At 41.3% G+C, this 111,241-nt stretch overlaps 1 protein-coding gene across 1 annotated transcript; it reads left to right on the forward strand.

The window, feature by feature from the left end:
- Nucleotides 1-2,548: 2,548 nt before the first annotated feature.
- DPYSL2 (dihydropyrimidinase like 2) lies at nucleotides 2,549-61,248 on the forward strand. Its single transcript, XM_083368405.1, has 14 exons — nucleotides 2,549-2,991; nucleotides 14,129-14,217; nucleotides 15,913-16,097; nucleotides 32,348-32,512; nucleotides 35,937-35,998; nucleotides 37,855-37,935; nucleotides 39,188-39,256; nucleotides 44,627-44,747; nucleotides 48,290-48,446; nucleotides 48,979-49,120; nucleotides 50,028-50,198; nucleotides 54,311-54,490; nucleotides 55,477-55,642; nucleotides 56,974-61,248. Exons 1-14 carry the CDS (start codon nucleotides 2,953-2,955, stop codon nucleotides 57,063-57,065), a joined length of 1,719 nt encoding a protein of 572 aa, XP_083224531.1. The 5' UTR covers nucleotides 2,549-2,952; the 3' UTR covers nucleotides 57,066-61,248.
- The last annotated feature ends 49,993 nt before the right edge of the window (nucleotides 61,249-111,241 follow it).

Below are 111,241 nucleotides of genomic sequence, written 5' to 3' on the forward strand. Positions count from 1 at the left end.
CAGGTTTTCATGGGTAATGTAGATCAGCTCGAGTTTCCAAACTTTAACATTTCCTGACAGGCAAGAGGAGCAAATGGATTTAGGGTTCTCTATTAATCTTGGCCACTTGCCTTGGGATGGGTGCTGGGAAAGAGATCTTGGAACAAAACACAAAAATGCAGACTAGAGAAAAAGGTTTCCCTGCACCATTCCTTGCAGATTTTTTTTAAACTTACCTGCCTTTCAGTGCTGACTATTAAAGCACCTAAGTGCTTAGTAAAGGTAAAGGTTCCCCCGCACATGCGTGCTAGTCGTTTCCGACTCTAGGGGCCGGTGCTCATCTCCATTTCAAAGCCGAAGAGCCAGTGCTTGTCCGAGGACGTCTCCGTGGTCATGTGGCTGGCATGATTAGCCGCCAAAGGCGCACGGAACGCTGTTACCTTCCCACCGGAGTGGTCCCTATTTTTCTACTTGCATTTTTATGTGCTTTCGAACTGCTAGGTTGGCAGAAGCTGGGACGAGTAACAGGCGCTCACTCTGTTACGCGGCACTCGGGATTCGACCCGCCAAACTGCCGACCTTCTGATCGACAAGCTCAGCATCCTGGCAAGCTAGTAACTTTTTTGAGGGGACTTATTTGCATGATTTGTTATAGGTAGTCCTTGACTTATAACCATTTGTTTAGTGAATTTTGGAGTTATAATGGCACAGGGAAAAAGTGATTTACAACCAGTCCTTGCACTTAGGGCTGTTGTAGCATCCCCAGGGTCAAGTGATCAAAATTCGAGCATTTGGCAACCTACATTTATTTACAATGGTTGCAGTATCATGTGATTGCCATTTGCAACCTTCCCAATCCATTTCCAACAAGCTAGGTCGAGGAAACCAGGATTCACTTAATGACTGTGTGTTTCATGGGCGTGACTCACTTAACCACCATATTGTTCAGCAATGGAAATTCCAGTCACAATTGTGGTAGTAAGTGAAGTATTATTTGTAAAGTCCTCCGCAGCACAGCCTGGATTAATCTTTGCCACCTCTAATTAGTTTCCTTTCTCTAAAAGACTGTCAATTATTTTGTGCTTCTTCTACCGCAGACTGAAATCAGTACTGCCTGCCATGGTTACCTTAAACCAAACCTGTTCATTCACAGGTGCAGACCCTTCAGCTCTTCCAAAAGCGACCAAGCTGCCTGCACGTGTGAACCAACCAGCCTGCTTTCAAACTCACCAGGCTTGGCGTTCAAGGTGAACACACATTTCCCGGAAGTGGGGCTGGTTTATTCTGCTTCAGATTGCCTTTATATTCTGCAGATCGATCGAGAGGCGTCCTCACTGGGTACCCTCCTCCTTCCGCCTTGTTTTATACCAGAACCCGTAATTTCGTTTCTATTTCAAGCCGAGAGTCAAAACTATACATTGGGAAAAGGGATCCTATTGTATTATTATTGTTGTTGCTGTTGTTATTATTTTTTTTTTAAAAAAAACATAAAGCACGGAAGGAAGAGGAGCGGGCTTCACAAAAAGGGACTAGAAATGCCAGGGGCAGACAGACACACAAAAGAAGGGGAGGGGGCGTCAGACACTCCGGGTCTGTCCAGCCTTTTATTCTCCTGCTGCAAAAGCTCCCAACGATACCTTTGTCCGAAACGCCTCTCGCCTCTTTCGAAAGCAATTGGGGAGGGGAGGGCGCCCAGCAAAGGCGAGGGAGACCCAGCCCACCCACCCACCCCCTCCCTCCTTCCCCCCCCGTCCTGTCTGGCTGGCAAGAACAGGGCGTGGGCAGCCGTCGCCGCGCTCTTCGAACTCCTCCGCAAAGCTGCCCTTCCGCGGCTGCTGCCCTCGCCTCCCGTGCAAGGCTGGCGGCGCAGACTGCAAACCCGGAGACGCTGCCCGTGCCGAGGGGAAAAAAAGGGGGGGCGACCGCGGCGGTGGAGAGGCAGGCATGGCACCCATCAGACCCCCCCCTACACACACCCACTCCCGCGGCTGGCTTTAATGCAGATCGTCTCGGAAGTCCCCGGCCGTGCAAGCGGAGCCCTGCTACCCGTTTCCCCCAACCGCCCCCCCCCTTGAGCCTTGCAGCGCCTGCCCGCCCTCCTCCATCCCCAGCCCGGTCGGGCTCCGTCCTCCGGCGCGCTACCGCCCCCCTCCCTTTCTCTCTCTCTCTCTCTCTCTCTCTCTCTCTCTCCTGCCCACGCCCCCCTCTGCAGCCTCGCGTCGCCACTGGCTGCTTCATTGCGCCACTTTACATGTTACCTCTCGGCGCGCTTCCCATTGGGCGGGCCGCGGGCTTCATTTGCATACCGCCGAGGGCCGCAGCCAATCGGCGGCGGAGCGGCCTGAGCCCGCTTCTTGGACAGAGTCCAGGGCGTGGCGGAGCGCGCAGGCGCGGTAGGACTTTTCCTTGTGCGGAGGTTCGGCTGGGCTGGCTTGGCTGGCTGGCGAGCGAGCGAGAGGCGATTCTCTTGCGCTGCTTCCCTCCTCCTCCTCCTCCTCCTCCTCCTCCTCCTCCCTCCTCTCCGCCAGCTTTGAGGCTGGGCAGGGCTCGGAGCAAGCAGAGGGAAGAAAAGGCGAGCGCGACTTTCTTCTCCCTCCTTGCGGGGTTCATTGAGTTGGCTTTTGCCAAGCTCGCTCGCCCGGGCTTTGCACGGCCTTTCTTCGCTTTTGTGTTGCAGAAAGCCTCCTCCTCCTCCTCCTCCTCCTCCTCCTCCTGCAGCTCTTAACGCGTGCAAAGAAAGCAGGGAGAACGGTTGGGGTCTGCCCCGATCCCCCGGGTTGTTTTTTGTGCCTCCCCCATCCCCAACCCGCGATCGTGGCTTTCTAAATTCGCGTGGAAGAAGAAACCTCTTCGCCCCTTGACCATTGCTTTCCCCCCACCCCGAGGACCGACCGATTTTTCTTTTTCTTTTCGCTCGCGGCGGGAATAAGCCTTGCGTGGGAGAGTTGAGTTGCTTCCCCGGGAGAGCTCGAGATGTCTTATCAAGGGAAGAAAAACATTCCACGCATCACGGTGAGTGGCCAAGCCGGAGCCCGGGAGCGGATCTAGGGCGGTGCGGGCGGGAGGGAGGGTGGGTGGGTGGGTCAAGCCCTTTGTGTGTACATCTGCAGGCAGGGAAGGTGGAAAGCGGAAAGGCTGAGGATGGGTGGGGGGTGGGAAGCCAGCCAGCCGGCTTGCTGGCTCTTCTGCCCCTCGAGAAGAAAGAAGCGCGCCAAACCTGATTTTTTTTATTTGGTTTGATGCACCGCCGATGGAAATAAAAAGTTTTTTTTTTAAAAAAAAAATGCTGGTAGTGGGATTAGATCGGGATGAAACGATGGTTTGCCTTGAAGTTGCAGTAGTGGGGGGCACCAACGAAACCTTCCTTCCTTCCTTCCTTTTTTCCTTGCTTTCCTCGCTTCCTCCCCCCCCCCCCTTCCTTTTTTTCCCCTTCTCCTTTCGGATCTGGCAGCCGCATCTCCGCGAACGGCTGTTGCATTTCACAGTCCAGCCTTGGAATAAGAGGCTTGTCCTGTGACCGCACCGTCAGGCGACGCGGTTTTATAAGCCTGGCCGGAGCTGCTCTTAAAAAAAAAAGCAAAAGGAAAAGAAAAGAAAAAAGCAAAACCCTCAAATTCTGGATTTGATTCTTCTGCTCTCCCGCGGAAGAAAAGACAAAAAAAAAGCCTTGCCCCTTTTGTTGTTGCAAACCCATCTTCTCTAAGAAGGTGATATTCTCTCTCTCTCTCTCTCTCTCTCTCTCTCTCTCTCTCTCTCTCTGTGTGTGTGTGTGTGTGTGTGTGTGTGAAGTGGGGGGGAATGAATCTCCTACGGCCGGGCTGGGGATTTGGGGGCTGTGGCAGGAAAACCGCCTGCCAGTGCATGCAGACAAGCGGGCTGCAACATCTAGTGGGTGCAATCTGCTTTAAGGCAGCTCCGTGGGAAATAGAAGAAGGAAATAGAAGAGGGGGCAGTGGTGGCAGGTTCCTCTCGTGTCCCCACCCACCTCCTCCCAGCTTTCTTTTTTTGTCCCCCTCCCTTTTTATTCATACAAAGGAGGCAATGCAAGCAAGCCTTGGATGAGAAGCCTGGACACCCCCCCCCCACCCTCCCAGTAATGGCGCTTGGGCAAATGAAGTGCTCTCTTGGGGGGAACTGGGTTCATCCTTGGCTCCCCCCTTCCCTAGTAAAGAAACACTTCTGGGGAAGGTGTCCCCTCCCCACCTGGCCACCTTTCCCTCCCATCCATCTCTCCCTCCTTTTTTTTTTTATAGAGCAAATAGGATGCTTTCCTCTCTGAATCCGAAAGAGGGGAGAGGAAATGGAACAGTTACATAAAAGTCGGATGATGGGAAGGGATGGGCTTGTCCAGAGAGCGTGTGCGGTTGGATGTGAGCTTGCATCAGTGATGATGGCTGGGTGTCAACATAAGGATTGATTTCTTTATCATTAGCCCTGATCTGATGTTCTCCTAAATAGGAAGAGGCTTCCCCTTTTATTTGACAGCCAAGTATCCTGGGGCCCTTCTTTTCAAAGCAGGTTTATGTCAAGCTTCAAAGCTGAATCTTGATATGAAAGAATCCTCTCCTCTCCTCTCCTCTCCTCTCCTCTCCTCTCCTCTCCTCTCCTCTCCTCTCCTCTCCTCTCCTCTCCTCTCCTCTCCATACAAGGGCTTTGTGTGTTTTAGGCAGTGCTTTTTTTGTAAAAGAAAAAGGTGCCGGAACTCACACATGTCATACAGCCCACCTTGCCTACCCTACAAGGTTCCATCCCCAAAAGGTGCCGGAACTCCATTCTGAGCGTTCTATGATAAAAAAAGCCCTGGTTTTAGGGTTTAGAGGTCAGTTTGTCTCTGAATTTATATGGTCACAGAGTATTCAGATCCGAGATTTCTGATCTACCAAAGATAATGCACAGAAGAAAGAGAACGAAAGCCGAATTGGATTGATGGTGCCATCAGGCTCCTGAGGATAACGTGCGCGGGCCTTCGGAGACGTGCTTTATTTCCATTTTATTAAGGTGGTGAAAATTTGACAATGCAGGATTGATAACAATACTCAAATGGAGAAGGGGAAATCCTTTGATCTCTTTCCTTTTAGCAGAGAAGCCTATTTTAGCTCTGCAGGGTTAATGGTGTTACAACAATGGAAATGGGTTGAGCACGTAATTTTGCACAGAGGCTGTTTTCCCTGGAAGCAAATGCTTTTTTATCCAACAATTAACCGAAACAAAGCCTGGATCGTGATGGAAATTAATTTTGTTTAGTTTATAGCACCAGAGTTTATTTGCGGCAGTCAACGTGCAACACAGAATGAGGCTTACTGGGTTGTTGTTAGTGTGTCTTTATATATGTTTAATGAACTTTATATTTTCTGGACTTTTTTTTTTTTTGTTTGAGTTACACTTGGCCTTTCTCAGTTCCTCCCTTCCCAACCCAAAGTCATAGTCCTTCTGGTTCAGGACACTTTATTTAACTTTGGATCAGAAGTTGTGAGCTGTGGATTGAAGACAATATTTAATTGGTTTCCTTGAACCAAACACCCATAAGAGATGAGTCCCTTGGTACAGATTAGCAGATAATGTGTACATGTGTCAGAATGCAGAAATATGTTACTGAAATGTGTTTAGAGTTGTAGGAGAACCTTAACGTCAAGGAGAGGAGACATGAGACAAATCTATGGGGCTTCAGTTGAAGATGTGTGGATTTTTAAAGGGCAAAAGCTCTTCTCTTGTATGGTTCTTTCTATAGTGCTCCATTGTCCAGAATTCACTATTAAGCTGTGATTGGTTTAGGGACGGTGCATTGAATAAGCTGCAGTTTGTTAGGTTTACCTATTATACAAAGCCATAAACTATGCTTTACAAACCAAACTATCTGGGAACCCCATAGCACACTAATTTATAGCTAAACTACCAGAACTTTGTATTAAAAGAGAATCTACTTTAGGCTAAATTGCTTTAGGATCAAAGCCATGGAATTCAACTGAAGAACAGTTGAATAGACAATCATAATCTGTATAGTAAGACTATCAGAACTCAGATGTGAAGGATCACAATGTCACTGTGGGGCACATGCACAGCTTGCCTTAATTGGGAGAAAAAGTTACTGTTGTGTTATTGAGAGCAACTTGTAGGTTATACTAGTGGGCTCAGAAGAAAGCCGAGGGACTAAATCTTCTGAATCTTGATCACTGACTTCTTGGAGTCATCTACAGAACCTCAGAGATCTGCTTTCTCTGGTACTTGGGGCCACGGTTTCAGATTGTGCATTTCTGGGTCAAGTTAAGGAAGTTGCCATCAAATACCCATACGATCCACAAACAGTCCTACTGTAATACAATCCACAAATGCTGTTACCAAGTCATCACTAGGAGACCTCAGTCTTAATTTTGGAATGTAACTTGGTGGCCCTCCTTCTGCAGGTCCTCAAGAAGAATGGAAACTTCCCAATACAAATATTCTATGCATTGTCTTTTTTTGCTCCAAGGCAAGGTAGCCAAAAGTTTAAAAAGACCTTCAAATGTTAAAAAAATCCCAACAATTAAAATGACCATGAAGATTAATTGAACTGAAAAGGCCTGGCTAAAGAAGATCATCTTTATCCTTTCTAGAAGTTGAAAAATCTGCATTCCATCACTCGGGAGAAGCATGAGACAATAGGTTGGTAAACAGATCTTAGAAAAGGAGGACTTCTTTAAGAGTATCTCCCCTTCCTGGAAAAGGAAACAAGAGGTACCTTCAGATATTCGGGCCCTAGTCTAGTGTTTTTAATCAATCTGAGTGCTGTACTTTCTCTTCTTTTTCTGGAAAGATGCTTTGCAGTAGGAAGCCAGCATACTTGGAGTACCTGCATTGGACACACAGGGGGGGGCCTTCACCCAGGTCCGCCTGGTGTGCCAGTTGCGGCCCTATCTAGACCGGGATGCCTTACGCTCGGTCACTCACGTGCTTGTGACCTCTCGTCTGGACTACTGCAACGCTCTCTACATGGGGCTACCCTTGAAGACCACTCGGAGGCTCCAACTGGTACAGAATGCAGCCGCGAGAGTTGTGTTGGGAGTTTCCCGACACTCCCATGTCACACCTCTGCTCCGCAAGCTGCATTGGCTTCCAGTTGTCTTCCGGGTGAGATTCAAGGTGTTGGTAATGACCTACAAAGCCCTACATGGCATGGGTCCGGAATACCTTGGGGAGCACCTGCGGCCGGCGTCAACTTCCCTCCGCCCACTGCGCTCCCACAGAGAGGGCCTCCTCAGAGTGCCACCGGTCAAAGAATGCCAACTGGTGGCCCCCAGGGGGAGGGCGTTCTCTGTGGGCGCGCCGGATTTATGTCCCAACTTAACATTTCTGATCCATTTATCAACCTGCTCTAAATTGTGGACTAGAAGCTGCTAATCAGCCTAGGGATTGGATTTACTCATCAAATCACAGCATGCTATTCCCATGGAGATAATCTATATTTTGTCCCTACAAGAGAAAGGTCATCTAAAGAAATGGTCTTAGCAAGGCTTTTAGATTGACATGGGTTCCACACAAGACCGTAAGAACGTTCTTGCATTTCTTCAGGATGGTTGTAGTCTAGTGTAGCACTTCCCCATAATTACTCATGGCATGGGATGGAGGAGCTATAACAGGGGTGTCAAACTCAATTTCATTGAGGGCTGCATCAGCATTGCGGTTGCCCTCAGGGGGCCAGGTGGGTGTGGCCTACTGGGTGGGCGTGGCTAGAGTGTGTATGGCCTACTGGGTGGGCATGGCCAGCTCTACATCATTCGCATCAAGGGTGCCTATGGGGGCCTGGGCAGGAGTGGGACAGATCTGAGGGTCTCTGGCAGGAGGAGGGTCTCTGGGCCAGGGCCAAGGCAGTGGGGGCCGTTCCCTCACTCTTTCCAGGATGGCTTCGCGGGCCGCATGAATCCACTTCACGGGTCAAATCTGGGCCCCGGGCCTTGTGTTTGACATGTCTGAGCTATAAGATCAACTAAGCTTTTACTTTCTCCTGTCCTCTCTCTGCATACTTGTTTCCCTCTTTCCTGGATGCAGTCGAAAGATTAGGAAGCGCTTCCAAGTCTTTAAGACATGATACCTAAAAATGACTTTAAAAAAAAAACATCTAGGCTTTACTTCATAATACGATTTCCAGAATCATATTATGGATGCAATAGAAAGGCATATTATGGATGCAATAGAAAGACTTTAGGATAAGATTATTTATAGTAGTCAACTTACAGGGATGTAAGGATAGGATATAATTTGTCAAATATAAGAACAGAATATCCTTCTTCTACAAGGTGTTGGCACTGATTTTCCCAGCAATCCTCTTTTGCTGATGGCTTTGCTTTTTGCTTGCTGACTTGCTTTCCCATCAGATGTCAAAGTCCTTAAACTTCATTAGATGTTGCCCATACTTTTATGAACAGATGTATGTTACACATTTGTTGTTGTTAGCTGCGAAGTCGTGTCCGACCCATCGCGACCCCATGGACAACGTTCCTCCAGGCCTTCCTGTCCTCTACCATCTTCTGGAGTCCATTTAAGCTCACGCCTCCTGCTTCAGTGACTCCATCCAGCCACCTCATTCTCTGTCGTCCCCTTCTTCTCTTGCCCTCAATCTTTCCCAGCATTAGGCTCTTCTCCAGTGAGTCCTTCCTTCTCATTAGGGGGCCAAAGTATTTGAGTTTTAGCTTCATTAAGGTACACATAATACATTAGTTATCAAGGATTTTTTTAACCAGTAATGACAGCTAAAATATTTGCATAGTTTTCCATTTTTCCTAAAAAAAATTGTGGAGGAGGGAAGATAATATTTTTCATCATTACATTGCAGTTCCTGAAGATATTATATCTCTAATTGTGCTCATTGTTACTTAATAAACATATGAACAGGAGAAAAGCAGGAATGTATTTCCTAGAGGTTTTCAGATAGAAGCTAGATAGTCATTTGTCAGCTGCTGTAGTGAATCTTGGGAGCTGGAAGGTTGAATTAGAAGACCTGTAAGGTCCCTTCCACCATCTTTTTAAAACTGTGGTTAATGATGTAATTTAACTCGTGTATGAATACATTATTTTATATTAGTAGCTTCTTCTGTGTCTCGGGCAAACAGGAAACCAAAGAGCATTTTCTGAAGCTTCTTCTTTCAGACATTGTGTATGTGGGGTTTTGTGTGTCAGAGAATATATAATTGTCCCAACTAAATAGATCTTTTCTTGGGATTAAAATGAGAGACTGTAATGTGCAATAAAGAGCTCAAGCAACCTCTGATTCCTTAATCACTGTTGGTGAGGCTGTGAGAGGTTAAAGGAACTTTTTGTACGTAAACTAGGCATGAGTGAATCTGTTCTGCTTAATTTAATTTAAGACCAGTTTTTATTTATTTTTTATTTATTTATTTTAATTCCATTTATATCCCGCCCTTCTCCGAAGACTCAGGGCGGCTTACAAGCTTAGCAGTAGCCTTCGTTCTATGTATATGCCTGCTTATTAGGGCTTTCACACACACACCCCAAGCGGCATTATTACAAAGTCAGCTTAATTGCCCCCAACAATCTGGGTCCTCATTTTACCTACCTCGGAAGGATGGAAGGCTGAGTCAACCTTGAGCCTGGTGGGATGCGAACCTGCAATAATTGCAGGCAGCTGGTGTTACTTAAGGAGGCATCAGCCCACTGCGCCACCAAGGCTTTTGTCAGCCTTTGTCAGTTTGTAACATATTTTTATAAGAAAATTGCATTATATTAACACACATTATTTTGCATGTGCTGCTTCCTCATGTATACTTTTTTTCTGCATGTTCTTTGGTGACATCAACTGCATCACAACATTTGGGAAAATGCACATAGAGACATCTGACTGTACTCTAGTTCAAGAAGGTATTAATTCCCCCTCCCCCCAACGCTAGTCCCAGCTTGTGTAAAACTGGTCAGTGGTAGGAGGCAAACTGCAGATGGGTATGAACCTCTCCCATGTTTTTCCCAAGATGTGAGAAAGCAGAGATTAATTTATCCTTCTCTAAGACGCAATAGGTGAGATTAGCATGCAACAGTTACTTTTGTACAGCAGACTTTTTTTGTGGTAAACAAACACAATTGCCAGAGCTGCTAGTAGGTGAGTAAGAATTTGATGTCCACCCAACTGTTCTGAATCAGTTCCAGAGATGGATAACCACTTCCTATGTTGCTGAGTAGATTTGTCTCAGTGTAGGAAAGATGCCTTGAGATGTTAAGCAGCTTGCAACCTGGATACAATTGGAAATTAATCACTAAGGGAAGGTCTTGAGGACAATTTCCGTGGTCTTGTTTTAGGAAGGACTTCGATCTTAAGCTTTTGGTGTGGGACAGATCTATGCCCTGAAGATTTGCATCAGAGATTCTGCTTGCTTAGCTCATCATTTGGACTGACCAGGTTAACAGATCTTAAGAGAGATGTCCTTTGAAGTAGTAGCCTTAATCCCAGTTCCTTTTTAAAATACAGGTAGGGTTGAGGGAATTTATGTTAATTTTCCTTCTTGCTCTTGGCTTTTTTATATTTCAGTGTTTGTAGATTGCATTTTACCTATTTGTAACATGCCTGCCTTTTAGTACTGTCCATAGGGTTTTCATGGCAAAGATACTGGAGTGGGTTGCCACAGAAGAAGGGGACGACAGAGAATGAGGTGGCTGGATGGAGTCAGTGAAGCAGGAGGCGTGAGCTTAAATGGACTCCAGAAGATGGTAGAGGACAGGAAGGCCTGGAGGAACATTGTCCATAAGGTCGCGATGGGTCGGACACGACTTCGCAGCTAACAAACAACATGCCTGCAGACAGTGTTGTCCTATACGGCAGCCAAAAAAATAAAAAAAACACAGCCAAAGCTTTCATTGAATCCAGGATGGGATCCAGGATGGAAAGCAAGACATGCAGCTGTTTGCTCATCTTTGCAAGATTTAGTTCTTTCTTGCCCAATACAGGTGTGACAATGCAGTGATTGCATAAGTTTGCATTTGAACACATTGAGTTGTCTTTGGCTAGAATTAACCCATAACATTTAGCATTTATTTTCCCATATCCAAATTATGAGGCAGATGCTGTACTTAAAAGCTGCAGATTCCAGAGTTTCAACTGTAATATCCTCACAAAAATCATATGCTTTACATATGATCTGACAGGCAAAGACAATGGGGAAGCCAGATTCATGTAGCAACCATCTTACTAACTTAACAACTGTAGTGATTCACTTAGCAACTGTGGCAAGACAGGTTGTAACCTGGGGCAAAATTCACTTAACAAATGTCTCACTTAGCAACAGAAATTGTGGTCGTAAGTTGAGGACTACCTGTATAACAGATACTGTAGTAAATTTAATAGATGCAGGTGTCTGTTCTCACTTCCCCTCGAATTAGTCAAGACTGTTATATCAAGAAGAGTGTGGAGAAAGGGAATTTTACCAATAAAGGAGAATATTTGTAGTTCAGGATTAAAATGAGGGGTGCTTGGACTTGGTTGCTTTCTTGCAGACGTTTCATTATCCAAACTAGGTAATATCATCAGTGCTAGTAAGAAATGGGAGCAAACCCTGTGCCTTACTAGGACTGATGACGTTACCTAGTTTTGGAAATGAAATGTCTGCAAGAAAACAGCCAAGGTCAGAGAGCACCAAGGGCCCATCAGAGGGAATTTTATCCAATGGTGACATGATGCAAAAGATGCAGATTCTATCATTTGTGATGATTTATATCATTTGCATAATGGTATCATTACAGAAAAGTTGCAAATTACATTACAAATAATGTAATTTATAATACAGTTGGACATTTGCAATTTAATGGACACACGGGAGCAAGAGATAGTCTATTAAATTAAGCTTTTGCTTCTATTCTGTTGTAGTTTATAAAAGATAAATAAACCTGTTAAAATCTTCTGGGTTTTGCTTTATCTTTTTTTTTAAGTAGAATGTTTATCTTTAACATTCCAAGTGAGAAACAGAAGAGCAGCTGGGCTTTCTCTGCTCCTGGAACCAAACTAACTAGGGTGATAAGTTTATATACGGGCAGATTTATATCTGAGGATTTTCAAAAACCATTCTCTTTCAGATCGAAGTAAAATAAATAAGTTTTGTTTTGTTTTCCAAAAGGGGAATAAGGTTTGGAATTACAAGGGTTCTTAAAAGTTGGATGGAGAGCTGTGCTACTAGCTGGAGTGATAAAAAGGGCAGGGCGAGTGTCCTTTTTTCTTTGTATTCCTATCGTTCATTGGACAACCCACAATCCGTTCTCCAGTTGTTTAGATCTCCCAGGATGCCTGATTTGAAAAAGCAGAAAAGGTGTATAACAGACAAGCCCAACCCCACCATAGCAGCGGTCATACTATTTATTTATTTTAGAGAATTTATATAGCCACCTACTCACTTGGAGCCACTCTATGTGGCCTACAGACAATATAATAATTAATAATATCATCATCATCCCCCATCCCTTTCAGCATCAACAAACACTCAAAGTAGCCATTTAATGGGCTCCATCCCATTCTGGCTACCACAGGCAAAACCACATCTTCAAGGTCTTACGAAAGAGTGTCAGAGTGAGGGCCAGTCTAATTTTTGGAGGGATAATGTTCCAGAAGATGGGAGCCACTATGAGAAGGCCTTTCTTCCGGGTCCTGCCAGACATACCTCCTTAAGGGACCAGACCCGCAATGCTAGCTGTATCTTAATAACAAATGTATTCAAAAAAGGACACCAATAATATTCTATCTAAAGCAGGGGTCCCCAATCCCCGGTCTATGGCATGCCAGCAACCGGTCCGCACAAACAAGCAAAGCCCCATCTGTGAGATGCAGGCAGCACACAAAACCACGCACTCTCCGGTCCATGGAAAAAACCTCTCTCCACAGAACCGGTCCCTGGTGCCCAAACGGTTGGGGACCTCTGATCTAAAGCATCCTGAGAAGGACTTCCAAAACAGGTGTCTTTTTTTTTTAGGGAAGAAAACTTGTGGGAGATGGGAGGATAGGCTTCAGCCCAAGATTAATCCAAATGCTAAACTCTGAACTATTTGAAAAAATGCTGAAAGGCAGCCAATTTATGGTCCCTTTAGAGCACTGAGGCTGATAAAGAAGTGTTTAGCCCATTTTCTTGATAAATTGCCATGCAGTAGAAAGGCTTGACAGCATAATAGCCAGATGTCACGAACAGACATTGATCAAGCTTCTTCCTTGGTTTTTAGTGTGCAGAAAACTCAAACAAGGCAGACAAATGAGAAGCAAGCCGCATCTTAATGTAACGGTTGTTAAGAAGGAGCTTGCTAACTGAATTGCTATGGTCCCTGCAGAACAATGTCATCTGGGAGAAATGCAGTTGTTTAGATTAGTTCCTTCTCCCCTGTCCAGCTTATCTAATGACTGTGAACAGATTTGTTTTCTCTGGAACATGCAGTAGCTTCATCAGACGGGTGAACCAATATGTTTGATTCAAACCTTGCTAAAATCCAGCTGGGAAAAATCTGTTTGGCATGCCAACTTCCATGGCAACAGGCTTTTGGTCAGTTTCCTTGACAGCCCTTAACTCGAAAGAACCGAAGTGAAGATTTTAACCTCAGTGGGTTAACCGTGGGTGGTTTCAGGAAGAAACCTGGCAGTTAAATTAGCATTTTTATAGGAAAATGTTCATCCCCCCCCTTTTTAAAATGGCACAGTTGCCTTACCCTTTGGGGATTCTCGACATATTTTTAACTGGTGGATGTAGTTTTAATAAAATAGGTCAACCAATGAATGTAGCTTCTTTTTTCTTGAAAGCACACTTCAGGGGCAGATGACTGAAAGGCATTTGTTTGTGATTCTGAACTGTTTTGCTTTGAAAGTAGCTGAGTGTTTTACAGTATACGGAATGCCCTCTGAATCATCCAGAGATACTTTCTCTCTTCGTCTGGGTCTGTCATGGAGAAAGAGGGGGGGTCAAGCTATTCTTCAAAGCACCTGAGGCCAGGACAAGAAGTAACCGATGGAAACTTGTGCTGTCCATCACTAGAGATTTTTAAGAAGACATTGGACAGCCATTTGTCTGGAATATGGTATATAAGATCTGCTTGAGAAGGGCGTTGGACTAAAAGACCTCCCAGGTTGCATCCAACGCTACTGTTCTGTTCTGTCCAACCCTTTGTTCTTGTTGATGCATTGTTTGCTGCCTTTGTGTTTCAGAGTGATCGCCTTTTGATCAAAGGAGGCAAAATAGTCAACGATGACCAGTCCTTCTACGCAGACATTTATATGGAAGATGGGTTGATAAAGTAAGTACCCTATGATTTTGTTTCTGTTATGGAACTAAATAAAAAAAAAGTCTTCTCGTAGAAACATGCTGGGCTTCACAGAAACATTGAAATCAAACTTAACTGATGCTTAGGGATACAGGAAGTGAAAAGAGCGATTTTGGGTTGAGTCCCTGAGAGCAGGGTCATTAAATTTTACTGTAGTCTGCCACAGAGAAAACTTTCATTGCGCTGTAGTCCAGGTATATAAGTACAGATTTAAGGATGACCACAGAGATTGAACACTTGGCAAGAACTGGAAGACTTTGGTGCTTTTGACAGCATGTAGATTCTGGCATTTCAGCCTATTGGATGGAAATCTCTTGCGAAGAACTGAATTGTAAAGAGCAATTGCAGCCTTTCTCACTTGGCTTCTGGGCTGTTACTGAAATGGTGCTGTACTTGCTGTGATTTGGGAGTATAAAAATTGCCCTCCAGGGTCTGCAGCGAGAGGCAATTCAAGGCATTTGCTGCAACTCTCATGAGAAGATAACAGGCTATCTGGCAGTCCCAAAGGTGTTTTTCAAAAGGCATTTTGGATTTTCTTGTTTTTCTTTTCTTTTTTTTAAACGTTTCACTTCTCATCCCAGAAGCCTGACAACCATGATTTGGGTAGACATTTAGGCTATCTGGTAATTGTTATGAGTGGAAGGAAAAAGGCTGCAGGCTGGGCTAGAATAAATCAACGTTAACCTTTTGAGTTTGCATCTTTGCTCTAAATCTCTCCTTTTAAGACTTTGAAGTCTTTCCCTTAATCTGCCTGCAACATCTCAAATTCGCTGTCCTGGATCCCAGTTTATAAAATGCAATATGAGCGAAGGGTTTCTCATTCAGTACATCTGGATGGAGGTCAGTTTGTTAGGTGAAATTTGCATACCAGGGATAAATCTTTGGAGATGGGGAACCAGGAATAATTAAAAGGTCTACATGATCGGTACACTTAAAATTAACTTACGAAAAAGACAAAAGAGAATAAATGATCTTCGCTTGGGACTGAAAAATCAGCCAAGATGGTGCCAGGCACATCTGTTTTGGAAGGATATTCCAGAACACGTGGGAAGCAGCATTTCCTGCATGGTGAGCTTACTAGTAAGATAGTCCTTGATTTACAACCACAATTGGCACCAGAATTTCCATTGTTAAGCAAGGTGGTTGTTCAGTGAGATACAACCAATATTATGACCTTTCTTTTGCTATGGTTGTTAAGTGAATCATTGCACTTAGGTGAATCACAAGGCTGTTAAGTGAATCTGGCTTTCTCTGCTGACTTTGCTACCTGGGAAGGTTGCAAATGGCGATTTTGTGACGGTGATATTGCATCTATCATAAATAACATGCTGGTCGACAAGCGCCCAAATTTTGATCGCATGATTGGGGATGCTGCAACGTTGAAAGTATGAGGACCAATTGCAAGTCACTTTTTTTCCAGTGCTGTTGTAACTTCAGCAAACCATTAAACAAATGGTTGTAATTTTAGGACTATCTGTACTTTCTGTTGGGACTAGGAGCAGATTGGAAGGCGGTGAAGATCATAATCAAACTGTCATATGTTCGTAGCATCTGATTTGTCCCTATGGTCTTTCTGCCCTAACATTTGATGTACACTAAAAAAAATATTTTGAACCCGTGCTTCTCTCTATGCTTATGATACTGATACGAGAGTGCCTCTTACCTCAGACAAATAGGGGAGAACCTCATTGTGCCAGGAGGGGTAAAAACCATCGAGGCTCATGGACGAATGGTGATCCCTGGAGGAATTGATGTCCATTCCCGTTTCCAAATGCCGGACCAAGGAATGACCTCCGCTGATGACTTCTTTCAAGGAACAAAAGCAGCCCTGGCTGGAGGCACCACTATGATCAGTAAGATTTAGTTTATCTAATTGAAATGTAATAGCCAGTTTTGTCTAGTAATTAAGGTACCAGGCTAAAAACTGGGAGACTGTGAGTTCTAGTTCTGCTTTAGACATAAAAGTTGGCTGGGTGACTTTGGGCCAATCACCAGGAGACTGAGCATTCTAGTCCCGCCTTAGGCATGAAAGCCAGCTGGGTGACTTTGGGCCAATCACCAGGAGACTGAGCATTCTAGTCCCGCCTTAGGCATGAAAGCCAGCTGGGTGACTTTGGGCCAATCATCAGGAGACTGTGAGTTCTAGTCCCGCCTTAGATATGAAAACCCGCTGGGTGACTTTGGGCCAATCATCAGGAGACTGTGAGTTCTAGTCCCGCCTTAGGCACAAAAACCCGCTGGGTGACTTTGGCCAGTCTTTCTCTTAATCCTTACAGTTGTTATTGTGGGAAAGAAGAGGAAGGTATGTTGGATATCTTTGCTGCCTTGTGTTAGCTTGTAGAATAATAAAGGTGGGAAACAAACAAATAAATAAAACATGGAAACCACAAAATGATGCTTGTTGTGCAAGAATAAAAGGGCAGAAAGGGACATGATCCATGGAACAGATGTTTCAGTTTTAAAATGCTGTTGTGTAGAGAGAATGAGTGTTTTAATTGTTCAGGATGCTTCTAATTTTCCCTCAGGGCAATGTTTTGTAAACGTTTTGCTCTTAGGACCCCTTTCCGCTTATTAAAACATACGGATGCCCCCTCCCCCTTTAAAGAGCTTTTGTTTGCATGGGTTACATTTATCTATATTTACTATATGAAAAATGATGCATTTGTTAACACGTTTCATTATTGAACTGTGTACAAATAACAATACTAAACCCATCAGGTAATAACATAAATATCTTCATGAAAAAAAATCCCCACCTTTTTTAACAAGTTAAAATAAAAACGAGAAGAGTGACGTTGTTTTAAATTTTTGAAATTTGACAAGATCTTCTCTGTGTTGTAAGTTTTTCACATAAACAGTGATATTTGAAAGAAGATTATGCCCACGTTCTTCTGAGATTTCACAGACCAGGCTCCTAGGCAAAGCTAATATAGCATCATCAGGGTTTTGAAAGAGAGAATTCTCATTTGATTCTTAATTTTTTTGGTCTCTTGCACTCTGCTAGCAAGATAAATTAAGCAAATTGGGCCATTTCTATATTTGTGTTTCTATAGTTACTTCTCAACTCCCAGTATTTCTTTTCCAGCTAATGTAATTTTATCTGCTGCTTCAATATTGAGATTCTACTCAAGTTGTTCCCTCGGTGAAAGCATTAAAGCACAGAGGCTTGTAAAGCAGCTTGGCAATTAGCCCTAGAGGGATTAGATGCTTATGTGTTCGTATTATGTCTAGATTTGTAAAAATTATATTTATATCTATTACAGCTGGCTGAGTTGATAGGATGTATTATGTCTAGATGTCTGGCTACTGGTGTGTGGGCTGGGAAGTCTTTTTTTGTTGAAGGAATGGAATAAACAAAGATTAGAGTCAAGCCCCATAAGACTTTGCATTTTATTTCTTGAGCTTATTTAGGATTTTATAGGCAATGCTGAGTTCTAAAGATTTTAGCAAATTGGTTGCTAGCAAGTCCATTGCTGGATTGGGAAGAGTCCTGGTATAGATTGGAGAAGATGTCAAAATGTGAACCTTGGCCTGGGAAAAAATGGGTGTCATTGTGGTTTGCATTGATTCAAAAACCCAACATGGGGTTTGTGTTTCAAAGCCCAGGATTATGAAAAAGATTCTGCTGCTCATCTTGGAGAGATTGGGGTATTTTTTTGAAGAAAAAAATCAGAGCTGTAAACATTTACACTTGTCTCAGGGGATATATTGATGAGTCCTTTACAGTCCACGTTCCCTACTCCTCCACTTTCCTGCTGGATATTTTTTAAAATCCCAAGGTCCGAGGAAACGGAATGGAGGAAAATGTGGGTTGTATCTCGTGTTAAAGTAGATCAGGGGTTTTTCAAACTTGGCAACTTTAAGACTTGTGAACTTCAGCTCCCAGAATTCCCCAGCCAGCATGGCTGGCTGAGGAATTCTGGAACTTGATGTCCACAAATCTTAAAGTTGCCAAGTTTGGAGACCCTTGAAGTCGACGGATAAGTATTGATGTACTGAAGCTGAATTCAAGCTTTTGCTTTTACCTTTGCTTATTGCAACTAATTACGTCAATTGGACAGTTACTACGATTAGCATCAAATCATAGCAACCGGGGGTCTATCAAATGCATATGCAAAATTGTCCAGAAGTAACCAAGAGAGGGATGTTGAGGCTAGTTTGAGCTTCTTGGTCCATGGTGGCGAACCTATGGCACGCGTGCCACAGGTGGCACGCAGAGCCCTCTCTGTGGGCACGCACACCGTTGCCCCAGTCCTAGGCCTTCAGCTGGGTTTTATAAAACCTTTTCGCTTTAGGCCTCCACTGCCGTGTGCAAAAGAAAAGAGGTTCGTTCAATCAATCAATTTCAACTTCTCACGGGAAAAAAAAGATCTTGCGAAGTTGGAATTGATTGATTGAACTTTTTAGTCCTACCCTGTCTGCCGTTACCACCACAGCCACGCCCACCCAATGGGCCATGCCCACCCAGCACTCAACAATACATAAGTGGGTTTTGGGTTGCAGTTTGGGCACTTGGTCTCTAAAAGGTTCGCCATCACTGTTCTAGGTGGACACATTGCATTGTGGGGTGCTTGTCCTCTCTGAGCTTGGTTGTTTTCTTGCAGATGTTTTATTACCAACTAAGTAACATCATCAGTGCTGTCGTCAATGAGCTATAAATATTCACTTCTGTTGGTAGCACATTCACTAAATTGCCTGTGTGTCTGTGGTCAGAGGCTGCAAACAGGTTCCATGGCTTCAGGGGCAACATGTGAGCAATTTCACCCATTGCAGTATCAATCATTTGTGGGCTAGGCCGTCTTTGAATGATTTTGTGAAGCATACCACACAGTATACTATGGTTTACATAGCTGGATTTTTCCAGCTTGCTAATTCTTACAGAGGAAGGCTCATTGCAAATTCATGTCATGCTATGAAATATTGGTTTGGTATGTGAGATGGAAAATTCGGGGGTGGTGGTGGTGGGGGAGACTTAAGCAGGTACTATATAGCATAGTAAACCGAAATGTAACTCATATTGTAGTTTCTATGAGTTGTTGTTGATGAAAAGAGACTTTACTATTTTTATTTTGGGTTGGATGAACTTACTTGTCTTGTGCAAACCCAATTATACTTCATTCCAGAAACCATGGTTGAACAGTATGGCCTACCATGGTTTGAAGATAGCAGGGTAGAGCAAAGTTGAATGCTTATACAGTTGTATACTTTATAAATATACATTCTTTGGATGCATCACTATATGGCAAGAAGAGTATATGTATAAAGGTTTGATTTCCTTAGAGGGCGTTTTCTAAATAAAGGTAAGGTAAAGGTTCCCCCGCACATGCGTGCTAGTCATTTCCGACTCTAGGGGCCGGTGCTCATCTCCGTTTCAAAGCTGAAGAGCCAGCGCTTGTCCGAGGACGTCTCCGTGGTCATGTGGCCGGCATGAATAGACGCCAAAGGCGCACGGAACGCTGTTACCTTTCCACCGGAGTGGTCACTATTTTTCTACTTGCATTTTTACGTGCTTTCGAACTGCTAGGTTGGCAGAAGCTGGGACGAGTAACAGGCGCTCACTCTGTTTTCTAAATAAATTTGGGTAAAGTTTGTATATCTATCATTGCAGTCCTTGAAGCTAAGTTGGTGCTAAGCCTCCACAGTGCTTCATCTTGGCTGTCCTACCCTTCTCCTCCTTCTTGCTGATCTTTCTGAGGAATTGTTGGTTCTCAGCCTTAACAGCTGGATTGGATTTTTGCACAAATATTATGTTTATCATCTCTCTTTCTCACTCCCTCTTCCCTCACAAGTTCCAGGGCTGGAGAGTAGGTTAGCCCATGTGTCTTTCTCATGGTTCAAAAATCTCACGTGGCATTCTGAGTCATACATAACTTCAACAAAAGGCCAGGGGAAAAAGAGGGGAATAAGGTACACATCAGGAGAGAAGGATGCACCATATTTTCAAAAGAAATTACACATTCATAAAATCAAATTTAGGTTTGCAGTGGGCTTTCAGAAGCAAATTTGTCTATGTCCTAAATTTTAGAAGGCCATACTGTATTCAATTTTTAATTCCAAACACTTAAATTTTTAACAGGGACAAAAGGGTTGGTCAGCCAAGAATTGCCGTTTTGAATTGACATTATTGTCTATCTCTTGCCTCCCATAATAGAAACATCTGGATGGTTTGGTCTAGCTATTTCTGTTCTCTTTCACACCTTCTCCTTCTCAAATCAAGCAAAGCAACCACTTTTAAGTACTTTCTGCAACAGTATATTAATTTACACATATCTTTATAATATTCCAGATCATGCAAAATAAGAATTGAAACAACTCTGCTTCAGTATGTAGCAGAGATGGCAGGGGATATGTATGGCATAGCATGGCATGCTTCAAATTACTTCTCTTCCAGAACTTCAAGAAAGCAGTGTACAACAGTAGGAGTGATCTGAAGGCCGTGCTGCAAAACAATTGGATCATCTTATGGAGACTTTTTATAGAGTATCTCAGAGGTTCACCCACCAGCGCTTGATGCACTGGTTGGGATCACAGGTACATCAAGAGTAGGACATATACTAGCTTTAGACTCTTATAAGCCATGAACCTTAGAATCACACAAGATTTAATGGGATGTGTAAGGATTTAATTATGGTTTGTCTTACATTTCTGAACCAGAGGATGGTCTGCATCTTCAAAGAGGCTATTGAAAGAGGATGAAAAGCAGACTCTTAATGCAGGTTCAAACCACGTTTAACTCCTACTTTAATAAGAGGACAGTGTTCTCTCCTGCTGCTTCTAGTTCTTTACAGAATCATAAGGAATTGCTTTGGTTGGTTCACAGAGCGATGAAGCCATGTTTTGTTGAAGTGGGGCCACAGCAACTGAGTTCCGGCACTATGCTATCCATAAATCAAACCATACTGAGTCTTAATGAGATGTGAGTCCAACTTCTTAAGCTGTTTATTTGACTGTGCCTTTGGACTGCCCTACTCTGAACGAGAGGGCGGTATGCCTGAGCAGTCCAAGTAGTGACTATTATACCTTAGAATAACCCAAGCTAAATATAGTTACAATCTCTCAAAACATAACAAAGAAACAGATGTGCTTCTCTAGTCCTCCAGGACCTGAGTTAGATATTTTGTGTGCTGATTATGTGCTGCTGAACACTTATGGAACATTTAGAGGAAGAGAAGGGTCAAAGTAACTTAGGAGTACACACGTACGTACATCGTAAACAAAATAAACATGCATTCCCACCATATACTGTACATCCCAAGATACAACTGTGGAAACATAGAATTCACTCTGGTGCAATACGAGAGCTTCTGGAGTGTAATGATGCAATGTAATTCCAATGTAATTCCAAACAAAATGAAACACTTTTTTGTTGCCTAGATACATTACACGATCTTTTTGGGTCGCTGGGCACCCATAAATTACCTTTTTCTTCCAGTGCTGCAAAATAGCTATTGAGCGGTTTAAGATGACTTCTTTTTTTTAGAAATTCCCCATCCATGGACACCACAGTTGTCAAAGATTGTCTTTGGCTTCTTTCTCTCGTTCAAGGATTTATTACGACTTGGGAGACGCAGTTAAATTGATCGCCAGCTTTCCCCCCCCCCCCCCACAACATCTCTTCGAAGACTTCCTTGGGGTTTTCAAACGATAATCTGTTTTAAAGAGCTACATTGATATTTTTTTTAAAAAAATGGAGAATAACTGTTGACAAAAAAAGTGCCGCTTAATCCCTCGATGGGTTTTTTTGAAAGCAAGAGCTTTCTTCTTTTATCCAAGTAACCCTCCCAAGTTACAAAATTTAATTAGAAACATATAAAAATGAAGAATGAGAATGACTGTGCCGTTTCCCCTTCCATTTTAGCTATTTTTAATCATCCGAATGCTAGAAAAAGTCACTGGCGGTTGGATATATGTGTGCATTTTTGGAAACGTCTCCTAGTTTTCGATTTCTTTGGATCCAGATTTAATTATGGGTTGTCGGGTTTTTTTTTTTGGTGTTTTGAAATCAAATGACCAAAGGCTAGACATTTTCTGCCTCCTTGCCCTCTGCTTTCTCTAACTTTCCTCCCAATTTCTTTTAAAAAGGGACCAGTTGATGAAATCGAATCCAGCAAACAGCATGTCACATACCGGTAATTTGTCTGTGTGGATTTCTTTAGAACAGAGTGGGTAAACAAACTACTGCGATATCTGCAATTGTTTTAGCAACCGTTAAATGCATATGAACTGTTATGTTGTTTTTCTGATCTAAAGCTAGGGCCCGTCCTTCTGCTTACTGTTTTAATTCTCAAAGGATGAATAAAAATATTTGTGGGGAGAGGGGAACTTTGGTTTGCGTTGACATCTCAGTTTGAGTCACGTGTATTTTTTTCAGATTTTCCCCAGCAAGATGATAAATCTTTGCTATTCAGAAATTCAGCGCCACGTGCTGTAGCTAACTAGTAGCAGAAGTTTCCCAGATGTGGCACAGGGAAATAAGTAGCTTTTGCTCTAGAGTTTATTTCTCTTACCAAAGATTTGCCAACTTTATCTATGTAATCCTCGTCCCTGGTCTGCAAATTCTTGCAATCTCTACATTTCTGATCCCTAAAAGCTGCATTATTCTTGCATGAACTCAAAAAATCATGTGAGAGTTTGGCCATTTTTAATGTCTTAACTTAGGATTAATTTAAATCAAGTGCTCGTGGCTTTCAAGGGGTATAGCATATTATTTAGCAATAATATGTGATCAAGCAAAAGATCTTGACCAACTTGAACAATGGGCCCTATCCAACAAAATGAGTTTCAATGTGGAGAAAAGCAAAGTCTTACACTTAGGCAGGAAAAACCAAAGGTACAGATTGGGCAAGACCTGGCTTAAAAACAGTAACTGTGAGAGGAACCTTGGTGTCCTAGTGGACGATCATTTGACCATGAGCCAGCAATGTGCAGCAGCAACCAAAAAAGCTAATACAATCCTCGGTTGTATAAACAGAGGCATAGAAGCAAGATCATGTGAAGTATTAGTACTGCTTTATAAAGCCTTAGTAAGACCACACCTGGAATACTGCAGCCAATTTTGGTCGTCATATCACAAAAAAGATGATGAGAGTTTGGGAAAAAATCAGAGAAGAGCAACTAAGATGATCAAAGGTCTGGAGACCAAAAGATAGAATGGCTGTGGAACTTGGGTTTGGCTAGTCTAAAGAAAAAAAGAAATAGGGGAGACATGATAGCAGTATACCAGTATCTGAGGGGCTGCCACAAGGAAGAGGGGGTCATGTTGTTCACCAGAGCACCAGAGGGAAAGACGAGAAACAATGGTTGGAAACTGATCAAAGAGAGAAGCAAACCTGGAATTAAGAAGAAACTTCCTGACAGTGAGAACAATCAACCAGTGGAACAGAAGTCGTGGGCGCTCCATCACTGGAGATTTTTAATAAGAGACTGGACATTTACCTGTTTGAGATGGTGTAGGTTCTCCTACTTGAACAGGGGGCTGGACTAGAAGACCTCCAAGGTCCCTTCCAGATTCTATTCTATTCTATTCTATTCTATTCTATTCTATTCTATTCTATTCTATTCTATTCTATTCTATTCTATTCTATTCTATTCTATTCTATTCTATTCCATTCCATTCCATTCCATTCCATTCCATTCCATTCCATTCCATTCCATTCCTATTTCTATTTCTATTTCTATTTCTATTTCTATTTCTTGTCCCCTGTCCCCTGTTCCCTGTCCCCTGTCCCCTGTCCTGCCCTATCCTATCCTATTCTATCCTATCCAAATAACAACAAACCAGAGTTAAAATGTACAGATCTAACATGATTTGGGAATCCAGATATTGCACTCACGGCAAGGAGTGTCCAACTTTGCAGTCTGAAATTGCAAGCGCTAAGCGGATTTGCACAAAACTCATCCTAAATCTGAAAGAATTGATTAAATAATATTACAGAACAACAGAGTTGGAAGGGACCTTGGAGGTCTTTTAGTCCAACCCCTCACTCAAGCAGAAAGCATTGGGGGGGGGGACGACACCCAATTCGGTCAGCAGCCCTGACCCACGAACACCCCTCGGACTCCTCCCTATTTCCTTTTATGCCCACTAAAGATGAGACTTAATGTCTTTGTTGCACTTTAGAAAAAGCAGCAGTGGATTTTAAGGGGCAAATAAGAAGACTGTTAAAATTGATAAGCCCATCTCACCAAAAGGTAACTTCAAAATCCACATTCTTCTCATTTGAAAAATGCACCATTCTTTATAGCAGTCAAATCCACATACAGGTGTGTATTTCTCTGCCAAAAATCTTTCCACCCCCCCTTTCAGCATCCCAGAATTAAAGATAATCAAGAAAGGAAACATAATTTTCCTAAACCTCTACCCCTGTTACCTTCTTGGAAGGAGTTGTATTTTTTATTTTTTAAAGTAGACTTTGTGCATTAATGATTTTATAACTGAGACTTCTTACTAGCAATGTAAGGCTGTTTCAGAAGTGTCTGGATTAAGCTGAGTGCTACTGCGGTCATTTTCTTGGCTAGTCATCTTTTTATGCTCCAGGTTTGGGGGAAAAAGCTGCTTCTCTCTTCCCCAGAAAATTGCTGCTACTTTATTTATTCTATTTGTTCTTGGCAATTCTTCTCTCCTGCTAAAGGTCAGAAGAAGCAATAAAAGGAGAAGCAGCTGGATTCTAAGTGTTTCTAGAAAAAAAAATCACAAGTATTGGTAAAAATACTAATGCACATATTTATTATTAGCAGAAGTAGCTTTTTACATGGCCAGTCATTTAAGTATTTTGAATGGATAGCTGCTACTTAACTTAGAGGCTTCTGTTTTTCAGAGGTTACAATATGCATTGTTTTTTTGTTCCACGCTGCACCAGACAAATTTGATAAAGGATGGGATGGTTGAAAATTGAGTCTTAGGAATGTTGCCTGTTGGGTGCCCAGCACAGCAGGGTGTTGTTGTTCCTAGTTTTGCATGTAGTGGCATCAACTCTAGACTCATATGTTGGGAGGAAACCAGCCAGCTTGCAATTCTAACTGAAATTGGCTTTTAAAGAAAATAGTTGGGAAGACAAACAACCCAGTGTCATGTGATGCTGGGGTCAAGTAAATAATGTTTGGCTGAACTGTGTTACATTAATGTTCAAACTCCTAGGTTTTCTGGTAGTGTAGAAGATTTCTAACATATAATTTATTTTTTTCATCAACTTTCTGTATACGTCAGTTGATGCCGTTCATTTGTATCTCTGCATTGCAAACAAGCCAGGTTTTTTTCTGCATTTTGTTTTCCTAAAAGTAGAAAACGTGGACAATTACTTATGTCCGCTAACATTACTCAGTTCCCTGGTTATGAAGGCAAGACTGATAATGGACAAAACGAAGAAAAATCCAGGATACGTTTAATGATCAGCAAAGAATGTATGTGTGTGGTGGAGTGTCTACAGAAATGTGTGTCCAGATGACTGTGTGATTAAACCCCCATCCCTTTCTGGGTTTGATTGTATCTGGCACTGTTCGTCAGTAATGTTAGGAAGAATCTCCTGGGTTACAATTGGTATCTCTAGGAGTGGCAGGGAAAAATTCTGAGGCTGGTTGGAATATGGGCATTTATATTTGAGGACAATACTACAACATTGTGTTGCATTTTTCATTATCCATTTAGAATTCTTTATTTGCAAAGTGTGATTGGACTCACAAAGAATTTATCTCCAGTGCATAAGCTCTCAGTGTACATACAAGCAACAAGTGATCGATCATCATAATTATAAAGTACATTCATCATAAATCATAAGATACAACACTCAGTCATAGGATACTAAATAAGCAATCAAGGTAAACCATACTATGATACTAAATAAAACAACATAAATCGAAGCAGCAATGTCATAAGAAGATAAGGAATAGGTAATAGGATGAGAAGGATAATAGTAACACAGCCCTACTAAATGCACATAATCTTAAAATACATTCAGCATAAATCATAAGATACAACGCTCAGTCATAGGGTACTAGGATACTAAATAAGCAAGCAACATAAATAACACTAGGACAGGGCTTTTCAACCAGTGGTACGGGTACCACCTGTGGTACATTGGCACCTAGCAGGTGGTACGCAACCATCCTAGAAAAGTGGTAGCGGGGGAGGGGAATGAGCTGAACTGGTGGCAGCACCGCACAAGCCTGAGCGAGAGATGGCTGGAGCTGCAGGGCTGTCAGGCCTCAGCGGAAGCGCCAGGATCAGTTCCAGGCTCCAGCTGGAGCTCAGCGCTGATCCTGGCGCTTCTGCTGAGCCCAGAAGAAGCGCCGATCAGTTGGAAAGTTGCAGCATCTCCAGGGTCTTGTGATTTACATTCAGATGCTTGGCAACTGATTCATATTTATGATGGTCACAGTGTCCCAGGGTCATGTGAAGGGACCAAAACCTGCTGCAACCACCCAGCAGAAGGGGGGGGGAAATAAAAACCACACACCCACCCCACCCCACTCACCAATTCTCAACAGAAATGCTCACAACAATGAAAACCTCGGACAGGAGGAAGAGCGCTGCTAGGCGGGCAGGCAGGTGTCTTGCTCGGCTGTGGCTTGGGGGGGAACTTTTTTCAGTGCCGTTGTAACTTCAAACAGTCACTAAGTGAACTGTTGTAAGTTGAGGACTACCTGTACTTCATCACTTTTTTCCTTTTTTTTTTGTCATCAAGTTTTTGACACCTTGCTAGGTGACTGGTGGTCCTCGGATGTTGCCATATCCTAAAAGTGGTACAACGGGTGAAAAGGTTGAAAAGCCCTGTACAAGGATACTAAATAAAACAGTATAAATCCTAAGATACAAGCAACAAAGTCATAAGAAGATAAGGAATAGGTAATAGGATGTGAAGGATAATAATAATAATACAACCCCACTAAATGCACATAAAATATCTTCTTTGCACAGGAGATGCAAAGGGGGTGCTCATACTGCCTGGCGTAGATGCCATGTTATGCTTCTCTCTGCATAGACCTTCCCCTCTCTGTAGTATACCTGCAGGGACTTGTGGCTTTGTATTGTTGGTAAGATGTCGAGACTCTAGAAATGGTACAGAGAAGAGCAACAAAGATGATTGGGGGACTGGAGGCTAAAACACATAGGGAACGGTTGCTGGAATTGGGTATGTGTAGTTTAACGAAGAGAAGGGTGAGGGGTGACATGATAGCAGTGTTCCAATATCTCAGGGGCTGCCACAAAGAAGAGGGAGTCAAGCTATTCTCCAAAGCACCTGAAAGCAGGACAAGAAGCAATGGATGGAAACTAGTCAAGGAGAGAAGCAACCTAGAATTAAGGAGAAACTTCCTGACAGAACAATTAACCAGTGGAACAACCTGCCTCTAGAAGCTGTGAATGCTCCAACACTGGACATTTTTAAAAAGAGACTGGACAGCCATTTGTCTGAAATGATATAGGGTTATAGGTCCCTTCCAACAACTTCTTCTTCTTCTTCTTCTTCTTCTTCTTCTTCTTCTTCTTCTTCTTCTTCTTCTTCTTCTTCTTCTTCTTCTTCTTCTTCTTCTTCTTCTTCTTCCTCCTCCTCTCCTCTTCTTCTTCTTCTTCTTCTTCTTGGATTCTTTCACTTTACCTCTGTGTGTGTGTGTGTGTGTGTGTGTGTGTGTGTGTTTTCCAGGAAAGAAAATGAATACACAGAATCCTGTGTAGTTCATGGATATATTGATTGAGCCGATCATCTCTAACCTTTTAAAAATAATAATAATAATTATTATTATTATTATTATTATTATTATTATTATTATTATTATTATTATTATTATTATTATTATTATTGCAAGATACAATGTTTCAGTGTGGCTTATTGGCAACTGCACATAAAAACACACAGATGAACTAACAGGGCAGCCTTGTTGTCTCGTTTGCTATAGTGCCTGTTTTGGTTTGGGCTTTTTGAAAAAAAAAAATCTAGAACTGATGAATCTTTTTCAAGCGGGAACAAAAAGAAACAAACGTTCATTACAAGAATTTATGTACTTATTTATTTATGGGTCCCGTCCGTATGTGCCTAACTCACACAACTATGAGATTGAATGCTGTTCCTCGATGTAAAACCAAAATCCAAGTTCAGTTAGGGATAGTAAGCAGTAATAGATGATTGGGAAGAATTTTGTATACATGTGTCCTAGTGTGATCTGTTCACTGTGCCTTTTTAGGTTGGGTTGCTTTGAATCTGTTTTTCCAACAATGATTGGAAGACCTTCCTATATTTATTCATCCTAGCTACAGGATTATTGTTCTTGCTTTTGAATGCAAGTAGTCCTTGATTTACAACCTTTCATTTAGTGACAGGCTCAACAGCACTGAAAAAAGTGACAGTTTTTCACACTTAACCACAACTGCAGCATCCCCATGGTCACATGATCAAAATTTGGGCCCTTGACAAGTAGCACGTACTTAAGATAGTTGCGCTGTCCTGGGGGGGGGGGGGTGTCCCCATTTGCAACCTTCCCAGCTTGCTTCTGATAAGCAAAGTCAATGAGGGAAGCCAAATTTGCTTAACAACTGCTTGTTTCACTTAGCAACTGGAGCGATTAGCTGAACAACTGTGGCAAAAAGGTCACAAAAGGGGGCAAAACTCACTTAACAACTAACCTGCTTAGCAGTGGAAATTTGGGGCTCAATGTTAGTCATAACTTGAGCCCCAGGTAAGGTTTCTTATGAGAAAAATCCTGGAAGTTACACGGGTCTCTTGCTGGAACTTAAATTAAGTCTATGCAAGCGATGGTCCACGGTGGGATTTTCAAGGCTGTATAAGGTGACCACGTCCTAGCCCTTGTGGATTGTTATGGTGGGGAAAAAAGAGCGCACCCAGATGATGAGAATCACATCCTGACATCTGGCAGGGAAGCGATAGTTGAATATTTATCCATTGTCTCCGTTTCCGGAGCTCCACTGGGATTTGGTTAATTGGTTGTTTATTTTACACTCGCAAGTTCCATTGAGGAGCAGGGCATTATCTGCCCATGTATTATGCAGGAGATGTTCATGCAGAGCTTTGGACAAGCAAAAGATAATCCGTTCTGCTGTTTCCTCTCTGAGCTACAGAAAGCATTTTCCCATATACGATGATGTGATCCATTAAGTTGAGTCCGACTCTTGGCGATTCTATGGGCCTGGTCTCATATAGAGTTTTACGCGTTTGATATATAGGCAAAACCAATGCTCAAAAAATTGAATTGGTGCTCCAAGTAGACGTAGTCCTCAACTTACAACAGTTCATAGTGACCATTCAAAGTGACAACGGCCCTGGAAAAAGTGACTTGTGACTGTTTTCCACACAACCATTGCAGCATCCCCTATGGTCACATGATCAAAATTCACTTGGCAACTGGTTCATATTTATGATGCTTGCAGGGCCCCAGGGTCGTGTGATCCCCTTTTGTGTGACCTTCTGAAAAGAAGAGTCAACAGGGGAAGTCAGATTCACTGTGTTACTAACTTAACAACCGCAAGAACTGTGGCAAGAAAGGTCAAAATGGTCCAGACGTCACTTAACAAACGTCTCGCTTAGCAATATAAATTTTGGGCTCAGTTGTGGTCGTAAGTTGAGGACTGCCTGTACTATGCTATACCCCTACAGACACACCCCACTTGATTTTAGCCAAAAGTTGAAAAGGGAATTTTTCCAGATAAATTTGAAACTGTTGACAAATGGACAAATCTGATTTTGGCTGACCCTCACATTCTTGTGAGCAACATAACTGCCAACACAGCAATTTTCAGAAAGAGCCCTTTCTTTGGTCCTACCTGGAGAACTTGGAGATTGAATCCAAGACCTTTAGCAACACAATGCACAAATTATTTCCCTCTAATAGGCAAGACTCCACAGGGTCTTGAGGGAGCAGTAGGGAACAGATTGGGGTACGTAGAAGGCAGGCTGGGAGGATTATGTGAGAAATATACACGGTGTTACGAGGAATGTACAACAGTTCAGACTTTGCTGTATCCATCTAGACTAGAGCAAAACCAGAGAAGCTCCATCCCATTGGTGTAATTCAGTCCAGCAGATTCTTACACACATACAGAAAAAAACCTGCTGCATTAGGCCATCTTACCCAGGATGCTGTGACTGATGTACAGTGTCTATTCCGGTGCATTCTGAAAACTCAGAAATATAGTCAACGGGTTAATAAATCATCTTCATTGTTGCATCCTAGAAGTTGAAATTCAAGTTCTAGGATGCAGTGCAACTCCTTGTGAATTAGTAAACAGCCATCAAGTTTGCTAGCCATGGATCACCCAATCATCCATGAACTTGTCCATTGGAAGACTAATAGAATGAATGATACATGATACAGTCAAAATCATTTTGGAAATAAATTCCATATTGCATTGCATAGTGTAAAAAATTCATCCTTGAATCCTCTGGTGAGATCTCTTCCCTTCTCCAAGGACCATCTCCCACCATTGATGGTGAGAGAACCAACTCTTGCAGGACATTAGCTTGCAGTGTCTGCAGTAGCAATAGGAGATTGTAATTTTTAGGAAGGAAGAATTTCTCACCTTCAAGCTGAAGAACTATAGATAGATTAGTCCGCCCTTGGAGTTGAATTGACTTCCCATCCCTAATCCTGATTTTAAATATGACAATTGATACTCCTGTCAGAGCCACAAAAGACTTTCATGTGTACTTTTCTCATGGAATTTGATTTGTGTGATACCTGAACCTGTTTTGCAGATCAGATCTAACACGTGATGCTTCTCTTGGCTTAATGCAGACTTAACTTCTTAAAGGTGTCCAGTATTGTATTTGAGAAGACCTTCTTCTTCAAGAGTATCTTACCCTTTTTAATCCTTTTGTTCTGTTGTTTTATTTATTTTTATGATTTTTTTAAAAAGTGACATCTGCTTTGAACATTATTAGTAAGATTTAGATAGCTTCTTTTTTTAAAAAAAATTAAAAGCCATATGTTGAGCTTGAAAAAGAGAAAGTTGGTGGTATGTTACAAAAACTTGGATTTTACACTGTCTTGGTTTTTGTTGGCTTGGTAAGTAGGACAATGTTCACATTGCTTAGTGATAGTAATTCCAGCTTTCCTGGTTGCATTCATTAAACAAAGACTGTGTATGTTGTTAAATGAGGACCTCAAGTGACTGTGATGTTTGGCTTCCTGCCTGCTTCCCCATTGACTTTGTGTTTTTGGGAAACCAGCAGACAATATAGAAAATCACAATCGGGTTGCAGGGATGTTACAAGAGTCAAAACTAAAAGCCAATCGGAAGCTTCAGCTGGTGCAGAGTGCAGCTGCAACAACACTATTGGGAGCCTCCCGATACTCCCATATCACACCTCTCCTCCGTGAGCTGCACTGGCTTCCGGTTGCCTTCCGAGTGAAATTCAAGGTGCTAATGATGACATACAAAGCCCTACATGGCATGGGTCCGGAATACCTACGGGAGCACCTACTGCCAACGTCAACACCGCTCCGTCCTGTGCGCTCCCACAGAGAGGGCCTCCTCAGAGTGCCACCGGTCAAAGAATGCCGGCTGGTGGCCCCCAGGGGGAGGGCATTCTCAGTATCCGGATGGCCCCCGACCTTCGCACCTTCCGGCGCGACTTAAAAACTTACCTGTTCCAACAGGCCGGCCTAGCCTGACAGCTCTTGGGGTTCATTTGTTTTTACTATTGTTTAACTGTATACATACATTGCTCTGTACACCGCCCCGAGTCCCTCGGGAGAAGGGCGGTATATAAAACAAACAAACAAATAAAATAAATAAATAAATAAATAAGGTGGGGGGGTGTTCGTCATAAGTACCACTTGTTCAGTGCCATTATAACTTTGGATGGTCGCTGAAATGTTCATAACCTAAAGACTACCTGTGTGTGAAGGAGGATGTTGTCTTCTTTGTTGGCAGTCTGGGGCCCTGTCCTCCAAATGTGTTCAACTTCAGGTCCCAGAATCCTTGAGCCATGATGTCTATTTGCCTGTTGGTTAAGAATTTTTAGAGATTTTTCCCAATGCATCTGGCAGCAGGGTTAGAAGTTCTGCCCTACTCCTCTTCTTCATTTAGAATCCTGTCATTTTAAACCTTGAAAGTGTGTTAACCTTTCGACATGTGCCGCTTTTCTTTCTTCAGTTGATCATGTTGTTCCTGAGCCCGGCACCAGTTTGATTTCGGCATTTGATCAATGGCGAGAGTGGGCAGACACCAAGTCCTGCTGTGATTACTCTTTGCATATGGACATCACAGAGTGGCACAAAGGGGTCCAGGAGGAGATGGAAGCCTTGGTTAAGGATCACGGTAAGTCCTGACAAGTTTTGAGTACCTGCGCAAGAGTCATATTCTAGGCTAGTGCCAAGTGAGCTGGGTTCTAGTTGTTGTCTAAAAATGTACTTTCCAGTTCCCCCTTGCTCAGATCGGGATGAATCAATCTGGGGACATTATAAAGTAGTGAGGAACTTTTGGCCTGAATGGTCGTGATCTAGTTTTCTTTTGTTCCAACATATAGCCAGCAGCTGTGACTGGCATTTTCAGAGGGCAGAGCCAGTTTGGCTTTGTGGTGTACCTCTTGGCAGCTCATAGGCTGAGAGGCTGTGTTATTGAGAGGCACACCACAAAGTGGCTTGCTTTGCCTCTGAAGATGCCAACCACAGCTGCTGGTGAAATGTCAGAACAAAAGAAAACCAGACCACAGCCGTTCAGCCCAAAAACGCGTCACTGCCTCTCTGATGCCAAGTGTGAAAGCCTAAAAAATAAAGCAATATGTGAAATTATACCAAGCTTAGAGTTAACCATAATAGTTAATGCTGCACTGAGCCGTGATGGCACAGTGGTTAGAATGCAGTACTGCAGGCTAACTCGCTGCTCACTTGTCAGTAGTTCAATTCTGACCGGCTCAAAGTTGGTTGAGCGTTCTGTCCTTCTGAGGTTGGTAAAATGAGGACTCAGGTTGTTGAGGGCAATATGCTGACTCTGTAAACCAGTGTTTTTCAACCTTTTTTGGGCAAAGGCACACTTGTTTCATGAAAAAAATCACGAGGCACTCCACCGTTTTCCACACCGTTGGACCTCCCCACGGTCACTACACGAATGGTCGTAAGTCGAGGATGGCCTGTGTTCTCAAGGGGTTGGACTAGATGACCTCCAAGGTCCCTTCCAACTTCTTCTTCTTCTTCTTCTTCTTCTTCTTCTTCTTCTTCTTCTTCTTCTTCTTCTTCTTCTTCTTCTTCTTCTTCTTCTTCTTCTTCGCCTCTTTATTTTATTTTATTTATTTTATTTTGGGGCTTTTGTTTGTTTGTTTTTGCTGTGAAGGAAAAGGAAAGCTTGCGTTTCTTTTTAATTTATCTTTCTGTATTTTCTTTTTTCCCTTCTTTTCTTTCTTCCTTCCTTACCTCTCTTCCCTCCCTCTCTTTTCTTTCTTTATCTTCCTTCCTTCCTTTCTCTCTCCCAGTTTCTTTCCCTCCCTCTCTCAATTTCTTGCTTTCTACTTGTTGTGGAAATTGGAAGCTACTTGCATTTCTTTTTAATTTTTCTTTCTGCTTTTTTTCCTTCCTTCCTTCCTCCCTTCCTCTCTCTCTCTCTTTCTTTTCTATTCTCCTTTTTTTTCTTTCTCCCTCCCTTTTCCCCTTCCCCCTTTCTCCTTTTTCCCCTTCCTTTTTTCTTTCTTTCTCACCTTTACCATCAAAAGCACTTCACTCCAGAGGGGGGGGGAAACCCCAAAGGTTTTTAATTGCTTTGGTCCAAAGGACATTTTATTATGCAACGTATCAAAAGGACAGGTTAAAAAAAAATCAGCCATGTAATTTTTCAGACGCAAGCGAAGCCTCCAAGAGCGAAGCGGTCAGATCCCTCTATTTAGGGCTGGGGCGAGGGGTCGCGGCGAGCAACCAGGCAGCCGACCAGGCGGGAGTCTCGCATCCTCAGCCGCGCGGGGAGTAAGGAGTAAGCGCTGGGGAAGAAGAGCTTTTTCGAACATTGCAGGAAACCAACCACGCGACAGCTCAGGCGAGCCGGGCTGGCCGCCCGTCCGTCCTCTTCCGATAAGCGAGCCGGTCACCTCTCCCCAGCTTCTCTCTCTTCAGCAAGAGACCCTCTGAAGCCAGAGAAGGGGGCGGAGCTACACTGCCGTGGAGCCCTGGTGCCTAGAGAGGTCGAGCCCACTTCTTTTCCTGGGCTTTTGCTTCCAGCAAAGTAGGGCCGTCAGCTTAGCCAAGGCTCCCCGCCAGAGAGTCTTGCAGCGCCGCTCCGCCCGTGGCTGTTCCTCCTCCTCCTCCTCCTCCTCCTCCTCCTCCTCCTCCTCTCACCGCTGTCTCCTAGGTCAGTGTTTTTTCAATTCTTCCCACGGCACACCAGGCAACATCTTGCGGCACACTAGTGTGCCGCGGAACAGTGGTTGAAAAACACTGCTGTAAACCACTTAGAGAGGGTTTTAAAGCACTGTGAAGTGGAATATAACTGGAAGTGCTATTGCTATTTGCAGCAAACCATTACAGGGTGGAATTTTTAAAAACTCCCAATTATTTTTTTTACCCTCCTCATCTTCCCCCCCCACGTATCCTCCTGACACATTCTATGTCTTCTGAAAACATTACTTTTTCAGTTGAGAAGGTAACCATTGAGCTTTGTTCAAGGATATGTGTATTTTCCTCTTGGATTTAAGCTTGAGGTCCTCTTAAAACTGTTGGTCTTTTCCTTTTGAACATGGATGAAGGTTTTAGTTGCACATGCACACTTGGCTAATTTATCCTGCTGCCAGAAGTGTGATGTGGCAGCAACTTTTGGACACTGTAGAATGTACTGTAGCTGTAGGAGTTTGAGTGTCATCTGACAAGAATGGCTTACACTTACACTGCTTACACTGCAGAAGAGGTCTTGCTTCATGATTGTCACTTGTTGGGGGTGATTATAAGACTTTTCATGTGCTTTGATTAGGAATCATCAATTGATGAGACGTTTATGAGGTTATTGTTGTTTGCATATGGTATTGTTACATTAGCCGGGAGACCACAATACTATTGCTGAGTAGTAATTTGGCTGCCACTTGATCAGCCCATGTTATAGGAAATAACTTGCGGGCCTCCCAAGGTGTGCCACAGGAGGACAAGCTGGCTTCGCACCGCAAAGAAAAGTGAGTGGCTGTTCCTGCAGTGTCATCCTAGGCGTCCTGTCTTCCTGGAGCTGCCTCATAAACAGGTGTTGCAACCAGGAATATTCAGAGCTGCTTCTTACACAGAGCACCAACTTGTCTCCCCACCAAAGTGGTACCATCTACTCGCACAAAACATCCTTTCAGATTGTTAGGTGGACAGAAGCTGAGGCGAGTGACAGGAGCTCACCCCGCCAGGCAGTGCTAGTACTGGAACCTCTGGAGCAGAGACCTCCAGTGTCATTAAGCCACTGAGCCACCATGTACCCCTCTAGTTTATGAGGTGAAGCCTACCTGTGAAAAACAACTTCATGGTTATTTCCTGTCCACCTCTCTAGCATTCTGAACTGGTGCATATTAGAGCTATTATGGGATAGGATTTTCCCAGCCCATAGCAACTGACTGGTGTTCTCCACACTCGTTGGAGGTCAGTTCCTACAATTCTATAATCAGTGGAAGTTGCATTTCAACATGACTGTTGGACACCAGGTCTAGGCTAAAGATACACTTCATCATTGCTATTCTAGATTCCTCCGTAAATGGACTGCTGATTCACTTTCAGTTTTATCTTTCTAATAGGAGTCAATTCCTTCTTGGTGTATATGGCTTTCAAGGACCATTTTCAGCTAACAGATTCCCAGGTAAGACTGCTGAGCAGGTTATGAACATCGCACTTCTACTTTAATCCTAGGCTGGTCCTGGTTGCATTCCACAGTATAACTGGCTCTGTGAGAGCTGGATGAACAGGAATATCCTATTCCCAAATTAAGAAGTAGACAAAATGGGTTGGCTGCTTCCTGAACAAACTTGTGTCAAGGAATTTGGCAGCTCCCTGCAGCTGGGTTGGAAGCAATGCTTCTTGAGTAGCAAGTACAAAGTTGGAATTTGTGCTAGTTGCTGGAGCTTTTTTTTTTTTTTTAAAAAAAAAATCTTCTCAAGCACATTCCTTTCCCCCCCCCCCCCCCATTATTGTCATTTGGATAATAAGTTGAACTCTGGCAAGGAAAACAAAACACAACTCTCCTTGTTCCTATCAATCAGAATTTAATGCATGTAAACACATTTGAACAAGGTTCTGGGAAATGATTTCTCCATTAATGTTCAAAAATGACCAAATTTCTTTTTTCTTTTTTTTTTTCTGTTTCTCTCCTTATGAAGACAACTTCAATTTCTTTTTTCTCTCTCTCTTACTCTCCTCCTAGACCAGGGGATAGGCAACCTTGGCTCTTTTATGACTCATGGACTTCAACTCCCATGACTCAGGAATTCTGGGAGTTGGAGTCCCTGAGTCATAAAAGAGCCGAGGTTGCCTACCCTAGTCCTACACCTAGACTCATTTGGAATCAGGTGGAAATTTAATCATAAATAAACAGATGAACAACCTTCTAAATGATTTTTCTCTCAGTTCACTGGACCACTCTTTTGTCCTAGATCAGTCTTCCCAACCTAGCCTCTTTCAATAACGGATGGAAGTATATTTCCCCAAATTGTATTGGAATTGTAGGCGTGGCGGCCAGCTGTTTGAGCGGATCAAAATTTCCATGCAAATGGACTTGAACTGCTAAAGAGCAGCAGGAGAATAACATCGTTTATGTATTAAATGTTTGACTCATCATTAACCAGAATTTTCCAGATTCTTTTGCTTGTAGGCATGTGTATGAAACAAGATGACCTTTGAGCCGTTTTTAGCAAGGTTGACTTATGCTTTTAATTTAATTCGCTGTTGGCCTAGAGCCTTTACTGCAGAGCTGATTGTATCAGGACTATAGCTTCAAATCCTCCCTTGCCTTTGGTACATAATGTCCAACTTTGGGAGAACCTTTTCCTTCCAGAGTAACCTACTGCATTCTTACCTGGCAATATTTTAAAGTGGAATAATATTTTGCCAGGCTGTGGAAGAACGGTGGTATAATTGAAAATATCTATACAGGGCCCTGTCTTTTTAGAGTTTTGATATTGCTCAAAACTCATTTGGCCAGGATAAGATAGATCAGGAGTCTTCTTCAAACTTGGCCCTTTTATGACTTGTGGACTTCAACTCCCAGAATTCCTTAGCCAGGCACGCTGGCTGAGGAATTCTGGGAGTTCCACAAGTCATAAAAGGGCCAAGTTTGAAGAGCCCCGAAATGGCTGAATGGGTTTGTAAAGATCCAGTTATAGAGTCTTTGATATTTGGTGTTGAAGGAGATTGCCCAAATGTAGATCAGGGGGAAAGTGATTTATACAGACAACAACAAATTTAAGTAGCATTTTATGGCTGATAGCAGTGGGGGGAAAAATAACATAGAGTTAGACAGCATCTCATTTGTTTTAGTCATATGGAATTTTTGCCCTAAGTCTGAAAATCCCTGGACATTGTCCAAATAAACATAGAACTGAGGTCAGTGACCTTTAAAAGACTTTGAAGTTTCAGAGTAGGAATCTGAGTTCTTAAAGTAACATGGAATGGATTGGGAAGTAGCTCAGGAAAATGCCTGTTTTCTCTTTTTTTCAACAGATTTATGAGGCCCTGAGTGTAATCCGTGACATTGGTGCAATAGCTCAGGTCCACGCTGAGAATGGTGACATCATTGCAGAGGTAACTCCTGTTTGCAGGGCTGTTAGTAGTATTTCCAAATGGGCTGATTACACATGGGATTCAGAATTTGGCCGTACAGTTTGCAAAGGATGTTTTTAAAAAATGATGTCGTAGAATGAGAAAATAGCCCAGAATGTATTTCATCAGAGAAACGTGCTTGCAAAATGGATATGATGTGAGAATTACATTAAAAAGATCCAAATGGTAGGAGAAATGTATATGCTGTTAATACTCTCGTGCCTGTTTGATGGTTTGTAACAGTAACAGTCAAATGGGCGAAACAGTAAGGCAACATTTTTTTTGAATTAATGTGCCACAAATGAGCTCACTTAGAAAATGCTTCTGAAATCCAGGATCTGTGACTCACGTGCGACTGAAATTTGACAAAGCTATGGCTGTTTCAGTGCTGCCACACTGCCACGTTGCTGTGGTCAGCTGCCATCACGTGATTGTCATTTCCTGAGCTCCCTGCCAGCTTCCACCAAGGAAAATCAGTGGGGAAGCCAGAAGGCACTCCCTCCCTGCCGCTTTTTTGTCTCCGTGTGGTCATTAAGGAAATATCTGAGACAGTGACCCAGTGGGTTGTGGGTTGTCTCGTGTGCAATTAAAAGTAAACTGACTTTAAATTAACATTGCAATAAATTGTAAACTCAGTGAAAAATGGCGGAGAATACAATTAGATTAACGAATACAAATACAAATACAAATATATGAAGCTTGCAGTTTTTAAGTCCCTGTAAGCTGGTCCTGAGATAGACAGCTAGACAGTCCTGAGATAGACAGCTATAGTACAGGCTAAAACAAGATTGTGATTGAGTGTACTGTAAGAGCCAGCATCATCTTAGTATGTTATGTAGACCTGACCATCACATTAAGCCATGTTATGGTTTCCTTATTTGAGTGGAATATTTGTTAATTCAGCAGTTGTTTTCTGTCACCTAGGGCAGGAGTCTCCAACTTTGGCAACTTTTAACATTTGTGGACTTCCAACTCCAAGAATTCAAAATGCCTCATGTTGAATGGAGAATTCTGGGAGTTGAAGTCCACAAGTCTTAAAGTTGCCAAGATTGGAGACTTCTGATCTTGCAAGGGGCTTAAGTTTTAACGTGTTATATGAACCCCACCTAGAAATTGGCCAAGTTGATAAAAGACCTTCTACTAGAGTGGAGCTAGAGGACCTAGTTCAGAATTCTTAGATCTGAAATTGGCTAGTAAAATAAGTTTGATCTCTGCCCTTTTTCCTACTCCTTAGGAGCAGCAAAGGATCTTAGAACTGGGAATCACTGGTCCTGAAGGACATGTTCTGAGCAGGCCTGAAGAAGTGAGTGCCTTAAAATGTTTAGCATGTTCCTTGATTTTGGCTACATTTCAGAGGCCAGCGACATTGATGGAGCAGTGCATCCTAAATTCAACTATCTGTATTCTGTATTTAAAAGGTAAAGGTAAAGGTTCCCCCATACATGCGTGCTAGTCATTTCCAACTCTAGGGGCCGGTGCTCATCTCCGTTTCAAAGCCGAAGAGCCAGTGCTTGTCTGAGGATGTCTCCGTGATCATGTGGCTGGCATGACTAGACGCCAAAGGCGCATGGAACACTGTTACCTTCCCACTGTAGTGGTCCCTATTTTTCTACTTGCATTTTTACGTGCTTTCGAACTGCTAGGTTGGCAGAAGCTGGGACGAGTAACAGGCGCTCACTCTGCTACACGGCACTTGGGATTCGACCCGACCTTCTGATCGACAGGTTCAGCGTCCTAACCCACTGAGCCACCGCGTCCCTATTCTGTATTTAGTGGTCTTTAAATAGAAAAGTCACTTGCATTTTATATGCACAAGGTTTGTGGGTAAAACCTTTGCATCTTTTAAGGTTTTTTTTTAATAGCGTGGAGCAAGTAATTTTTTTTCCTGCTGAATGTGTTAAAAGAAAAATAACTTTAGAAATTCTTTCACAATAGAACACATTCAGAAGTAAAGGAGTAAAGTGGTTTTTTTTAAATTTATTTAGTGGTAGGTACACTTTTTCCACTGTACAAGCCTGCCTCCAGCCACTCTGCCATCCATATTTTCTCATTAAAAACCCCATGGAAACTTGGTCCCCTGGCCCTTGAAAAGTCCTTGGATGAAATTCCTTTCTCTTGGAAAAATACAGAAAAGTAAACCACCCAATTTCTTTGGTGACAGGTGGAAAATTTCAGGAGGTTGTTTTATGTCCAAGAAGGAGGAGGAGAACAAAGCTGTGAAAGATGATTGAATACCTCCTTTGAGTGTAGATGTTTCTAGTTTTGATTTGTCAGTATCTCCAAAAAAAAAAAAGGAAAAGAATTTAATGTGAAATCTGGAAAAGTTGCTGGGCCTTGTAAACAGTAAGAACTAAAAACATGTAAACCACTATGTTCCAGAGGAAAAACATTCCAAGGAACTCTGTTTTTCCTTGTCATCATGTGAGCCAGCTGTTTAGGCAATGGACCAGCAGTTTACTGGAAGTAATTCTCCTGAAACAGAGAATGCTCTGTATGGGCTGTATACGGTCAATTCCAGTACGTTCCATCTCTGGAATAGAAAGTCTTGTTCCTATTTAGTACTGACCTAGATAGGCGTATAGTCAAGGCTATGGTCTTCCCAGTTGCAATGTATGGCTGCGAAAGTTGGACCATAAAAAAGGCTGAGCACCAAAGAATTGAGGCCTTTAAAAACCCCATCCCCCTCCACCCTCCATTTTTTTTCAATAAAAAAAAAAAAAAAGAATTGAGGCCTTTGAACTATGGTGCTGGAGAAGACTCCTGTGAGTCCCTTGGACTGCAAGGCGATCAAACCGGTCAGTCCTAGAGGAGATCAATCCTGACTGCTCTTTAGAGGGCCAGATTCTGAAGCTAAAACTCAAGTACTTTGGCCACCTAATGAGAAGGAAGGACTCACTGGAGAAGAGCCTAATGCTGGGAAAGATTGAGGGCAATAGAAGAAGGGGACGACAGAGAATGAGGTGGCTGGATGGAGTCACTGAAGCAGTAGGCATGAGCCTAAATGGACTCCAGAAGATGGTAGAGGACAGGAAGGCCTGGAGGAACGTTGTCCATGGGGTCGCGATGGGTTGGACACAACTTTGCATCTAACAACAACAACAAAGATAGGCTAAGAAGCTGTTGACCTGGTAAGCTCCATGTGGGTGTTGGTTTTGAAAGAGCTTCTAAAGGATGGAGCACCAGCAGCGGTGGAAAGTGACAAGTGAGCGAGATTCTTCTGCCAGGAGGTGGAGGAAGCATCCCAGAAGGTTTGAGTTGAGTGGGAGAAAAGCAATCCAGGTAGTCTTCAACTTATTAACAACAGTTTGTTTGGTGAACCATTGAAAGTTAGAACGGCACTGGATAAAAAGTAGCTTAGGATCGTTTTTCACACTTAACGACTATTGCAGCATCCTCACGGTTATGTGATCAAAATTTGCAACTGACTCGTATTCATGATGGCAGCGTCCTGGGATCATGTGATCATCTTTTGCGACCTTCTGACGATGGGGAAGCCAGTTTTACTTAAACAATTGGGTTACTAACTGAAACAGCTGCAGCAGTTCACCTAACTACGGCAAGAAGTGTCACAAAATGGGGCAAAACTCACTGAGCAACTGTCCTGCTTAAGAACAAAAATCTAGGGGTCAGTTGTGGTGCTAAGTTGAGCACTGGGGGAAAAAAACCAACAGGTGAAAAATTTGACTTGGAGGGCAGGGGAGAGGAAGGAGACGGAAAGCAGATAGGACTCCTCATCTCTCTCATTTCCCCAATAAATTGTTGCAGAGTTCATATGCTTTTTTGCATTGCTCCCAAATCGACATCCTTAGCTATGCATCACTGAAATTAAGGCTGTGGCGAACAGGTTCTCGGATTAATTCAATTCAGAATTAGACCTGGAAGGGACCCTGGAGGTCTTCTAGTCCAGAGGTCCCCAACCTTTTGGGCACCAGGGACCGGTTACGTGGAGAGAGGTTTTTCCATGGACCGGTGGGGGCATGGTTTTGTGTGCTGCCTGCATCTCACAGATGGGGCTTTGCTTGTTTGTGCGGACCGGTTGCTGGCATGCCGGTTGGGGGACCCCTGTTCTAGTCCAACCTGCTGCTCCTAGAATTAAGGAAAAACCTCCTAACAGTGACAACAATTAATCAGTGGACTAGGACTCACTAGATGGCTTTGGGCCCATCACATCTCGTCAGTCAAAGCAATATCACTGAGTTGTTTGGGGGGATAAAATTGCAAGAGGGAATCCTGCAGCAGCCCTTTTAAATTCCAAGAAATTATTATTTGGGAATACAAATGTCTTTTTTTTTTTTTTGGCAATGCTAGAATTGTGACTAAGCTTACTGGGCTGGGACTGCCACAAAAACCTGAAAGGTGACATTTTATAGCCGTGTTTTCCCACTCCCAAGATTGCGGCAGCATTTAATGCAGCTTTTACCTGTGGGGCTTGGGTTCTTCCCAGAAGTGGTAATTGGCGTCAGGCCACAGGAGGTTTGCGATTTAAAAATAATGAAGTACAAGTAAAGAAGAAGTTCCGAGTGAGGTGGACAAGCAGAGCAGAAGAAAAATTTAAGAGTGGAAAATTCAGAACAGATGAGCTATGATAATAATAAAAAGGCAGCTGGCTATGGAACATGCTGCCATAGGATGGGCCAGAAATTGGTTTGGAAAAAGGGATTTAGAGAAATGCAGAAATGTAGGTAAGTCCTTGACGTATGACCACAATTGAGCCCAAAATTTCTGTTGCTAAGCGAGACATTTGTTCAGTGAATTTTGCCCCATTTTACACCTTTGTTGCCACAGGTGCTCAATGAATCTCTGCAGTTAAGTTAATAACACGATTATGTGATGATTATTATATTTTAATACCTGTATACCCAGACAACACACTGTTCAATGTAGAAATGGAATTTTAAAAATAATAATAGTAAAAAAAAATAACAAAAAAGTTAATAACAGGATTGGGAAGTGACTTATGAACCATTTTTCTCCTTTAACTACCACTGCAGCATCCCCATGATCAAAATAAGGACGCTTGGCAACTGACTAGTACTTATGACGGTTGCAGTGTCCCGGAATCACCTGAATCCCCCTTTGTAACCCTTTAACAAGCAAAGTCAATGGGGAAGCCGTCTTCACTTAACTGCCGTATTACAAACTTAACACCTGCAGTGATTCACCTAACAACACTGGCAGGAAAGGTCGAAAAATGGGGCAAGACTCACTGCACAAATGTCTCGCTTAGCAACTTAGTAAATTTTGGGCTCTATTCCGGTTGTAATTCGAGCACTGGCTGTAGTACTGATGAAGGATGTGTGAAAGCATTGTGCTCCAGCTGATCCAGCTGTTTCGGCAGTGATCCAGCAGTTTACTGGAAGCAAATCCTCCTGAATCAAGAGTGGTCTGTGTGGGCTGAACATGATTAGCTCCAGAATGTTTCATATCTGGAATAGAAGATCTTGCTCCTATTTCAGGGGTCCCCAATCCCTGGTCCGTGGACCAGTACCGGGCCGTGGCATGCCAGCACAAACAAGCAAAGCCCCATCCGTGGGATACAGGCAGCACACAAAACCACGCCCCCTCCTGTTCTGTGGAAGAACCTCTTTCCATGGAACCGGTCCCTGGTGCCCAAAAGATTGGGGACCTCTGTCCTATTTAGTACTGACCTAGTGCTAAATGCTCTCAGAGAGATCCAGTTGGTTCTTATAAAATATGGGATGCTGTTTGTCATGGCAACCACACCCATCTACATTTCCTGACAACAGGTTGACTGTCTTCTTCCAGATTAGTGTCTCCCACCCCCCGCTTCAAAAAAAAAAGACATTCTAGCTTTGTGATCTTTTGGTAGCCTCTCATCAAAGTAGGAGTATTCCTATCCTACTTTGCTTAGCAGCAATAATTAGAGTGGTGACTTGGAACCTTTTGTGGAAGTTTGACCGGCTAAAAAGAATGGCTCAATTGTACGGCTTTTAATATGTATTTATTTTAGAACTGCAGAAGGCTGCTCGAAACTACAATGGAGAATTTGTATGCAGTTGAGGCACAGACACAGATTTATTCAAGCAACGGACTCAGCCCTTTGGCCAAGATCAAATATAGCATCCGTTCTTACCAGTTCAATATGCAATATCTTGTTCAATCCCACAAGTGACTGAGAATTGGTATAACTGTCCATTCATTTGATACCACTTTTACAAACAAAGTCTGTAAAAGTTGGGTAACATTCAGAGATGTTACTGAGATGGATTTCGGCTTTAACTGCCAATTGTTAATCCACCTCCAATCACAATATATTATTCTATTCTATTCTATTCTATTCTATTCTATTCTATTCTATTCTATTCTATTCTATTCTATTCTATTCTATTCTATTCTATTCTATACTATTCTATACTATACTATACTATACTATACTATACTATACTATACTATACTATACTATACTATACTATACTATACTATACTATACTATACTATACTATACTATACTATTCTATTCTTTCTTCTTCTTCTTCTCCTCCTCCTCCTCCTCCTCTTCTTCTTCCTCCTCCTCCTCCTCCTCCTCCTCCTCCTCCTCCTCCTCCTCCTCCTCCACCTCATGATGATGATGATGCTTTCATTTGCTGGTCTGTGACCCTAATAAGATTGATTGATCTCTGCTTCTTTGTCCTTCTCTCTTCCTGCCTAATAGGTGGAGGCTGAAGCTGTGAACCGGGCCATAACCATTGCCAACCAAACCAACTGCCCCTTATACATCACCAAAGTGATGAGCAAAAGTGCTGCAGAAGTGATTGCCTTGGCCAGAAAGAAGGGTGAGCTCTATTAATAGAATAGAATCAAGATCATGTGAAGTGTTAATATCACTTTACAATGCCTTGGTAAGGTCACACTTTGAATACTGCATCCAGTTTTGGTCACCATGATGTAAATAAAGACTTTATTTACTTTACTTCACCATGATGTAAATAAAGACTTTAAAAAGAGTACAGAGAAGAGCAACAAAGATGATCAGGGGACTGGAGGCTAAAACATATAAGGAACAGATGCTGGAACTGGGTATGTCTAGTTTAATGAAGAGAAGGACAAGTGGTGACATGATAGCAGTGCTCCAATATCTCAGGGGTTGCCACAAAGAAGAGGGAGTCAAGCTATTCTTCAGAGCACTTGGAGGCAGGACAAGAAGCAATCAATGGAAACTTATCCAGAAGAGAACTAACCTAGAACTAAGGAGAAATATGACAGTTAAAACAATAAACCAATGGAACGGCTTGCCTTCAGAAGTTGTGTGTGCTCCAACACTGGAAGTTTTGGGTGCTTCTTCTCACTGGAAGAAGAGACTGGACAGCCACTTGTCGGGAATGGTGCAGGGGTTTGAACTAGAAGACCTCCAAGGTCCCTTCCAACTCTTATTATTTTGTTCTGTTATTCTGTTAAGCCTGATGAGGAAAAACATGACTAATTTTTCCATTCTTGTTTCATAGCAACTGTCATAAATCTCCTAAACGGTGGGATGTCTAGCTGGACTTCTTAACTTCCAGAGCGGCTGAATTTTTGCAGGGAGCTGGTTGCACATGCCAAGTAGCTTGTTAGGCTGTTGGCTGTTTAAATCCATTTCCTTTCTGTAATTCCACCGGCTGGCTCAGTAGCTTTGCTAATGCTAGTTTGCAATAGGAAAGTGACCTCATCTTTTTAGTCCCCGCTAACTTCTTGGTCTCCACCCAGCCCTGCTAAGCAGGATTCCCTCCAACAGCTCCTTCCGTCTTTTATTTACACAAAACATAAACCTGCTTTTCCATATGTCAGTGCAGCAAGGCAGACAAATAGGATTTTGATTTCCCTGAACTGACTCCTCCCTGCAAATTCAGAACTGGATTAAAGAGGGTGCTTCAAGATTGGTAGAGGATTGAAACCCGAAGGGCTATTTGGGAGTCCCAAATATGAAGTGGATAGCAGATGCTCTGTTTATATGTTCAGCTGCACTGCTGAACTGGGCAGAGTTCCTTAATCTGAGCCAAAAGCACAAGATCAGGGATTTCCAATTTTGACAACTTTTAAGACTTGTGTCTATGGAGATTCTCAGTCATCCAGTTCAAAGTGGATGAGGAGTCAACTATGAAAGAGAAGTCAAGGAGGCCATTTACATGTCAGAATTGAACAGCCCTCTCTCAACAGAGGGGATACACCATCATCTATCTCCAGTCTACAACACAATCCTTTCAGCAGTTCCAAGAAGGCTCCACACCCATTTGCGGTACTCAGGTGACCCTGACAACACAGACAAATCTGCAGGTGGCCTCAACAACTCTAAAAGAATGCAAATGACCAGCCGTCTACAAGGAGTATAAATACTTCCATTCCCCACCATCCAGTCAGAGCTGAAGAAGCTTCTTGGATGAGAAGCAAGACGTCTTCAAAGAAAAGCAAGAAAGTCTAGTTGCCTCGTGAAAAAGCATGTTTGGTTTTAAGACTTGTGGCCTTCAACCCCCAGAATTCTGGCTGGGGAATTCTTGGGAGTTGAAGTCCACAAGTCTTAAAAAGTTCCCAACTTTGGCAAGCCCTGCGATAGATTAAGGTCTGGCGGTTGCTCTTTGCTCTTCTCTGATCTGCTTTTGGAGTGCTGAAAAAATGTCCTGTATCCCTGGTATTTGGGAGTAAATCCTTTGTGGCTGTCATAACTCCTGTGGCATTCCTCATTCTGATACAGGCAGCCCCCTTTTCCTTCTGAAGACGGTCTTCAGCACTTGTGAGATGGAGCCTCTGAAATAGGACAATCAAGGACCCGCTTTTAGGACTGCAGTTTTGATTGTTGCCTGTTTGTTGCTCCCAATACAGACGTGAACCAGAGCAGGAGTGCCCTGGGAGGGGTCCCATTACGGTCCTTAACCTACCTTCACCCCCTGCATGCCCCCCCCCAAAAGAGTATAGCAGCATTTCACAGGGTTACAGTATGAAAATTGTGGCTTGATATCGTCCCCAATTTGTGGTGGACTAGGAGCTGTTTTTTTCTGAACAGCCTCATCCCTGCAAACCCATTGGTAACGCGGCCTTTGTCACGTTCATGCTTTACGCTTTGAAAACAAGTCTTTAAAAATAAGACTTAAGGTGTGAAACAGCCTCAGAACATATGTTTATTTTTGCTGCTTATCACCAGGCTCTTTTATTAGTCCCAGGCAAAAATATTTCCCCACAGTTCCACCCTTATTAGAATTTCCAGTTAAATAGCATTGAGAACACCTATGCTCTTCTTCGTCTTGCATTGTTTAAGCTTTATTCATTTTTATAATAAAGCTTTGTTAGATGTGGTTGTTCTGTGCTTTCCCCCCCTTCTCCCCCTTCCTTTCCCTGCCTTTATGCAGGAAAGTATTTGAACGGGACACGGTGCAGTCTAAATAAACCCAGATTAATCAGATAAGCGTTTTTGCCTCTGGAGGTTTTACAGCGCTTAATAAACATTTTTATCTCTGCTCCTCAGCTTAATGTGTGGTTCTGCAAAGTGCAGTCACTGAATTATGGCACGCTGAGGCCTTACTTTTCTTTTATTTATCATCAGCTACTCTGTTGCATGGATTAAAAAAGAAGCTGGCAAGGGGTGAAGTTACATGGCTGGCAAGAGGGTTAAGAATCAGACAATAACAATAGGGTTAAATGTGATGCCTTGCAAAAAAAGATTTCCCATTGCATCCAAACTGGGCCACTCAGACTGTTGGGAATAACTGCTTGGAATGGGAGTTGGGCGGCATACAAGTTTAAACAATAACAACGTAGTAGTAGTAGTAGTAATAGTAGTAGTAGTAGTAGTAATAGGTGCCTTGGCCACTTGAACACCATTGGCATTGACAAATTCACCATTGGTCAGTTGCAAAAGGCAGCTTTACTCGGAACACAGGATGCCTCTTAACACCTTCAAACATCCACATCTGCCTATCCCAGGTCTTTGGGGTTCCCTTGATAGGTGGATAAAAATGCCAAATCCATTGCATGTTGATTAACTAAGTATTGTTTTCGCAGCAAATCTCACATCCATTTAAATCAGAGGTCCCCAACCTTTTGGGCACCAGGGACCGGTTCCGTGGAGAAAGGTTTTTCCGTGGACTGGAGAGTCCATGGTTTTGTGTGCTGCCTGCATCCCATGGATGGGGCTTTGCTTGTTTGTGCGGACTGGTTGCTGGTGTGCCGCGGCCCGGTACCAGTCTACGGACCGGGGGTTGGGGACCCCTGATTTAAATGATGGCCCCACCCTATAACCTGACTTTGCTCTGGTCTCCAGTTCTTCTTTCATAGTGAGCCAAGATTGAAGGTGAGTTGTTTATGAGCCTCGCAGTAATTCTCCTGTTCATGCGGTCTTGATTAACAGGCACTGTGGTTTACGGCGAGCCCATTGCAGCAAGCCTGGGTACTGACGGATCTCATTACTGGAGTAAAAACTGGGCCAAAGCAGCTGCTTTTGTCACTTCTCCACCACTGAGTCCTGACCCGACCACTCCGGACTTCCTCAATTCTCTGCTGTCCTGGTGAGTTGGAGGTAGTGAACGATCCTTACATGAGTTGATTCTGATCTCAAAGCACGGGAAATGTGTGCCAAAGCAGGAGGAAAAAAAAAATCTCTGTTCCATGCAGATGGCTTGGATTTGCACCGAGTTGACGGTGGATGTTGTGTTAAAAGGCTGTCTTCACGCCTTCTCTTCTTCTTGGATTTATTCACCTCCTCTGCATTACTTTGGGATATTTGAGACCTAGCCTGAGAATGCGGCCCTAGGTTCTCAAGGAAAGTCTTACTATGCAAATATATCCTCTTGGCACCGCTGTGATTAAACCTGGGAAACTTTTCAAAACTTTTCAGAATTCCAGTCCTTCCTTCCAGGCTAAGATTTAAGACCATGGCTGGTAATAAAGAGGTGATTTATAAATCTGAATAATTTCTAGTCCTACCTAACGTTTGTTTCATGCAGTGAGCATTGATGTAAGTGCAGGTTTTTTTTCTTTTTTGCTTTTGCTATCATTCTGACGTTGATGAATACAGCAACTCTTGTCTTCTGCTTCCAGTGGAGATCTCCAGGTTACTGGCAGTGGCCACTGTACTTTCAATACTGCCCAGAAAGCTGTTGGAAAGGACAATTTCACTTTGATCCCACAAGGAGCCAATGGAACTGAGGAACGGATGTCCATCATCTGGGATAAAGCCGTGGTAGGTTGCTATTGTTTGGGTTGGGATTAAGTCTACCAGTGCCAAACATGTCGACCATCTGTAACCAAGTTCCCTGCAGCCACGGATTGGCAGAAGCTTTCCAATGCTAACTTGGTTGATGAACATTGATACAGATGATGTGAATCCATTGGCATCTAGGGAATAAATTTGGACATTCAGATCAGTATCGGTATCAAAACATTTAGGGATTCTCCCTTGCTTTGATAGGACAGTATCATTTGAGATCACATTGTGATTAGCATTCATCTACTTCTGTAACTGTAATGATAATATGGGAGTGGCAGACAGGAGGAAGAACTGTAGCCTAGACAATCAGAATTGACTTGGGAGGCCGGTGTGTGGTGTTGTTGGTTCACATGGTGTGGTAGGATGGAGGGTTTGTTGTCACTGTGTGTTGGGGGGTGAGAGCACGGGGGGAGGCTCAGCTAATCTCAATGTACACATAGTTGTACTTTGACAATAAAGGTTTATTATTATTATTATTATTATTATTATTATTATTATTATTATTATTATTATTATTATGATGCAAAAGGGATCTCAGCCCATGGAAAGAAAAGGGGCAGGAGAAGCGTTTCATAAAGAACTCATCCTAGTCTTCTGGAAAGCAGAATTAAGTCCAGTCTTTCTCAGCTTGGTAGCCTTTGTTTGCTTAGAATAAATTTGTACCTGGGCAATAGAGTTCAAAAGCAAATAAAGCCAAAGAATCAGGCGTAGTCCAACAAAATAATTCCTTTTGCAGGCAGCTTGAAATTCCCCTTCCCCCTCTCAGAACAGGATCGGCATGGATGAGCACAAGCTGTTTCTTTGATGACCCCATTAGGTTTTTTCCCCCCTACTACTGGATTGGTTTTTTCCAGTGTGACCCATCTTTCCTTTGATTTAGGTTACTGGCAAAATGGATGAGAACCAATTTGTTGCTGTCACTAGCACCGCAGCAGCCAAGATCTTCAATCTGTATCCACGGAAGGGGCGCATTGCAGTGGGATCTGATGCCGACCTGGTGATCTGGGATCCAGACAGCATCAAGACAATCTCAGCCAAGACGCATAACATAGTAAGTTTGCAGATTAAAAACTAGGGCAGTATACGGGTGAAAATGCCGGGCTGCAGTGGGAAAACCTAGGGGCTGGCACACCATTCATCACAGAACAGCCTTGATGCCATAGGGCATGGAAGTTAAGCCTGGAGTAGACTTCTGCATCTCTGCGTGTCATAGAACATAGGCGTCTGTTGTCTGGAGATGGTTGCGTAGTTGTTACATTTATATTTCTGCAAATGTTAACATTCTGGGTAGGGGTGCTCAAATAGCAAAGCACCAACACGAAGTCAGAACAACCAATCAGCATAACATGTAGTTGCGATTTGGGAGTCGTGTGCTTCAGCCTGCCTGCAACCATTTGCAACCTACGTTTACCCATCAACCCCTTTGCAGCATAGGTGTGCGTCTACACCTATGCCCAGTTGCAGAAAAGTCTAAATCAAGGTTTCCTTCTACCAGCCCAACCTACCTTGATGATGGTTGTGGGGAAAGTGCTTTGAAATACATACTACGTCCTCCTACGCTGCTGGTCCAATCAAGATCACAATCCAAATTTTGTCTTACCTTGACAAATAATGGAAACCTTGCCAGCCAAAGCTTGGCAAACATGTTTTGGCTAAAGAAAAAAAAAAACATTGACAGACTATGTTTTAAGTTATTTGGGGGTATTCAAAAGAAAAAGCGAACTCATCAATTTGTAGAAGATTGAAAATGGGCTGCTTTTTCTCCTTACATTTGGCAATTCCTAGTATGTGACGCAGAAAGAACTCTTCTTGAATTTCTGCAAGATTCCAGTAGTGCTGGGGTAGGCAACCTTGGCTCTTTTAGGACTTGTGGACTTCAACTCCCAGAATTCCTGAGCCAGCATGGCTGGCTCAGGAATTCTGGGAGTTGAAGTCCACAAGTCCTAAAAGAGCCAAGGTTGCCTACCCCTGCACAAATGAAATTCAATAGGCTTAGAAATGTATCAATATATTTGCATTTAGATACACACTCCCTTTTGGATTTATGCATTCATTTTTAATAAATACAAGGGTGTCCTTGTAAGCATAATTGTGTCATTTTTTATCGATTTAACAGAATACCAATTAAATTGAAAATTATTTTTGAGATTTGGTTTAGAGATTCCACTGTATATTTCAGCCCCGGTAGAAGTGGAGCACAGCATTCTCTGAACCTCTGCAATAGAAGCAGCGACACAGTCGAAAAAGAAATCTTGTAATTGACCTTTTAGACCAGACATGTCAAACACAAGGCCCGGGGGCCAGATCCGGCCCGCGAAGTGGTTTCATGTGGCCCACGAAGCCATCCTGGAAACAGTGAGGGAACAGCCCCCACAGCCTTGGCCCTGGCCCAGAGACCCTCCTTCTGCCAGAGACCCTCAGATCTGTCCCACTCCTGCCCAGGCCCCCATAGGCACCCTTGATGCGAACGATGTAGAGCTGGCCACGCCCACCCAGTAGGCCACACCCACCCTGGCCATACCCACCCGGCCCCTTGAGGGCAACCACAATGCTGATGTGGCCCTCAATGAAATTGAGTTTGACACCCCTGTTTTAGACAATTTAATAGGAGCATTTTCTGCTTCTTTGGCCTTGAGGAAAAAAAAGAGAGAACAAGTGCTTTGTTGTCTTATTTACATCTCTAGCTATGGCAGAAAGCCCAGAGAATTTTTAGAAAGCAAGTTTTCTGTGTGTTTTCCTCTTACGAATCTTTTGTCTATTACAAAGATGCAGTTATTTCCTCTAGACAAGGATATGGGCTGAAGGCAGTGTTTATTTATTTATTTATTTGATTTATATACCGCCCTTCTCCCGAAGGACTCAGGGCGGTGTACAGGGCAATAAAAATAAGAATACAGGATACAAGATTTAAAATTAAATGATTGTGCCCAATGTAGTAAGTTAGTTAAAAATAATGTTAAAACCCCAAACCCATCAGACCAGGCCGGCTTGTTTGAATAGATAGGTTTTTAGATCACGCCGGAAGGAGCGAAGGTCGGGGGCCATCCGTAGTTCAGCCAGTAAGCGGTTCCAAAGGACTGGCGCGCCCACAGAGAACACCCTCCCCCTGGGGGTCACTAGTCGACATTCTCTGACCGGTGGTACCCTGAGGAGGCCCTCTCTGTGGGAGTGTACAGGACGGAGGGAAGTTGACGCCAGCAGTAGGTGCTCCCGTAGGTAATCCGGACCCATGCCATGTAGGGCTTTATATGTCATCACCAGCACCTTGAATCTCACCCGGAAGGCAACTAGAAGCCAATGCAGCTCACGGAGCAGAGGTGTAACATGGGAGTATCGGGAGACCCCCAAAAGAACTCGCGCGGCTGCATTCTGTACCAACTGAAGCTTCTGAGTGGTCCTCAAGGGCAGCCCCATGTAGAGAGCATTTGTGTTGACCATCTCTAAATTTCTCTTTTCACATGGAGATTACTTCAGGCAATTGGATGTCTTTGGGTGATCAATATTTGGTGGCAAAACCTGAAAGAATGCAAAGTATCCTGAAACCAAAAGGTGCATCTGGTGGTAAGGCTAAGCAACAGATGCTGGGTTTCAAGCTGGCTTCCAGAAATACCTTCGCCAACTTAAGATGGATACTTTAAAAAAAAAATCACCCATAGTAATAAACGGGCAAGCTTCCTCTGGGAGAAAACGTTTTGCTTGCTGTGGCCCAGTTTGCTTTCCCCAAAAATTAAAGACGATGTAGAGATCATGAGATAGAAAAAAAAATCTGCCTTATCCAAACTTCCTTAAAAAGAAATACAGTTAATCGGTTTTCTGGAACTCTGCTTCCTGATCTGAGACTTGGGGATTGGCAAATGTAACCTACCTTGGAGAACGCCAAGTTGGAGAAGATTGCAAAGGAAGACGTCAAGAGCTAGTTGAGGCTCACTGGGTTCCGACCGTTTTTGCAGCATGGAGGAGGGAAGCTTCAACGTGGAACGGCCTGGAGGAAGATACAGCTATATCTTGGCTGTCTCACTTACAAAACGAACTTTCCTTTTTGTTAATTTTAAATGAATTTTTATTATTTTTTTCCACACAATTCATACTAGACTTGGCGCAGTGGTTAGAAAAAAGAATAAAGGATAGGAATTCAGTTTGTATTTGTGAATAATAGACTCAGACAATACGTTGTTGAATAAGTACTATTGAATTGTATGCAAAATGAACTTTAAGCCCTGAAAATCAGCATCTTTGTCTAATAAAAACATTACAGGTAATCTTCAATTCGCCACCACAGTTGGGACCTGAATTTCTGTTGCTAATCCAGGCAGTTTTAAGAAACTCACTGCAATTGTTAGGTGAATCAGATAATTGTTAAGCAAATCTGGCTTTCCGCATTGACGTGGCTGGTTGGAAGCCAGCTTGGAAGGTCACATTAGCAATAGCACTTAGACACCGCCCCATAGTGCTTTACAGCATACACTGAGTGGTTTATAGTGTCAGCATATTGTCCCCCTTAATCTGGGTCCTCATCTTACCGACCTCGGAAGGATGGAAGGCTGAGTCAACCTTGAGCCAGTCAGGATCGAAGGCCTGGCTGTGGGCAGAGTTAGCCTGCAATGCTGAATTCTAACCACTGCGCCACTATGGCTCCTAAATGATCACAAATGGTGATCACATGACATTGGGAGACTCTAAGCATTGTCAATAAATACATGCCAGTTGCCAAGTGCCTTAGTCCATAGGGTCATGAGGATCCTTCAGCAGTTGTAAGTGCAGGTGTAAGTCACTATTTTCAGTACTGTGGTAAGTTCAGATGATCACTATATGAATGGTTGTAAGCCAAGGACTACTTGTATCTCATTGGAGTTCTGTTTCTGTGCTTCTGACAAGTTCTGGTAGCCTTGGCTCACTCCAGGTCCTTTTGCTGTAGTGGGATCATCTTGCAGGATCTGGGAATGGCAGTCTTCTTCCTGCCCTATGGAACATCTTCCTTGATGTCTGGGGAGCACGTGCAACGTGTTACCTAGTTGAGTCATGAAAAGTCCGCAAGAAAACCATCAAGCTCAGACAGCACCAGGGACAACACAAATCTTAACAGTGTTCATGCAATTCCAGAGATGACATTTCAAGGATGGATTGCTCATCAACTGTGGACCTCTCCCTCCTTTTGTCTTCCAGAATGTGGAGTATAACATCTTTGAAGGCATGGAGTGTCGTGGGTCTCCTTTAGTGGTCATCAGCCAAGGAAAAATTGTACTGGAGGATGGTAACCTCCACGTAACTGAGGGGTCTGGCCGATACATTCCTAGAAAACCTTTCCCTGACTTCGTTTACAAACGTATCAAAGCCAGAAGCAGGGTAAGTAGGTTGAATCATCACCACCTTTATGATCTGGTCTTGCAAATTATGAAGTAAATATAAAATGGGTCTGTTAGAAGGAGAATCTAGCAGTTGGGCACATCTTGGAAGATTAGCAGATTGTTTTGTTAGAAACGTCTGGATGCTTTTGATCGGGGTTGGAAATGTATGGAAATATAGAGAAGAACTATGAGTTTGGACTGATCTCAAACTTCCAATCTGCAGGCTGGCTGAGTTTCTTGAAAAAAATATTGGTTAATATCTCAAAATATGCAGCCTGCTTCTCAGCACCCATGTAATCATATTTCATGTGATAGAGTAAATGGTTCACACCATTACTGGGAACATCCCTCAGTGATGCAGTGCTTGATAGAAAAAAAAAAGGTTTTTCTGTCTTGCAATCCAGGACTAACACTTAGTCTTTTGATGCTTCTGATTTGGAATCTGTTAGCAAAGGTGCTTCGTACAAAGTCCCACAATGGCCCTGGTGCACACCCTGTCAGAATATATGAAGTTTCCTTAAATTTCATTGGAGTGTGCAAGTCTGTCTCCTTGCAGCAAATGTCCCCACAGGCCAACATTTTGCATGAGGTCTTTGTAAGCTTTTGATGTTCTTCCACCAGCTGTTGGTGGTCTCACAAGGGCTCATGGGTTTAGGAGAGCAGAAGACTTTTGAGGTAGTCTGGTGTGGTCTGCTGAAGGTCTTGTGTTAACTATATAAGGAGATCATAAGCAGAAATGCTGAAAACCGGGGAGGTGGGGGTTGGGTTTCCAACCTTGGCAACTTGTAAGACTTGTGGATTTCAGCTGCCAGAATCCCCCAACTTAGCAACTTTTAAGACCCATGGACTTGAACTGAGAAGATAGGAATATGTATAGGATCCAAACAAAAACAAACTGGATTATTTATCCCTACATTGCCAGGCATTTTCTCATTCTTTTCTTTCTTTTCTTCCTTTCTGCCTCGACATCGCTTTTTCCCCAAGCTGGCTGAGTTGAGGGGTGTCCCACGCGGTTTGTACGACGGCCCTGTTTGTGAAGTATCGGTGACACCAAAAACGGTCACGCCAGCTTCCTCAGCCAAGACTTCCCCAGCGAAACAGCAGGCTCCACCTGTGAGGAATTTGCACCAGTCTGGATTTAGCTTGTCGGGTACATACTTTCATGAGGCTAAACGATTGTCATGGAATGTTTGCTTTATTTGACTAGCATTCCGGGAGGGAAGGAGAAAGAGGGAGAGGATGTAAGAGATTTCTGCTTGCTAGCTTAGAAGGTTCTGCTTACTACTCCTGGTTCAGTGTTGTAGGAGAAAACACAGAGACAGTACAGCGAAACGTAGCTAGTTTATCATCCCCTGGGACACGTTTTGGGTTGCTGGAATGGAGATCTCAGTGAGATACCTCAGCATCTTCAAACTGCAGTTTCCAGAATTACTGACTGAAAAGATCGCAGTTCAGAATAATGCAACGACATCAGGCTATGCAAGGTCGTCCTTGGCTTTACAGCGGCTTACAACTGAGCGCAAATTTTCCATTGCTAAGGCAAGCGAGTTTAGCCCCATTTTACGGCCTTTCTTGCCACGGCTGTCAATCACTGCAGTTAAGTGAGTAAAATGGTTGTTAAGTGAATTTGGCTACCCTATTGACTGTGCTTGTCAGAAGGTGATCACATGACCCTGGCACACTGCAACCGTCATAAATATGAGCCAGTTGCCAAGCCTCTGAATTTTGATAAATAGACTGTGAGGATGCTGCAAGTCAAGGACTATGTGTGTGGGTTAGTTCACAGAGGAGGAGGAGGAGGTGGTGGTGATGGAAGTGATGGTGCCACCTTAAAAACAAAAAACTGAGCAGCCATCACAGTACAGATTCTATTGCCAGTCGAATAATCTTGGATGACTTTTAATGAGATGACCTCACGCTTGTCTATGATAATAGAAGACAGTGTAAGTCTGAATGCCTTGAAAACTTAAACCATTAATGTTGTTTTCAGATCTGCTTTTAAAAAGTGCAAGATAAGAAGAAATCAGTTAGAATTCCCCTGGGCCAAGCCATGCAGACCAAGCCAGTCTTTGTAAGGGATCTTCCCATTTCATCCATCCAGTACAGCAAGAGTCCGCAACCCCTGGTCTGCAGACTGGTACTGGTCCGTGGCCCATTTGGAATCGGGCTGCGCGAGTGGCGGGCAAGCGTACAAGGCTTCATTTGCTTATGTACGGGATTAGGTTGTGTGCGCGAAACCATACCCTCCCTCTCCACCACCAACGCTGCCGGTCCATGGAACCAGAAAAGTTGGGGACCACTGGAGTACAGACCAAGTCCAGATGAAATGACCATATTGATCAGTCGAATTCACCAGATTGCAGTCAGCCAAGTCAACGCTTTCGACTTAGTTTGAAATCACCGTTGAACTGCTCACTTTATATATGCGTACATCTTCAGTTTTTCACTCTGCTTCTCTCCCTCCCTCTTTCCAACTCCTAGGTGCACAGATCGACGATAATATCCCACGGCGTACTACACAGCGCATAGTTGCGCCCCCTGGTGGCCGCGCCAACATCACCAGCTTGGGTTAAAAACAACACCCGGAGGAGAAAAAGTCCACTTAGCAGATGGCAGGAGAGGGTGGGGACACTTGAAAAGACCTTTTTAAAAATTCTTTTAGAGCCTGTGAGGGTTACTGCGGATGAGCAGTGGATGAGGCCATAATCTCTCTCTCTCTCTCTCTTTCTCTCTCTCTTTGTCCCTCCCCTTTTCCTTTATTGTTAACCATTTCCTACCCCATCTCTTCACAAAACCTGCTCACTTCTCCTTTCCTCCACATTTGGGAACAGACACCTCTCCTCTCCCACTCCCCTTTTCTGCTTTTAGAAGAGATAAACATTGACGTGTAGAACTTGTAGTTGACGTGACCATGAGCATCATCATTTCTTTGCTTTGCCTCTTATTTTTTAAATTTTCTTTTAAAGGAAGGATAAAGTGAATTTCCCGTGAGCTGCCTCTCCCCCCCCAATCTATTAAGGCTGGGTTTAATAAAGGGTTTAAACTGGACATTTCCAAAACTGGACTCACCAATCATGCGACTTAGAACATGGGAATAACCATCCAAAATCCAAACCCATGGATGGCCTTCTTTCTATTTAGAAGGAGGAAGATTTTGTGCTGCTAAGTCAAGGTGTAATTGCGATGTGGAGAGAATGTATCCCATCTTATTTTGATATTTAATACCTTTATCCCACTCTTGAAGCAATTGAAGGATTCTTCATTTTCTTATATGTGAGAGTGTGTCTACGCATATGATTATGGACTTGTTCCTGCCTGTTGCGTTGTTTGAGATGCCTTATTTTAGGATGGAAAGAATCTTTCCATTTTCCTATTTTCTTAAAAGAGTTTTAGGGTCTCCATAGCTCCACCATATTCTGGTCATTTCTTGCATCAACTCAACCTTGAGTTTTGCCATCCAAATGATGGTCGTTCAAAGGTTCTCCAGTGTGTTCTTCTAAAGATTTGGAACCTAATGCGTACCTTCTAAAAGACATCCTCCACTGTACTTTCCCTAAAGTTACCTGGTTCTCTATATAGTGGACTCTTCCTTGTTTAAACTCTCTCATCTCTATGGGAAGTAGGTTCTTAGAAAGTCCAAGGCACAGACTCTTTGAGGGGTTGAGAGCTCAGAGAAGGAAATTGGATGGGGAGCATCTTTACTTCTTGCACTTAAAAGAGTTTTGTATTGAAAAAAGAAGACATCAATCCATTCTTGCCGCTATCCCAAATAAAAAGGGTCAGCTGCAGAACTTAATTGTCACCATGGCTTGCTTCTTATATTCTAACAATACACAAATTGTTTCATAGCTTAGAATCTTAAGTCTACTACTACAATATCCCCCTTGAGCTCAGTCTTCAGTTTTCTACCAATAGTACTATTACTATTGCTAAACCACCCAGAGAATGCTGTAAAGTGCTGTGGAGCAGTATATAAGCCTAAATGCTGTTGCTGTTACTAGTGAAGTCTTAGAGAGTTGGGTCTTGACTGAGTGAAACCTGTTATATGGGAGAGACATGTAAGACTGTTTCCCAGAATGCAAGAAAAAGAAAATGGATGGAACCCAGTGTGGCAAATAGAAATCCTTGCAGTTCTTTGATCACAATGCATCTGGATTAGCTTTGGAGGTAGGACTGTGCAACCTGTTTCGTGCAACAGCTGTTCTGTGCTTGAATTGAAGGTTTAAGGGAGCTGCTGCCTGAATCAAACCATGCACTCTTTGGAATGTTTTGTTCCACATGAGAATGAAGTAGGGTTGTTCTGATCTGCATGCAGAACAATTGTAGTTGCTTTGATCTGGACGCAAGTGGTTTGGGTCTTTGCCACCTTAGGGTACTTGCCAGGACTTTACCAGCTTAGGGTACTAAAAGAAAGATGGCAGTAGACATAATGAGGAATGCTGATGCGATGCTCCTTGCTAGACATGGGTGACAGCTGAGGTGAGAAACAGAAGTCTCTGAGAAGGTGTTAGGTTGAACCAGTGGAACATACTACTTGGAACTGCTGAGGGGAGAGGATAGGTGTCGTTCATTGGCTTCACCCTACTTGCCCATCCAGTTTTTGCTTGACCAAAATGCAAAATAACTGAAGCATTGAGCTTTTAGGTTTTCCTGACCTGGAGTGGTTCTGCAGAAGTTCTAAAACTCTGCATTGTTTGGAGTTGAAAATGAAATGCTTCTATTTTGTGCACTTGGCAGCGACTCTAACCTGCGTTGTCCAGTCACTGATCTTTAAATCCCTTGTGCTAACAGAAGGCAGTGTATTCCTGACAAGCTAGTAGCATGGCCAACTTGCCTTGAATCATCCTTCTTTTAAATATACGTGCAAAGGTCTGAATGTGGGTGGATTTGAAGTGCTGGCCTAGGTGCGCAGAGGCCTCTTAATTAATATTTATTATTGGTCCATTGAAGTGGATGATTCTCTTGGCTTGTTCCGATCCCATGATAGAATCCAAATGTGTATAATTTGCAGGATTCAACTGTATGTAGGCCATACAGGAACTGGCATAATTTCTTATTACGAACACTTCCGTTCAACCTTCTAGGAGGTTTGCAGGCAAAGACTTCCGAATCTCCCTTTCCCATCTTTGTTGAGTTGGTTGAGTCATTATTTGGTTACATCCTTCCTTTATTGTCTACTTCTTCCTTTCTTAAATAGTAGTCCTTGTGTACATGTATGGGATTAATTTGTGCCTTTACTTAATCTTGGATGCAGGTCTTGGAAGGGTTTTATAGCCCCCCCACTTCTTAAATCCGGTTGACCCCGCTAAAGCAAAATTTTAAATTTCTACTTTTCCTAAGCTAGACCAGAAACCCCTTGAAACCTATGAAGGATATGATTGAATTCAAGGCCAAAAGATTCCCAGATATTCCCTCATTAGTAAGTCATGAATGCTCCTTCCTCTCTTTCTGCTGACTTAAGGTCAGTCCAACATGCCTTTGTTCCTGTTACCACTTCCATGCATAGACCAAGCATAACGTGGTATTGCTTCCCAGTTCTTGAGTTGACATCCACAGATGTAGTCAACTTTATGAGTCTGTTCTGGATCCTTGAACTGTATATATTTTTTTCAGCTTGCCCCATATTGGGCTCACCTCCACACCATCACGTCTACTGGAATACGTGTGAAGCCTACTGTATGTGTTTGTAGATTCTCAACGTTCTGGTAGCTGTGGGGCAATGGGTGATGTGCATAATCCAGCAAGTTTGTGTTCCTCCTTCCATATATTCAGCCGTATGAAGATAGTCCCTAGGACACTTCCTATCTTTGGTCTACATTCTCCATTGCTCAGACAGGAGTGTAAAAACACCTGTCGTTTGGATGCTGAAATGTATGGTGTGATAGGTATGAAATTGGAAGTTAACCTGACTTTTTTCTTCCTTCCTTCCTTCCTTCGTTTTTTTTTCCTCATGCTGTTATGGGCAACGAATTCCAGACCATTTCAAATGGATTTCTTAATTTTTTTTTATTTACTTACGAGATTGCACTTTTATTAAGAAAATATTTAGTACGTGTAATATATATATGTTCAGCTATTTTTAATGTTATTTTTTTTCATTTGTTCTTTAATAATGAATTTAAGCATTTTTTTTAAAAAAAATGGGAGAAAATTCTTTTGTAAAAAAAACAAACTCCAAGCAACCGTGTTTGTTTCAGTTGTGTGAAATGCATGCAGCTCTCTGCTATTCACTTGAGTCTTCCTTCTCTCTCTCTCTCTCTCTCCCCCCTCTCTTTCTCTCTCCCCTCCATGTTCATAATTGTTGTTTTGCTTTGTGCTTTGAGATGGGGAATAGAAAAAGTTTTTTTTTTAAAAAAATTGCAGGCTGTGTAAGCATGTTCTTTCCTGTGGGAGCTCACTCGTTCCGTGTGTCTGTTTTTAATGACTGTCCTATGTAAATGCATAAAGAAAATGACACTGAACATGGAATTAATTTACCGCAGTGACTTGATGCTCTAAAAGAAGAGGGAAATCATAATTGCAGATAATTAAACTATGTAGAATTTAATACTAGATGGATTTTACCCCTTGGATTTGTGCTTGTGAAAATGAGTGAAGGAGCTGTAAGTGCTAAGATGATCATGTGTGTAGACAAAAACAAAAACAGAAAAAAAACCAACCCCAACCCTGATATTTGATCATTCTCTGGATGGGGAAAATAATGGCATAAAACAAGTCGTGTGTTCTTTTTCTTAAAAAAAATTCTGTGTTACATTACCATGGGAACTCCTTAATAAAGATGAAATGTTGTTGTTTCAGTTGCTGAGCTGGGGTCCAAGAGATTGATTTTGTGTGTTGAGTTTGTTGTGTTTGTCCATGCTAAGATTGCAGTTTCAGCCAGCCTACCACAACCTGGGGACTTCCAAAGGCCTGAACTTCCAACTACTGTAAATCCTTGACCAGTTAATGATAGTAATAGTAATAATAGTAACAACAACAACAATAAAATAACAACAACAACAACAATAAAGTTGGAAGGTACCTTGGAGGTTTTCTAGTCCAACCCCCTGCTCAGCAGGAAACTACCATTTCAGACAAATAGCTGTCCAGTCTCTTAAAAATTTCTAGTGTCGGAGCATTCACAACTTCTGGAGGCAGGTTGTTCCATTGGTTAATTGTTCTGTCAGGAAGTTTCTCCTTAGTTCTAGGTTGCTTTTCTCCTTGACTAGTTTTCATCCATTGCTTCTTGTCCTGCCTTCAGATGCTTTGCAGAATAGCTTTACTCCCTCTTCTTTGTGGCAGCCCCTGAGATATTGGAACAATGCTATCATGTCACCACTTGTCCTTCTCTTCATTAGATTAGACATACCCAATTCCAGCAACCGTTCCTTATATATTTCATTTTCCAGTCCCCCGAACAACTTTGTTGCTCTTCTCTGTACTCTTTCTAGAGTCTCAACATTTTTGTTTTTACAAAACTGGATGCAGTATTCCAAGTGTGGCCTTACCAAGGCATTGTAAAGTGAAATTTAGACTTCATGTGATCTTGATTCTATCCCTCTGTTAATGCACTGTGTTGGCTTTTTTTGGCAGCTGCAGCACACTGCTGGCTCATATTTAAGTGATTGTCCGCTAGGACTCCCAAGATCCCTCTCACAATTACTACTAGTGAGTAAGGTACCACCTATATTATGCCTGTGCATTTGGTTTTTCTTGCCTAAATTTAGAACCTTACTTTTTTCACCATTGAATTTCACTTGATTAGATAGCGCCCAATGTTCAAGTCTCTCAAGATCAAGTTGTGGAAGGAAAGGCTGGTGTCACCATGTTTCGTTGAACTTCAGGTTTTCTTCTCCTGCGTAGCTGAAATGGTATACTTGGAACCTGGCATCAACTTGAAATATAACAAGAAGATGCCAACTTCAAGTTATAGTTAAGGTTGCTGACTTTAAGGATCCAGGTGATAACACCAAACCATATATAATAAAATGTGAAAGTTTCCATGCAGATCTGCAGTTTAGTGCCGATAGCGGAACACCAAATGTTGAACCTATCGTGATGCCCAATAAGGCAAGTGTTTATTTTTGCCTAGATGTGCAAAGCATTGCACTGAGACCCCAAGCACGCACAACTTCGTGGACTTATTTTATGGAATGACGCACAAAGGTGCCTTACAACCTTGTCCCACTTAATTCAAAATGTAATTCTCGAATTGTGCCTGCTTGCAAGTAATTTCTGGTGAGCAAAATGGAATTTCCCCTGAGGTAAGGATCGCATTCTTTTAAACCACAAAGTAGTTTGATCTTAGCTTACTGTGTTAAGTTAGCCATTGTGTACAAATTGATTTAGGACTTAGCATTACCATTTGGCAGTATTTGAAATGATTCAAGGTAATACTTCTCATTCCATTTCCCTCTTTTTGAATAGTAATTTTATTAAAGGTTACAACAGTGAAAACTAATACGAAAAAGAAGGTGCTGAAAGGAAACAGGAAAAAAATAGAAAGAAATGGAAAAAAGAAAAATAAGAATAAAGAAAAAGAGATAGGTAAAGAAATGACTCTATCACAAGTATAAACAATTTTAGTAACCTGTAACCTTCTCTTAAAATACAACAAATGATCTTATATTCCATCTATATAAACAAATCCTTAAAACCTCATTTCAAGCCTGAAAATCAGCAAAGGTCCATTAAGGATTACCGGAGATGACAACATACCTGTTTTAACCTTGATCAAATAAACCTTATATCCCTTCCTATAACTTCTAATAATCTTGATGGTTAGCCCCTTTAAATAATGTTCTAGAACTTGGATTTTTTTTTTGTCCCTCTTCAAAAAAATAATAATACAAACTTCAAAGCTTTAGCAAGCCTCTTAGAAATCCAATATAAGAAAATTATTCTTTGTTATTTGCATATCTCCTTTAATTATTAAGACGTTAGCTGGTTTCTTTAATGCATCCAGCGTAACACCTTTTCCACGTGCTTGTCACCTTCCATTTTTTTAAATCCACTTTCAAATCAGTCTGCATTTTGTCAGAGAAAAACTCGTTCCTCTTCCATAACATCTTTTAAACTTAAAGGCAGACGGTATTAAAATTCTGGTGCCATTGTTCCAAAATATCTTTCAAACATGGCCAGTGTTAAATTTTTTAAAATGTTAAAAACGATGGAAACTAAACAAGGTGAGAAGCAACCTAGAAATAAAGTGAAATTTCCTAACCGAACAATCAACCAGTGGAACCGCTTGCCTTCAGAAGTTGTGAGTGCTCCAACACTGGAGTTTTTAAAGAAGAAAGTGGATAGCCACTTGTCTGGAATGCTCAAGCAGGGGGTTGGACTACCAGCCAATAAGGTCCCTTCCAACTCTCTTATTCTGTTATTTTGCTTCATTCTGCAATTGTAAGTGAAGTTTGATGAGTATTTCCTTGTCTAACAGCTGTAAGCCAGCCAAAACCTCTCTTGTTGGGAGGGAAATTATTGAACAGTGTGCCTACTTGCCAGCTCTTCATTCATTGGCTCTGCTTTTTTGATTCATCTTCAATCTTCCAATTCTTTCCCAGCAATTTTAATTTAAGAGTAATAAATCTGGTCTATTAACCATGATCACAGAAGTTGTTTCCAGCTTCTTAGGGCTTCTCACATCTTTCATGGAGGAACTCCCTCCCCCCTCAAAAAAAGCAAAGCCGAGACATGGATAATAGAGCACGTTAAAAAGGAAAGTCAAAGGTTCAGCAATCAAAACGAAAGTGAATAAAAGTGAAAGAATAAAAGTGAAAATGCTTTCATTGTGACTAACCCCATGCAACTTTAGCTACCTAATTTTGATTGCCATAATTACCACCTGAGGGGGAACAAAGATCCTGGTGTGGAGCTTGTTTGTTCAGTGTGCGTTCTGGATTAATTATCTACTGGGAGTTCCTGAATGAAGAATTGTTTCGTCCTACCAGGTGCGTTAATTACACACAATATGTTTTCTTTGAATTTCCATTCAGTAATAACCATATTATTTTTCACTCACTATGTGGCTTGATGCACTCTGCCATTCTCTGACTGGGATATAGTGAGTCAGAGAGAGAAATTACCTGCAATCATCTTTGGAGATCTTGGTGGAACCCCAAGACGGCATGGGCTATCTTTCTGGACAGCAATCAAGTTAGACTGGAACTCTTCAAAATTGCCACTTTCACTTTATAAAACCTTATAATAACAGGAATCCTAAGAAGGAATTCTAATTTCCAATACCCACTACTCTTGGGTTTACAAAGGCCCTTTAGCTTTATTTGTGAACCAGACAACAAACACTCAGCTTACTCAGTCATTTCCAGTAGATACAGTATGGATACTTCTCAAGCTTTCTGTTGACATTTATTCAAAAGCCTCTAAATAGGACTAGAACTGAATCCAAAGCTATGTGGCTTCAAAGAAACATATTTTGCTCACTGCAAATGGAAGAAAATCATGTCCATGTTGCAATGTATAATTTAAACTATAGCCAGCTTGGGACAGAAAGACCCATCTTCACTAAGTAGGGGGAAAGCTTAGATAAATGAAGCTTCGGCTATCACATCTTGCTTTTTTTCTCTTTACATTTGATCATCTTTTGCCGAGAATGTTTACTGCTAACTAAGGTATATTAACCATGGTAGAGACAAAAAGGTAACGTTTGAGAACACTAGATGGTAGCCAAGTTGATGGAAAAACAAATCGAGAGTATAGCAATAGCAATTGCAGTTAGACTTATATACTGCTTCACAGTGCTTTACAGCCCTCTCTAAGTGGTTTACAGAGTCAGCAAATTGCCCACAACAATCTGGGTCCTCATTTTACTAAGCTCAAAATGATGGAAGACTGAGTCAACCTTGAGTGGGTCAGGATCAAACATCTGGCAGTTGGCAGAATTAGCCTGCATTACTGCATTCTAACCACCGAGCCACCATGGCTCATATACAGGTAGGGTTTTTTTTAACTTATGACCACAATTGGGATAAAAATGTTGGTCACTAAGTCTTGGGGGCTTGTTAAGTGAGTTATGTGACCAGACATGATTTTACAACAATTTTTTTACCATGGTTTTTAAATGAATCACAATTGTTAAGTGAGTCTAGCTGCTGTTTGTTGGGAGCCAACTGGGAAGGTCATAAATTAACAATCACAAGACTGCAAGGGTGGCATGACGGTCGTAACTGAGGATGAGTCATAAAAAACTTCCAAAGCTGTTGTGAGTTGGAACTATTATTAAATGAATGGTCATATGTCAAGGACTCGCTGTATTGTTTTTATAAAACCAGCTTTTAATCCCCAGCAGGACTTTAAAAAATACAGTGATAATTGAGTCTGTAGCTAGTAGTAACATTACTATAAAAAGAATAGCCATAAAAATATTTCAAGTAGAGCAATATTTAATTTAATTTAATTGTTTTAATTGTTTTAATTGATTCAATTAAATTAATTGAATTGAATTTAATTGTTTTAATTGTTTTTAATTTTTTGTATTCATGGTTTTAACTGCCCTGTAAACCGCCCTGAGTCCTACAGCAGGGGTGTCAAACTCAATTTCATTGAGGGCCGCATCAGCATTGCGGTTGCCCTCAAGGGGCCGGGTGGGTATGGCCAGGGTGGGCGTGGCCTACTGGGTGGGCGTGGCTAGAGTGCGTATGGCCTACTGGGTGGGCGTGGCCAGCTCTACATCGTTCGCATCAAGGGTGCCTATGGGGGCCTGGGCAGGAGTGGGACAGATCTGAGGGTCTCTGGCAGAAGGAGGGTCTCTGGGCCAGGGCCAAGGCAGTGGGGGCCGTTCCCTCACTGTTTCCAGGATGGCTTCGTGGGCCACATGAAACCACTTCGCGGGCCGGATCCGGCCCCCGGGCCTTGTGTTTGACATGTCTGTCCTACAGGAATAGGGCCGTATACAAATCCAATAAAATAAATAAAAATAAATAAATTTATTTTATTTCCTGATTTTTTTAAAAAAATTGATAGAAACTTCTAATGTACATATGCATCTGTAATTCCTGAGTTTATTAACTAATAGAACCTAATATGCAATATCGAATGATATCAAAGATGGCTTTAAAGTACAGCTAGTCCTTGACTTAGCAAGTTTATTTAGTGTTTCAAATGTCTGTTGTAGCAGCTGCATGGTTACCTGATCAAAATTAAGATGCTTGGCAACTGACCCATGCTGGCTGGGGAATTCTGGGAATTGAAGTCCACGAATCTTAAAGTTGGCAGATTTGGGCACCCTGGTCTACAACAAACTTGGCCCTTTTATGACTTGTGGACTTCAACTCCCAGAATTCTTCAGCCAGCATGCCTGGTTGAGGAATTCTGGGAGTTGAAGTCCACAAGTCATTAAAGGGCCAAGTTTGAAGACCCCTGATCTACAATTTCTTGGCCATGCAAAAGCTTGAAGCTGCAGAAAGAGACCAGGGGCCCTTTAACTCCAGTCTTAATTGAGTGGATCTAAAGAATCACCTGATCCTTCTATGCTGTTCTGGGCTTTCTTTGATTGCAAACAGATGTGGGATAGTAGCCATTCTGTTCATAGTTAAGTTTGCCTTCAAACTGCGTGGAATTCTCCTGAGCCCTTATGTATCTTCATTTTTTTCTGTGAGTAATTCACATTTTATTGATTTCTTCAGGTTCTTCTGTCTAGACAGGACATTTATTTGGTATTGTACATAACATTTTTTGTTCACATAACATGTGGCTGGATTGATTTGTTTTTATAAATATTTCCTGTGCTGCCCGTGAAGAATTTGGGACAATTCACATTCGAAAATAAAACATAAATTAATTGAAAAGCAGGAGAGATTAGTAAAATGAACATAAATCCAACGCAGGTTTGACTAAACAGGAGCAGCTCTTGTTTCCTGAAAGCAGGACCAAGTATAATTGTTGAAATATATTTTATGAAGTTTAATAACTCCTGGTCGTGTTTCCTTTGATGATGGGAAAGTTTATTTCATTATTCAGGGTAGTTATAGTGGCAAACCTTCAACAGTCTTTGACACCTATGTACTTCCTCAGAAGTTTCTTTCTTCCTTTGGCCTCAGTTTCTTCATAATAATAGAATAACAGAGTTGGGAGTGACCTTGGAGGTCTTCTAGTCTAACCCCCCCCCTGCACAAGCAGGAGACACTATACCAGGGGTAGGCAACCTCGGCTCTTTTATGATTCATGGACTTCAACTCCCAGAATTCCTTGCATTTTTACGTGCTTTCGAACTGCTAGGTTGGCAGAAGCTGGGACGAGTAACAGGCGCTCACTCTGCTACGCGGCACTCGGGATTCGACCCGCCAAACTGCCGACCTGATCGACAAGCTCAGCGTCCTAACCCACTGAGCCACCGCGTCCCTCAGATTCTCTTACCACACCCTATGTCGATAAAGTAAAGTTGTACTGTGGTGTTTCTAGTGATAACTGTTTCCTGATCTTGCCTCCCTTGGAGGATTGACACACACACACACTTTTTTTTTTTAAAAAAAGAAATTATACCACTTGGGTATTGTGCTGTTTCATAGTGAAGTACGAGCGGTTGTGCTCAGAAGGTTGTGTGTATTGCCTGAATGAATAATAAGAAATTTCCCACCAAAATTAGCAACAGAAATTTTGGGCTCCTCTCAGGGAACTATATGCAGATCGTGGTGGAGAGAATTTCCCTGAGGATGGTCTCTAGAACGAGTCCGAAAGTTCAGGAGGCAAAACCTTTGGCAAAACCAATGACCCACCCAGATTGGATCCTAAACACAAGCTTTACTCTACGAGGTTTACTGAACTGTTCAAAAGAATAACCCTTCCTTTTAAAAAAGAGAAAGAACTGCAACCCAAATGGCTCCTTAATAATTAAAAGCAATGAAACTGGGAATAAAAGAAAATAGAATTACAGTAATTTCATAAGTAATCAGCAATGAATAGAAATGAACGAATGTGTCAGACTGGCACCAATTTGCTCCCTAGGAAAGAACGACTCTTGACTCCATAAGGCAGGGCTTTTCAACCTTTTCACCCATTGTACCACTTTTAGGATATGGCAACATCCGAGTACCACCAGTCGCCTAGCAAGGTGTCAAAAACTTGACGAAAAAAGGAAAAAAGTGATGAAGTACAGGTAGTCCTTGACTTACAGCACTTCGCTTAGTGACTGTTCGAAGTTACAATGGCACTGAAAAAAGTGCCCCCCAAGCCACAGCTGAGCAAGACACCTGCCTGCCTGCCTGGCAGCGCTCTTCCTCCTGTCCGAGGTTTTCATTGCTGTGAGCATTTCTGTTGAGGATTGGCAGCAGGGGTAGGGTGAGGGGTTGTTTGGTTTTTATTCCCCCGTCTTGCTGGGTGGTTGCAGCAGGTTTTATGACTGTCATAAATATGAATCAGTTGCCAAGCATCTGAATGTAAATCACAAGACCTTGGAGATGCTGCTACATTCAGCTGATCGGTACTTCTGGCCTCAGCAGAAGTGCCAGGATCAGCGCTGAGCTCCAGCTGTCTGGCGCTGATCCTGGCGCTTCCACTGAGCCCTGACAGCCCTGCAGCTCCAGCCATCTCTCGCTCAGGCTTGTGCGGTGCTGCCACCGGTTCAGCACATTCCCCTCCCCCACTACCACTTTTCTAGGATGGTCACATACCACCTGCCAGGTGCCAATGTACCACAGGTGGTACCCGTACCACTGGTTGAAAAGCCCTGCCATAAGGGTTAGAGAAAAGGTACTTTTACAAGAGATGTTGAGTGCAACGTGGAGCAAGGCAAGCTCTGAAGAAAAACCATGCGAAAATCATATATGGCAGGGGTCTCCAAACCCTGGTCTGTGGACCAGTACCGGGCCGCGGCATGCCAGCCACCGGTCCACACAAACAAGGAAAGCCCCATCTACAGGATGCAGGCTGCACACAAAACCACACACTCTCTGGTCCATGGAAAAACCTCTCTCCACGTAACCAGTCCTGATGCCCAAAAGGTTGCGGACCTCTGATATATGGAAAGCAACCCCCAGGGTCCAACCCCCCCGCCCCCCTTGGGAGAATAGTCCAATCAGGTCCTGTTCTGATGTTTTGGGAACCTGGTTCCTCCTTCCCCAGCACTCTGGTTCCTGTCTGCGTCCATACTCCCCAATTGCCCCATGATTCCTTCACACCTGCAGCACTCTTCCCCTTGCAAGTCCCCCCCTCTCCCCCAGGCTATGGCAGGTACTAGCGAGCTTCAAAGAAGACAAAGATACAGTATGCAGCTGACATTGTTTAAAGTGATGGTGCAGTACAGGATTCAGTCACAAGAGGGCTCCAGAGCATATAGATTTACAAGCGCTTTGGATGATTTCAAGCCGGAGATTGGAAGGCACAGTATATAGAGCTTGCCTTGTTAAGTTGAAACTGGGTGAAACTCGAGAATTTTGTAGGGTGTACCCATGTCAGTGTAACTGTTAGCATAAATAAGGGAGATCAGAGCAGTAGGAGCTGTGTGCTTTTTTTTCTATACAGCTCTGCCAGCTGCTTTCCTATACATCAGACTTCAGTTGAACTTTACCTGACTTGGTAACCTTATGTTTTTGATCTTTGGCCAATCCATCAGTTTCATCATTCTCTGCTTCTCATTTGTCTCCAAGTATGCTTCAAAGCTTCCATTTCAGATGGAGGGTATTTATTTTTATTTATTTATTTTATTTTATTTGGATTTATATACCGCCCCTCTCCGAAGGGACTCGGGGCGGTGTACAGGGCAATTAAAACACTATAAATAACACATAATGTATAAAAATTAAAATAGAATTAAATTAAATAGCCCTAAACAATAAACACATTCTAAAATTTAAAAAAAAATAAAATTTAAAAATCTAAAATCCCAGTCCCTCAGTCCAGGCCGGCAAGTTCAAATAGCCAAGTCTTCAGGTCGCGGCGAAACGAGCGAAGGTCGTTTGTAAAGAAAGGAGGAAAAATTGTAAAGAAAGAAAAATTTGTAAAGAAAGGAGGAAAAATTGCATGAAAATACATGCACATACTTTTAAGTTCGTCTCTCCTAACTGACGCATATTTTGCCATCAACATTCATTGGATTTAAAATATTTTTGTTTTAAGTTAGAGAATTGTGTCATTTTTCTATGAAGCAGGACTGTATTACAAAATTGAGAGAACTGTTGATGTCTAAGGATGGACATTTCTGGTTTATGCATTGGTTCAAAAGTACGGAATTAGGTAAACATGAGGCAAATTCTTTCAGAAGCTGAGGTTGGTTGTGCAAACTTCAATTCCTCTAGATTTTTTGCATTACAGCTACAGACAAATTTACCCACATTTCAGCCACAAAATTCCAGATGACTGCTAGATGGCAACATTGTGATACAGGAAAGTAATTTGGTAATCAAATAGCAATATAGCAATAAGGCTTATATACCACTTCACAGTGCTTTACTTGCCCTCTCTAAGCAGTTTACAGAATCAGCCTATTGCCCCCATTTTACCAACCTCGGAAAGGATGGAAGGTTGAGTCAACTTTGAGCTGGTAAGGATCGAACTCCTGGCAGTCGGCAGAATTAGCCTGCAATATTGCATTCTAACCACTGTGCCACCATGGCTCAAATAGATTTGAATATGGTAGGCTTATCTAGAGCAAAATTTCATACTAAAATCACATGAGTTGAGTTATATACCAAGCTGCCATACATCAGGCGTCTTCAAACTTGGCAACTTTAAGACTTGTGGACTTCGAATCCCAGAATTCATCAGCCAGCCACAAGTCTTAAAGTTGTCAAGTTTGAAGACCCCTGCCTTAGATAGTTGCAGAAGTAATACCTCATATAGCCACTGGGCCTGTATTACCTGTTTCTTGGTAGCAATCTATCATGCAACTATTCCATCAGCTATATTGACTTCTGCTCTGAGTTCAGTTCAAAGTGGTTTAATTTCTAAAATTCTGTTTTCTTTTGGACTGCCTGTAGATCCCTTTTGCTCCTTTCAATATTGCATCCCCAATATTGGGGGGTTAAACTGTGTTCTGTAGGATCTTCTCTCTATAGAATATTGTCAGGGACGTGCCTGATACGGTAATGATAATAGTTGATTTTTTTAAAAAAAAACCTGGTATTCCAAATAGTTTAACCTATTTCTGAACATTTTTGTTTGCAGTCTTAAATAAAACGGTGAGTGAAGGAGAGGAATGGACTCCAATTTTCTTAATCTTAATTTCCAGGTTTTTTTTTAAAGGGCCAATCTCTTTTTCTCTGTAACAGAAATAGATTGTGGACTTCTTGTATTACAAACCAATCTTGTTTAGCCAAGTAGCACTAGACACGGAAAAACTGCAATTCCCAGAAAATGGAGCTTTCCTTAGGAACATTCACTCAAGAAATTCTGGAAGCTGGGGTTGGGAAAGCTGCATAGAAAGGTGCTGCTGGTTGAAAGACTATTATTCTCTTGCAAGATGGATTGTTTAATGCCAAAAAGACTGCTGGCTAGCATTCTGGGTGATTCTGGTGGAATGTCTATGGGCAGATTTATTTACAGACATCTAAGGAGAGCTGGTGTTCTGTGGTTCCTGAAATCACCGGATAATTAAGGCGTTTGGAAAAAGAGAGCATTTTCTTGATTGATGAAATGGAGACTTAAAGATGTCAGTCAACCCTCCTAGAAGGGTTCTTGTGCTTCTGTTTGTTATAACTTTTATCTTCTGTATTGCGTCACTTCGAGGTGAATCTCCTTGTCACAGTAAATCAAACGTGCCTCAATGAAAAATGGGATTTTTTTTCTTCTATCTGCTTTCACAACATCTTACACCTGTTTCTATTTTGCATTTTCAAATGCTATGCATGGTATGCAAATAATGATTGCTGGAAATATTTAAAATAATATTTAATAGAAGAAGATTGTGGCAGGAATTGATCATTCTTACCATAGTTGGCCTATTATAAAGAGACTTTTGGGTAGATCATCTTTCTGTTTGCTGTTGTCATATTAAGAATTGTAATAGTTTTTATATTGTAAGTCCCTTATAATTACAAATGTCAATGGGTCTTAGGGCTAACATATACTGTTACAAAACCCAAAGGCATATGCACAACATAGAATTGAAACAACACTCATTCAGTTTAAGCAAAATGTGATATGTTTTTTTTACTTTCTTAACTTGGGAGAGTTGGAAAGGTTAAATGAGGTTAGGAAAGGCTTCCATAATTGCAAAGCTGGTGACTTGCTGATTCTGCATCTGTCTGAAAATGTGTACAGAATGATTTTTTTCTTTGCAATGCTGAAAATTGTGGGTTGTATGTGAGTTTTGCTCCTGTTTTTGCCACACTGCCAACTCCTGGCGCAGACAAACAGTGCCACAAATATTTCCTGCTAGATGAGCTAGCTGAATAAGCTCTTCAGGTATATGGATTGGACCTCAAAACCTGCCTGTATGGAGCCGTTCTCTCTTTTAGCAAATGAAGTTGCTACAGATCATTTTGGAGCAATAAAATAGCAGTCAGGGAGACTAACGTGACGATTCAAGAAGTCATATTTATAATACAACATGGATTGTCCTTTCTTTCTTTTTCTGATCTTAACTGAATGAATTTCTTTGCAGTTTCTGGATTAGAGAATATCCTTGCACCAGAATCCACCCCAAATCCTTTTTGTGTAGCATCTATTTCTGCTCAGCTTGTAGTGTTTGATACTTGAGAAGACAAAATATCATTACTATACCATATCCCTACCATAGCCAGAGATGGACAATTCTAGAGAATATACCCGTTTCCCCCCAAAATAGACCTAACTGGAAATTAAGGCCTAGCCTGATTTATTGGGATGCTTGTAATATAAGCCCTACCCCCAAAATAAGCCCCAGATCGTCAGCCTGACGGATGCATTTACAGTAGTACCATATTTTCCCCCAAATAAGAACTAACTGGAAAATAAGCCTTAATGTGTCTTTTGGAGCAAAAATTAATATAAGACTTGGTCTTATTTTCGGGGTAACATAGGTACAACATTGCCACCAGTTAGGGTGCTGAGAAACTCAACTAGAACAGGGGCAGCTGCTTGTACTAAATCAGGGGTCTTCAAGCTTAGAAATCAGTTATCTTCAGTCAACAATATCAATCTTCAGAACCCATTAGGCTATTTTAGTAGGAGAATTTCACATGTGCCGCTGAAGGGTTTGTTTTACAAAATTAAATTATGATAACAGGATAGTTTCAAAGACTCATATTCCAGAGAAGGGTTAACTATCCAGTCATCTGTCTTATATCAGGCAGGCAGTTGATTTTAAAATATGTTGGCCTTTGTTATTTGAATTTTCTTTCTCTCCATGCTAAGAATTTGGATTTTTGAAGGGGATCCAATAACTTTTCTGCTGGGACAGCCAACTGCATTTCTAAGAAATGGCACCTTTCCTGAGCGCTCAGCAAAGTTTATTATTTACTAATGATAATGAATATGTAATGTCTCTTTTGCTTTGACCAAGCTCCCAGAATGTCAAATGTTCTATCAGTTGGAGTCAGCTGATTAGAATGCAGAAGCAGGCACATCTTTTCAAGAAGTAACTTGTATTATAGCAGCGGTTTTATGAACGAGGAAAAATTAAACGAAACAAATGCATTTGCTTTTGCTTATTTAGATGCCACTGCATGGTTCTGCAACAGGGTAACTTATTTATAGCAGTTTGTTCCACTGATCAAGAACTGACTTGATCAGGCATGAAAACAGGAGAACAAAACAGGGTTGTGAGCTGGAAATAGATCAATAATTTAGTGATGATCAGGTTTAGCCAGTCAGTTCTTTCCTTATGAATGGATTTCTCTGCTGTGCTCCAACATCACTTTCCACAACAGTTTGCAAGGTACATACTGCATGTAGATACAACAATGCAAGAAAGAAAGTTTAAAAAAACACACACGAGCAAAACAATAAAAGGAAGATTAAATGCATATTTTTACTGAATTTAATTCAACCAATTTATTGTAATGACATCTGAATCAAGTGACATGGGAAAGCCTGGGAAATTGAATGTTCCTTTTTATTATTTTTAAAGAGTGGTTAAACTTAAACTCTTTCTCCACCTACTTTAGAGTTCACCGTACGAATGTTGTAAAACTCTCCAAATCATACCGAATGGAAAATGGATGGTTGCTTTTTGGCACTGGTGCCCAGTTTAATTTATTATGGTCATAGACCAGTCCAACCTTGGATTAAATTGTTGATTTCTACTTTCACTTTTTTCTCCTTTAGTGCAGACATGTCAAAGACAAGGCCCGGGGGCCGGATCCAGCCCGTGAAGTGGTTTCATGCGGCCCGCGAAGCCATCCTGGAAACAGTGAGGGAACGGCCCCCACTGCCTTGGCCCTGGCCCAGAGACCCTCCTTCTGCCAGAGACCCTCAGATCTGTCCCACTCCTGCCCGGGCCCCCATGGGCACCCTTGATGCGAACGATGTAGAGCTGGCCACGCCCACCCAGTAGGCCATACGCACTCTAGCCATGCCCACCCAGTAGGCCATGCCCACCCAGGCCACACCCACCCAGCCCCCTGAGGGCAACCGCAATGCTGATGCAGCCCTCAATGAAATTGAGTTTGACACCCCTGTTTTAGTGTATTATATCTTGTAATATGTGCAACACACCGGTAGAGGGCACACATCTCCGATTCATTTTTAGGATGTCAACTCAAACAGCATTCTGCTATTTTCTGCTTAGAAGAAACAGCCTCATTCAGCATAGACAGTTGGAACTTAGCTTATTTTTGCAGTTCTGTAATGCAAGTTAAAAGAAAAATGCAAAAAACTCTGCTCTTCTGTGTGTATATTTAAAAATTAGGTTTTTCTTCCTTGTAAACAGAAAGGATTTGAAATGTATACAAAGAAAGTTTAGCTACAGCACGTCTCTTGATTATTTTTAAAGTGCTATTTCAATGAAATGTTTTGAACATAACTTTTTTTTTGGCTAAGGTCAAGCCATAAGAAATTACTGCCATAACCTACAACTCATTTGTTTAAATAACAGATGTGAAAAAGCCTGTTCCATTACTGTTTTTTGTGTGTTCTCCTTTGTAGTGAAGGTTTTAGTTCAAAACTGAGGAGAATCAGAGGACATTTTAGCTAATGGGTCATTGGGCAACACAAACAGTTTATGATTGAGTTGTTTTGACCCCAGGGAACTTCACTGAGCAAAGGAAATAGGGTGCCTCTATGCTTTTAATTAATAATAATAATAATAATAATAATAATAATAATAATAATAATAATAATAATAAGAAGAAGAAGAAGAAGAAGAAGAAGAAGAAGAAGTTGGAAGGGACCTTGGAGGTCATCTAGTCCAACCCCCTGCTCAGGCAGGAAACCCTATACCATTTCAGGCAAATGGCTATCCAGTCTCTTCTTAAAAACCTCCAGTGTTGGAGCATTCACCACTTCTGGAGGCAGGTTGTTCCACTGGTTAATTGTTCTAACTGTCAGGAAGTTTCTCCTTAGTTCTAGGTTGCTTCTCTCCTTGACTAGTTTCCATCCATTGCTTCTTGTCCTGCTTTCAGGTGCTTTGGAGAATAGCTTGACTCCCTCTTCTTTGTGGTAGCCCCTGAGATATTGGAACACTGCTATCATGTCACCCCTCACCCTTCTCTTCGTTAAACTACACATACCCAATTCCAGCAACCGTTCCCGATATGTTTATAAGCCTCCAGTCCCCCAATCATCTTTGTTGCTCTTCTCTGTACTCTTTCTAGAGTCTCAGCATCTTTTTTACATTTTCTTAAACATTATCAGGTCATAGAGGTAGATAAAAGCTGAACAGCTGAATGCTGGGTGAAAGTTAGAAAGACTAAAAGCTTTCTAAAAGTCAATGATATATATTTTTTGAAAAGCGAAGCATTTATTTATTTATTTATTTATTTATTTATTTATTTATTTATTATACTTTTATACCGCCCTTCTCCCGAAGGACTCAGGGTGGTGTACAGGGCAATAAATATAAAAACAGAATACAAAAGTTAAAAAACGATTAAATATAATGCCCAAATTTAAAATTTAAAACAATAATTAAAACATATTAAAACCCCAACCCTAACCCATCAGACCAGGTCAGATTGCTCAAATAAATACGTTTTTAGATCGCGCCGGAAGGAGCGAAGGTCGGGGGCCATCCGGAGCTCAACCGGCAAGCGGTTTCACAGGTCTGGCGCGCCCACAGAGAACGCCCTCCCCCTGGGGGCCACCAATCGACATTCTTTGATCGGAGGCACCCTGAGGAGGCCCTCTCTGTGGGAGCGCACTGGACGGAGGGAAGTTGATGCCGGCCGCAGGTGTTGCCGTAGGTAATCCGGACCCATGCCTTGTAGGGCTTTGTAAGTCATTACCAACACCTTGAATCTCACCCGGAGGGCAACTGGCAGCCAATGCAGCTCGCGGAGCAAAGGTGTAACATGGGAGTATCGGGAGTATCAAGTTGTTGTTTTTTTTTAGAACCCTAGGAATCCTTCCAAATTGGACATTAACTGTACAATGACTCCCAAGTTATTGAATTTTATAGCCATTGTACCGAGATGAGATCATTTTCTTTATTGTCATCATCATTTCCTTGTCCTGTGCCATTTCCATCAGACTGGAGAAGATGAAAGACCAATAGTTTGAGACTGGCTTGTTTAGAATTCGCCGTCCAAAGACCCATGGAGAAAATGTCAAGAGAAAACCAAATTATTAGACAAGTCTTGCTTTCAGGGTCATGAGAAAAGAAACTCAAACAGAATGCTTGATTTGCTCCTTTTGCAAAGCAGAAGAGCCAAGGATTCCATTATGGTGTTCTTTGCTCCTTGGTTTTGGCATTTTATTTTGAACGGGGTTTTTTTTTTTGAGTTCTTGATTTGCACTGCTGAAGCTCCAAAAGCATTTTTGTTTTTGTTTTCAACTCTGTCCCTGAATGCTTCAATGATTGGAGAAAATAAACCTCAGTAGCTTCTCTACATCTTTGTTGAACAGAGTGTTTGCTTTCTGTCATCTGCTAGTCAGCTCCTTCTCTCTGCAAGAGTCTCTGCCACACATATTGGTCTTGCTGCAGTCCATATTAGCAAGCTTCAGAAGATTAATTCTGAACCTGTCTATTGTATTTACTGCTTAGGTTTCTGCACCAAATGGTGCTTACAAGATTTATCTTTCTAGAGGTAATAATAATAATAATAATAATAATAATAATAATAATAATAATAATAATAATAATTAGTTGGAAGGGACCTTGGAGGTCATCTAGTCCAACCCCCTGCTCAGGCAGGAAACCCTATACCATTTCAGGCAAATAGCTGTCCAATCTCTTCTTAAAAACTTCCAGTGTTGGAGTATTCACCACTTCTGGAGACAGGTTGTTCCACTGGTTAGTTTTTCTAACTGTCAGGAAGTTTCTCCTTAGTTCTAGGTTGCTTCTCTCCTTGACTAGTTTCCATCCGTTGCTTCTTGTCCTGCTTTCAGGTGCTTTGGAGAATAGCTTGACTCCCTCTTCTTTGGGGCAGCCCCTGAGATATTGGAACACTGCTATCATGTCACCCCTCACCCTTCTCTTCGTTAAACTACACATACCCAATTCCAGCAACCGTTTCCTATATGTTTTAGCCTCCAGTCCCCCGATCATCTTTGTTGCTCTTCTCTGTACCCTTTCTAGAGTCTCGACATCTTTTTTACATCGTGGTGACCAAAACTGGATGCAGTATTCCAGGTGTGGCCTTACCAAAGCATTGTAAAGTGGTATTAGTACTTCACTTTATCTTGATTCTATTCCTCTGTTATTGCAGCCTAGCACTGTGTGGACTTTTGTTTTCTTTTCTCTTTCTGTCTTTTTTTTTCTTGTTTCCTTTCCTGTGTTGAGTGGGATCTGCATCCCATTTTTTCATTCCAGTTTATGTGAAGAATGACTAAGTTTAAAATATTGCTTGTTGATTACAGAATTCAGTATGTCTGCTTATTTGTGTCAAGGATGATGGTATGCAGTTCTACAGATTTGTTTTGGCCTAATCCATCCATCCATCCATCCATCCATCCATCCATCCATCCATCCATCCATCCACCTCTCCATTACACCATAAAACATCAGGAGCAGCCTTGCCGTTAGTTGGAGTTGGAGTCTTGCACCAACTTAGACACCCCATGTTGGGAATTACAAAAAAGCAGCAAAATATTATTTGCTTAAAATCTACCTTTATTTACAACATTTGGGGAGTAGGATTTACACCTTAATACAGAAGATTCCCAAAGTGAATATAAAGATAAAACCAGTAGCTTTCCTTTTGGGTTTAGTAGAAAAAGACTCGGAATTTTTTTTGGGGAATGTTGATGTTATATTTGTTGATGGCAGCAAGACTGCTTTATGCACAAAAATGGAAGGATACTTTGATTCCCACAAAGTGGCTGCAGAGGTTGATGGGGTTAGCAGAGATGGCTAAAACGGCTGGTTTGATTAAAGAAAAAGAAAAAAAAATTACTTTTGTTTCTACTTGACAACCGCTTCTGGACTTTGTGCTTGAGGTGGGAAAAAAAAAGAAACTTTAACTTTGGGTTTTACTGATTAGATAGATCTGTTGTTATAGAAATGTCTAGTTTATACTACTATGTAAAAGTAAAAAGTTGAGATTTGAAACTGTGATCTTATGCTACTGCACCAAAGGGAGTTGGAATTCAACGCCTTTTCTTTTTCCCTCTTCCCTTCTATTTTCTTTTGTATTTTTGTTTTTTATATTATACACTAATAAAATTAAAATAAAATAAAATACAAAAAATTGGGGGAAAACTCTCTTGGAAGGATGTGGATAGAAACTGACCAGGTCTTTGTTGCAGCCATTTGCTAGTTCATAATTGAAGAAAACTTGAAAGAATTGGCTGCAACCTACACCTTGTGACTACACTAGTTGAAAGAGTGCAGTTTCCATTTGAGATGGGTAGTACTTTACTCTGGAAACATTCTTCCCTTGCTTCCACCACTATTTCTGGATTATATAAAGCGCTCCACACAAGGTCAGATCCCTGTCCATTCAAGCTGATAAAAGGTAAAGGTAAAGGTTCCCTCGCACATGCGTGCTAGTTGTTTCCAACTCTAGGGGCCAGTGCTCATCTCCATTTCAAAGCCGAAGAGCCAGCGCTTGTCCGAGGACGTCTCCATGGTCATGTGGCCGGCATGACTAGACGCCAAAGGCGCACGGAACGCTGTTACCTTCCCACCGTAGTGGTCCCTATTTTTCTACTTGCATTTTTACGTGCTTTCGAACTGCTAGGTGGGCAGAAGCTGGGACGAGTAACAGGCGCTCACTCTGTTACGCGGCACTCGGGATTCGACCTGCCAAACTGCCGACCTTTTGATCGACAAGCTCAGCGTCCTAACCCACTGAGCCACCGCGTCCCTTCCTCAAGCTGATATTCGATAGCTAATAATTCTGCAAAGTTCAAGGAAGGAGATCTCCCAGCTGTATCTGAGATGTCGGGGATTGAACTAGGCACGTGTTCCACTTTTCCTAAACATTTCTTGGGAATGTTAGGAAGACACCGAAGAACGTCCCCACTCCGTGACCTTTCTCAGGAACCCTCTGCCCCATGATATTTGAGAAGGAGCCATCGGAGAGCAGTTGAGCATCCAAATTGTAAATTGAAGGTTGCAGCCAACTTTCAAATTCCATCTGACAACTAAGTGAGCAACGAACCAGGGCTTAAACACCAAGAAAGGATTGTGGATTGGAGTTATTTTTGCCTCCCTCCCCAATTTTATTTCTTTGTTTACCCTGTTGCTTTACAAGAGGTGTCCTTGTGAGTCAGTTTTTATTAGTATGATAGATTTTTAAACTGTTTGACAGAGAAGGTATTTATCAGAGGCCTTGTGATTCTCAAGATAATGGAAACTGAGGTCTACTTGTTTGTCATGTATAGTATGGTATATAACCATATTTTAAAACACTGATATGTCACTCAAAGGAAACTTTAACAGAGCCCCGAAACTCCTGAGTAATAGGTTTGTTTTGTTTTTCCTAGAAATACTTCTGTATGAGAAGTGTGTGGTTCCCATATACTGTAGGCTCTCTAAATAACCTCCCTGAGCTAAAAGGAATGTTAGTTATTCTAAGTATTTAGCTTCGGAAGTAAATCTCGAACAGATGAAATGAAGGAGCAAGTATTAAGCTGCAGCATACGGTATTTCCAAGTTTTGAACCTGGAAAAAGGACCTTGCACAAGGACAGAACGGTATGTTTCTGAGAGCCACCTAGGTGTACAAGTGAATGCAGTAGAAGAAACTGGAATGTTTTATGAGTTCCAATTCTGCCCTAGACTTGAAGTCAGTGGAAGTCTTTTGGGCCAGTCCCTTTCTTTCAGCCCCAGGAAGAAAGCAATGGCAGAGCACCTCTGAAACGTTTTGCATGGATGGATGGATGGATGGATGGATAGATAGATAGATAGATAGAGAGAGAGAGAGAGAGAGAGAGAGAGAGAGAGAGAGAGATAGAGAGATAGAGAGATAGATAGAGAGATAGAGAGATAGAGAGATAGATAGAGAGATAGAGATAGAGAGATAGATAGAGAGATAGAGATAGATAGATAGATGATAGATAGATAGATAAATGATAGATACCGGTAGATAGACAGACAGACAGACAGACAGACAGACTGACTGACTGACTGACTGACTGAGACTGACTGACTTTATTTTGGTCAGTGACCAGATAAAACTGAACATATGTTCAGCAGTAATTCGGTACACCAGGCTATGGACAATATTTTCCAGAAACCTCCTTTCTTAAAAGTATCTCCAAAGCATCCCTGGAAGCATCTGAGGGGCAGGATAAGAAGTAACAGGTGGAAATTCCTTAGAGGAAGATCCAACCTAGAATTATAGCTTGCTTCCTGGAATTGTGGGTGCTCCGTCACTGGAAATTTTTAAAAATAAAGCGGACGGCTATCTATGTGGAATGGTATACGGTCTCCTGATTGAGAAGTTGGTCAGACTAGAAGACCTCCAAGGTCCGTTCCACCTCTGTTGTTCTGTAAGCCGTGCAACCCAGTTTGTTTCTTCTGCCAAGGCCAGCCTTTTCTTTCCTTTCTTGCCATGGAGATCTGTCACAGCTCTCATCTGCAGAGGAGACTCTAAAACTCTCTTCAGTTAGCAGCTGAACGTGTTTATTTTTATAAAAGTTTGAAATCAATTCCCTGGTGGGTCTTTTGGAAGAGATTTTGAAGTTACTGCTGTATGTCTATGTGGCATGTGCAGTGTTGTGTGCATGGGTCACTCCTGGGAAGATATGACACAGCATCCAAAGATAGAAACATGGAAAAGTTGGGCCAGGCACATCTCTGCTTTTTCACTTCACTTGTTTCTGCTCATTTCCTCTATGCTAATCTGAAGTTGTGTTCTTTTGCCTCATGTGATTAATTACCTCGAGCTATATATACTTATAGGACTGCTTTGAACAGTTTCATTCAACCAGCCCTGAGAAGGAGCATTAAGGGTCACCATCCCCACATGAAATGAAGGAGAGGACCAAAGAAGGATTTTTCCATGGCTGCCCCAGCTCTGTGGGATGGCATGATTCTTAATGAGCCAAGAACATCCAATCATACTGTATACCTTTTCAGAAAGCTTTGAAGACCATCCTATTCCTACAAGCTTTAAGCCAGGGGTCTTCGAACTTGGCCACTTTAAAACTTGTGGACTTCAACTGCCAGAATTCCCTAGCCAGCCTGGCTGGGGAAAATTATGGGAGTTGAAGTCCACGTGTCTTAAAGTGGCCAAGTTTGTGGACCCCTGTTTTAAGCCTATAAGGGTATGTCTCTGGATTGATGTATAATGGGTTGTATTTTAATTAGATTTGATCTATATGGTTCAATGAATTTTTGATGGGGTTTTTTTTGGCTTTTTAAATTAGTTCGTAATGTAAAACCCAGACATACAAAAGAACATACTAAGACAGGGGTGTCAAACTCAATTTCATTGAGGTCCGCATCAGCATTGTGGTTGTCCTCAGGGGGCCAGGTGGGTATGGCCAGGGTGGGTGTGGCCTACTGGGTGGGCGTGGCTAGAGTGCATTTGGCCTACTGGGTGGGCGTGGCCAGCTCTACATGATTCACATCAAGGGTGCCTATGGGGGCCTGGGCAGGAGTGGGACAGATCTGAGGGTCTCTGGCAGAAGGAGGGTCTCTGGGCCAGGGCCAAGGCAGTGGGGGCCGTTCCCTCACTGTTTCCAGGATGGCTTCGCGGGCCGCATGAAACCACTTCGCGGGCCGGATCTGGCCCCCGGGCCTTGTGTTTGACATGTCTGTACTAAGAAAATAAGGAAGACAGAAGGGAAGGGAAAAATGTAGGGAAAAGGAAAAAGGAAGAAAGAAAAGGTGTTGACTTACAACTCCCTTTGGAGCAGTAGAATAAGACGATAGCATCAAACCTCTGCTTTTTACTTTTATGTAGCAGGATAAACTAGACATTTCTATGACAACAAACCTATCTGATCGGTAAAACTCAAAATCAAAGTTTCATTTTTTTTTCACCTGAAGCACAAAGTCCAGAAGTGGTTTCCAAGTAGAAACAAAAGTAATTGTGTTTTTTTCCTTTGATTTATAGATCAAAGTTCCATTTTTCCCCCAAGTCTTTTTTCCATTAAACTTCATGTTTGTTGTAATGTACATAGTTTTTTTTATTTATTATAAATTGTTTGAGTTTTGAAAGCTGACGGGATATGGACTGCTATATAAAGAGATAATGTAAATAAAACAAAGTTGTCTAAAATGGTATAGGGTTTCCTGCTGGAGCAGAAGGTTGGACTAGAAGACCTCCAAGGCCCCTTCCAACTTTATTATTATTATTATTATTATTATTATTATTATTATTATTATTATTATTATTATTATTATTATCCTCATCCTCATCCTCATCCTCATCCTCATCCTCATCATTGTTAAACAAGGTATGAACAAAATGGATCTCACTTCATTCAGTTTATATCTTGGCGTATCTAACTTCATTAAGAAGATGCCTATAATTGTTGAGGGCATTTAGTTCAGCCCGCATGGCACTGTATGTTTAAAAGTGCACATTTATAAACAGAATTCCTTCAAATCAAGGAGAAGAACATGGAAGATAATATTAGTCCCTCTCCCAGTTTGGAAGTGATGTCTAACATTAAGGAATGGAAACTCCTATTTTGAGACAAGCTGATTGGCTGGCTGCCTGCCTGGTTTATGAATTTGATTTAGAGTTAAGGAAAATTCCAGACGCTGCAGGTTCATCTGGTTACTCCCTAGACTGGCAATTGTCTGTATCATGCTTAGCCTGTCTTCGTTCTTGCTGTAAAAATATGGTTTGTTAGTTTTCAATAGTCATAAGATTCTTGAAGGAGGATCTGGGTGCTATCTAACCAAATGAAATTCAATGATAAAAAAGTAAGGTTCTACGTTTAGGCAAGAAAAACCAAATGCACAGGTACAGGTACCTGTAGGAGGTACTTGTAGGAGGTACCTTGCTCAATAGTAGTAACTGTGAGAGGGATCTCGGAGTCTTAGTAGACAATCACTTCAATATGAGCCAGCAGTGTGCTGCAGCTGCCAAAAGAGCCAACATAGTGCTAGGCTGCATTAACAGAGGGATAGAATCAAGATCACATGAAGTCTTAATATCTTCTTCTTCTTCTTCTTCTTCTTCTTCTTCTTCTTCTTCTTCTTCTTCTTCTTCTTCTTCTTCTTCTTCTTCTTCTTCTTCTTCTTCTTCTTCTTCTTCTTCTTCTTCTTCATCATCATCATCATCATCATCATCATCATCATTATTATTATTATTATTATTATTATTATTATTATTATTTCTTGCAAAAAGCTAAATAGTCCAAACCAGCTGAACGTGATAATCCTGCAATTTTTTTGGAATCTTCCTTGTGTTTTGTGGAAAGGCTGTTTTACGTGGGTATTTTCTTTTGTCTTCTGTCATATTAAAGAGAGGACATAAGTTGTGGGAAGAAAAAAAAAAGTCTAAGCCAGGCCAGATCGAAGCCTATGTTTGCATCGAAACAGATAATTTGCCGTCCCAAAGGTGCTTTTACAAAAAGCAACTGGACCTCCTTTGTTTTTGCTCGAAGAGGTTTCACTTCTCATCCAAGAAGCTTCTGTTCAATTCAGTTCTTCAGAAGCTTCTCGGATGACAAGCGAAACCTCTTCGAGCAAAAATAAAGAAAGCCCAGTTGCCTTTTGTGAAAAGTACCTTTGAGACGACCATGAACTGGATGTCTGAGAATCTCCATAGACATTTAGATAATTTGCTGTTCATAATAAATGCAGTTTTCCATAGACTTGGTGGTATTGCTAGGGAAGAAGGGGGGAAAAAAGAGAGGAAAACTTTCCATTTTAAAATCTTACTATCTCAATTGATTTGAATGGAAAGTTGTACAGAGTAAGCAGTTAAATCAGATGCGGTTACCATCCGGGGCACAGTTTTGATAGTCTTCTTATGTTAATCTATGTAGCATTTTAAATCATGCCATTTGTATTGTCTTGACTTTGATCTTGCCATTTGCTAAAGGACAATTTTCATTTAAATTCAGGTCAGTTGGTCAGCAGCTCTACAGAAAAAGATTCATAACTCTAAGCATGAAAATAATTATCCATTGACCTTAATGTCTGGGAGATCACTGGAAATGATCCTCCATTATTTAAGATGCGAAGGTTTTCTTGAAAGAGAGTGTCGGTTTAGAAATGGGGCAATTTTAAATAAATGCCATTTGCGACATGGGATTAGCAGTTAGGGCCCTCAAAGCTGCTGCCAATTTTAAAAGAAAAAGAAAAGTCAAGTCTTGGGTCTGTATGAGAGCATCGCTATCTTTTATGAACTTTCGCGTATTCTGCCACACGTATTGCGAGTTTTCATTTTTGGATAGGTATTGTTTACAAGTGAGCCATAGCTGAATCATAGGGCTCAAGGGGACCTTGGAGGGCATCTAGTCCCACCCCTTGGTCAAGGCAGAAGACCTTATACCATCCTGGTCAAGTGTCCAAGCTCTTCTTTAAATTCTCTAGTGATGGAGCACCACAACTCTGGGGTGGGGCAAGCTATTCCATTAATTTCTCTTACTATCAGAAAATCTCTCTTACTTTTAAGTTGGCTCTCTAATGAAGGAGAATATTTGTAGCTCAGGGTTGAAATGAGGGGTCCTTGGTGCTCTCTGAGCTTGCTGGTTTTCTTGCAGACGTTTCATTACCCAAACTAGGTAACATCATCAGTGCTAGCAAGGAGTGCTGTTTGCTGTCCGTTTATATTCTGGGGTCTTGCCTGTCTGGGTGGGTGGGTGGGGGCGGTCTTAGGGATTCTTTGCTTGGGCTGTTTGCTAATGGCTCTTTGGCAGTTTCTCAACTGGGGTCTTGCTTACTTGACTGCTGGTCTGAAGGTGACCTTGGAGTTAATCTATGCTGATGTGAGTGCCGATTACTGGTGGGGAGGTGCTGGAGTCTTTTTTGGGCTGGTTGATGACCTCTTTTGCATAATTTATCGATGTTGTTAATGTCTATGTGTCTATTGATGGCTGATTTGTCAGAGTGCCAGGCTTCTAGAAATTCCCTGGCATTTTTGGGGGGGATTTGGCCTGGTCTAGAATTGTCACATTTTCCCCATTGAAACTTATGGTTGGCTCTCTCCTTAATAGTCTTCTGTCCATTACTTCTGCTATCCTTCCCTCTGGAAGTTAAACCAGATTGAAGGTAGTGAGGACTCAAAGGGAGACCAAGTGGATAGTCACTGTGGGCTGGACTAGGAAGTTGAGAAACTATCCTGCAGTGGTGGAACTTTTCCCTTGTTGGCCATTGAAACTATACAGAGATGTGGTTTAATCCCCAGGAATCCACTTGGCAAGAGGAAGACTTTTCTTGTTTTAGTTTTAAGTTAGGCTAGCAAAAGGCTAGCAATCTGCAAAGGTTAGCAAAAACAGCAAAGAAAGGAATCATAGCAGGATAGCAGATTAGGTAGCTGGAAACTGAAAAAAAAATAAACAGGGTTAGCCAATTGTTGATTTTTATTTAGTCAATTTATTGATTGTCTCAAATGCAAGCACAACTTTAGGTGGCACACAAAATACTTAAAACAAAAATATAACATCTGTATCTGTCTTTCCTTCCTTCCTTCCTTCCTTCCTTCCTTCCTTCCTTCCTTCCTTCCTTCCTCCCTCCCTCCCTCCCTCCCTCCCTTATCTATCTATCTATCTATCTATCTATCTATCTATCTATCTATCTATCTATCTATCTATCTATCTATCTATCTATCTATCTGCTTACCTACCAACCTTGCCATACCCTATGACACAGAACAAACAATAGCAGATATTTAATTATTTTTGACCCCATTTTCTGGTCACAAATAAATACATAAAAATCTCCAAAGCTGCTTACAAATTAATTAAAAATAAAGCCACTCTAACCCTCAGGCTTAAGATGTAAAAAGCATGGCCTCAGAGGGAAAAGGGATTAGGGACAGGTGATAAAAAAGGGAAAGATGTTGCGATGCTGCTTAGAGCTTGCTACACCAGAGAAGGAGACCAAGGAGTGCTAAAGTGTAAATATTCTGAATGCGGATAAAAGGGAGAGATTGATGGAGAGGATGCTTGCTCCTGACTCAAGTGTATTTATTTCTCTTTCAGAATGGTTCTCAACTAGTCCTCCTGGTTCTCAACTGTCTTTCAACCCTGTTTTATACATGAACAGTAAAAAAAACAAAATCAGCTGAGCTGGTAGCTCCTGAGCGATGGCAAACGTGTGCTGCATTGCAACAATATGAAGCCAGATTTGTAGGGTAGAAGCATCCATTCAGATAACATAGCAATATGGATTTTTTTATCCAGACATGCAATGATCTTTTTAAACATTTGACTCTGACTTAGATGAAATGAGGAACTTAAATACGATGAGATTTTCTGCTAGTTAAAAAGATTTCTAGGAAAGGCATTTTCAGTGACATTTTTGGATTCAGACAATTCAAAAATGATGAGATACGTATATCACTGATGGGACCCCAGTTTATTTTTCTAACTGCTACTCATTACATTTGGGGGGGCTTGGTGGTAGGCTTTGTATAAATATAAATATAAGTTATTAGCTGTCCATCTTATCACAGAGTAACTCTTGGAGGCATATATGTTTATGTGCCCCCCCCCCTCTCTCTCTCTCTCTGTGTGTGTGTGTGTGTGTGTGTGTGTGTGCATAATACATATACACACAAACACAAATATAAATAAATTGGGGAGGCAGGTGCTGGAGAGAAAGTGGGATCTGTTGTTAATCAACTATCTCCACTGTAGTGCTTACCCCAGACCCTTAACACACAACTCCTAGCTAAAATGCAAAACCTGAAAAGAAATCTCATCATCGAACGTAGCCATTTAGTGGCAAATAGTCTGCTTGGCCACAGAAGTGTGCCTGAATTGCTCAGTGCTGTCCCGGCTTGAGACTGTGGCCTGGAAGGAATCAGTAACAGGGGAATACTGAGAGGTGACTAATAGGCTTCACATACATCAAAGGAATGATACGGCTTTATCTTCACTGATATGCAGATCAATTGCTCAGAGGCATTGCTTCCTGAAAACCAAGGAGGCCAAAATAGCTTTGTGGTTCAAAGATTGCTCCTGTGTCAAATTATTTTTTGCTAGGCGAGTTTCTTTAGCACTTTGAATGCTGGCTGAAGGAGAAAGTTATACATCAAAGAAATAATGATGAAATCAATAAATTTAAAAAGCTGGGAAATGTGACTTGGGAGAAGAGTCCATGTTTGGAAACAGAAGTTCCCAGGTTCAGTTCTCTGTGTGCAAGTCAGTGGTGAGAAAAGTAAGGTTTTACACTTAAGCAAGAAATAAACAAACCCAGAGGTTATTGCAGCAATAACTGTGAGAATAAATAGGAGTCCTAGTGGAGGACCACTTAAATGTGAGCCAGCAGTGTGCTGCAGCCACCAAGAAAGCCAATGCAGTTCTATGCTGCATCAACAGAAGGATAGCATCAAGATGACATGAAGTGTTAGCACCACTTTATAATGCCTTGGTAAGACCACACTTGGAATACTGTGTCTAGTTTTGGTCACCAGAATTCAAAAAATACAAAGTACAAAGAACAGCAACAAAGATGATAAGTGGACTGGACAAGCAGTTGTGAGAACTGCCTTTGTTTTCAGAAGTTGTGCATGCTCCATTATTGGAGGTTTTTAAAGATGAGATTAGACAACTATTTGTCTGGAACGCTTTAAGTTCTCCTGCTAAGGAGAAACTCCCTGACAATTAGAACAATTAATCAGTGGAACAACTTGCCTCCAGAAGTCGTGGATGCAGAGTTTGCAAGTGTCAGATAGACCCAGAAAAAGACGGTCTCACTGCTTTATGATTTGAGTGAAATAGTATCCATCAATCCAATTTGGTAATGGTTTTTGGTTGCACTGCTATGTAATTTCAAAAGAGGGTCACATATCCCAGTCATTGCATCTGAAGTTTAAATAAGCAAATCAATCAATGAAATGGAAGGTGCAAAAAATGCCAATACCGAGAAGGGCTATAGAAATTATGAAGAAGCACCTTGTGTTCAACAGGCAGGCAAATTTATCATGATGTCAAGTGTCTGCCAGGTTCCAGTCTTCTTTGGCTTTTAGATAATAATAAAGGTTTCAGTAAGAAACCCAAAGAAAATGTCTATATATACACAGAAGCACATACACACACAGAGACACACAAACACACTTTTAGAAACACACAGACACACAAACACACAGAGGGAGAGAATTGTAACATTAACTTAAAGGGAAGATGTCTGTGGAGATTTTCACTCAACTAGGTCATGGTTGTCCCAAAGTTGCTTTTTTTTTTCCAGGAGGCAACTCGACTTTCTTGTTTTTCTTTGAAGACATTTCGCTTCTTATCCAAGAAGCTTTTTCACTAGATCCTTCCACTCCCCACCATCTAGTCAGAGCTGAAAAAACGTCTTGGATGAGAAGCGAAATGTCTTCAAAGAAAAACAAGAAAGTCCATTTGCCTCCTGAAAAAAAAAACCACCCTTGGGACAAACATGACTTAGATGACTGAGAATCTCCATCGACATCCAGGTCATGGTTGTCCCAAAGGTGCCTTTTCAAAAGGCAACTGGAATTTATTCAAGAAAGTCCAGTTGTCTCTTGAAAAAGCACTTTTGGTTAAAGGGAAGACAACCCCAAATTTCAGTTGATCTTCCACCTACCCAGGAGAAAGAGTAGGAAGGAAAAAAGTTCTAAACACATTATCTTGTATAATGCTCACATTTTTCACCTTGTACAGTATAAGTTTGTACCATGTCATATACCACAAATGGGCAAGTTTTGGACATCCCCCCCTAAATGAATAAAACTCTAGTTATTTTGTAAGATCTTTAATTGATTAGAACAAAAAAAAAGAGAAAGAAAGAGAAAGCCATACAAGCCCACACTGTATACGCAAATGTACATATTTGTTGTGATTCAGGGTCAGCCTGTGGGTTCGGCAGTTGGGTTGGACGACTCAGAGGAGGAGGAGGAGGAGGAGGAGGGGGGTGTTGAAGAGCTTGCTGAGGGGATTGGACAGCTTGATGAGAGCCCCCAGCCAGGCCCCTCTCATCTGGTCACGACGCAGACCCAGCTGTGTGAGCCTGACAGCGTGGATGAAGATGACCCACAGCTGGCCCTGTTCAAGGACGCCCGACGCAGGAGGCAGTCAATCAGGAGTAAACAGAGGAAGGCAATGGGGCTCCTCAGAAGGAGGCAGAGAGAAGCCACGCCCTGAACTGTATTTAAGGGGGAATGCGTGGGAGGGCTGGTTTGCTGAAGGCAACCGCTTGAAAAGCTCCTGTTTCTTGGTTTCTGTCTTGTTCTATTTGTTTTTGTAGCAATAAATTTGGCAGGCGTAATTCCAGCCTCTTGCCTTCTTGTAAAAGGGGTTGTCCCTGCCTTTTCTGCAGGGCCGGTAGCAGGCTGGTACAGAACAATATTCATGTACATTTATTTACAAAACATATGCCTAGTTAATTATAATCATCCATACCCACTCTATATCTGTAAGCAAAATAAATTGCAAGTGACACCAGGTTTTTAATTCCTGAATAATTGGAGACATAAATATATATTTCTGACGTCGGGAAAGCTTAGTCTCTTAGCAATAAGAATGGCACTGAGGATCCATTTTTGTTACCCTGCCATCCATTTCCATGTGGCTTGCTCAAAAGTGTATGAACACCAAATATCAAACCTCAGAGTCAAATGTGCAAATTAAAACTGCTTGTAAAACAAAAGATCATATTTACAAAAATAATTTCAGTCTGTATGTACTAAGCATCCCTTTTCTCTCTCACACACACACATTTATACAAAAGCATGCAGGTTATATCGTCCTTCTCTCTCTCTCTGCCTCTTTCCCTTACTTAATAGCAACTCCATGATTCTGTTCTACTTACAGGTAATTGACCCAGCTATTTGTCTCATGCATTACAGTTAGTCCCTGACTTATGGCAGTTCATTTAGTGACTGTTTGAAGTTACAACAGTACTGGGGAAAAAAGCGACATGACTGTTTTTTGGCACTCACGACTGTTGTAGCATCCCCATGGTCACATGATCAAAATGAGAACACTTGGCCACTGACATGTACTTATGATGGTTGCTGTGATCCCCTTTGGCGACCTTCTGACAAGCAAAGTCAATGGGGAAGCCACAGTCACTTAACAACTGGGTTACTGACTTAGGAACTAAAGTGATTCACTTAACATCTGTGGTAAGAAAGGTCGTAAAATGGGAAGAACTCACTTAACAAACTTTTCACTTAGCAACATAAACGTTGGGCTCAGTTGTGGTGTTAAATTGCGCACTACCTGTAGAACAAGTGGAATGACAGTTGAGCCTGTTGTCAAAATATCCTCACTTCCCAGAACAAAACAGCAGAAGACTCAATAGATATCTGATGATGCTGGCTGAACCTGTTGACAACTTTCTTAATATTGTCATATATTTCACATAGCTTTGATTCCTATTTCTGTTTTTATTCTAGCTTGCAATCACTGGTTTGAAAGTTGTTTTGTGCTGCTGGCAAAAATAAAAGGGAACAATCAGCATGGAGACCTAAACAAAAAGATATTGCAAAATGAAAAAGCTCTGTAAAGTTGTTCAACCATGGAAAGGAATCTATATTCTTTCAAGTCACGTTCCTGAATTTCTCCATCAATACTTTACACAATATCTGATGTTCTTCTGAATTGATTTTATGTGCACTTTTCTTCTTTAGTATCTTTTATTACTTTGAAATTATGTGGTCCTGGGATTAGATATTATTGCTTTTATTGCTGAGTGTAAATCAGGAATAAATAACCATAAAATGGTCCAGCGAAATCGGACCAGTATGATAATTAACTATGACTGCTAAATAAATACATATTTAAGATGCATGAAATTTTCCATAATATCACAGAATAAAAGCTAATATGGTTGGGTGTATGGAAACTGACTTGAATCATCCATGCAAATATATTTGAATTTTAGCTGAGTAACTTTTTCCCCATATAAATTTGTACATAGATTATTGCTGGATTGTGTTTAGAATTATATTACTAAAAAAACTTGATGGGAAGGTGTCAGTGAATTCTCTTTACCCAAAATTGAGGATAATTTCATTCTTAATGTGTTTAAATCCAGAAAAATGTTTATACTTATGAAATTGAAAGTTTGGGTTGAATTCCTTATCTGTATTAAGACCCCTTGTTGTTTTGTTCATAATTTAATTGCCTTGTTCTGTTCCATAATCAGCTTCATAGGGGGAAATTTATAGCTAAAAAACTATTAAAATAATTAAGTAACATGAAATAAACGCTGTTTTATCCTTCATACTTTCAAAGACTTTAATTTTTTACAAAATGAAAAAAAAATCATAAACAAGAGGCGGCAGAGCTGAAGACAGAGAAAGCAAATTTCATATCCTATTAAATTCAACAAATGAGGATCTATTTTCTGCCTCTCACACAGAGTAATAGAGTTGAAAGGGACCTTGGAGGTCTTCAGTTCCAACTCTCCACTTAAACAGGAGACTCTATACCATTTCAGACAAATGGACATCCACTCTCTTCGTAAAAGCCTCCAGTGTTGGAGTATCCACAACTTCTTCACACCTGACAATTCACACCTGATTCTTCACACTTGACAATTCCCAAGACTATCTCACTCTGTTCAAAGAAGACTGCATGTGGATGGAAGCTACCTAATTATTAGAAGTCCTACAAGATCATAAGAATTATTATTGCTGATCCCAGTTCAAGAATACCTGACTTTTGAATCTTAACTCCATTGAATCATTCCTTTGAATGGCTTCTTCTCAGAGAAATGCATCTCCATCGGCAGCTTTCCTTTTAAAAGGAATTTATCTCATGCTTCAGAGTAAACAACGCATGCAATTTATTTAGCAGACTAGCTTCGTTAATGCTTCCCAAGCCCCTTTCAATCTAACAAGAAGAATGGCAAATGCTTGGCACGTACAATAAAGTAGAGATCAGTTTAGCTACCCATCTTAGAAACCAAGAGCAGATGGAAATATTAGCAGAAAGAGAACAGCAAAATTAATGTTTTGGGTTGAATTGAAGATATTCAATCTGTGGCTTGTCTATTGAACTTGGCCAACTGATGTTGCAGTTTAGTTCAAAAATTGATCTATAAGAAGGATTGACTTTGTTACAGGTAACTGAAGCAGATCAAATGAGTTCTTATATAATGTGAAAATGTGATGAGTCATTGGGTTCTTACAAATCCTTTTCTGGAGGCACTACCCTCTGCAGTTCTCTCTCTCTGTGTGTTTATATGTATGTATGTGCCTGTATGTGGGATATAAAACATTTCTTTTCAGCAATGCTCATATGTGGAATTCCTAATCCCTCAATTGTTGCTTGCTTTACAGGAAAACTCAGAAGATATACATATTTATCTCATTTTAAAGAATTACCCCAGTAGAGAGCACAGTGCCTGTCTGTCACTTTCTAGGTTGCCTGAGTTTAAGCTAGCATTTGTTGTATCCATCCTACCTAAGGTTGAAGTTTAGACTGCATGTTTCTTTATTTAGCGTATGGCATACAGTATAATGTCAGGGAAATCTACAAATGCTAGACACAATGCAGTCCTGACAGCCTAAATTGCTAGTTTGTTCTGTTCAGCACTTGAGTGTCTATCCTTGGTGCACCACAGGGGATGAAGTAGCTTACACCAGCTGACTAGCTGTGCTTGGGTTGCTGGCTCTTCCAGGCTTCTTCACCGGTCTCACTTTGGCTCACCTTGCCTCATGTTGCATTGCCTTGTGCATCCAGCCAGCTCCAGCATCGGCTTCAGCTCTCAGCACACAGGAACGCAGCTAGGTTTTCCCTCACTGAAATGGTATCAATTTATCTACTTGCAATATTGCCTGCTTTTAAACTGCTGGGTGGGCAGGAGCTGGAAGAAGGGAAGATCAAGGACACATACTATTAACATATTGATCATGGCATTATAGGAATTAATTATTATTGTTTTTTCAAATATATGAACCCAGACAACACGCTGTTTACTAAGCACTAAAGATTGCAAAAAAATCAATAACATATGTTAAAAAAATAAATAAATTAGTTAAATGCAGCTAATATAATCATTTTAGCCTTTCCCCCTCCCTTCTGTTGCAGTGACGTGAGAAAAATGTCTAGGGAGATTCTCAGTCATCTAGCTCATGCTTGTCCCAAAGGTGCTTTGTCAAGAGGCACCTGGCCTTTCTTTGTTTTTTCTTGAAGGTGTTTCGCTTCTCATCCAAGACGTTTCTTCAGTTCCATTCAACTTCCTGGATGAGAAGCGGAATTTTATTTTATTTTATTTTATTTTATTTTATTTTATTTTATTTTATTTTATTTTATTTTATTTTATTTTATTTTATTTTATTTTATTTTATTTTATTTTATTTTATTTTATTTTATTTTATTTTATTTTATTTTATTTTATTTCCATTTATATCCCACCCTTCTCCGAAGACTCAGGGCGGCTTACAAGCTTAGCAGTAGCCTTCATTCTATGTATATGCCTGCTTATTAGGTCTTTCACACACACCCCAAGCAGCATTATTACAAAGTCAGCTTAAGAGCCTTGGTGGAGCAGTGGGCTGATGCCTCCTTAAGTAACACCAGCTGCCTGCAATTAGTGCAGGTTCACGTCCCACCAGGCTCAAGGTTGACTCAGCCTTCCATCCTTCCGAGGTAGGTAAAATGAGGACCCAGATTGTGGGGGGCAATTAAGCTGACTTTGTAATAATGCCGCTTGGGGGGGGTGTATGAAAGCCCTAATAAGCAGGCATATACATAGAATGAAGGCTATTGCTAAGCTTGTAAGCCGCCCTGAGTCTTCGGAGAAGGGCGGGATATAAATGGAATTTAAAAAAAAATTAAAAAAAAATTGCCCCCAACAATCTGGGTCCATGATGTCTTCATGGAAGAGAACGAAGTCCAGTTGCCTTTTGAAAAAGCACCTTTGAGTGACAAGAGGGAACCTATTTTACACAGGTGCAACTTTGTCATGGGTATGGTGAATTTTTGACCTCCGTTGCCTATATCTGATATAATTCAGTTGATTAATGTGCTTGGCAGCACTGTTCTAAGTGTGTAGGAACTGCTGTGTTAAGAACAAGCTTTTACCAACAAGGACCGTACACTTTTATATAAACTGAAGATGTTGGAAGCAGTTGAGAACATGTATGGGTCACAGGAGTTCATATCTCTCTAGGGAGAACAAGTTGCAACCCAAGTCTTTTAAGGGGTGAACTATTACCCTATAACCTTATCTCAGCTGAGTCCACAGTTACCCCGTGTCAGCCAATTGCAGCACAGTTCCCACTGCATATAAAAATATCTCTAATCCCCCTGATTTGGCACGAGATTTAAATGTTGCAAAATCACATTCCAGCTATTTATTTGTGTCTCTCATTCTACATATTATTCACTTAATTTCAGTGGTGAAGGTTAGCTCTGTGTGCATAATGCAATGGCAAGAAAATGCAATGTGGAAGCATTCAGTTTTCTTCATGAAAAAGGACAACGACCAACTGTTTTAAGTAAGAGTGGCCAAATTCCCACAGGGTCAGATGCTGAGTGCAGAGAAACATGATCAGGAAGGTCCCAAAATAGAACCAAGAAAAGGGGGCCTTGTGGATGTCATCGCAGTTCTGTATACCCAAAGATTTCTCCAGCTAGGTGGAAGAAAAAAATAATCATATTGTTCGGTTTAGATATCTGAATTGTGAGTTTCAGGAAGGGACAGAAATAGTGAGGTTTTTTACCCCGTCTTTTAACGGACTCATTTTGTCTCTTTAACCACCGCCTGGGTCTCAAAATCTCCTGATTTTGTTTTAACCTCTTTCCCTCACCTCTTCATTTTTTGTATTTTACTTTTTGTTGAAACTTAATATATACATCCTATCTATCTATCTATCTATCTATCTATCTATCTATCTATCTATCTATCCAGTGCTTTTTTTGTAAAAGAAAAAGGTGCCGGAACTCACACATGTCATACAACCCGCCTTGCCTACCCTACAAGGTTCCATCCAAAAAAAGGTGCCAGAACTCTGTTCTGAGCGTTCTATGACAAAAAGCCATCTATCTATCTATCTATCTATCTATCTATCTATCTATCTATCTATCTATCTATCTATCTATCTATCTATCTATCTATCTATCTATCTATCTATTTTTCCATCCATCCATCCATCCATCCATCCATCCATCCATCCATCCATCCATCGATAGATTTTTCTTTCTCTATATAAAGTTTTTAAAAGACTCATTTTATCTCTTTACTACCACCTTGGTCTCAAATTTATGTTTAGAACTTAGAATAATAGTGTTGTAAGGGACTTTGTAGATCATCTAGTCCCACCCCCTGCTGAAGCTGGAGATCCTATACCATTTCTGACAAGTAGCTGTCCAGTCTCTTCTTGAAAGCCTCCAGTGATGAAGCACCCTCAGCTTCTGAAAGGGAAACTGATCCATTGGTTGATTGTTCTCACTGTCAGAAAATTTCTCCTTATATCTAAATTAAATCTCTCCTTGAGATGTAACCTAGATTTTTTTTTAAAAAAAATGTTTTAACCTCTTTCCCTAACCCAGGGGTAGGCAACCTCGGCTCTTTTATGACTCATGGACTTCAACTCCCAGAATTCCTGAGTCAGCATGGCTCAGCTTGGAAACTTCTCTCTTTTCCCTCAGCATGGCTGGCTCAGGAATTCTGGGAGTTGAAGTCCACGAGTCATAAAAGAGCCGAGGTTGCCTACCCCTGCCCTAACCTCTCTAATTTTTGTATTTTGCCCTTTGCTGAATACATTTTAAAAATAATTATACTGAAAGGAGATACTATAGCAAAAAGTTTGGGAACTGCTTCTCTCTTCCCTGATAACTGATAGTACCAAGGTTATAAGTGTCCACAAGGCATGGCTGAAAAAAATATCAAGATGGTGACCTCAAGGATATAAATGAAACTTCTTTGTTTTTTTATGTGTTGTATCTTAGTCATCCTGTTGGGGCTGCCATCTTGACTCCCCCCCCCATATTCTGCAAACACACTTGACCATCTTGATAGGACAGGAAAGGGTAATAGAATGTTTTAGTCATAAAATCGCTGTAGGATTTTATGAACTGACTTGAACGTCAGAGAATGACAGAGAAAGGAGACAGGTAGTTCTCGACTTACAGCTACATTTGAGCCCGAAATTTATGTTGTTAAGTGTGATATTTATTAAGTCAATTTTGTCCCTTTTTACAACCTTCCTTTCCACAGTTGTTAAGTGAATCACTGAAATTATTAAGTCAGTGACATTGTTGTGAAGTGACTCTGGCTTCCCCATTGACTTTGCTTGTCAGAAAGTCGCAAAAGGGGATCACATGACCCCAGGACACTGCAGCCGTCATAAGTACATTTTTATCACGTGATCATGGGGATGGTGGTTAAGGGTGAAAAATGGTCATAACTTAAGACACCTTTTTCAGTGCTGTTGTAACTTTGAACAGTCACTAAATGAACAGTTGTAAGTCAAGGACTACTTGTATTCCAGGGTTTGTGGGTTTAATGTTGCTCACGTAAGTTTTATTTCTCCCATTGCTAAAGACGTTTGGCAGAAAAATATATTTTAGAAGCAAACATATATTAAGTCAGGGATTCATAAATTTCTGTCATATATAATATATTAATGGCTAAACAAATAAGGAAGAAAAGTATAAAAATAGTGCATGGGCCCATGTTATCTCAGCTCTGAAAAGGAGAATTTGGGTTTCTTTCTTAACCATAGATTTATGAGCCCTTGAGGTAAAAATTTATCAGTCATGTGTGAATGTGAGATCATGTTACACCAGCCACATATCATCGGTTATATTTTTGTTTTACTAAAATGAAATAGAATTAATTTTTGATTCAGAGGATGATTTAAGAAAAAAAAATGATGGCTCATTTTAGACCATAAGAGATTAGTTTCAAAGGAATGTATATATTTTAAAATCCAAGTGGCTTCATACACTGCTTGGCGGATGTCTGAAGTAAAACAGAGATAGGGTTTCTTTAAATATGGGACACGTAACCCTTCCTAATTACTTTATTTTATTTTTAGTTAACACCTTGGCATTCTGTATCTTAAACTTCTCTCAGCTATAAAGACTTGAGTGATAGATTCATGCAGCTAGATAGTACAATTAACTTGCAGAGTTGAAGACTGGTAGCTTCTAATATGGGGTTTTGTTTTTGTTTTTTGACAGCCCATAATTACTTAGATTGTATTAGTTGGAATATCTGTATAGCTCTCATTTGGGTGCTGTTGAGATTTTAAACCGGCTCCTGCTAATTAACTCACCAGATGCCAAATCTTATTTTTTCCTCCCTGGAATAAATAACATAGGTCATACAATCAACAAAGAAGCTTCATTAAGAGCGAATATAGTTAGTCTAAAAGTTAAACAACTTTCCCTTTGAATTCACTCTTCCTTTCTTGTAGTTAATGTTCTCTTTCTAAAAAAAAAGTTGGATTCGTTCTAATATCTGGAGATTTTCAGGCCATTGTGAACAGTTAAAATATCTTTTTTTCTACAATTGTAATAAAAATTATTCATAAAAATTATGTTCAGTTATACAAAAAGAAAAGAGGCAGTCATTCTGACTTAAAATGGACAACTTTAGGCCATTTTATTTACAGTTAGATTTCTTTGAAATTCCTGTGGTTTATTCACACAGGATTGAACATATCAGATGTCAAAGTCCCTTAGAGATAAAAATAAAGTGCATAATACAGAGTCACAGTCAGCAACAATATCCAAGAAACCACCAAAACAATTATGGACACATTAAATTTTTCTCCAAATACATATTTCTGTTGTTTATTAGGTCATTGGTGTTCCATATGCCAAATCTTTTGTTTGACGTGTGTCCTAAACTGATTTAGTTCAAGGCATTTCAGATACAGCAAACTATTAAAATGATAACAGAAAATGGAGTAATACTAGCATTTTATGCACTCAGGCACTCTTTCTCTAGATGCAACTGACTGAAAGGGAATTGCACAAATAGATTTTTGTGTTGATTTGTTTTAGGATTCTAAAGGTGGAACTAGAAAGTACCCATACCACCAAGGCATTGCTTCAGATATACAGAGCACAGGAATTATTGTGGACAAAAAAAAAAGCTTTTTCTACCTTCTCACCACAATATTTCCCCATGTACTTTTTTTCTTTATTCCCTTGAGATGTTTAAACCTACCTTGGATGATAATGGAATATTGGAATTGGAAGATATCCAATCCAGAAGTAAGAAATTTCCTACAAAGAGAACAATTTATCAGTGGAACGGCTTGCCACTCAAAGTTGTGAGTTCTCCAACACTGGACGTTTTCAAGATGAGATTGAATAGCCATTGGTCCAGAAGGGACTCCTGCCTGAGCAGAGGATTGGAGCAGAAGACCTCCAGGCTCCTTTCTAACACAATGATTCCATGTTCTATGAATAGAAAGGAAGAATGGAAAAAAATGAACAGGATGGGATGAAAAACAAGAATGTACAAATCAGTGTTTCTTTGGGTTTGTTGAGCAGTCTGCTGAGTGAAAATCCTTGTCTAGTTCAATGCTTTTTCCTTGCGAGTTATCTTGGCTTGTATGCATATCTGGCAACAAATAGAGACTTACACTGAGCCTTGAACCATTTTTTTCCTATTTCCATGGGAACCTCACTGCTTCCCATGGAGATGTCGCACATTCAAGTTTTTATTCTAACTCTTTCATAATCAAGTAATAATATAGCGTTTATCCTGAGGAAATCTATATTTTTTTTCTAAATGGTGGACTCTTTGTTTATACTCTAAAGGGTTTGCACGCTGATTTTCAGAGCAAGGAAAGCACATGGTTTGGCAAGACACAGAAAGAATGGATGTCTGCTTGTGTTCATTTTTTTTAAAAAAGGCAGCATATTCAGGGCCAGAGGTTTATTGACTTGGGATGAAAACCAGAGACATGCTCAGCAGTTGAGATTGCTTGGAATCGACTGAGTTAGTCCCAGAAAAGCAAAAATTTGCTGCTTGGATTTGTGAACATAACACAGATGGCTCCTTGGAGAAAATTAATAGCCGTATCTAAATCTACCACTGGATCAATAGCAGAACATTTTGACATTCAGCTCAAGATGCCACCGTTATAGAAAACTCTGAGCCAAATGAGCAAATCTCTCTGCATTTGCAGTCAGAAAACCTGGGTTTCATTTGCTCCAGCATTTAACAGATAAAAATATGGATATTCTTGTTAGATGTATTTAAGAACCTGGGGGGGGGGGCGGGTAGAGGGGAGACAAACAGTTACCAAAGAAATGTGCTTCTTTCCAGATCAAGTATTGGAAGCAAGCATTTCCCTCTGCCATTTTAAGACATGGTGAAACATTTTCTTTTGTCTGTTGATTTAATAACTCCACACTAGTTTGCTGTATATTGCATTAATAGGAAGCTGACTTTCTTCTTGCAGGAGGGACGGAGTGGGGACAGGGAGAAAGAGGGAGAGAAGGAGAGGGAGATCGAGAGATGGGGAAAGGAAAAAGAGATGGGGAAGGGCAGAGAGAAGAAGAGGGAGAGAGGAAGAGAGGGAGGGAGAGGGGAGGACAGGGAGAGGGAGAAAGGGAGGGAGAGAGAAGGGGAGGGAAAAGGGGAAAGAGAGAGGGAAGGAGAGAGATAGGGGAAGGAGATAAAAGGGAGGGAGAGAGGGGGAGAGGGGAAAAGGGAGAAGGGGGAGAGAGAGGGAGTGGGGGAGAGATGCTTTTAAAAACCCAGAAAATATTCAAAACTATACGTATCAACTGACTGCTGAGTACTCTCATCAGCATGTAAAATGATTCTGTCTCGTTTTCACATCCATTTACATCCAGTGGAGTTAAATGGAGCAACAACGCAACTCAAGATAAGGCAGCATCCTATAAGAGAAGGAAATGCCAACTCTCTCACCTAGTTTTAGATTCCAGCACAGAGGGCGTCGAAAGAACGAAGGGAATATTTCCTGCGGAATTCTCCCTGTCTACGTCGAATTGGAAATGGCATTAGTCTTCTTGTTTACAATGAGCCATAAATTTAGTTATTGATTTTACTGCAAAGTGTCAGCAAAAAAAAGTGTGTGTGTGGGGAAGATCAGTTTTGCCTATATCTTTGTCCACCTTGGACATTTTATAGCATTGTCTGTTCTCCAGCAGTAGTTCCTTCTTCTCTTCGAACACAAAGCATTTGCAATGCAGCCTTGTGGGTGATTCCAAATGTAATTAAATCACAGTGAATTAATTACATTTGGAAATCTCTGGGTGTAGTGGTCCCAATGCATGCAAAAATATTCAGCCAATGTCTAGGACTTTGCCTTTGCGTTCTTTTTGCTAATAAGTTACTTAAGATGCTTGTGCTGAGGGGGAAGTTCTATTTATTTAATGTGTCTGGGCTAGAAGGGGAAGGCTGTGCATATGTATGATGCACGCCTAGTGGTATACACACTATAAATCCACCCAGCCATCTATCAAATCCATTCATTCATCAATGCAACGGTAGGTGGTTTTGATGGCTTCAACAAGATTCTTTGAATCTGAAATCTGAATTAGATGCATCTCCTTGACGCAACAAGATGACATGTCTTGGCTTAACAAGGTACTGAATTGAATTTGGGTCGGACACCGGGACCAGAGATTTACTCTTCCGAGCTTTCGGACTCGTGCAGCCCATCTTCAAGGAATTTCTCTACTGGAATATGTACTCTGGACTGTATTTTTAGGTATTCAGTAGAGAAGTTCCCTGAAGATGGACTCCAAAAGATTCTGGTACTGACCCTAATTTAATTTCACAACATTATCCTGGGACACATATATTTGCCTTCATTTGTAAAAAGGTACTTTCCATTATTCCCAGCCAAACCTCTCCCAGACTTTGTAAGTGCTAGATGATGCAAACAAAACATGCAAATGAAGCAATGGAGCCATGTAATACTCATTCCCCAATACTATTGAAATGCATTTAACCATATGTTTCAAGAAAAAAAATGCATTCAGAAATATATATTGTTGAGAATAATAGGTTTAATAATATATATTAAAATAGACTTTCACGCAAAGAGCATTTTTGTAACCCCCTCCTGCAAAAATAGAATGGAATGACTTTGGAACAAAGATAAAAATTAGCACGAGCCACCAATAGATTGATTTGTCTTTTTAGTTTTAGACCATCTGAAAGAGTTAATAGAATAGAATAGAATAAATAGAATAGAATAGAATAGAATAGAATAGAATAGAATAGAATAGAATAGAATAGAATAGAATAGAATAGAATGGAATGGAATGGAATTGAATGGAATGGAATGGAATGGAATGGAATGGAATGGAATGGAATAGAATAGAATAGAATAATAGATTAGAATAGAATAGAATAGAATAGAATAAATAGAATAGAATAGAATAAATAGAATAGAATAGAATAGAATAGAATAGAATAAATAGAATAGAATAGAATAATAGAATAGAATAAATAGAATAGAAGAATAGAATAGAATAGAATAATAGAATAGAATAGAATAGAATAGAATAGAATAGAATAAATAGAATAGAAGAATAGAATAGAATAGAATAGAATAAATAGAATAGAAGAATAGAATAGAATAGAATAGAATAGAATAGAATAGAATAGAATAGAATAGAATAGAATAGAATAGAACTGGAAGGGACCTTGGAGGTCTTCTAGTCCAACCCCCTGCTCAGGCAGGAAACCCTATACCATTTCAGACAAATGGTTGTCCAATCTCTTCTTAAAAACTTCCAGTGTTGGAGCATTCACAACTTTTGGAGGCAAGTTGTTCCATTGATGAATTGTTTCTGTCTTTTTTGAAAAACCCCCTTTTTTTGAAAAGGGTAGTTGCAAATTACTAATTTCCCGGCTAGTACCTCATCTATCTCAGAATTTTGGTATTTATTATTCAAAATGCAAGGAAATATCTTTGGGCCTATATTACTTTTGAGGTAGGCTGCTTCAGGTGTGGTATAATATTGTAGCTTGACAGTTTAAGCACCTTGGAATGAGTCTGCTCCTAAACCATTATTTTTAATTTCTTTTCTCTCTGGCTTGAGAGAAAAAGTCAATTTGCCCTTTCAATCATTACAGGAAATTGCACTTCAGCCATGGTAGATTGGAAATAACACTCAGATTCCCATTTTTGGTCTTGATTTGTGTGCATAAGCTATTTTTGGAGGATTTGATCAAATCATAGCTTACACAAAACCAGAAGAGATATTTTCATTCCATGGGAAGAGAAGAAGGAAGAAGCAAGGTAGGCGAGGCTAAACCCAGGAATCCATCTCATCACAAGTACATCTAGTAGTCCAATGGAAGAACACAGGTGATATTGGAGATTATTTCTCCCCTATTTCATAATTGATGAATTTGACCATATTGCAAGTTATAACGATGCGGTAAGGACGCCAGGCAATATTCAAGGCTTCCAGAAGACTCTCTTGAAACCACATCCCTGGGGAAAAAAACTTGTTCTGTTAGTATTTTTGCAAACTGCAAAGAAGTATAAGCAATGCTCTGAAATTAGAGATGACCTTCCTTAAGGATAGATTGTTGACTTGAATTTATGGAGTATTTATTCTAAAGATACTCAACTCACAAAAGTTGGTGTTTGGAGAGTTCTAAAGGGCAGGATTATTCTTGTGTTTATTTGCTAAAATTGCTGATTGGATCACGAAAGGCTATCAGAAATCCCAAATGGAAGCCATGTTGTCCTTCTTGAAGAACTTATTGATGGTTCTTATGAAAACATTTGGCCAGGAAATGGAGATGAACTTTGTTGCTTTTGGCTCTAATGCAAAACTTACAAATACAGATTCTTAACACAGTTTCTTAGCGGGATGGTATGTCATCCTATATTTCCTTAAAAAATATGTTCAGGTATAAATGCATCCATTTCGGAGGAAGAAAAAAAAACTTTGGGGTACTGTGAGAACAATGGATGAGTGTGGCATTCTTGCACCTATTTATGTGGCCCATTTCATTGTACAATCTTTCTGACTTCCTATGCTTTCATTAAGTCCGAAAGAAAACTTCACTGGAGAATTCCTCTAGGAAGTTTCTTCCAGGCTGGAAATGTATGGCTAGGCAAGAGGTAGAGGAAGATTTAGAGCAAGAAACCATAGTCTCGTTTCTAACAATGAAGTCAACTCAAAAGCTCCAGACCTCAAAAATTGAAATTAGTTCTCAAGCATCCTGAAAAGAAAAAGAATATTTCTGAGAAATTGGAGGCAGATTTTAACGCATTAATCATGCTTCTTGAAAGGAATGAACCATAAGGTCATGAAATTGATCATGATCATCTTACTAAGGTTTTACAAAGCCTTAGTAAGACCACACTTAGAATACTGCATCCAGTTCTGGTCACTATAAAAAGTATGTTGAGACTCTGGGAAGAGTGCAGAGAAAGGCAACAAGAATGATTAGGGGGTTGGAGGCCAAAACATATCTCTAATCTAGTGAAAATAAGGCCTAAGGAAAACATCATAGCAGTGTTCCAAAATTTTGGGGGCTCTTTCCAAAAACAAGGGGGTCAAACTATTTTCTAAAGTACCTAAAGGCAAGATGAGAAACAATGGATGAAATAACCAAGGAGAGAAGCAACCTAGAATGAAGGAGAAATTTTCTAACAGAGAGAGCAATCAACCAATGAAACAATTTGCCTTCAGAAGTTGTGGGTGCTCCATCACTGAAGGCTTTCAAAAAGAGACTGGACAATCATTTGTCTGAAATGTATAGGATCTTTTGCTCAAATGGGGAGGGGGGGTTGGACTAGAACAGTGGTGGTGAACCTATGGCATGGATGCCAGAGGCGGCACTCAGGGCCCTCTCTGTTGGCACATGTGCCACCGCCGCCAGAAGCAGGTCCATCAGGCCGCTACCGCCGCAGGAGCCCCTCCTAGCACAAAGGAGGTGGATTAGTAGCAAGCTTGAGTAGAAGTGGTAGAGCAGAGGTCACCAACCATTGTTGATTGGTGGACTGGAAGAAAAGGGAGAGGGAAGCATTTTACATGTGTGCATGCATGCATGGGGCTGCAAGCATGCACACGCTGCAAATAGGGTGGGGGTAGTGCCTGTGTGATACTAGTCCTGCCCCGTTCTTGCGTGGTACAGCGCCTTGCATCTGCACCTGTGGCAGCCATTTTTGCACCTTGCAGCATGGTGGCCCATTCTTGTGCCCCCCTGGCTTTTGTATGGCAGAGGCAGCATTCAGAGGCACCTCTCTGCCCCCCCCCCCCAGGGCACCACAATGCTGATGTGGCCCTGGCACTTTGTGATAAATAAGTGGGTTTGGGGTTGCAGTTTGGGCACTCCGTCTCTTTTTAAGAAGAGACTGGCCAGCCACTTGTCTGAAATGGTATAGGGTTTCCTGCCTGAGCAGGGGGTTGGACTAGATGACCTCCAAGGTCCCTTCCAACTTATTATTATTATTATAAAAGGTTCGCCATCACTGGACTAGAAGTTCTCTAAGGTCACTTCCAATGCTATTATTCTATGGTCTATCAATTTGTAAATTTTCTCTTTCTTACTGGATTATTTCCCCCCATTTTAGCCTTTTAGTAATCATCATCTGCTTGATGGTTCCTGTTTATCATGAAAATAAAGCTTTCCTTGTCTTGAACTCAACTCCTGAAGATTATGTGGACACATCTATGTAGATATCCTGGCAGTAGTTGCTTCCTCCTGGGATCTCTTCTTCTTGTAAATAATTACCCCCTCCCCATTTTACCTCTGGAAAATAGAAAATTACTCAGCTATTTCTTATTCTTCAATCAGATAGTAACTTTTAGAACAGGATGAGAGGTGGTTTTTTAATTTTGTAGACCCAGCAATTAGGACTTTTTTTCCCCCTCACAAAGTCCCTGAAATAGCTCTGTGTAAACATTGATCCAGATGTCTATCAATTTGATTAGCATACTTTGTTCACTGCACAAAGCCAAGGAGCAGAGCCATTTACAGGCTGTTCTTCCCTACAGGGAGACTGAAGCAAGGAACACGTTTTGCAGGTATGAATGCAAATGGTTGATTGCCAAAGCTTGCCATTAGATGCCTCCTGCTGGACCAGGTTGAGGACAGATTCTCCTGGAGAAAATTGATCTATGTTACGGCTAAGAGTTGACATTAACTTGCAGGCACATAATCATCAATCAAAATAGATTGAGAAGCAGATGTCTATATGTGGCTTGCTTAAATAGTTGTGGGGATCGTTGTCTCCCAAAAGAATGTTCTCATCTTTTTCCTTTTTCCTTATTCTGCTTAATAGCACCTCCAGAATTCGGAAACAGTAGAAGACGCCACCTATCTATACCTGGAAATTGAGGTCTTCTGCATGCAAAGCATGCTTTCATATTGATCTGCCATTCTATACCTATCTCTTTTTAGAGAGCTAACTTAGCAGCTTGACTGTAGTAGGGGTTTTTCTGGGAACAGGGTGGACTAGCAATTGCTATCCCAGGTGAACTTAAAAATCGAGCAACTTTTAAGGCATGAATTTTATTACTGTCTCTTCTGATTTGCCAGCGGGTATACTCTGCTTCTTGTAGAAATGTAACTTAAGTGTGCACCGGTCTTTTTACGTACAATCTGAAAATTGAGTAGTGTAGGTTAAAAAAAGGGGGAGATGCAGTGACCTATGTGCTGCCACCACGTGGCTGTGTGGAGAATAAGCTAACAGTTGAAATGCTGGGCTCCCTGGGCAAAAGATTGGCCGTTTGAGACCCAAGCACCACATGATGACTGAGCTCCTGTTCTTGCCACAGCTCCTACCCTCCTAGCAATTTGAAAGCAGGCAAATGCAAGTAGATAAATAGGTACCACTTTGGTGGGAAGGTAACACCGTTCCATGCACCTCAACCTGTAGCCATGCTGGCCACATAACTGAGAAAGCATCTTCAGACAATGCTGGCTCCCTCAGCTAGGAAATGGAGTCAGATATGACTGGACAGGAATAACCTTTACCTTTAGACTAAAAAAAGTAATTTGACTTTCTTTAATATGAACAAAAAGCTAATTTTTAAATTAGGTTTAATTAAGTTCAGCTAATAGAGTAAAACTTACTGGTGGTGGCATCAGGACCTGATCTGGTCACCCCAAGATAAGAGACTATCAGGAAATTTTGATTTGAGAGAGGGGAAAAATTTTGATTGAGAGAGGGGAAAAAATACACTGGTAGAAGGCAACAGCAAAACTTTCCCATAGTACTGCCAAGAAATCTATACAAACCCATCCATGCAGTCACCATGAGTTGAACTTGAGAGTGTCTGTATTGTAATATGATAATGCCTGATCTATTTTATAATTGTTCTCATCACACGTTGTAGGTGAGCTGCAGATGGAGAGTCTCAGGGGGTGACCTTAAGTGAAGATACAGTTATCAAATGTAGGGTTTTTACCTAGTGTTTGTCTACTGAACAGAGTAGCAAGGCTGATTACTACAAGCTCTTGAATTTATCTGCAATTTCTTGGCTGTGTTAAGAGAGCTGCAATTTCAGCTCCTGGGGCTGTGTCTCCCAGAAAGACATATGAAGCTGCAGTATACTGAACGTACAAGTTATATATTATCTTTACATCCAGAACTACTCTCTGCTACTTAGATTTATTTATTTATAATCCATAGTCTCTGTGCTTCAACTTGAGGCTTTTTTTTCTTTTTTGGCTTTTATGCTGCAATAATATTATATAATTTATTTAGGAACTTACATTGTAATCACCCAGAAACAGTTTTTGCAAACAACGTTAGGAGCTTGTTTTTCTCATCTACAATCTTGACAACTTTTTAAGATTTTTTTGCACTGAACTATGTGGATAATGCAATTTTGCAGGTGTATCTTTCATGATGATTACATAAACGTGTATTATTTTTAAGAGCATATGGGCTGTTCAAACAGAGTAATGTGCTGAGATCCAGTGTGGGTCATTGAATTTGTGTCCACTTTTCTTTTCTTTTCAATATTCACCTGATCACTGGAAAAGGGAGTTAGTTTTGGTGAGATAGGCAGCTATGCAAATCTGAGTACTGAATAAGTACAGTCAGAATTTTTATTGTTAAACAAGGCAGTTACACCCAATTTTATGACCTTTTTTGCTGGGATTGTTAAATGATTCACTGCAGTTGTTAATGAATCAGGCAGTCGTTAAGCAAATCAAACTTCCCCCATTGACTTGGCATGTCAGAACACAGATGGGAAGATTGCAAACAATGATCATGTGATCCCGGGATGTTTCAACCATCGTAAATACATGCTAATTGCCAACTATCTGAATTTTGATCGTGTGACCATGGGGATGCTGCAACAGCATGCGAGGACCAGTTTTTTTCAGTGCTGTTGCAAGTCGAGGACTTCCTGTATTGCATACACAAGCAACTGCTTTGACCTCAGAATGTGTTATTAAAATTCCCAGCTTCACATTGTCCTGGGTGTGACTTGAAAAGAAACTAATTCATACTTTATTTTTGCTTTTAGAAAAATCCAGCTTGGAAGAAGTGTGTTTGAGTTGCGAGTGGCAATTTTGATCTTCCATTGCCCCACCCTAATGGTGTTATTCTTGCAGGTATGTTTAATTTAATTTTCAATATTTAATCACAAGATCCTTAAACCATTGGAAAAGGAACTGAACCTCACTGCCTTTCAGTCCCTAATGAAAAAAAAGTTTGTTTAAGGTTGAAACAAGATCTGCATGATAGTGTTTCTGAACACTAAAAATATTGTAGACATGCTAAATAAAGCCAGAGGGCTGCAAGAGATTCCATGGTATAAAAACAAATAAGCTGATTTATACATGGGAAAGGCACAGGAAATGGACTCAGGATACTGGATTGGCCACTGGACTATGCGCCTGCCCTGTGGAATCAGCTTCCCCTTGAGCTCTGGATGGCCCCGGATCTCCGGTCCTTTTGTCGCGACCTCAAAACATTTCTTTTCCATTAGGCTGACCTGGACTGACGATAGGGTTTTTTAAAAAAATGTTTTTAATATTTTATCACTGGGGCTTGTTAGTTTAATCCCTTTTAACATTTGTATTATTGTGTTTTATTGTTGTTAGCTGCCCTGAGTCCTTCGGGAGATAGGGTGGCATATAAGTCCCAATAATTAATTAATTAATAGCTAGCTAGCTTTTCAGGATTTTTGGTAGAAATGTTTCCAGACCAATCTGGAGATGCCAAAGGTGGAATTTTAACCATTTTTCATGCAAGGTTTCAGGCACACACTAAGCCAGGGGTCTTCAAACTTGGCCCTTCATGACTTGTGGACTTCAACTCTCAGAATTCCTCAGCCAGGCATGCTAGCTGAGGAATTCTGGGAGTTGAAGTCCACAAGTCATAAAAGGGCCAGGTTTGAAGACCCCTGCACTAAGCTAATAGCTGCCTCTCTGTTTGCTACCGTTATGCTATCCAAAAAAGGTCCACCTATTTTGTGTGAAGTATTTTCTTCTTTTTTAGGATTCCCAAAATTTTGAGATATTTGATAGGTGATTTCCTTTCATTCAGTAATGTTTCCTTCCAGATGTAGTGGAGCTACAGTTAACAATAGTCTTCAAGAGTGGTCACAAAGAATTGTCATCTAGTAACATTTGGAGACTATGGATTTTTCACTCCTGATTTAATCCAACATGAACAAAGAGAACCACATATAGTACGTTAGGGTTGCCATACCTATGTTGCAAAAATTTGGATGACCACTAGACAGTTATACAGAGATACTAAAAAAATCACATTAGACCATCATCATCTAGATGTTTTTCTACATAGATATGGTAGCCAGATATATTTTCTCATTGTCCTCTGGTTATTTGATCTTCAGATCCCATTGAACCCTATCAGAATAACTAATGGTAAACATTATTAGAAGATTTCTATTAAGTACAATAATGTATATTCCATCTTCAGATGATGGTGCATGAAATAAGCATATACTACACCAACTCACTGGTCCATCTAGCATAGCATTTTAGCTCCACCAATCCAAAGTTTCTTTCCAATCCTACATAGGAGGCTTAAAGCAAAGAATTTCTCCATGAGAAAATGTACTCTATCATTACATCATGACTCCTCCAAAATAAATAGTTCTGAGTCACGCACTGAAGTTTCTCACAATTTTTTTTACTGTGCCCACAACATAGTAGCTTCCATCATGAAAATGCCAGCCAGGAAAGAAAAAATTACAATTGTTTGGCCTATATCGCAGCATTTTGAGTAGAGATCCATTTCTACTTTCCAGTGCACTCTTACATACACAGCCACACGACATTTTAAAAACAAGAATGGTAGATTCTGGTTCCCAATTTAGATTCTGGACAGAAATTGGCATTTTAGATTATCTGTTAAGATGCTGAGCTTTTCCAGCAGCCCAGGTTTGAGACGGTGCTGGCTCAATGTCCTTGAAAAGGAAATGAGCACCCCCCCTATAGTCAGCAGTAATTAGTGGAGTAAAATCTTCAGTGACTCCTTTTTTTTTTTTTTACTAAATTGCAAGCAGAGGTAAGGACGCATAGGCTATAGCCATACCTGCAGTCAACATTTTGTTTTTCTGTCTTATAAAGTCTAGAAGCATTTCCACCCCACTTGCTAGCAAATTAGCTCTGCAGGCAAGCAAGAAAAATGTGTACAGTAAGAAGATTCTACACTAAATCTTTTCAGCATGAAAATAGTAGCACCAGGCGATTCTGTAATGACCTGAGTGGAAAAAATAAAATAAAATGGGAAACATAGGATCCAGAAGAAAGCAGCGGTTTTTAATCCACATTCTAAGTATTTCTTTTCTTCTTGATTCTCAGGACATCAGTATAAACAGAAGAACCATGCAGGAAAATTAAATGAAAAAATAAAAATAAAAAAGGAATGTAACATTCCATGGGTAAACATCCCATGTGAACATTACCACTGTCAATTCCAGTTTGGTCCTGGGAAATGTCTACAATAGCTACTTCCTGAGAGACACTTAAGATATGAACTTCCTTTTTATTTGATACGTCTGATGGACAGGATGTCTCCTTTTTAGAAATTGTACCATTTCATCTCCTCTTGAGAGTTGGTGTATATCCTACAGCAGAACTGAAGCATGGGGCTGTAGCCAAAAAGGAACAGCAGGCTAATTTCTATTACACTTGTGATTATTTTGGGTAATTTATTCTGTGTAATCCTTTGACACTATAGGAATGCTTTTTTAAACTCTTGACTCGAACAAGGGTAAATGATGGGGTTGATGCAGCTGTTTAGATAGCCAAGCCAAAAGGCAATTTTAAAAATGGTATTGGA

Source organism: Vipera ursinii (genome assembly GCF_947247035.1).
Source record: "Vipera ursinii genome assembly, chromosome: 8".
Taxonomy (NCBI): domain Eukaryota; kingdom Metazoa; phylum Chordata; class Lepidosauria; order Squamata; family Viperidae; genus Vipera; species Vipera ursinii.

Coding starts and splice junctions, on each gene's coding strand:
- DPYSL2 (XM_083368405.1), top strand. CDS start 2,953: ATGTCTTATCAAGGGAAGAAAAACATTCCACGCATCACG. Junction 32,513..35,936: donor AGCCTTGGTTAAGGATCACG/GTAAGTCCTGAC, acceptor TCTTTCTAATAG/GAGTCAATTCCTTCTTGGTG. Junction 44,748..48,289: donor TGCCTTGGCCAGAAAGAAGG/GTGAGCTCTATT, acceptor CTTGATTAACAG/GCACTGTGGTTTACGGCGAG.